This window comes from Coturnix japonica, chromosome 1 (assembly GCF_054131305.1).
Source record: "Coturnix japonica strain WE chromosome 1, WE-NBRP24, whole genome shotgun sequence".
NCBI classification, from domain to species: domain Eukaryota; kingdom Metazoa; phylum Chordata; class Aves; order Galliformes; family Phasianidae; genus Coturnix; species Coturnix japonica.
The window spans coordinates 56,258,124-56,400,319 of record NC_140663.1 but is presented as its reverse complement, the minus strand read 5'-3'; the positions used below and the strand labels follow the sequence as shown (position 1 = coordinate 56,400,319).

General features: G+C 38.8%; 3 protein-coding genes and 1 long non-coding RNA gene across 6 annotated transcripts; 2 read left to right on the top strand and 2 right to left on the bottom strand.

The window, feature by feature from the left end:
* The first annotated feature begins 28,510 nt into the window (after nt 1-28,510).
* Nucleotides 28,511-55,558, top strand: FAM180A (family with sequence similarity 180 member A). Its single transcript, XM_015866461.3, has 3 exons — nt 28,511-28,849; nt 52,379-52,479; nt 53,449-55,558. Exons 1-3 carry the CDS (start codon nt 28,774-28,776, stop codon nt 53,788-53,790), a joined length of 519 nt encoding a protein of 172 aa, XP_015721947.1. The 5' UTR covers nt 28,511-28,773; the 3' UTR covers nt 53,791-55,558.
* Nucleotides 55,559-57,988: 2,430 nt separating this feature from the next.
* Nucleotides 57,989-83,365, top strand: SLC13A4 (solute carrier family 13 member 4). 2 transcript variants are annotated; one of them, XM_015866446.3, is made up of 16 exons: nt 57,989-58,640; nt 63,809-63,937; nt 66,733-66,869; nt 67,413-67,594; nt 68,189-68,243; nt 69,727-69,766; nt 70,422-70,493; nt 71,992-72,182; nt 73,500-73,619; nt 76,009-76,110; nt 76,607-76,708; nt 77,828-77,925; nt 79,184-79,314; nt 80,137-80,298; nt 82,174-82,311; nt 83,086-83,365. In XM_015866446.3, exons 1-16 carry the CDS (start codon nt 58,542-58,544, stop codon nt 83,221-83,223), a joined length of 1,896 nt encoding a protein of 631 aa, XP_015721932.1. In that variant the 5' UTR covers nt 57,989-58,541; the 3' UTR covers nt 83,224-83,365. The 2 variants fall into 2 exon arrangements, with proteins under 2 accessions (XP_015721932.1, XP_085397255.1); XM_085541129.1 differs by lacking the exons at nt 57,989-58,640; nt 63,809-63,937; nt 66,733-66,869; nt 67,413-67,594 and having other exon boundaries at nt 68,194-68,287.
* LOC146762432 (uncharacterized) lies at nt 65,936-80,738 on the bottom strand. Of its 2 annotated transcripts, XR_014943823.1 has the most exons (4): nt 80,622-80,736; nt 67,334-67,567; nt 66,692-66,796; nt 65,936-66,305 (listed from the first exon to the last, which is right to left on the bottom strand). It is a non-coding gene; the product is annotated as an uncharacterized LOC146762432 (long non-coding RNA). The 2 variants fall into 2 exon arrangements; XR_014943825.1 differs by lacking the exon at nt 67,334-67,567 and having other exon boundaries at nt 80,622-80,738.
* A 12,284-nt stretch (nt 83,366-95,649) lies between the features above and the next one.
* STMP1 (short transmembrane mitochondrial protein 1) lies at nt 95,650-101,584 on the bottom strand. The gene is made up of 3 exons (XM_015866434.2): nt 101,498-101,584; nt 97,966-98,019; nt 95,650-96,119 (listed from the first exon to the last, which is right to left on the bottom strand). Exons 1-3 carry the CDS (start codon nt 101,510-101,512, stop codon nt 96,039-96,041), a joined length of 150 nt encoding a protein of 49 aa, XP_015721920.1. The 5' UTR covers nt 101,513-101,584; the 3' UTR covers nt 95,650-96,038.
* Nucleotides 101,585-142,196: the final 40,612 nt, after the last annotated feature.

Sequence of the window (142,196 nt, the reverse complement as noted above, 5' to 3'; positions counted from 1 at the left end):
CAGTGCAAGAAAAATTTTACCTACTCTGCCTGATGACAGCATCTGTTTTCTGAACCTGGATCTAGTTGGTGCTGGGCTGTGCTACAGATGAATTGCACAGGCAGTCTTATGTCTCTGTCCTTTTAACCACATTGTTTTTAAGAAGTAGTTCACAGTATTTTTCATTTTATTATTTTTTTTTTCACTGGTTTTGCAGTCTGTCTTGGGATTTCATTTTTGCCAGATATTGTAATCATTGGAAGTAAAATTTTCACTGCATTTACTTCCTTTTGTGAGGAAAGCAAGCTTAGGGCTCATTCATTTCTAAAGACTGAACATTATGTAGAATATGTGCTGCAAATCTCTGCTGTCTGTATATGTCTTACGGACACTTTTATGATGTCACATATTCACTCATAAATATTTGTGCTATTTAGTACTGTTCTCCAGATCTCCCCCGAGACCACAGCTATAGCACTTTCTTTATGCTCTTTGTTTAACCCCAGGAGGCAGCTAAGCCCCACACTGTTGCTCTCTCAGTCTCCTCAGATGTGACAGGGAAGAGAACTGGAAAGGTGGATAACTTATGGATTGAGGTAAATTCAGTTTATTAGGTAAAGCAAAAGCCACATATGCAAACACAGCCGAACAAGGAAATTCATTTGCTACTTCCCATCAGTAGGCAACCATTCATCCACCTCCAGGATGTGTTCCTCTATTCCTCCTTCTTGGATATCCTATGGTATGGGATATCTCTTTGACCAGTTTGAGTCATCTGTTCTGGCTCTATCCTCTCCCATCTCTTTGTACAAGCATCTCCTTGCTTCTAGGGCAGCACAGGAACAGAGAAATCCTTGACTCTATGCAAGTTCTGCTCAGCAATAACTAAATCTCTTGCACATTATCTACAATACCCTCATAAAAAAAATTATGAAGTATCATAAAAGTCTTTACTAAGAAAATTAACTATCCCAGACAAAAACATGACCTTTTCCTACCAAGAAATAGACTCCCTGTCAAATTTCTTACTTACTGGTTAGAATGTTTTCCTCTAGAAGCATATTTCTTCCATATTCTTCTGCTCTGAGCCTTATCTATCTATAAATGAGTTCAGGAGAGAAGAGATTGAACCGTAGTGCTATAACTGTTACCCTACAAGACCCCGAGAAAATAAAACTAATGGGAGACGACTGTTCCCCTTCATCTCGTCACCTCAGTGAATGGAGATGCTTTCAAGTTTCCCCTTTTCATTTCCAAAGGCTTTATATAAGGTTGAGGTTTGGTGAGGAATTGGCATTTTGGCTGGCAGCTTGTGTATGGTTGAACTTTGAGCCTGTTTGATAGAGTTAGCAAAAAGAGATTATGTAGGAGCAATACAAAAGAAGCTACTAGAAGCATTACTCTGAAGCACATGCAATAAAACACTAAGAAATATGGACACAAACAGGGATACTTGGTGAACAAACACTTCAGCATGGTCACTGATGGTCTTTTAAAGCTAGACCAGTCCCATTATAGCTCCTCCTTTGTTATTCAGCCCACATGTTCAAGCCAATCTATTTTATATGAATGAATACGCGCTGTCAGCTGCTCCTGTGACCCTACATACTCAGCAAGGAGAGAAGAGGTGTCATAAAAATCCTCTTGCTAACTAATGTCAAGAGTCACGACACTGGTACCCTAGCAGTCAATCTAGATCAGGAGCTAAAGTAAGGGTTTAATCTGATGAAAGTTGCAGATAAGCCTCAGTTTTAAACTGCAACTGACTTCACTGAGAGTCTGATCAGAGAAAGAGCTGCTGGATTTTGCTTGAGCAATTTAAATAACGTGAGAAAGCTTGGTTGGTTTCTTAACTAGACAGTCTCTTTAGATTTAACCCAACTTCATCAAAAAGCCTCTTTCTCTGTACTGAGAAGCCTGGTTCTGGGCAATGAGGCTGTGAAAATACATACTTTTGCTATGTCCTGTAGTTAAAATAATAAAATAAGTGATTGTGATTTTGATTTGTAAATCTCTTAACAGCCAGTTGAAGTAGCGTTCATCTTTTGATAAGCTTGTTTAGACGAGATCCAGAGCCACCTGCTCTTCATCAGGGTGTTGAACTAGGATCCTTCCAAATTTCATTTTTCTATCATTCTGTGAATCCAGTGTTACAGGTAAGCTCTAGTACAACATGCCTTACGTGCTATTTATGAGTTTTAAAAGTTTAAAAGTACATTATATATATATATATAATGTACCTGCTCAGATTTCACTGGATGAAAGAATTGGCCTAGTGTATAAGACAGTAAATATCAGTTTCAGATAAGCAGTTTTGAATTTAACTAATACATTTAAAGCATGTGGCTTAAAGAACATGTCAGATTTGAAGCCTGCTTGGCTTTAGTTGTTGTGTATACCATCTAGTTGCATGAAGATGATGAAAATAATGCATACCCTGTTGCTTAGCGACTTGATACACTGTTCCTTTCACCAAAAATGAGACAAGTTGTGATTAAGATTATTTCGTTCATGCAGAGATGACATTATATCTTCTCATCCTAATACGGCCCTAGTCAAGTGATCTTCAGTGTTTATGCATGTACATAAACAGATGTGCTAAGATAACTGCAGCTTGTAGCAACAGAACTGTAGAGCACAGACCTACTGAGAGCAAGAGAAAACTGTGCTGTCTCCCATCCATATGTGGCCATTTTCTGTTGCAGAGTCTATGTGGTGGCTGTTTAGTCAGCAGGATCAAAGACTTGGGACATTTGTTATGTGACAAATGAGAGTGTCACAACTGTTTATGTGACTTCAGGCTGAACTTACTAAGTTATTTGGACATCTAAACATGCAAAGGAACACCAAAAGGGGATTCTGAGAGTCCCTTTACTGATGTAAGCAAGCACTTACACTTTAAAGGTCCAAGTCTGCAGAAGGATTGACATCTAAGCTGAAATTTAGGTTCCTTTGTCCAAGATTTATGTTCTGATCATCTTCTATTTGTTTGGAGAAGCTCCTATACAGTTTCTGACAAAGACGTGTTAGGGTATTTACTGTCGAGTAGGTTCTGACAGACCTTTCTGTTGAAGGAGTAATTTTGTTTGGAAAAACTGAACTATCCCAGGCCTAGAGAGGGACATCAAACATGACACCCCCATAAATGAGTATTGAATCCTTTTGGTTATTTTACAAATAAATAACAGCTTAATTAAATTTACCTTATTACCAATGTGCAAGTACAAGCACCCAGCTAGAAGGTACAAGGCTCCATTTCCTAACCTCAAGATTACTTCCACTTCCTTTAAGGATTAAAATAATGACGTTAATTCCTTGATTTTTTGGGCTGGGCTAGCCAAGGTGAGGCCAGGCTTATGTGAGGAAAAGGCTGCAAGCTCTCATATTGGACTGTGGTTTTGCCTTGGGCACAATGGGGCTTTATATCCAGGCTCTGACTAGTTAGTCCACACATGCACCATGTCACAGAACTATAGAATCATAGAACACCCTGCACTGGAAGAAACTTAAAGCTCATCCATTTCCAACCCCCTGCCATGGGAAATGTTCACACCCACCAGCTCAGGCTGCCCGGGTCCCCATCCAACCTGGCCTTGAACACCTCCAGGGGTGGGACATCCGTATCTTCTTTGCACAGACTGTGCCAGTGCTTCACCACCCCCTGATTAAAGATTTTTTTTACTAACATGTAAGTCTTCCCTCTTTTAGTTTAAAGCCATCGGCCTTTGTCCAGTCCCTGTCAGACCATGAAAAAAGTTGATCCACCTCCTGCTTATAAGCTTTGTTAAAGTACTGAAAGGCCACAGTGAGGTCTCCCTGGAGCCTTCTCTTCTCCAGGCTGAATGAACCAAGCTCCCTCAGCTTATCTTTGCAAGGAAGGAACTCCAGCCCTCTGATCATCTTCAAGGCCCTTGTCTGAACCCACACCAACAGTTCCACATCCTTCCTGTGCTGGGGACCCAGGCCTGGATGCAGTACTTCAGATGAAGCCTTACAAGGACAGAGCAGAGGGAGACAATTACCTCCTTCGCCCTTCTGGCAAAACAGCTCTGTTGATGCAACTTGGGATACAGCTGGCCTTCTGGGCTGCAAACTTACACTGCTGGTTCATGTCAAGTAGTCAGTAGCCCTGACTCTTCCCAGAAATGTCTCTCTTTGACATGCATGCAATAAATCAGCAGTATCTCCTTGGGATTTTTTTTTAATGAGAATGTTACTAAGTATATTTGTACTGGTTTTATATTTAGCTATTTATTGGTATTCTATTTAGTTCCTGAGAGGATTAAAGTGTGTATTTTCTCATAGCTTAGTATCACTGAGAAAAGCACTATTGTTGAAAATCTTATTAAAGGTCATTTCATATCTTTCTGCCTCTGTTTATGACAATGTTAACTATAGCAGTTAATAAATAATTTTATGGGCTCCTTTTGCTGTTCCTTTTTTTCAATTGGAGTCAGGTTAGAAATCCACCTTTAACACCTAGTTGTTACAGTCCTGATCTCAGTTGGTACCAAGAGGGAAAAGCATCTGCCTCAGAGTTCTCTGTTCCTTTGCATTATTTACAGACTTACAGAGAGTTGATAAAGAGGAAAAACTGGATTTTGGTTGTTGTTGTACTCGCATTTTTTGTTATTCATTTTTAGTGAAGTTCTATAGAGAAAGGAATAAGGGCTTATGTTCAGTGAGCATGCGCAAGGAAGGCTGATGTGTGCTTTATCTTCGGTTTGTTTGTCTTTGTTTTTAAGAGGAAGCAGATGTAAAGTTCTGATGATAATTCCTAGACTAATCTGTGTCTGGAAGAGAGGTTGCAGTCTGCTAGCCTGCTTTATTGCTCTGCTAGTTGAAACCTCACTCTTGCCCTTTTCCTGAGAAAAGCAGGGAGAACTAATCTATGCATTCCCCTAGTAGGGTAGAGGTACAGAAGTAGTAACTGGTATACAGCTGATTAGTAACCCTACTTCTTGAGCAGAGTGAGCTGAATTCTTCTGTTCTGCTGCAGTTTCATCCAGTTTTCATAAGCTGCAGGTGGGAGGGATGCTTTTGTAATCATGTGAACATCTAAGAGTAAGAAGGGGAAAAGGAATAATCCTGTGCTAAGGAGCTTGCGATTTAAATACAAGCACATTGTTTCAGGATTTAAATGGATTACTGCAGCGTAACATGAACACTGGTCTAACTAACTCCGACCTTCCCAGCTCACTATTCTTAGCCATCACCTCAGTTAAATGGCCACATATGGATGGGAGATAGCACAGTTTTCCCTTGCTCTCAGTAGATCTGTGCTCTACAGTTCTGTTGCTACCAGCTGCAGTTATCTTAGCACATCCAACACAGGATGAAGCAATTAATTTCTCTTCCATTCAAGAGCACTAAGAGAGAATTTCTGTAAACAACGGACTTTGCCCCCAACAACAACAACAACAACAACAACAACAACAACAACAAAAGAATCCCTTAAAACTAGTAATTCTATAAGCTTAGCTGATATTTGAAAATGATCCTATGATGTGGGCATGCTGGTGATGGGAATATGGTTGGAAAAGGTGATCTTTGTAGTCTTTACCAACCTTAATGATGCTATGACTTGCTTTTTCCTGACTGACTGAAAATTCAACTCTATGAGGCTACCTCTGGGTCACAACAGACCACTGCAAATCTTTTGTCCTCCTCAGCTTGCTCTCAACAAGAATCCTCAGCAGCATAGCCTTTTCAGTAGCTTACTTCATTACTGGCAATGCAGCTAATTTGGTATCTGAAAAAAAAAAGAGCATTATCCTGCAATTATTTCCAGTCCCACTCCTTCCCCAGGTAACTTTTATCTAATAATGTTACATTTTCCAGGTTGTGTCTTTCTTATCATCCATTAAGGAAGAACAGCTTGTTCACACAATACTGTAACAGTTTTTTATGTATTCATCAACCAAAACTGATGCACAGTATTATAAATTACCACACTTGTATTATTCCATAGTGACTCCATGTCTATCATAGTAAAAATAGATCACATTAGTCCGTTGAAAGAAGCACTGTCCCATTCAGGAGGTGGCTCTGCCTAGGTAGGAGCTTCTGTTACTAATACTATTCAAGAAGATATTCTTACGGGAAGCATCAAATCCTGTTTATATGTAATGCATAGAAGCATTCTTTACAAGATGTGAAAATAAGATTATTTGTGCATTCAATTTCATTTAAAATCCTAAAAACAAAACTTGAAGATGTCTCAGTATACATGCACATGCTATTCTTTTGTATCTTTCTATATGAAGCAGCTATGGGTTATGTTTTCTGAATCAACTGGCTCAGCCAAATAAAGATAAGTTCATTAAGTTCTTGTTCAAGTGTCTTCTCAGCATTTTTTTTCTTCCTGATTGGAAAAATCCTGAGCTTTCAGTCTGCTTGCTAGGTTACAAGTGGAGACAGTACTCTGTAGTTAGATCCCTATGAACTCAATTAGTTTGAGTGACCACTCAGCAAGACACAGCAATTTTTTTTTAATAGGACTTTGATTAGAAGAGGGACTAAGTTCAGTATCTTATGAACATTTGTATCTTCAGCTTAATTGCAATCATTGTTTCAGATTTGTTTCAATGTTTCAGAATTGTTTCAGCACCAATTTAATGTCAACCACATCCTCAAGCAGGTGAGAAAGTCTGGGAAAAAACCTCTCTGAGCTCAGGTCTCCATCTGAAGTTTAATGCTGACACTGGAGCAAAAAACAAGCTCTCCAAGGTCCATCAGACATCAGTGCAATGAAGCTCATCCAGCCCACTAGTTTCAGTGAATTTTTCTGTCAGGCACCAGAGCAAATTCTGGGCAAACAAACAAATACTAGGCTATTAAGTAATTTCATATACAATAATATATGCATCTACAGCAGTGTAGCAATTTCCATAGCAATAAGTATAGTGCATTTCTTCTATATGCATAAAGTAAATCATAAAGTACTAGAAGGTAACAGCGGAGATTAGGTTTCAGTTCTTGCATACAAGGAATGAAAAAATAAAATCTAATTTCTTGTTAAAGGCTCATGTTGAATTTTCCAGCATAAAAGCTAAAAGGTTAGTACTGAAAATGAATGTGTGCGTGTATAATTATTAATACAAAGGCCCAGTAAAGAGCATTGTTATTATTTCAAACCTTTTACTTCCTTCATTTTCAGTGTTGCTTGAAGAGGGAAAAAAAAAACCAAAACAATATATGGATATTTTAATAGTCACTTCAAGCTCATGAGAAAAGGTGACCTGTATTACTTTTGCAACAAGGCTTACAGCTGGATAATACAGTAGAGCAGATATTGTACCTGCTTTCATTTCATTGTTTCATTTACTAAAACAAGATTTTATGAGATTTTGATATTGTCATTGACCTTTTCTTCTGAAAGCATATACTATGACTTCCACCACCACTATTCCTTTCACTGCCACATATGTATAAGCAAATGAAATCTTTTATGTTCTTTGTATATTGATTTTTTTCCCCCCTGTTATGCTTTGTCTTAAGAAAAATACTGTTTAAAATGATTAGTAAACCAAGCATGTGAAATATACCATCCACTCCCAGAAACAGCCCCGGAAAACAGATAAATCTGAAAAGGGGAAAAAAGAGGAAATATTTTACCAGAAACCCCCAAGGAACAAAATACAAAACAACAATTACAACAACAACAAAAAAAAAAAAAACCAATAAAAATAGATATTTTGTTTTGAATCACAGTTTTGAATCCTACTATATCCCCTGGGAAAGTTGTAGCTGCTTTCCATTAGATGACACAGAAGAGGAAGAACTGAAGACTATGCAATAAAAGTGAGACTGATGGCCATTTTCTTTATCAAAAGGAGACTATTTTCAGCTTATTTGTCGTAATGTGTATTTTACTAAATTTGTTGTGAAGTTTTTTGTCAGCAGAGATTTCCCTCTAAGATGCTTCTGTAAGACAGCATTGTCTAGGGACTTGAAACACTTGAAAAAGGAAGAGAGCAGTTTCCAACAAGCAGCTCACTGGTTAAATCAGCAGATGCTTTGAGAATAAAAGTGCACATAAGGCTTAAGATGGTCTAATGAGTTCTTACCACTGAAAGGGAAAGTCTCTCTTTGTTTCCCCGCCTCTTAAGATACCACTTCTGGGCTCAGATGCACACATTCAATACCATGCCATGTCTGCTGGTGACTCCAAGGACCAGAGATCTCATTATACTCAGCACATCACTCCATTCTGTTGATTTGGCAACAGAAGTGACAGAAGAAAGCAGGAAAGGTCACTCAGTCATTGCTTCCCTTCTGCCTGGAGTGAGATATTGGATTGACACAAGTATTCCTATAGTCTAACTTGAGCTCAGGGTTTTGATGAAGAAAATACACAACTCCTCTGTGATTCAGGTACAAACAAATATAAGCCCTCTGTTTTAAAAAGAACTAAATCACTTTAATCTCAGCTGTGGCGGCGACAGGAACATTCTCTTTTTTTATTTCTGCATTTATGATGCTGCTTTTACATCACTATAAAAGAAATATTAGACTATCAGCATGACAGTATGTGGCAAGCAGTAAAAATGATCTTGGAACACATAAGAATCACAAGGAAGAAATGTCCACACACAAAACTCTCATATCGTGGATTTCTGTCTAATCATGTGCTGAGAAACCCACCCTTAAGAGGGTGCATGTTTAATGCTTTATCATATTCAACTTCTATTACAATCTGAGAGCACTGAAAATTCAACTGCTGGAAACTTCTCAGTGGTATAATGTGAAGCATCAGCTATCCAAGGTGTATCTTGACTAAAAGGACATTTCCCACCCAAAAAATTTATGCCCAGGAAATGTAGTTATTTATTCTTCACTGTGCTCATGTGATTCCTCTGTAGTACAAATGTACAGACTAGCAAAAAACAGCTACATCAACTTGAAATTAGACCTTAAGTCAAACAAATAGAGGTAAGTTAGGAAGGATTTTTTTTACTTAGAGTGTGGTGAGAAGAAGACTGCAGAAATAGTCTGGACTGGCTCTGTTTATTTTCATACAAAGGAAATCTGTGTTCTCAGAAAGTATTAGGCTCTTGCAGCTCATGATCTAAGGGAGAACATCAAACATCTCAGCTATAACTATGGGAGCTCACACCAAGAAACAGCTGCTACTGCAGACCTTGTAAAAAACAAACAAATAAAGAAGCACCTTGGAAGGCAAGAGAAGCTGCATAAGTGGTTTGAAAGGCAGCATTTGGCCACTGGGGATGCCATTCATTCCAAAACAATAATCTCCCCTAGGATGTTGGCCAGTCAAGCAACTCCAAGCAGGCAGAAGTATGTCTCTGAATCCTTATATAACCCTCCTCTTGCAGAATATAAGTCCTTGATTGTTAAAAATCCTCTTCACCCATTCTTTGGCCCACAAGTGATGTTTCCTTTACCAGGAACTTCATCGCAATGCCAGTACTCACCAGGAAGAATTAACAAGCAAACAGAAAACATAACACAAATTCTGGTCTTCAGCCCAGCATGAAAAAAAGATCTCATCAATACAATGTCCCTTTTTCCTAGCTCAATATGGAATTGTCTCACTTTTTGCACTAGTACACTTACAGTTTCTCATAAAGTATTTCAGAGCTACTAGGGCAGTGATAATGTAGTTCTGCAATTACTCTTATGACATAGATCAATACTGAAGTGTCCGTTGAGCTAAGATATAAAAGGATTAATCTTTGTTCTCCTATTGCCTGCTAGTGTGTCACCTTTTCCATGCCCTAGCACGCCTGGAAATCTTCATTCTGATATAGTTTTCCATAGCAATCATAGAACAACAGTGATTCTGTGATCTACATTGTGCCTCATTCGTCCTGTCTTGCGGAGGAATTCTAAGATGACAGTACAATAAAGGCAGTGCAATTTATCATTTATTTAGTCCCAGTCTAGTGTCTTGATCACCACAAAACCACCTTCTTTACCTCAACTTGGTTTGTAACCACAGAGGAATTAATCTGTGCTAAACGTACATTTTGCATACTGAGGACTGGTTACTACAAAGTTTCCTTAGCATATGTTTTGGTTTTCAGTTAAACTTCTTACTTTTTTTTTTTTTCTATGGAAAACAAAAGCTAAATTACCACAGACATCCTAGAGCACCAGAAATGCATGGTAAATTATCTCTCTCCTCAGATGGGGTTAGTAATTACAGTGCAACAAATGAATAGCAAACACAGGCTTTTTTTGTGTGCATTCTATCCAATTATAAGTGAAGTTAATCAACGTGAAAGATGAAGCATAAGCCTTCAGAAGAGTGTATGTGGAAGGGAGAAGAATACAAAAGAAGTACCCATCCATGCACTCAGTTCTTGCTGTCATTTCTGTATTGAATCTTATCTACTTTTAACTTGCCTGTATTTAGTCAGTGATCAAAGGAAATATTAAAACACTCCACAAGCAAATTACCCGATAAATCAATATGAATTCAGCCTTGGCTCACCTACTGAGCTCATGAGAAAGATAAAATGCAGTAACAACAGCTTCCTGAAACTGCTCTGGGAGTGCTCACTTAGACTTCCATTTCCTGGGAAACCTTGGGAGTCTTGGGAATAGATGCCAGTGAGGATGTTTTCTCACGAAAAGTATGTGACTTTATAATTTTATTATTTGACTTGTGGCTTTAAATTCAAGCATTGCGGTGTTGATAATGAGACAAAGTTTGTATAAGGTGAATTAATCCCAGTTGCACTGCCTGAAAATACAGTTGTGGGTAAGACCTTGTTTGTTTAAATAGCCATAAAAACAGTGCAGAGAGGATGTAAGATAAATTTTAAAAAACAACAAAACAGTGGCATAACCAAATGCAGAATATGAATTCCTGTGAAGCCATCACCTTTTGTGCCACTGAGATTATCCATTTCCTGTACTGCCTGTTCACTCATGTGACTGTACTCTGTGTGCTTTGGTGTCTTCTGATTTCATATTAATTTCATCCCATGTAAATAGTGATAGGACAAGAGGGATTGGCCTCAAGTTGTGCCAAGAGAGATTCAGGTTGGATGTTAGGAAATACTGCTTCTCAGAGTGCTGTCCATGGAGGCGGTGGTGTCACCAACCCTGGAGGTGTTCAAGGAATGTTTAGATGTTGCACTGAGGGTCATGGTGTAGTAGGGAATATTGGTGATAGGTGGCTGGCTGGACTGGATGATCTCAGAGATCTTTTCCAACCTTGGTGATTCTTTGATTCTATGATCTGACTACAAAGCATACATCAGCTGGAAATGCCGTATTAGTCAATTGAAAACAGGAACGTTTGGGTATTATTTGAACTTCAATTTTCTGTGTAATTATGGTCTTTTTAGCTAGTTTTCAGACAGTATTTATTATTTCTTCAGAAAATGTGATAATTTTAGATGCTTTAAAAAAAAAATACCAAAAAACAACCTAGTCTATAGCCAAACCCAAAGTTGTTGTTTGCTTTTGTTCTTTGTTTTTCTTTCTTTTTTTGGTCTGTTTTGTTCTGTTTCCTCAGGAGTCAGGACATGTAGAGTATCTCTTTGTGTCTCTTAAGTGTCTATAAAAGAGACTATATGAAGTCTAGTGGAAGAGACTTTTTACAATCCAAAAGCTCAGAACACAGGTCATGTTTAATGACCAAGTGTTATGGTTTTGCAATTTGGTTGGTGTTGGTATTCCACATCAGAACACCATGCTAATAATGGGAGTAAAGGGGACAAGTTTTTTTTCTATGAACTGCCTTAATGAGCATGTGGGGTGGGGCACCGGAAGGGAAGTGAGGAAGGGGACGGGGTTGCTGGACCGGCTCCCTGCGAGGAGACAACGTGGTCAGACCTTCCTGCCTTCCACAGCTCCATCGGTGAGATTTGGGACTTGGTACTCTCTTTGTTGAAACTCTCTTGTTGTTGTTTAGTGTTATTAGGTTATTAAACTGCCATTCGTTCTCAGATCACCTTTTTCCTCCCTCATTTTTTGTTAGACCTAATCGCAATCTCCCTTCCCTTCCCCGTCTCCCTAAACGCACGTGGCCGGGCCGCGCCGCATTGCCGCTAGAGAAAAAAAAAGGGGGGGGGGGGAGCTTTTGTTCCTGCTGCCCCGGGTTTGTACCCACTGTCCCGGAGTGAGCTCTAGAGAGAACCCCGTGACACCAAGAAAGTATTTCAGAGTAGGTTATTTCATATTTGAATTATAGCATTTATTGAAAATACTTTTAAAAAAGTTTTTACATGCTTTTAATTTGTACTTATGATGGTGCCCAAAATGATAATTCTGATAACTTCTTTCTTTCATTTTTTTTTTCCATGGCTTCAAACAGATAACTCAAAGCTTACTTAAACTCTGAAACTGGAGGAACACATCTATTTCAAGAAAACAGAGAAAAATATTCTCATGAAAATAATTTTTAGTCCTTCAGTCTAGTACCAGCAGAAGGTAGGAAATGCAGCACATAAATACAATATAAAACTCAAATATCTCTGTACTTATAAAGGTTTAACCTCTTTCTTCAATTTCATCAGGTTTTGAAATTGTGGAAAACTTAAAAGTAGACAAAATGTTCATGATTGTATTTCTTCATTCTGGGGTAAGTGGAAAATGAATCTCTATCTGTCAGTGCAGAGACTTTATTGACCAGCCCTGTAGTGCCCTTTAGCCACCAGTTCTGGACTTTACTAGGGGGGAAGAAGCAGCCACAGCCACCTGGCAGCCCCTAGCCAAAGCTGGAGGTCCACTTGCCATTGGCAGAGCCCCATTCCATTCTTTGATAGAGACAGCCCTAGGATGCAGGGAAAGAGGCTGGAAAGGCTGTAGGCTCCTCTATGAGGTTTCCTCTTCCTCCAGTATCAGCAGAGCATCCAACTACAATATTGACCTTAGCTGAAAATACACCTATATATTAGTTTGTACTGTAGAGCTCTCTCTGCATCTAATCTGAATGGAAACAGATGGCTTTCTAGGTGATAAAATGGCTTTTTATTTCAGCTGAGGCCCTGTGTACAGGATGAGTGTGCCAGACTCAGGTCTTTACTGACCAAGCTCAGACCTGAAAGTTAAGAATACCAGATGGTAGTATTCAGCACACGAACACCAGCAGTTTGTGCTTTTTTCAGCAGCAGCTATCCATCCCAGTGAGATATTCAGGCAGTGTTTTCCCAGTGCAGTGCATGCTCATTTGAGTTACGCTGAAACATAATATTTTCTTTCTGACACACAATTTGAGATTTTGTTTTACAAATTCTTCAGTGTACATTTTTATTTCTTAACCTTTTCCAAAGCTTCTTCAAACATTGATTTGCAGTCAGCAAATATTTTCTTTCTTCTGATTTTATCTAGTTCTCACATATTTACAGATATTTTTAGAAGGGTGCTCACGTTGCAGGCAGAATTTTAGTCTTGCAATCAGTCATATGCTGAGATTTTCTTTCTGAAAACAGGAATTCTTTTCCTCCGGTTTTGGATTAATACATAATAAGTACAAAGAAATAAACATATGCATTTAAAAAATATCCACAGATGGCTTAAAAATAGGTCTTTTTAAAATATATTTCAGAGATATTTTCTCTTTGAAACATAATCATCTAAGCAGAAATATCTCTACACCCTGGGTAATGGTTATAAGGCTCTAATGAATATGACATTAATTTTCTCAATACAGTTTAAACCAAATGCAATTCATATCAAGAAACAACATGCCTTTCTAGCTGGCACATGCACCAAATGCCAATTATCTTATTTTCTTACCACAAACTGATATTGAATTAAGAAAAAAGCAGCTCTTTTGTTAAGAACAAACAGTTCGTTTAAATGGGATTCATAGCTTTCAAACTAAGTTTGGGATCTTGAAAACTTATTTTCTCTGTAGGAGAAAGAAGTGTTCTCCTTTCCATGCAAAAATACGACTTTCAGTTACACTAGCTGTGGTGGGCTTAGGACATGTGTCATTACACAGCAAATGATGATTGGTTTATTTTGACCCCTGGGTGAGCAATTCTGTACTCCGTGAGGACGGGAGAGGAAACTGAACTGTTGTGAAGAGGCTTGAAGGACTGTGGACGGCCATCCACACACGCAGGTTGGTCTGCCAGGTGAAGGGACAGCAGCCCCAGTCCAAGCAGATCTCAGCTTATGATTGCAGGTTTAGAAATCCTCTAATCCAGATCCATATAGTAGCATGCTTTAATTGTGCAGGGAAGACTCAGGCTAAGACACAGTCACAAGATAAATAAGAACATATTTTTCCCAAAACATGTTTTTTCCGTTCCCTGTCACAATGGTGAAAACTAATTTTGAAAGTATGTGCTTATTATAGGGCTGACCAAGGCTCATTGGGCGTCTTCCTAATTTATTCAGTTCTCTCGGGTGTGGTCTTGGACACTTTGGTCACCATTTTTTTGCCAGTGGGTTCAGCTGCTTCTTCTGCATTTATATGTGTGCAAGTGAGAGAGGGAGATGACAGCGGGAAGGTGCTGGCTCATATGGCTTCACTGCACATCTTGGAATTCAGCAATGCCTTAACAGACTATTCAGCAAGCCACAGGAACCACAGGGAGTAAGTGCTTGCATATATTCTAATTAGGAGTAAACTAATGAGACAGAAACCTCATCAGGGAAACCTTATTGTGGCCTTCCAGTAAATGAAGGGAGTTTACAAGCAAGAAGGGCACTGACTTTTTAGACAGGGGGAATTACTTTAAACTAAGAGAGAAAATTTAGGTTAGGTGCTAGGAAAAAAATTATTTTATTTTTTTACTCAAAGGGCAGTGAGGCACTGGCACAGGCCACCCAGAGAAGCTGTGGTGCCCCATCTCTGAAGTCCTTAAGGCCAAAGTTGAATGGGGCCCTGGGCAGCCTGATGTAGTGGGTGGCAGCCCTGCCCATGGCAGGGGGTTGGAGCTGGATAGGCTCTGAAGTCCCTTCCAACCTAAGCTATTCTGTGTTCCTGTGGTTTTATGGGAGCATTTGGACAAGGAGGGAGGCAGACTAAACAACTGCATTTAATGAATTCGAAGTTACCAACCTGACATACAGCCCTTGTTTCCAAGTCTGCTCTCCTCCTGCCATTCACCCTGTCCTGGGAACTGATATGGGAGGAAGCAGGACGCTGGGTCCCTAGAAAGGCAGACCAAAGCAAGTGGAGCAACTGTAACTGCTGGAGAGAATTTAAATCCTTCCCACTTTGTGGCTTCCTGAAAGTCAACAGCATCTAAATCTTTTCTGGCGGTCAAATACCAGGCATAGTTACCTTCCATTCAGCTCTCCATAAAGACCTATCTGGTCTGTTGTAAATATTCTGCAATCAAAATGGGACTCCTGTTTTGCCTAAGGGTCCCTTGCCTGAGAGTGTTTCAGGACCAAGCCCTAGTTTACTAGGAGAAAATTAGAATAACGTCAGAGCTATTATCTCCCTGGCACACATGCTTGAACCCATTTATCTGCTAAGTTTCTGCTTTCCAACTAGAGGCAGCAGGAGATGAACATCCCCAGAGGGAGGGGGTGGAGGGAATGAAAGAGGTTATTGTCACAGAGGCAGTAACCTGCAAAATCTGCAAAGCTGCCTTCATCTTTTCCCTTTGCTGTCCAATGTTTCATCAACTTAGCTCAGCTGTTGGTATTTTCCATTAGGCTTACTGTCAAAATAAAAATAAGAAGGGAAGATAGTGGCTGAAAGGAGAGGAGAAGAGACCAAACATCTTTAATTTATAATTTCAAAAAGGATTATGTTAAATTCCCTTTTTTATGCTTCCACAGTTTGCTAACGTTTACATTTAATCTCACTTTGATACTTACCAGTATCTGCTTTAGCATAATCTGTCTCCTACCCTCATTCTTCTATTTTGACTAAAATGTGACATAACCACAAGATTCAGCTCTTAAAGATACAGGATAATATTTTGCTTTTCCCTTAGTTATGCTAACAACCACCAGCATTATGGCAGCAAGATGGTGAGACCTTTCACAAGGGAAATGAATATCTTTGTGGGGTTCTCCACGCATCTGTTCTTGTTGTCGTACTTTAACGGTCAAGAGGTTATACAAGTCACAAAAGGTTATCAAGTGAAGAGCTTAATAGTGATACAGAACGTACATTCAGAGGCTACTTGGGCATAGTAATAGTCTCAGGAGGTACAGTATCTGGACATTTTCCCCAGCACAGAAAGATGTGGAGCTATTGGAACAGGTTCAGAGGAGAATAAAAAAGTTACTCAGAAGACTGGTGCAGCTCTTTTCTAAAGATGTGCTGAAGGAGCAAAGTTTGTTCATCCTGGAGAAGAGGGAGACCATATTGTGGTATCTCAGTACTTGAGGGGAGCTTATTAGCAGGAGGGAGGGGGTCTGACACTTAACATGATCTGACAGTAAAAGGATGAGGGAGAATGGCTTTAAACAAAAAGAGAGGATATTTAGGGAACTGGAGAGAGACTTAGGGAACTGGGTCTGTTTAGCCTTGAGAAAAGAAGGCTGAGAGGGGACTTGATCCAGGTTTATAAATACCTAAGGTGTGGAAGCCATAGTGGTGAGGCTGGTCTCTTTTCAGTAATGCGTGGGGACAGGACTAGGGGTAATGGGATGAAAGTACAGCATAGGAAGTTCCACACAAATGTGCAGAAGAACTTCTTTACAGTGAGGGTGACGGAGCACTGGAACAGGCTGCCCAGGGAGGTGGTGGAGTCTCCTTCTCTGGAGATATTCAAGTTCCGCCTGGACGCCTACCTGTGCGACCTGGTGTAGGGAGCCTGCTTTGGCAGGGGGGTTGGGCTCGATGATCTCTAGAGGTCCTTTCCAACCTCTACAATTCTGTGATTCTGGGATACTTAAGTTAGATGTTAGGAAGAATTGTTTCACTCGGAGGACATTGAGGCACTGGTGCAGACTGCCCAGAGAAGCTGTGGGTGCTACATCCACAGTGGCATTCTGGGCCAGGTTGGATAGAGCCCTGGGCAGCCTGATGTAGTGGGTGGCAGCCCTGCTTACAGCAGGGGCCTGGGGCTGGATAGGCTTTGATGTCCCTTCCAACCCAAGCCATTCTAAGATTCTGATTTTTTTTCTACTTCTTTTTGAAGTGTTATTTGCTTTCTAAATCACCTTCTAAAGCACAGTATGCACTACACTTATTACTACTATGGTGGTATACCATTGCTTAGAAAAAAAACTGCCCTATGTGCTCACAGCATCCAGCCATCTGCATGCCCTCATTAGCACAAGGTACAAGATGTTTCCTGGAAAAAGCCAGTTCTGGGCCAGCAAGGCCAAGGAAGTCCCAGCTGCACCAACCTGACCTTCTGGATTGCCAGGAAGAGAGACAAGTTCAGGGTTCAGAGTTGTAATGAGTCTACAGGAGGTAAGGAATCTGCACTGGCTGAGGAAGGGTAGCCTGTCCTCATCCCCTAAAATAGAACAGTGTCAAGTGAGGGTGGGAGTATTCACAGCCCAGTGAGCCCCTCGATAAATCAGCTTCTGTGGAAATGTCAGGTAGGGGCTTCCCAGTACCCTGAAGCTGTGTATCTTCTTAGTTAGGAGCAGATTTTTAATGCATGTTGCTGAACTTCTACTCTCAGTTTTGGCTCAACAAGTCCCAAGGACTGAGTTCAGAGACTTCTGGCTCTCACCTGAGAGCCAGAAAAGCACAAAGGTAGGGCTTGGGAATGTGAGTTTCATTTCCCCTAACTTTAGAAATTTCTGATGAGGAAATCTGTAGCTAAGCAAGCTGTCTGCATTCCCTGGGCAGTCAGTTAAGAATCACTTCAGACACCTGAGTTTGGGACCTGTAGAGCTGTACTGAGGCTACAGCAGAGATTGATTACTCCATGAGAGCAAGGGGCAGGCCCAGTCTGTTTAGTACTTTATACTAGCATAAAATGACTCCATTTATTTATTTATTTATTTATTTTCTCATTTCCAACCATTCTTTGCAGTTTGGCTCAAATTTCTGCTTCTAAATTACAGCTACACCTGCATTTTATAGGAGGTTCCCTCCTTTGTGTTTCACATTTCTTCTCCATGCACTATTCTCTTGTGGGAAGAAATAAAATGGCTGCATATTTTTCTCTTGTTCACAGGGCTATGCTTAGTCAATGTATCAAAATGCATACAGTAATTTAACACAACTTGAGTTAGCACTGTACCGCACCCTCCCACTGCTCTGGTCTCAGCTGAAACAGCACTGGCAGCACACTGATGTTTGGTTGTTGCTGGGTGTTGAGTGCATGCTTAGGGTTGGGATGGTGGGCAGAGCTGCCACCATAATGGTGCAGGGCAGGGGGCAGGCGACATTGCAGACTGTGCTGGGCCACATGCAGCCCATGGCCCATGGACTGGACAATCCCAAGTTAATCCCACCATGCCATTGTTGTTGTGCAGCTCTCCTGCTATGGGCCCTATGAACAGACGCCACTGCAAACACTGGAATGGGTCTGGTGTCTTGTCAGCTCCCTCTGAATTCTCCTCTGACTCTGTTGATGGTGTTCACTATCTGCAGCCTGTAGATCTAGAGCATCACTGAACCCTCTTAATGCTGAGCTCTTCCAGTTATACCCAAGTTATTAGAGATACAAATTCTGCTTACTGGAACCTAATATCTGAAGCCAGGCTTAAAGGCACAATGTTCAAATAATTGCGTGAACACAGACATATGAGACAAACAGATAAGCATCTTCCTTTACATTAGATATTTGCATGTTTCTTCAAAAAGAATATTCATAAAATCTGTATCTAGAGATTAAAACCTACCACTACTTTCAATGGAGCCTGATAAAATGATTTGGCTCCAGAGGAAGCCAAACTAGAAGCAACTCTACTACTGTTTGCAAAATCCTCCTGAGCTCTGTGAGGTCAACTAACAGAAGTACTAAACCCAGGCCATCCTTGGTCTGGACTTTAGTATCCACACCATACTTAAATAGGTTTCTTAAATTCTGTTCACCAGATACCTTGATACAGAAGCATAATTAATGCTGAGTGAAAACTAGGTTTTCTGACCTACAGCAGCTTTTATAACAGCATAAATATTTTATTTGTATTAAGACAAATCTAACATCTTTAAGAGGAAGAGAGAATGATCCTACTTCACTACTTTTGTGAAAGGGGTTTCACCTTTTGTAATTACTTATTAAGAAGGAAGAAGGCATTACTCAGGTATATAACATTCCCACAGGGTGTGGAGGAGCCCTGACACAGTTAATATTGGTTTACTTGGAAGAAATTTAGTGCTTTACAACAGAGGTACCAGAAGAGCTCTCTCTGATTCAGTCAACAGACAGATTAGGAAGGCTCTTGACTCAAATACGGGAGTTACAAGGGCTTGAATCCGTGTTTTCCATACCTTGTAGCAGTGCAATGAAAAACTGCATCCATCCTGTGGCCTGGTTGTTTGACTAGCAGTTCCTGCTGGGGCATAGAAGCATTTCCTTGCAGAATTAGTACATGTTTCCCTTACTTTGGAAAATTTCAGTTTTATTTAACTGATGTTTTCCATGAAGAAACATTCTTCTCATCCCATTCCCTACTGAGTCTAGACTACCTGAATCTCACTGATTTACCCATTTACAAAAGGGAGACAACAGTTTCTACCTCTCCTTTGCATTAACGCTGTCATCGTCTATAAGTACTTCGCTTTGTTTTAGCCACAGGTGATGCACAAAAGCTGAGTCAGTGTGACATCAACCACAAATACTGTGTAATACAGAAACAGATGGGAAACATGGTAGTGGTTCAACCTGCACTGAACTAAAGTAACTTAGCAACAGGAAACTGTCCATACAGACAGGAGCTAGATCGCTTACATGGTGGCCAGTAACACTAGTTCACTGGAGGTTTGCTGCAAGTATAGAACTAATAAGACTGTTCTCTTGATCTCTTGAAACCTGATAGTACACCCCAACAGGCAAGGAGCAGCTGATACAGATTTTCACAGATGACAAGCACGAATATCAGAGATAAGGTTGCTGCAATGTAAGTGATTCCATATTGCTTTGCTCTATAGGGATGAAAGACAGTTTTGTTTCTCACGGGGGGAGTTGCTCTAAGTAGTATGTTCACATTCTTCATACATATACTCACATATGCGTATACAATTATATGTGTAATTCTGGAAGGAATTTGCTGTTCTTTTTCCATTACATTTGCTTTTAAGCTTTTGTGCCAAGGAGAGGACAGAAGAAAATGACAGTGCTCCTAAAAGAAACCAGCCCACACCCTACTATGCAATGAGAAAGGTGATTTGTTTGTGCTGCCACTTGTCCACTGTGCCATACACAATCAAGAAACCTTGGCAGATAATGAGCACCATATGCTATTAATTTTGGCAGTTTGTGGGTGCGAGGCACAGGAGAGGAAACCAGTTCTTGAATAGGGCACAGAAATATAACAGGCTGCACTGCAAACTGGATTTTCCCCTGAGGCAATGTCTGACACAATTGGCAACTTGTTTCTCTTGCCTTTGGATATGAGCTACTGCTGAATGCCTCCCTTGTGCTAGGGCTGGTACTGAGCTCAGGGTGGGCCTCTTGCCAATGATCACAGTTCCCATTAACTGGAATATACATTAACTTGAGAGATTGTGGACCTCTCAAGTGAGGGAATGATCTGCTGTATGCATCCATTATTTCTCTGGAGAAGGAGCTCTGTTGTGTGCCTATTATTCACTCACAGAATCTGTTTGTTTAGTTTGCTGTTGTTGTTATTGTTTTCTTTTGGGAGGGGGGTCAGGGAGCGAGGAACTGACATTATTGCAAACAGTTCCATAAAGGCCCTAGGCCAGTTTCATCACTGTACTGCAGCAGTTCAGGCTGTGCCACGGCGCTGGGCAGCCTCAGGCTGTTGGGGATGGGGATGTACATCAGCAATAAGCAACTCCCTGAGCCCTGTAGAGCAGCTGGGAGCTGGTATCTGCCTCTGCCTCACCACATATGTATGCAAAAGGTGAGAAGGTGCCTTGGAAGCCTGATCAGAGAGAAAGATCAGAGCTGAGAAGAAAGTATCTTGGAAGCGTAATGGTTCAAAGCAGACATAAGAGCTCTTTTGAACCGAAGACTCTATCCATGATTTAAATTCACGTTTGTTGCTTTATCCTTGAATGAGTTTGCTATCCTGGGCAGTTTTTTAGCCACAAGCATGACTTGTTAAATCAATTAGCTGTCTATCCTGAAGCCTACAGTATAGTTTCTGGCTCTCAATGCTATTTACTTTATACACAAAGAAAAAAAACCAACAAACAAAACTGTTTGCATGTGAGAAAATATGTCCTGAATAGCCATCCAACTCTTCATGTGTTCAGGGCATTGATTTCTAGTTTGGTCTGTACAGTCTAGAAGATTTTAATTGGCCTTGACCTCCTTTCCATCTCCAGCCTGAGGATTATCTTCTTTGCTGTCAGTAAAGTTGTATGTCTCAGCTCTTCTCACTAGATCAAGCCATTAATTCACAAAAGAGAGATGAGGAAAGCCCTGGAGAAATAAGGAGTGAGTATCTGCTGCTGTTTTTCTTTCCCCACTCCCTTCCAGTATAAAAACATGTGTTGAGGTTTAACTTCGAGGAGTTGGTCATTTTTTACACCTCCTAAAGGCACTAAAACATCTGTGTGCTAAATATCCCACCTGATCAGGTTGACTGGCAATGAATTGGGATGTGGCCTGTTGGATAAAATAAAAGGAAAGTACCTCTCTCTCTTCATCTTGGTGGCTCAATACGGAATCATGGCATGGAGGACTGATTCAACACCGAAGTTCTCAGAAGAAATTAAGTCTCGCATGTTATTGGTATGACACAGTCTCTGTTCAAAGCATTTCACAGCCTAAAGAAGTGAAGAGATTAGGGAAAAAGGCAACATTAACTTTCTTATTTTTCACACATGGAGAAGTCAGTGATTTATTAAAATTTACCTTTTACCTGAAGCTTACACTACATATAAAAGGATGGATTTCTGAATACCTCTTGAAAACCTTTGACACAAAATTCTTCTCATATTTGAAAATCTTACTGCTTCGGAAAATAATTAATTCATTCTCTGAGGGTCTGACAGCCAAGCATGCTAATAGCATGGGAAAATAATTTCTTCATCTCTGAAGATCTGAATGTGCTCAGTTGATCTGATGTGTCACGCTTTCTCTCTTTTCAGGATGTTTTATCTCCCTGCATCTTCTCTACCTGCAAAGTAGACTGAAGAGCTGACTTAAGCATCTAGAAATGACTAGGATTTAATTTTTCAGAAAAAAAAAAAAAGAAAAAAAGAAAAAAGAAATGATTTATGATTTTTGAATGTACTACTAAGCTTTATGGAGTGGCACTGCTCACTTTGTGAATAGGAATACTTAGTCTACAAATTAAGGCATGTTAAATTCAGACACTGCTTTGCAGCTCAACTGTTGCATCTCTCTTTCTTTTGCCAAAGAGGCTGTTTGAGGAGAAAGGAAGAGCTAGAATGATCTACTTCTTCTATGAGGAAGGGTCTGATTTTTTCTCTCACCATACTCATGTTTGAAGTCACCAGAACTTTACTAAGGAGTTGCACCAGTGCTACACTGCAGTCAGCAGAAAAAGTTTTCAGAGCAGTCAGCAGAAGAAGTTTTCAGAGCAGGAACAAGTGAAATTTAACCTTTATTTTGCATTTCCCATTGATTTAAGCTTTATTGCAGACCTTCTGTGAAGAGCCCAGCTCTGTTCAGTCTCTCTGTCTGTATGTTAATTCCATAACCTTGTGTGCATCTGGCACTTATTCTTCACCCCTCTCCTCTTCTGTCATCCTTTTTTAATGATCCAGACCCATTTTACTCTTTATGTAACACATCTGCATTATTCCCTACCTCTAATGCTATCATGATCTAACTCGCCTTTACTGCATCTCTAATCTCATAATTCTTGCAATTATTAGCCAGTGACTTTGCCTCTTTCCTTACTTCAGAACAATTCCTTCCACAGTTTTAGAAAATTCAGAGTCATACTCCAACTAAAACAGAAAATCTGTGGAGCTCTGCTCTGGCTGTTCTTGCTAATGACTTGTGGTAATAAGCTTGTATTTATCATTTGGTGTTTCTTTCCACTCCAGAGATGGTATCAATTATTCTTGGTTTTGTATTGTCAAGTTCTGTTTTTTCTTTTGGTTTGGATTTAACATTTCAGGGCCATATTTACTGAAAAGCTTTTTTTCTGATGTTCTGAGGATTCAGTCATAAAACTCCACCTGTGAATGTTCACTGTGGTCATTATTGACTTTCTAGGCTGAAAAGCAGGAAATTCTCTGCATAGCTGATCTTCCTTTATGTTTTTAGCAGTGACTTGTGACACGAAATTCTAGTCTGCTTCATTTCAGACCTTGTCCTACAGTAAGTAGCACTGCTAACAGCATTTTCTGTTGCTTAACTGCAAGTCATGGACTTAATGTTTGCATTGGCTTTATGTCACTGAGGCTTACGTTCATGGCCAAAAGACTGCAAAAGAAGCAGAATAAATGGAATATTTTTAAAAGTTTAATTTTCCAAAAGGGTTATGCTGTGTTACCCAGCAAGGGCTACTTCCTTATATAAGCTGGTATAAATCAGCATAGATTCTTTAAGATAGGTGGAGCTCTGGTGAATGTACATCAACAAATTCCCTTGAAGCCACAATGAAAATTAATAGTCTGTGTTTTATAAGGTGCTGCCAGAGAAAGAAGTCAGACTTTCATCAGTGAGTTTCCATGATAAATTCTGTATTTCCATGCTGATTCCTGTAATGCCATGTTCCTTCCTTTGTGGGCTGGCTTGAGTACCATCATCTTGATTGATGCTTGAGGAAAAGAATAAAAAAATCTAAACCAACTAACCAACCAAAAAAGAATGAAACAACCACCTCCAACAACACCCTGCTTATTCTCCTAATAATTTGGGGCAAATATTTGAATTCATGTTTTCACATAGACCTACACTCATTTGATCAAAACAACCTTCCTAGCACATTAGTTTTGTGAAGACTTCAGTAGAAGCTCTGGCTCAGCACAGCAGTGCTTAACTGTGATCATGTTTTACTTTGCTCTGAACTGTATTCACAACCCCAGTTGCAGTATCTAGGATGTCTGTACACTGCCTAGGGAGAGTGTTTGATGTCTGAGGATGGTTCATGTAATCCAGGCTGAAAACCAGAAAGATCTAAGCTAGTCAAGAGGAAATACCAAGCTGAAAAAAGCATATTAAATTTTGTATCTCTTTGGAGCTTCAAACTGGTGGAAGTTATTTGACTCTGTGTTCATAAACATGAATCCTCCCGAATTTTTGTATTTAAAGTAGGAGAAGGATCCCTTCTCGCTTATTAGCTTGTGTGCATAACTAGGATTCAAGAAACTGTATTCAAAGACCTCTTCTTTCTAAATCAACTTGATCTTTCATCTTCTATATGCTTCTGGTGATTATAATGTTATTGTTAATGGAATTAATCCTGCTCCAAAATAAAAGGAAGAAAGAAGTGGATGTCTGAGTATCTAAGCAGATAATAGAGCCTGTATCTCATGTATGATTACTATCATCATGGCAGAAGTGTCATCCTTTCATTCCTTCTTTATGCCAGAGTGAATATTTAATTACATCTTGCACACAGCAATAGATTCAGGCCACATGAGATTCTATCACTCATCGAAACTGCTACTGTAGGAAGCTGCAAGCAGCAGCTGAAGGGGAATCTGAAGTCATCACCAATAATGAGATTCAGCTGCCAGTAGTCTGGTACTGAAAAAACTTTTCATCTCCTGTAAGTTCTTGTGTACAGCTATATCCGAATTATGAGGGTTCTACTTGGAGTCTTGTACAAGCTTCTTTCTCTTGGTAGACAGAACTTGGTGCTGTTTGAGCTGGTGCAGATTGGTACCTTATGTTTTGGGCAGAGAAATGAAAAGGCTGGCCTTCAGTCTCTAGACCCAGCTCTGCCATCACTCACTCACTCATTCCATGGGTGAGTCACTTCATGTGTATGTATAAGTTTATCCATCTCTATGGTGCAATGGAAACCAATGTCTGCGTCATGCGTTGACATTCCACTGTGCTGGCTTACCAGCAGGCAGATGCCTCATGGCTGATTGAGTAGAGCAGGAATCTGGCTGCAGAGCAGAGCTTCCAGTTCAGAAGTAGTTCCTCCCCACAGTTTTCAAACTGAACAAAGATGAATCTTATGTATGTGTATATACATATGTATGTGTGTGTATATAATAATATATAATATATAAATAAAATATATATAATTTACGTAATATAAACATATATATATAAGATTTTTGTGGGATTAGTGTAGTGACTGAAGTGTCAGGGCAGAGTGGAACTCCATAACTCCATCTTGGGTTTGGCAGAAGTTCATCAAAGCCAAAGCTGAAATGGCATCATGAACTGGTATACTCCTGTGAATCTTCTTGGAAGATCCAGTAGGATGCTAATCTTGGGTTATCCATTGTCTTATTTCCTCCTGTACTGTCTTTTTAAGTTAAAAATTATTCCACAAAATGAGCTACTGAAGGAACTTATTCCACAAAATGAGCTACATGGGGACACCTCACCTCAATTTTTGGTTACTACAGAGCATCTTCTAGGAAATACAAGTTTTCTATGCTCCCAACCTGCTGAAGTCCTTTCACCATGATAATATCTATGATGGGAAGGAAGGACAGCTTAGGGTTACCACTACCGGCTCTCTGCCCTCACTGTGAATGGGCCACAAAATGACAGCTGATCTCTTCCTTTCTCAGCCTTCCATTTGCACCTTTTCCCCCTTCTATATTTCCAAGTTTCTTTAGAAGATGGTGGTGGGGCAGCAGTGTATACTGACGTTCACTGATGGAAGAAATGAATCAAAAGCTGTTCCCTTGGAATCTAATTGTATTGCTGAGAGTTATATGAATGTTTATTCTCACCTTAAGCAACCTGCATTTTCAGTGCCTGAAAGCTCTCATGGGTGAGTTCTGGAGGACTTGCAGATCCAATGCTAGAATGTATGAGAACTGCCAAAACATAAAAATTTACCTTAATATGACTGTGACAGTGTCTGGCCCTATGCTGCTTTAAGATCTGAATATCAAGCAGCCTGCAGACTAGCTCTCTGCTTCCTGGTTTCATCAGCATAGTACATCTTCAGGATGAACTCTTCACCTTAAAGCTCCTTAGCTTCATACTTTCAAAGCAATTTAAGAGTGTTCAATATTTATAATTATTGAGGATTTCTGTACTCTTTTAGCAGTCATTATAGTTGCTGTAATTCAAACCTTCAGCAAAGCCAGAAACTACCTTGAGCCATAACTGGGAACTATCTAATAAAGCATAGTCATGAGATGAGTAGAAGAACCCTGGGCACATTTGAAAGATTTATCTCTTAATTTCATCTGGAGGGATTTTTAATAGAGAAGATATTGCTCTCTCTCTGTGTACATCCATACGGGAGTGAAAAACATCTATGGTTTTAAGTGGTGAGAACGGGCTGTTCACAGTTCTTGGGGAGATACCATAGGGAAAGCATTCTTTATTTTGCATAACTTAGACATACACATGGCCCTGTTATATCTGCAGCTGAATTCCCTTTAAGAAAGCCTACCTGAGTACATCACTCAGAGTCCTAATATCAAATTTGCCCTACAATTGTGGCACATGCATAGCTGAAGTCTAACACGGACTATCTGATGTTTCCAGTCCAAGGTGAGATCTTGAGCTACATGTAGAGAGAGTTTGTGTCTGAGACAAGAAAAGGCTACTAGAAAGGGTCCCATAGCCAGTCTCAGTTTAAGGAGAAATAAATAAATAAATAAATAGCTCACAAAATAATAATAAAAAACAATATCACAAAAAATATAGCTTCAGAGCAAAATCTCCAGCATCTGAAAATGAAGATTTCTGTTGCTTCTCTGTTCTCTTGCTCTGGAGGCTAGAAGTAGAGTGGAAGATTAGAGGATTAAACTGCTGTGATTCTTATCCTTTCCCTACGTAGGCCAAATATATTAAGCAGTGACAATGAATGAGTATAGGAAGTGTCCTGTTGCCAACAGCCTGGAGATAAAGACTCCAGCAGGTCTTTTCCAGCAAAATAGTATGAAATAGAGCCAATCTGAACAACTCCATCTTCTCTTTTCAACAGTCTTTTCCTTAGATAAGCAACGGAATGATACAGCATCACAAAGCACCTCTTTCATTCGCTACCCACTGTAGGAGCAGTCATTTTCTTGTGGTGCCTCTCTTTCCTTCTCCCTTTCTCTAGGACATCTAAAAATGAGTTTATCACTGCTTCATAACTACTGGATAGATATATTTTTGTGAGAGCGTGCTGCTAGCTATAACACTGCATTCAGTCCCCTTCCTTAATAAGTTAGGGAAACAGGATGAGTATACAGAAAGAGTTCGTCGTCTTCTGTTTTAATTATGTCTTTTGCCATCTCCTTGGCATGCAAAGTACTGTCTTACATTCATGTGCTCGTCATGTGGGAGTAACCTGAGGCAGCCTTAGCACAGGAAAATCTGTACGTGTAGGAAGACGAGGGGAGCCGCCTTAGGCAAGGCAACCTTATTTGACCCTCCTCCTTCCTTTACTGGTATTACTCCAGATGGTATTACTTGAAGCTAGTGCTGAGAAGAATGAGGGGACTGAGGCAAAGGCCAGGATTTGGCATGAGTGAGGTAGGAGCTGAGCAGGTTTTCTCCTGCCTTCTTGCCAGTACCCATTAATCCTGAGTCACATTGCTGTCTGTCATTCCAGCTCCTAATTCTTCCCCATAATTCTGCTATTTATACCTTCTAAGCTAGAGTCTCCTCTCTTATATGCCAATTTTATACCAGTATAAATAAAGCCAGTGTATTTTTTCTGGCTTACCCTTACCTATAAAAGACGTGAGTTAGGTTCATCACTTCGATACACCAAATGAGGTACAGCCTATACCTTGAATCTGTTAAGTACTCTTTGTGTCCTTTTTCACCAGTCTATTCCAACATGCAGCAACTTGCTCCCCAGCCCATCCTGAAGCTGTTGCTGGAGCTACACTAAAGACAGTATGTACCTGTACTCCATACTAGGTCTCTTTGCGATAACAATACCAGTCTTGTTTTCATCACGGCTAGTGTCAATGAGGAAACAAATGACAGCAACCTTTTTATTCAGCTTCACCTCTCCACATTCATCCTGGCTGTTGCAAATTGTCCCACAGTCCCAGTGAAGAGAGCCAGTTAAGGATTTGGACCATTCTGTGCTCTGCAGTGGCCAAACAGAGGAAAAGGCCAGCACTTGTCCCATAGAAGTCTAAGCACAAGCATTATATGTTCCTAATAAAGTGATTATATGAATCACAGTAGCAAAATGTTCTTGCAGAACATACGCTCCACTCCCTGACTTAAGCATTCAAGTGCAGCTGTACATCATTCCAGAGGAGCTTTTTGACTTAGATCCAGGTTAGCACATACTGCCCTATGTTACAGAAAAGTAGCAACATATCTAGCGCTCAAGTGCATCCTTTAATGAAGTTTCTTGTGGCTATTTTATTGGATGAAAATAAATTCCAACTGGCCCATATAACAAATGAAACTCAACTACAAAAATGTAATGATATTTATTCTCACAGCTGCCAGCAAACTCACATGCACCATGAGTCATTCCAGATGTGAATAAAAACAAAGTCTGTCTGTAAAAGTAAGTTTCCTGATCCCGAGGAGACTTGGGTTGGGAGAGAAGCTGCACACTGAATTCAGCTGCACTCAGAAGATCAGACAGGTTCTCCTCCAAGGGGAAGGGGGCAGGGGGGCGGGAGGAAAAGCCATTTATTTATTCCTGAAGAGAAGGGAGGTAGGAAAGAAAGAAACTAATATATAGCTATACATACATATTTCAAAGAAAAGGATGCTTTGGAAGACTTTGCTGCTGCTGCTGTTCTATTATAGTGCTCATGCCACTGTAAACTACAAATGGAGTAGAGGTAAGATTTAAGCATGAAAAATTATTTAAGAGAAAACTTGAAGTTATTTTGCATTATATATGAATGTATAATTCAACCCTCCCAGATCTGGATTTTTTTCTTCATCAAATGGGTCACTTAAATAGATGCACAGAGAAATAGAAAAATGCACCTGCATAAGTGCAGAAAGGTAAAATGATATATATATATATATATATATATATATATTCTGCTATAATACAAACATATACAGGAAGTATCTGTGAAAAAGAAAAGAACTGTGCTCTTTTCTCACTTTCTCCTTTCTCTTTCTCCTTCTTCTCTTGAATTAATGGGAATTATAGGTCATGAAGCCTCAAAGCAAAAGCCTCTGCAGCCACAGGTGGGATAGTTCTCTACCCCATCAAGCAGACACCTGCTAATAGGAAACACAACAAAGCATAGTTTGTGCAAGGTGCCTAGAAATGCCTATGACGTTACCTTGATAGATTAGCATGCACAACTCAGAGAAAGCTAGCTAGGGTGTTACCAGTTTTCAGTGGCCAATACTATAGTTAGTCATGATATGTTTGTATTCATGTGTGTGAATAGTGATTTATGAAACTGTTTGGGAATATCAGATTGCATAGCACTTCTTTGACAGCTAGTGATGATTGTGGGTTTGTTTTGGTTTTGGTTTGTTTTGGTTTGTTTGGTTTCCTTTTTGTTTTTAAAATTCTTTCCTCTGATATTTGTCATGAGTCCTGTAGCTACTTGGTAAAGCTGCTGGAAGTGGAGAAAGTAAACATCTCCCAAAAGACATATGTTAATCTGATATAGAAAGGTACAGACTCTTAAAGGAACTGGATTCTGTTAAAAACAAAAAAGCAAATAAATAAACCAACAAAAAACCATCCAGGTGCCTCTTTCACTCCATAGTTCTGATCTTCCATGCTTCCTCATTAATGCTAATTCCTTTTCAATCTGTTATTTGGATTTAGTTTGAATTTTGTACGAGAGGCAGATTCTGAGTGAGATAATGATGAGATACAATTCTGCTCACTCTGTATCAACATTTAATTCTTCCTTATAGCTAGTGGGGACCTTCTAATAGGCCACTGACTTTTGACTCAGTGACAGGCTCTTCCTGCAGTTTTTCCATTAGCCTGTTGGATGATGTGGGATGAGTAATTATATTTTTGTGCATTTCACCTCCTTGACTGTTTAATAGAAGTAACAGCACCGATTGCTTTCATGTAATACTTTGATTCTCATGTAATTCTTTGATTTGTATTTACCTTTCCACTGAGGACACATGAAAAAGTGAGGAATTTAGAACTAAATCTGAATATTTGAAACAAATCTATACATATATACTTATCCTACATTTTGGAAAAAATAGGACATCTTTTCTATGAAGGAATAAATACATGGGGAGGGGTCCACTGCCATGAAATAGTCAATATGCAACTTAAGGTTGTTCTTTGTGTTTGCTAACTCTCTTACTTTAATTAAAAAGCAAAAACATAGCCACACAACTACAAAAGTCTAATTATTATCACCAGAACATTTAAAGGAAAGTATCAGAACTCTATGCTTCCTTTTGTGAAAGCAGATTATTTTTAAGCTGGAGGCTCTACAGCTTGATTTTAGAGACTTTGGAGGGAAGAGGAAATCCAGTCCCCATTGCAACAGGGAGTTCCTTTCTAGCAAATATTAGTGATCTGCTGAGGAGGAAGCCAGACTAATTCTCCACAACTGCTGGGATTTTGCTTTAAACCTTTGTTTTAAACGTTTGATTCTTTCAATAATAGCCACTTCAGAGCACCCCCACTCAAAATATCTGTCAGCCCAATCAGTCCTATCCTATTCTGCAATATTTACAGGGTGAAAGAACCTTCCAAAGTTGTAAATTACTCATAAACGTCAGAGGAAATCTGACTGAGTACTGAGGAATGACACACCCTTCTGTGCATTTATTACTCTTCTTTCCTTCCACAAGTGCCTGGATTAATCCCAGTTACTTAAATCTTATCCAACTGCTAGTCTGTGTTCTGCAGTAGAAAAGCAGACAGATCAGAATCTGGTCTGATGGAAATGAAATACAAATCTGCATATTAGCTTCATCTTGACCAGTAGTCCAGGCTGTTTACCAACCAGTAGGACAATGGGCCCTGATTTAATTAGCTACAGTTGATAGGTTGTTTTGTTTTGTTTGTTTGTTTGCTTTTCCCCAAATAAATGAACACTGTAAACTGGATAAAACAAAATCTAGTTTATACCTTTTATTTTTGAGGTATCTTCAATGCCCAGCTCTGTAAAAAAGTATTTATTCTTTGCTGAAAAAAACCAGCAAACGTGAGGAAAGATAAATATGTTTCAATTGACCAGTGAGTGGAATCTACAGTCTGCCACCTTTCCTTGCTTTTATTAGCAGAAGTGAATGGCAAAAAATTAAAACAATATGACAGAAAAATAGGAAAATATTTTTATTGCTTTTCTCCTTTCTTTTTTTCCCCACTTCCTCATCCTTTTGTAAAAAAAAAAATAAATAATAATAATAATAAAAAAAAAAGTAATAATAAAAAATGACATACTCTACCCAGTCTGTTTTGACCCACCTGTGGACAGTATTCCAGAAGCTACAGGCAAATCTCACTCACAAGGACTGATGTGTTCAGAATCCTAAAGGTATCTTGCACTATAATGCATTAGTGCAACCTCACCTTGAGCACAGGGAGCAATTAATGCACCACAATATGGAAAGGTCATAAAACTGTCAGAGAACATCCAAAGGAGATCTAAAGGAGGTCTATGAAGATGAAGAAGGAGGGCAAGGTATGTAAGGAGCAGCTGAGTTTCCTGGTTTTGCTCAGCCCAGAGCAGGGGAGCTGAGGCTGATGGGGGCTGCAGCTCTTGACAGGGAGCAGAGTGGTGGCGCTGAGCTCTGCTCTGTGTGACAGTGACAGGGCCTGAGGGAACTGCATGGAGCTGTGCCAGGGGAGGGGCAGCTGGGGGTCAGGGACAGGGGCTGCACCAGAGGGTGGTGGGCATGGAATGGGATGCACAGGGTTGTGGGCACAGCCCTGAGTGCCAGAGGTCAATGGGCATTGGAATACCACTCTAAGACACAGGGTTTGGATTTTGGGTGGTGCTTTGCGTTGCCAGGAGTTGGACTCACTGATCCTTGTTGGGTCCCTTCCAACTCAGGCTATTCTGCGATTTTATGATTTGAAGTGGTGACAGAATGATTGGAATCATCAGCTCAGCTTTCCTCAAGTCTTCTGTAGCCTTTGCTGTATGGTATTAGCCTCTTGCATTTGTGAAGTACACGTCTAGGGACAAAACATAATGTTAGGCCTCTAGTAAAGTGAATTTCCTATAGGATGGTAGAGGTGACATGTTATTAATTTCAGAAAGAAAACTAATAAATGTATGAACTGTAGGTGGAAAAAAAGAAAAATAAAAATAGAGAAAAATAAAAATAGCATACATAACTATGGTAATCTGAGCCAATATCGCTTCTTGTCATCCAGTTGCTTTTCTTGCACTGCTCTGACAACTACTAGTACACTAATGAGCAGAAATGAGTTTCAAGGCTACATTACAAGAACTGCCTATTCCCTGAGGAGAAACCCTAAGGCAAGTCTTGTTAGTACATTTCATCTCAGCTGGCAATATTTTCTTTAAGGGCTTCCCAGTTTAAATGGCGCACAGACAATGGCACACCAGTTCTCTGGTTGCTTAGGGAGAGAAGATGTAATGCTATTCCTTGTGGTTGTGGCTTCTTGGACAGTGAGAAACAGCAGTAGTGGTAATTGCCTCTCACTGAGGATGAAGTAGGAAATACTGGACAACAAACAATTGGAAGACATGAAAATTGTCAATGACAAAAGGGTATACTAACTATAATGACATCGATGAGGCTTCATGCTTTTGGCAATGGTTGTGCTGTGCCTTTCAGGATATCAGCATTATTACAGCCATATCCAGATTTACCTGGTCCTCATGCATTATTAAAAAGGAAAAAAGTTTTTCCAGACCATGGGAGGAGTAAATTGATCTCCTGATAGGCTCTCAGCAGAAGCAATTACTTGGAAGAAGAGAAGGTCCATAGTCTGATTTCTGAACGATGGTGGTTTGCTTTATTTTTTTCTCTAGTGTGGTGGTAACTGAGTTTTTGAGTTTGATGAAGCAGCTGCTGCATGAGAAACTCTCGCAGACTGCTTCTGCTGATAGGCTTAGCTGCAACAGACTGGCAGCTGTCCAGTGCCTAGAGAAGGAGGACTATGTAGACGACTAACTAACTGCTTCCAGAGAACCATCCAGTCCTTTTATCAGGAAGTAGAATTTAAACTTTTCTATATTGTGTGATCATACATATCATACCAGGTAGGTTGATGACAATTTTGCCAAATATATAAAAGATGAGTACCTTGTATTTAGGGTATGCACAGCATCTGTGGAATAGGATCACCTGGAACATCTGGAACCGGTTGCCCAGAGTGTGGTGGATGTTCCATTCATGGAGACACTCAAAGTCAGGCTCTGAGCAACCTGATCTAGCTGTAGATGTCCCTGTATATTGAAGGGGAGTTGGATAATATGGCCATTACAGATCCTTCCAAATCAAATGATTCTTTGATCTGCACACATTTATCCATATTTGTCTCTCTTTCCTCCAACTCATATTGCACAGTTACAGCCAGGCACTCCCTTTTCAAACAATCTCTGGGATTCCACCATTGAAAGTAATACTAGTCCAACTGTGCTACCCTGGTTGGTGTGAGGAAAAGGAACATGACTTTAACACAGCATGTAATTATGACATAAATGGTCAAACACGTACTCACATACACACTCAGAAGTCCTCAAGTATGCCAGGTCATGGCTTTGGCTTATTTTAAAGTCTCCAAAGGTTTGGCTCAAGAAAAAAAGGCAAATTACACAATCTGGACTGCATACAAAATCTTTTAAAAATGCAACATTTAATCACTTTGATTTTCATAAAGTTATTTTTATCCAAATCGTAAAACATGCACTGTGCATAAAACTATGAAAGATATGAAATATTATGGAACAGAGCCAAATCTTTCCATGCCTGGCTGTGTAAAGTATGTTCCTTCTCATGGAGAAAAATATTTCCCTTATCTCTGGCTCCCACATGGTCACTTGAAGAATTGCCTCAGATGTCCCACCTTCCCTGCTCGTTGGATCTATTACACTGACATCAATTAGCCTGATCAATCTGCTATGGAGGTTATTCCCACCTACCCTGAGTCTGTTTCACAAGCCTGTAACAGTTCCTGAGAATGCATGTTTGTAGGCTGTAGTGTTCTGGTTTAGAGGTTCATCTGCCTGATGCAAATGCACTAAATATTGCCATTGTATCTGCAAAAAGATGATGACACTGCTTGAATGGCAGTCTGGGACTGAAATTCAGAGGAATTAGCATTACAAATGGGTGACTTGAAGAAGGGAGTTTTTGTATCTAATTTTATTTCCCCAATTCCCTTGCAAAGAGTTGTACAAGAGATGAGTATAAATCTACATATATCATAGATCCAAATAATAGATCTTTAAAAAACATTAGGAAGGAGGCATTAGAGGAATGTTTCTCGCCCTTTTAGATGTAAGCAGTACACAAACACAAAATCATGTTTTGAATCAGGGAAAAAAAAAAGTTGAACATTAATGAATAAAGAAGGACATCTGCTCTGCACAGAGTATTGGGGAGCAGAGATCATAGACCAGGAGCAATGCTTAGCTGGATTCCTGGCAAGGTGACAATCACAAGCATGGCATGTGCCCATGGGAATGAGCTCTGCCTCTCAACAGGGTTTCACCTGGTTGGACCTAGTGCCACACTGATAGGACCATACTGAGTCTGGTTCAGACATCTCTTCAGTGGGAAGACAATTGAGGAAGGTGCTGAAAAGGGATTAATTCCTCATATCTGTAAAAGTTGCTTGGTGTTGAAAATAGATCTAAACTATAATAGTCCCTGAATGAATTTCACCTGAATAGGAAAAATTTCCAACAGAGCAGGGCTATAACTGTAATCAAAATCCTTTTTAGCACATCCTGATTCCCCAGGTGCTTCTATAGAGTAGACTTAATTAATTTAACCTGTAAGAAGATGACCCATGAATCAGAATTCACAATGGATACCTGAAACTGAAAGACATAAAAAAAGATGCTTCGTAAATGACAATTGCCCTATTGTAGGGCAATTGTGCTAAACTGGGATGAGATCAGAGGGAGGACAGATTATAGAATTTTTCACATTTCAGTTTAGATCACAGATTTTGTACTCTATAAAGTAGTCATGCTGCTAAAAAGGAAGGATCTAAATGATTCTGTGGCTCCAGTTGCCACAGGAAGCAGTCAAAAGTTGGGTAAAACTTACAGGTTATAGTGTCATAAATAGCTTGACAGAATCAAAAGCTGAAAGACAATTTTAATGACATCTGCGTCACTTTAGAGCACAAGGATACATCTGGTACTTTAGAACACAAGGAAAACAGGTAAGGTACAACAGTTTCTTCTTCAGTATGTGCTAGACTAAGGGAGATGCACAAGCTGAAAGTGGACCAGTAGAATCTTCCCAACAATCTCATTTCCATCCCAGTACAAGGACTGATGAGCCAGGAAGGCACTTTGCTACTAATTTGGTGATTCTTTTTAGAATTCTGGCATGCCTACACAGACTTCCATGTGTTTGTCTCAGTCCCAGACGTAGAACTGCCATGGGATCTGGATCAGTTTGCACATGGGTCCTTATCTCCTAGCCAAACTCTAGCTCAGAAGCAGCTCCTGCCATCAAAATTCCTCCTTACATTTTCAGACTGTAGTAACTCTTCTTTACCAAGCTGTTCTGAATGCACTGTTCCCGTCCACAGGTGAAGATGTTATGTCATAAATGATATAACTCACGTACACTTCCAAAGACTGCAGAGCTCTCCGAGTCCCTTCCTGTTTATCTTTTACTCCAATTCGGTGGCCCAAGATCCCGCTTGTATCTGACACTGTGTGAACATGCATAGAAAAAAAGTCTTTCCTTCTCCAAAGAACTTTCAGTGTAGTTAAGGAGGGGAAATATTAACATTTCTTTTCTTTATGAGGTGAAAAGTAATTGAATAATTTGTCTCAGATCTCTTCAGGATGACTGTGTGCATGTAGTCTGGTATGCTGGCATCACCGGTGATTTTTTTTTCTCCCCTCTTTGTGAAGCACAAAGTGTTTTGCTTGTTTTCTTGGAGTAAATCATGCCAGATTTAGCAGGAGGGTAATGACTTCTCAAGCCAAATGAAATCTTGTCAGAAGCACTGAATAGTACAGTGTCATTGAAGGGAAAGTCAGCAGGTCTTAATGAACATCATCAGGCTGCAGAGGCTCTGATTACTCAGATTGTGCCTGGCAAGATGTAAATCACTGAGGTAAAATGCAGAACAGTGGAACAATTAACTCTGCATGCAATGCCAGTGCTCGGGTTCACGGCAGGGCAAGACTCAGATGCTGGGCTGAGATCCTGGAGACCAACACTGAGCTCTGCAAAACCATGTATTCTTCCTCTGCATCCCACTGAAGGGAGCCTTTGGGATGCAGAGAACCTAGTGGAATGCGTGGACCCCAGGTGCAGGGAGTTGTATGAATCTTGGTCTGCTGTGTGTAAACCTGTCTGTAACTTGCTTTAAAAGCACCAATGTGTGCGAATTATCAGCACTGATGTCAGTGGGAGTTTTGCCACTGTCTTGAAGAAGCCTATGATCTTGATTGTTCTCTACAACTTAATTTCCTGTAATTGCAGTGAGTATGAAAATATTCCAGCCCCCAAGCGTTATTTGTTGGTTACAGTGTTTTTCAACAGAGTGGCACTTGTGTAGGTGAAGTTCATGCTGGTCAGCTACATGGAAAGCTGATGGTACAAAGTAGATAAGGAGATGTGTCAAGGTATTAAAAATTGGGGGGGGGGGAAGGGGGAAGGCAAATAGGATGAACTACAGGTAAAAGTTGCAGGCAGATATAGAGACAAAATTTCACAAAGGGACAGTCATCTATGGGGTTTTTACTTCCACTGAAAAAAAAAAAAAAGTAGAAGGGATCCTACATGCCTCTGTTTTCCCTGTGTCCCTCATTAACCCCAAATTCTGTTTTACTTGGCTGTTGCTTTGGCAGCTTTATGGTACATCCCCCGCATTCTTGCTCCACAAGAAATACTAAACTAGCCTGAGTCTACAACCTAAGTCACAGGGCTTCTTTCCTACTCAGTGCCTTATCCTTTGGCAGCAGCTCTCCCTGTATCCCCAAGGTGCTGTGGGCTGCAGCCATAGCCTGTATCTCTCACCTTACTGCTGCTGTGCTTGTGTCATAGAGGATTTTGTGCTGGGCTCAAGGCTAAAAAATAAAAATAAAAAATCAAAGGAGGAAGAGAGCAAAGTTAAATAAGCTCCACTATTCCCAGTTTCCACAAACATTCCTTTCCTGGCTTAGCTTGCTGGTTTGGCTTGGCAGTTCCCCAGTTCCCCTGAGATCAGCACACATACCGCTCGTCCTCTGGAAATTCCTCCCTGGCCACAGGGAAACAGGTCACCAGCCAGGATCCGGGCTCCAAATTCATGAGGCTCTCTCTTCTCAGAAGGAGCCAGGTGGGCAGCTGAAAAAGAGTTGCTCAGAAAGGGATAAATAAGGTCTTCAAAGCTCAGAGGTTATCTGGGGAGGAAATGGTGTGGCTGATAGCAAAGGTGGCAAATGAAAGGTGTTAATATGAATGAGAAGAAAAAAGGAAGAGAGAGGGAATTTGGAGGGACAGAAAAAATGTGATGAATATGGATAGGAAAGACTGAAGCATACATATGCTTAAGATTAGGGTAACATTCACCCCCTTGTCAGAATGGTATGCATCCCCATTTGAACCTGCTCTTCAGAAGATATCCATCTGTCACAGCTGGTCTTCATCTTATCTGTGTGATGCTCAGGCTCATGGGATGGCTGCATTCTTCTGGGTCTGGCACTGCCAGCCTCAGCCTCTTCCTCAGGGACACATTTGTTTCTGGTCCCCACCAGCCTCCCAGTGCTCCAGGATGTTGAGATACAGCCATCTGGGCAATTCACCACTGGTCATGGTAAAGTAACTACTAAAGTAACTAAAAAGTTACTACTGCTGAATTAGAAAATTGCCAGGGTCCTAACACCTCTCTTTGAGCTTTTAAAATTCTATAGGTATGAAAGGAACTCTTTACGCTGTCCAAGAAACAGCCTGTTTTTCACATGGAAGTTGAAAAAAGCATGTTCTTTACTAGGTTATGGGACTGCAGCATTCCCCAGTATGACCAATTGTCTTCTGCTATTAACATCAGTCACAGCAGCAGTAACACAGTTGTCCCTGTTTTCCCTCTGTCAGTCCCTTGAGGAATGGATCAAGTTCTGCAAGCCCTCATTTTCCTCCCTGGTTTCCATAATGCTCACAGCCATGACTTTATGTTTTTGTTTGTGCCTCTCTCTTAAGAGGCATAAAGTTATCTTTTATTGAATTTGTTTATTAAATGCAGATTCTCTGTCTGGGAGAACTGTTTTGACTTAAAACATCTAAAATAAAAGATGTTTAATGCATGCTTCATTTTCATTTATTGCTATTGTTCATAGCTTGGCACCAAACAAACTCCTTTTCCAGTTAAACACTACTTGTAGACATCCAAATATAGTACAGCATGTTTTAAGTGAAAGCATTCATTTTTCAAAGTAACAGCAACTTCTGGTTTTCTGGATTGCCATGCCAATTTGGCAGATAATTCTAATGACAAAAACGTATATGCAGATTGTTTTGATGCTTTATTCAACCAGAGTTTTTGCTGGGACAGAATTAGCTTGTCTTGGAGTTAGTAAATCCAAAACTCAGATGGCTTCTCACAAATATATGGAGTTAGAAAAGCAACCATGAGTTTTTCATCATTTGTGTTCCCCATAATGGGAATCACATACAATCAATTCCATTTAAGCTCAAGTCATGACGGGCAGTGCCAGCCAACAAGCATAGACCCAAACCTGCCTTCTGCCTCAAGCATGAGGTTCTTACCTAAGTTGTCTAAATCTCCTTCTTTTCTTCATGAGGTCCTTGTCTCTTACTGTTCTCTGTAAAATCAAGCCCTGATGCACAAAAAGAAGATAGCAGCTGCTTGGCTGAGGTCTGCACAACACTACATGTGGTGGATGGAGGGAATCTTCCAGGAACACAGGAAGCTGAGAGGAAGATTCAGTTATTTATCAGTGCAACTGAGAAAAACAAGGCAGACGCAATCTGACTGTCACATGGACTTGAAGCTTGTCTTGTCATAGTGTTGTATTTCTCATATTCACAGTAAAGAAACTTTTTGGGCTCCAGGTTATGAAGAAGCCCTACCTATTTTGTAAATTGTTAACCTTTAAGGATACCCTAGATTTCCCTAGAAAGACACTCCTTTTCTAGATAGAAATAGTATTTATGGAGTGGGCTGCTTGATGTCTACTGAGAATTTCTGGATGCCCTTCAAACAGTGAATGACTAATGCAGAGAACCATTGGTCCTGTCATGTCAGCCCTAATCCCTGTGCACGCTGCTCATGTCCAGCATGGCCCAACAGAGGTGAAGTCCAATACAAATATGTGGGAGCATACAGGGACTCTCAATCAAAACATCACTATCAAAGCAGAGCTCAGTTTCTACTTGCACAAATTTGTCAGTGGGGTAAACATAAGCAATTCATCACGTGTGTTAAATGCTCCATACTCATCCCTCCTTTCTATTTTTTGATCCAAATTAAAGATCATCACATCCATCTGTCTCTTTACAACAGACATAATGTCCTGTGGTTTTCATTTCATTTCTGATTGCATTCCTGTTGACAAACAAGGCAATAAACATCAAAGGAACAAATGTGTCTCCCCCAGCACTTCTGTGTATGAATGCTGCTGAACCCAGGGCTGGACATCAGTACCCCCAAAATGCTTTCCCATTGAAGTGGAAGAGTACTGACCTTCTAGCTACAATTCAGCTGAGATCAGCTATTTAATTGCATTTCATTTCATTTATCTTTTTCCAAAATTTAATTCATTTATTTTTGTTTACCAAATAAAGCATGTATTATCTACATGAAGTTATAAATCACCTTCTGAATGCCCCTTTCACAACAAACAGGAGCATTATCTGAAGACCAATGCAATGGGTCATGGCTGCTTGATCAGACACAGTGTGTATGAGGTGCTTACCCCACTATTTGCACTCTTCTTCCTTAATATCTATGCAGTTCTCAGGGGTCAAAACAATTTAAAGAGTACAGGGGTTCCCATATAGAAAGAAACATATGGGCCCAGGCTATCCCTACCTCATTTGGCAGTCATGCTAAATGTCAACCTAACATATGATTAGTTTGCTTTATGTGTAATGTGTGTTCCAGTTCCTCAAACAATGGTTGCCTCTCACCTACAATCCAGATCAATAATAACACGGTCATTATGTTACGTTACGATAGAATAAAATGGATATCAATCACATACTCAGATCCTGATGATCTCTCTCAGCTTCCCTTCATTACCACTAAGCTGAGGAAGAAGTGTCATGCAGAATTATCACATGATGTTTGATTTTTGCAAAGAGTGTTTCTTTAGTCACAAGACAACAGGGTCAGAATCATCTAAAAATGCCAGTCCACTAAGTGTATACCTATTGGTAAAAGCTATTCTAAGCAAGCACAGTCCATTATGAAATCTTCAAAGATTTCAAATTAGTGAGAAGAAAGCCCAGATCTGGGTAAAAGCATGTTGATATTCACAATCTAAGTATCACAATAACTTCTCTGCATTGATTTTCTACAGTCCAGTCACATCTTCTTTTCCTGCCCCCCAGTCAAGCTGTTTTTCCTTAAAACTTACTTAGACTATTTTCCTGGAAGCAAAATTCCATTTTACAAGTTCAACTTAAAAGACTCTAGAACAGACTATATGGATAGGAAGAAAAGCTCTGAAACAAATATCTGAGACAAACTGGCAGGGTCTTCTTGCCTGGGCACCATTGAATGACGACCTCTGTAGCTGACAGGAAATGGAATAGCAAAAGCTGTAGAGTTTTGAATTTTCACCAGTTTCAGGAGATGCTCCCAGTGTTTGGTACCTTTTAGGTCTTTGGAAGAAACAACATCCTATCCATCAGGTCCATATATTTCAAATTTGGAGAGAAGAATGTCATGGGAGATCATGTAAAAGGTCTTACCAAAGTCTAGAGAGATTACATCAGTGGCTCTATTGGAGCAGTTATTCCATCCTAAAAACTTTCTCTTCACATTGATCCTAAACACACCTTTCACAGCACAGGGCTCTTTGTGACCTGGCTGTCTACAGCACAGCATCACAGGGCTAGTGGTTATAGCTCAGGTCATTTGAGGACCTAGTTCTCGGTGTACAGCTGCCTTAAGCAGATTGCTGTACTCGGGGTCCTGGCAGGGCTTTCTGAATTTAATGAGGAATCTAGTTGTATATCTGTCTTGGCTTTATATAGACAAATTATGAAACCTGAAAGATCTAGGAACATTCAAATTTTAGGAGAGTGTAATGACAGAGAAAGGTAGAAAAATGTCAACTTTGTAAGGTGGAAATTTCATGTGTGTGTGAAGTTAGGGAGGCAGCTATAAAATTAATTCATTTTGTAGTTATCCTTCAAATTTCTTTGATATGTTTCTGACAATACAGAGACTGATGAAATTCTGCTAGCCCACCATTTCTTCTGCACATTGAAATCTACCAATGTTTTGTTTTTTTGTTGTTTTTTTTTTTTGTTTTTTTTGGGGGGTTATTTTTTTGTGGATGATTATATTTGAGTTCCATTAATTTTTAGTATTATTTTTATGGAAATGCAGAAAACAGCACAATGGGGCCCAGACATTCAGAAACATAACGTGACTCCATCTTCAGCTCTCAACTACTTTCTCAGACTTCTTTATCTTCACTGCTAGAAAACACACAATGCTTTGAAAATACATTATCCTCAGAAATAATTAACTTCTTTATGAAAAGGACACGATATCCCTCTGTTTTTTGTTTATCTGGTAATGTTGATTTATACATTTTTACTATCCAGCTCATATTCTTGTTATTAAGAAAATCATCAGCAGGTGCACTGACATCTGGAGCTCAATGAACAGCTGGGAAGACAGCTGGGTTTTCACTGTTGTTGAGAAAAGGTGAAATCCTAAAGTAGAGGAAGCAGACAAATGAGTTTTATGCATTCTCCTCCTACTGAGGAGTTTGGATGGAGATGTGAAAGAAGGGGAAAGAAAATTTTGATTCAGTCTAATCTGAGGGAGAATAATTGATGAAAATTTTAATGTTTATTTGTCCTCAGTTCTGAGCTGTGATACTTATAGTCAGTGTGAGGAACAGCTTGTCATTTTGCATGTATGCAGCTATATATGGGTGAGAAGTTCATGCACAATTTGAATAATAAATATTTTGTTAACAGTTTAATAGCAGTTCCTAGTTTGACAGTTACACACTGGAATCTACTTGCTGGTTGAAGGCATTCACAAATAGCTTAAATGAATAATTTCAATGACCCCATCTTTTCTACTGTTTCTCTTCACCTCAGCTAAAAGCTCCACAATCTCAGTGGAGCAGTTCCCACAGTAAGATTCACTGCAGGATAACCGAATCAACAGCAGCAAGAATCTCATTATTTTCTTTATTCTGAAGATAAACATATGGCCATAGATTTAAAGGCAGAAAGCCTATCTATTTTTCAGTTTGGCCACATGCGTAGACTTTCATGCAGTGACCTTTACAATAGGTCCAGTGAATTGTGTTTTATTAGTGCAGAAAAGACTGGGACAACTGGAAGGCATCATGAGACAGAAATCTGTTAATTCTCTTATTAGCATGTAGTAGGGGACGGGCATTCTCCTGGTTGAAAAGGCAGGCAAATCTCAAAAAGAACTTCTAAATCTGTGTAATACTGGTTGTCTAACTGATAACCAAGCTATTATTTTACTTTCTGAATAGACATTTTATAAAATTAGTCCACAACAGCCTGAAGAAACTGAACTGCAGTTCATGATTGTGAAAAAACACATCCTGCTCCCTGCTTGATCTGTGGTTCAGACTTCACATTTGATTCCTTTCTCAGCATTTGGGCTTGGAATAAAATTTAGATATGTCCAATTTTCTCTCTTAAAAGATAAGGGGAGTATAAGCCTAGAAGAGAAGGAAATTGTCAACAGCCTGTTGTCCTGCAGCCTATCCTCATCTCTGGCAGAAGCAACTGCACTAAATGAGCTAGCCATTCTCTAAATGAGCCCATGAACTTGATGGCTAGATCAAGGATAGGTCCTCTGCTTTTCTTAACCAGGGCTCACACCCATCCTTACATCATTCAAGATCTGGAATCATCACCAAATGTCCTAACAGCTGTTGGACCACATTTCACTGGGAGTTGCTCACAAGGAGGAGCACTGCTGGCAGAGCAGCTGTGAAGGGGAATAAGGGAGCTAAAAGCTACCACAATTTTTTGGTCTTCTTTCATCATTCATTCACAACCTGCCAGATTCCTGGCTTGGCTCACTGTGCGGCTCCACAAAGCAGAGTTAGCCCAAAGGAAAGGAGGGAGAGCATGGCTGGAGGCAGACACACGGGACTGCTCCTTGCAGCTGGAGCTGGGCTGAGGTCAGCCTCAGCAAAAGCCTAGCCACACTGTCACCTTTTTCCTGCCTGGAAACCAAAGGAACCTGAATGAAAAAGAAAGTACAAAAAGATGCTACTCGACCCTGTAAAACTGGCGCCTAGCTGCACTTTTCCCTCCCTCCCACTCTTCATGGTAGAATTGGAAATAGATTCGTTCGTCATTATATCACCTCATTTGAAGGAAACAATTTTAAATGGTTTAAGATTGCTTTCTGTTTTCCCATTTCACAGGGGCACTTGTAGAGAAGTTTTGGAAAGCACTGTGATGCAAAAAGGAAAGGACAGGGGGACCCACAGTAAGAATGGAAATACAAAGCAATATTTTTTTTCCCACCTTTAACTGAGGTGGGAAAATATTGTCTCTTTGTTATGTCAGTGCAGCAGGGTTAGTATTGTCTTTACTGCTGCATTTCACTCATATATTATACTGTCCACTACAGCCTATCTCCAGTTCCTAACTATGTCAGTAAAATGAAGTACAAAACATTTCACTTCTCCAATTCAGTTTCTCTGTGTATATCTTTTTCTCTTCATCTCTGCTTTAGCAGCTTTGCTCCAATGTATTAAAAGCTTATTTGGGACATCTGCAAGATTTTGTAAGCATAAATAATTCCAGGCAGGGATCCCCTCTTTATGACCAAGGTAAAAATAAATAGCACAGCATACATTTCTCCAGGCTGGGAACAAATGAAAATGCTGCATAATGGAAATTCCATGTAAAGAAATAAATTTTGAGACCCTTTCAGCTGGTTGATGCTAGTCAAATATTCCAAACCATTCACATTAACTGTAAAAAATATACTGCTACTCTCAAAGTACAGGCTCAGATGGACTATTTCCTTCTCCAGTAGTATGCATTACTGTAAATAGATCTTTAAATTTGATCTTTTTAATACCCCTTTAAATTTCCTTCTTGTGCCAGGTGACTAGAAAGGCTACTGCCTTTGTTTAATGTAGGAACTTCACTATACACAAGCTAAAATAATATAATCTAATTTAGTCTGGTCTAGTCTGAGCCAGTCTCCTATGGTTTAAAGTAATATATCACGGGGTAGTTATGAAATTTAGAATTATAAGGTACGTTGGATCCTACTGTATAGAATTAAGACACCTATTTAGAAAAGGTATCCTTTTTTTTTTTAAAAAAAAAAAAAAAAAAAGATAAAATAATGAAGTGTAACTTTGCAAGAACTGATTAGGTCATTAACAATGAAATTATGTGCAACTTGTCATTAATTCTAAGATTTTTAAACTTTTTTCTTCCCTAAAAACTGTATTGGCTGTTGCTGTTTTTCATAGGGAGACCTCCTCTTCATATCTATACTGACAACAGTCAGACTTCCAGGATGGATCCTTTTTCTTTTTAACGTTCAATTTATAACTAAAGAGGAAATAAATGCCCATTCTCACTTCTTGCCAGAAGGCAGAAAGAAAAAAAGAAAAAAGGGGAAAAAAAAAAAAAAAAAAAAGGAAGAGATCATTTTCATTTTAAATTGCATTCTTAGGAGCTAATATACCAGCATTCTTAGGAGCTAATATACCAGCAATATGGAGCTAAAAGTACAAAGACAAAAATTCTCTTGGTAGTTGCTTTTAAAAATGTGCAAGTTCATCTTGCTTTGTAATTAAAATGTCTTCTCCATCTCACTGTTGTGCTCTCCTGAGGGGCAATGGGATTTCATGTCCCAGTAATAGAGATTTTAATGTATTAAAGCTGGAATGCACAAGCCTTTGCATAGAACTTATTGTCATGGGAGCTACTTGTGTGAGTAACTGCAATTCCACATACAGATTTCAGAAGCTGGCCTATAGCAATGCAGTGGTTTTCCTTGTCTTTATATTTTATCTTTATATATATATATTTTTTTTTAATTATTTTTTTACGTGCTTCCCTGCTTTCAGTTCTTCTTATTCTTTCTCCAGATTCCCATTCATTTTATTTCTCCTGAAAATTGTAAAATTGTTCAGTTGTTTCTAATACAGCAGTTTTGATGCAGAAAAGCAAAATGTCTGAAAGTGTAAAGAAACCATGCCTGAGCACCCATCACAATGCTGGCCAGCTAAAACTCATTTTCCCAGGAGAGACCGTAGGCATAGGACACCTTAAACATCTTGCATACATCCTTCTGGGGACAAGGCCAAACAAGAAATAAAGATGGTTGAAGTTACTACACATGGACCTGCTCATTTCTTAATAACACTCTACGTTCTGTGGACTACAACACAACTTTTGCTGCCTGCTGCACAGATCTCACAGGCTGCCACCACTCCACTATGAAGGAAGTAACCCTTCCAGAATCAAGATGTGCCCCACAGCCTGAGCAGGTAGTTTCTAGGGGCAACAAAATAATCAGTGACTTTGAATGACTGCAGGAAAGTGAAGGCACAGATTTCACAGTTTGAGGCAGTTAATTTGTGATATTCGGTTGTTACTCTACTGATGGAGAAACTCATCCCAAATTAAAACTGTTTGTGTATAAAACATACTCTGGTCTGATTGCAAACTCTCATAAACAAGGCTATCAAAGAGAAACATGAAACAAAAAGCTTTCCTAAAGGGCATGCAGACTTTGATACTCATTTGTTCTTTTCTGCAGTGTTATGTCAAGAAAAAATGCAGGGATGAATGTCAAAGCAGTACTTCCACCATCCATCTCCAACAGTTGTTACCAACAAATATCTTCTCTAGCAGGATCCTTGGGTGTGCTGAGATCCATTTAGTCCCATCCTACACAGATTAGACAAAAATATCATAACACCAAGAAAATTTCCATCTCCCTCATGGAATTAGAATATTTATTCATTCTTTTTTTTCCTAATCATGTGCTTTTTAGACTGTAAATGGAATATAATTCAAACACTGTGTGTTCTCCAAGCTTGTCATAAAACAGAACAAAAAATAATAGCCAATGAACTGATTTTTTTTTCTTAATGTTTTACATAATTTACTGTGCAATCATGAGCAATAATCTATAAAGTTTTACATTTTCATTTCATTTAATATAGGAAGCAGCATATTTATTTCCATGCATAACTACAGTCACAGTACTGGGAAGCTCTTGTAGTAATCACCTTTATTCTCTGCTTTTACCAAGAGAACACATCTAAATAAATATAAATTGTTGTCATTATGCTTTGGGTTGCATTAACTTCTTTTTATTGAGAACTGGAAGTCATGACTTCAAAAGCTTTAGGCAAAAAAGGGAAAATTGGGAAAATTTTGCTGTGAGGGGTCAAGCTGGATGTACTACCAAGCAATTTCTCACAACTAAGCAGTGGAACTAGGTGATTCTATCATTCTATGATGACAACAAATGTTTATCACAAGGCTAATGAGGTCCAGAAAATTCTGGCCCAGTTCTTAAGAAATGTGAAAGTATCATTAAAACAAATCATAGAATCATAGAATGGTTTGAGTTGGAAGGGACCTTCAAGATAATCTATTTCCAACCGCCCTCTAGACCAGGTTGCTCAAAGCCCCATCCAGCCTAGCCTTGAATGCCTCCAGGAAGGTGGCATTCACAACCTCTCTAGGCAACATGTTCCAGAGTCTTGCCACTCTCACAGTAAACAATTTTTTTCTAATATCTAGTCTAAATCTACCCTCTTCCAGTTTAAAGACATTTCCCCTTCTCCTGTCATTACCTGCCCTTATAAGAAGTCCCTCCCCACTCTCCCTCTCAAAGAAATCTCAAAGCTGTTGTGAGCTAAATAGTTAGAAACAGGCCAACTAGTTGGCAAACCCTACTGTAGCTGTTGTTTAGAAACCTGGTTAATGCTTAAGGAGAAGTGGAGTTGAGTTAGCAGTCATGCAAGAGTGGCTACACTCCTGCAGTGAACAGAATGGAAGAAGATGGGTAGTCTTTAACTATTTTTTGAGATCACTTTGAGTCACCTTCAAGACTAGACTTGTTGGCTGATCATCAGCTCTAAGCAGATCAGTAGCAAACTTCAGGGCACAGGATGAAGCCGCTCAAGCAGGTGGGTTGGAAGCAAGTGTGCATATTCAGCGTTCACATTCGCTGCTGAAAAGCACCGCCCATGACCTCACCATGCTCACATCCACTGTTTGGCTTCAGCAAGTGTTAATGAATGTTGTTGGATGCCATTTTTTCCACACAGAGGAATTCAGTTCCACACCTTTCAGTAATTCACACTTCCATGTCAGACACCATTTGTCAGACTGTCCTTCTGCCGCCATCTGTCACATGGCAAAAAAAATATAATGGAAAACCGGTGAAAGGATTCAACCTATGCTGCCATACCAACAACATCAGCATCTGACATCATGGGCCAGTATAATAAAATAAGAGGCACTACTTTGAAAGCAGCTCTCATATAACTGATTTCAACAATAATAATAATAATAGTAATAATAATAAAACAAAATAATAATAATAATAATAATAATATAATGATTTCAATAAGATTAATCAAAACCTTTTTGTTCCACCTCATCTTCATACATGATATGCTTTTTATTATGTGACCACACAGTGTTAGCACAGAAGTACCTGTAACTCAGTTGGAGATCATTCAGTACATTGTAATAAAACTAAAAAGAACCAGAAGTTTCTCCATTTCATTACAGCTCTGGGTTGTGCCTTCTCTGTCAGTACTGATCAGGGTTCTCTTCAGACATTCACAGTCACTGAAATGAATCATCTGTATCACCACAAAATGATGCACATTGGTCTGCATCTTTTTATGACAGGGAGAAGAAAATGGCTAAGAAACGGTAACTGTTTTGGTGAAGGAAAGAGGTGGTAGCTAATCTGCTATTCACTGATGTAACTCACCTAAATTATCTCAGGTATGGAAGTAGATGAGGGTGGAAGTAAGGTCAGCAGAAGAATTTAAAGTGGAACTTGCAATCAGCAAATGCAGAAACTTGCTGCAAATCATTCCCTGTCTCAGTTTTTGTGCTAAACTTATAAGTGTTTTATATCAGTGTGACAAAAGTCAGAGAGCACTGGCTCTAAATGCTCACTTGGTCTCTGAGGAATTTGTGAATTCATGGAGAGACAGTAGAAGGATTTAACTACTGTGTGGGAAGAGAGAGAAGGAGAAGGAATACAATAAAATGTGGAGCAGGAAAATCAGATCACCATGGCAAATACAAATGAGTTCAGAAAGAGTTTCTGAGTAGAGTTTGTAAGAGCAGTAACAAATTTTAATATGCTTTGGGAACAAGATAATGAGATCGGGGAGTCAGTGCTAATCTGACCACTATAGAGGAGTGGTTCTGATATGCATACAAAGCCCTTCCTCACAACACAGTAGCTCAGGCCTGTGTCTGTTTGAATCTCCTAACCTAATCCATGTTATCCTGGGAACAGTTGGTTAGGAAAACCCAGCTGCCTTCCGTGATGTTACTTATGATTCTGTAAGTAGGTCAGTGTTCAGTCAATAATACATTATTCAGTAGCCTGAAGATTTCTTAAGTTAAGCATTTCTGTTTGGGTGGTGATGGGCTGAATCGGAAGTCTTCCTGCCAAGGTCTCTGGTAGGAATCTGCACTTGGCCTGAAAGCCAAAAGTGATCAGTATGATGATAATAAGCATAACAGCACCAAAACAAGATTCCATAGACACATTTTCCATGGCTCATGGAATATCTGGGATGTAATCCATCTGCATATGTGTGGGTACTCTGCATTCTGGGGTTATTTCCATTGAAAGAGCATATAAAAGATACAAAAATGAATCGTCATCATTATGGCCTGGATTTCTGCCAGCTGCTTAGTAATTAGAAATTTAATTGCCCAGTGATAAAAGTTTTAATTACTTGGCAATTAGCACTTGAAGTTTCAAGTGCATCACAAACACTCGATTGCATTCCTCAACTGCCAATAATGAAGGATGAAATAGCTCTAGGATATCTTAGCAGAGCTTTCAGAAAGAGGGATGAACAGCGATGATAGAACACTAGCAAAAAATGTGGATAGTCCTTCTTGTCAGTAGCCCGTTTGTCTGGGTCAGGAGTGGTGAGGCACTGAAGCAGGTTGCTCAGAGAGACGGTGGGTGCCCCATCTCTGGGGACACTCAAGGTCAGGCTCTAAGCACCCTGATCTATATGTGTGTGTCCCTGTTCACTGCAGGAGAGTTGAACCGGATGGCCTCTAAGGGTCCCTTCCAACTCAAATGATTCTACGATTCTATGAAAGCCAAACTGTTGGATAGCTAAATTCTCTTCTCCAAGAGCAGGAAGGCTGTAGGGAGGATGCTAGAGAAGAGGTTGCTACCAATACAGGGCATATTCACTGCCAGGTTAAGAACAGCCCTAGGTGATGCCTGTCCTTTTGATCACTTTCTCCCACAGTCCTCCAAACACAGGGTCAAATGGACTAGATCTGAACTGTCTCACTACAGGAAGGCAAGCTCACTCCCAGAGCAGAACCTTCGGTCAAATTGTGACCTGTGCCATTACTTGATGCATTCGATCTTTCAGGCTTTTAGTCACATACAGTGCGAGCACCATTCAGTTTCTTAAGAAAGTTTTAATTTTAATTCTCATAGATTTAATATGAAGCCCCTAGCTCTGGAGGAATCAATAAATTGTCTGACTCCCATCATTGCAGGATTTGCAAGGGTTGCTCTGAAAGTAATGCCTTCTATTTTATTATGTTGGTGCATGACACCAGCGGCAGCTGTTGGTGGTATGGCAGTAGAGGCTGAACCTTCCACCAGTATTTCATCATATTTTATTGGAATGTGAAAAATGGCAGCAGAGGGACAGTCTGACAAAATGGTGTCTGACATGGAAGTGCAGATGAAGCAAACGTGTGGAACTGAATTCTTCCATGTAGAAAAAATGTTACTCACTGACATTCATTGATGCTTGCTAAATGTTTATGGAGACCAAACAGCGGATGAGCACAGTGAGGCAGTGGGTGGTGCAGATTTTTACAGGTGCAGCATGCAGGCTCTTGTTCATGGCTGGCAAAAATACATAGCTAATGGTAGTGACAATGTTGAAAAATAGTGTTTTGTACTTGAAAATTTGCCACATCAAACAGTGTTATTGTGCTCTTTCCATCTGTTGTAGTTTCCATGGAAATAAATAGGAGGCATTACTTTCAGAGCAACCTATGTATTTACAGTTTGTAGTATCCAGCTGAAGTTTTGTGTTTTTTTTTATTGCAATATCACAAACTATTTTGCCTATACTACATTCCCCAGCTAACTCAAGTCGCAAATACTCCCTCCTGGGTCAAGCATGAACTACTTTATACCTGGTATTATCCAATTAATTTCCCATATGCCAGATAGCAAAGGTCCTAATTAAGTAAATCTCTTAGGGCCTAGTTTCTTTCTCCTGGAATTACTAGAACTTAAATATCATTAACAAGTCAAACTTTAACAAAGTCAACAGATGGCATCAGTCCAGGAAGCAGGACTACATTTAGGCTACAGTGTTTAGGAAGAACTGCATATTTGTGATCTGCTTCGGTAATCAAAGAAGAAAATTATGTGAGGAATTGTGTGGTCAGGGAGAAGGGACAATTTTTCCACAAAATAATTACAGATACTGCAGAATTTTTTGCATGTCCAGCAAAGAGATCTTTAAATAATATTCATGTTTTCTACAGTGTGCAAAATCCATCATGAGGACTTTGGCAAAACAAGACAAAATTGATCTAGTAAAAATATTTCATGGAAAAAAATATGGTAGAATGAGGATGCAATTAAACTTCTCAAAAATTTAAAATAAGCTGAATGTTCTATTAAACGTTACTTGTAAATATATATATGTATACATTGAGATGGAGAAGAGAGGAGGGAGACAGTGAGGGAGATCATAGTGTCTTCCAATAACTTTTTCTCCTTTTTTAAACTGTTTTCCAAATTTAGCTACTGTTGAAAAACAGTGAAGGTTTAGAAGAGAAGCTTATGAGAAAATGAAGCAGTAGTCATGCAAGCACAGCTTTTAAAGAACACCCCTTCCTTTTCCTGGGTATTAGAACTAAATCCACCAAACCCTAAACATCAACATCCAAATCATATGCATATAACACCAAATGGAATATTTTTTCCCCTAAAGTCCAAAAGGAATTTATACCTTTAAATAGTACTTAGCCAGTAAATATAGTAACTCAAAGCCTTTAAGTGGCCTGTAATTCCACATCAGATATTTTCTATACTCCTGACTATCAAGGTCATTGATTCTACAAAGTCCTTTTCCCAGTGATGTGCTGGGTTCAGGGGATATATTTATTCTTGCTTTCTTATTTCAATAGTGTATTTTGAAGAAGTGAATAAATATCTGACTGTTGGCTGTGTCTAGCTTTAAGGCTGTGTAGTATTAAGGTCATAATAAATTGGGATTCACCTCACTGAATGTAGCTGTCTTGTGCAAGCTGGTACCAGGCTTAATGAAGAGATATAAACATCTCTGAAGGATGAGTCACTCCTTCCAGACATAAATACCGGGGACAAATGAGGTAATCTAGGAGCTATCAAGTACAGAAAGATCAGCTTCTAGACAGCAGAAACAAGGAGAAATGTAACATCTTAAGTGTGACAGCTGGAGTACGGCCTGAAGAACACAGGTTGTAAGTAGGGTCAGCATTGGTTTCCCCTTGCTGAACAAGGAGAGGAACACACATTTTAGGCTGTGGTTCAGTGTCCCAGGCCTGAATCATAAATGACTCTGCTGGATACTGGATGCAAGACAAAGAGCTGGCCTCTTCCTCCAGCATGTTACAATCAAAACAGTCTATGCAGCCCATTTATTTATAGTGAGAAATTACACTTTATAGTGTTTTTGTAGTGAGCAGTGATTTAGTTCAATCAACTACTGAAAAAGTCCTTCTTTCCCAAGTTTGGCACCCTATAGAATTTCTCTTTTCCCATTATTATTTTCCAGCCATGCTTTACCCAGCTGCTCAACGGTTGAAGAGGTCCTCAGCTGCCTTCCTTAATCCAGTGCTACAAAACTCCCTGGAAGATGTGGTTCTGCTTTATGAGGTTCAGTATATGAGAGCAAATGGTACCTCAAGTACTAACTAAATCTGAGCTTACTGTACATTATGGAATTATCTATTATCTGTCTTCATTCCACCTTTACTCATCCCAGCTATAAACCCACTGCTGACTATATACTACCTCATCAGAAGGGAGAGAACAGACATATATACACCGAACTCAGCTCTTTCAGTACTTAAGCAGACAGCAGCTGCCTGCAGTACTTGAAGTGTGGGTTCTAGCTCCCAGACAGGGACAGGGAAAACCAGAGCAAACAGCTTACCACTGAAAGTAGCTTTCTTCCAGAATAATCATATATTAACAACACAGTGTATTTTAATTCATTGGTCTGAGTCTCAGTCCCAAATTAATTGTTCAAACAATTAAAACAACCAGTATCGATCACTGCAAAGTAACTCCAAGAGCATGACTGTTTCTTTTCAGTTATTCATGTCCTCTTCTGCCCAGCAGTGGAGACTACAATTGTAACACACAGTCTGGAACAGCGTTGTATGATTAGCTAAGGGAAAGTAGCCTGACTGAAGAATGGGCATGGGACAAATCTAGCTATCCTACACCTTCAGAAACTGTCACTGGTTGTTCAAGCAAGGAAGATGGGCTGGGAAGACACTGCTGTATTTCCTGGTTGTGTTGCTGCCTTCGTGTCTCTAAACCCCATGTAATACCAGCAGCAGCATATGCCTGTTTTGTACAAAAGAAGGCTACCTGCTTTATGCTCTTCCTCTCTCCTTTCCCCAGAGCTGGTCTCTTGTTTCACTAGTGATGTAATAGAGAGGTCTGACATTCACATATAGATTTTCTGATCTGCTCCAGCTTCAGCCAGTGGCACGTGAGGTTTTTCTTCATCTTACCTATAACAAAACCCTAAGGACATGTTGTTAATTCATGTTAACTCTTCATAGAGTCTCTTGCAGAAGATAAACAGCTTTCTGTGTTCTGATTTTGTGACAGTTTCTTTTAGCTGAGCTTGACATTGACAAAGGTCAGAGGATCTCCATCAAAGATGAGGAGCTGGCTTCGCTGAGGAAGGCTGCTGAGTTTGACACCATCTGCAATGAGGTTATTCCCAAGAGCATCACAGAGATCCGCAGGCTGAGTAGCAGGCTGTCCTCTTATCCAAGAGTCCTCAAGAAAGAAGACTTTGAAAGGACAGTGCTGACCATGGTCTACACAGCCTACAGGGCTGCACAGTCCCAGGGACACCAGAAGGACACTTGGGCAGAATCCTTTGTCAATCTTTACAAAGCGCTGAAACACGACTTGATGTTTCCATACAACAAACAGTCATCATAGAAGTAGACTCACAACAGCAGCTACTCAGCCACTTCTGGTTGATAAGGGGCACACATAGCATGTCCACCGCTTCGTTTTATGAAAGGTTTAACAGCCTGCTTCATGAGAGATTATTTGTTTTCTAGCTCCCTCTTGTGGAATTCACTTTATAGATACATGTTAGACGGGGAAAAAACTTGTCTTCAAACTCTCTCCAGGTTTTTTTTTGTTCTGTTTTGTGATAGCTTTGAGTCATTTTCTGTAAAAGAAAAAATAAGAAAGTCTGATATATATCCCAGAAAGATATGCCCTAATTTCATCTGTGTGTTTCTTATAAACAATATGCACATGTGCTGGAAAATGCTGCTTTCTTCACGGAGGAAATAACTTCATATTTCAGCAGATCAGTAAAAGAATGCTAAAAAGAGATGCAAAGGCCCTCTGTAAAAGGAAGAGGTTTCATAACTGTCAGCCTCCAGAAATTATGGCAAACATATGCATTCCAAATATCCCTGTAAATAAGCACAGTCTGACTCACTTCATTTGGCTGAGCCAGTTTTTAATCACAATAACATTTGCAGAAGACAAAGGACATTGTGACTACCAGCAGCAAACGGTGCCTGTAAACATATTTCCTAGTCCCCAGAACCACCCTCTTCAGTGTCTTTCATTATTTGCACATGACTTTGCTTCTGCTCCTTTATTTCTGAGTTGAACATGGATTTATCCTCTGTGGAGTAAAAGGCAAAACAAAAGCTCTATTTAATTTAATGATAACAATTTATTTTCTGATTCTATCACTTGAACTTAGATCATCTAAACCAGTGCGTCAGAATCCCTCTGAGGCAGGGGAAGAAGGCGGATTAAAACATACATGGTGCTGAATTCATAAGTGTGGCTCATTTCTGATTGTAAATTATACTGTTCACCTGTGTATATGTGTGTGTGTTTGTGTGACTGTGTGTGTGTGTACATGGAAGAATACTATATTATTCACTCAGGAAATAATTATATCCAAGCATCTGGAAGGAAAGGTTGTTCTTCAGCTCAGTGGTGGGAATACTGAATGTGGAAGCAGAGGAAAAGCGGTACTCGTTTATTGCAAAGCCTGTTTGTAGAAGTAGTGCAACAGATTACTATAAACTGTTAAAGAAAAATTGTGGAGGATGTAGCTTTAATGGACAGAGAAAGGACATACTCTTCAAACTCTGTCCACAGGTTATTTAGATGCTGTTTCTTTATCTCACTCTTCCACAGTGTATGAAAGAGATGAGCATGTATCATCCTTTTATACCAGCACTCTCTCTTTCTCCATATACACAGTTTCTCAAGGAGATGAGTCCAAATCAAAAAAAGCTGAGACTGTAAAGGATGGTTGAGGATACCAAACCAATTTCTGAGGCATGATTAATTGTTTATATATCACAGATGTGATGTACTTCCACACATCGGCTGTGGGTGCCCCATCCCTGGAGGTTTTCAAGCCAGGCTAGATAGGGCCCTGGGCAGCCCAATGTAGTGGAAGGTGTCCCTGACCATAGCAGGGGTGTTGGAACTGGATGGGGTTATGGTTCCTTCTAATCCAAACTGTTCTGTGATTCTACGATTGTATAATGTTGGGCAAATGGAACAATAAAATCTGTGTCTCTTAACAGGAATACTCCAAGGGCTGGAGAAGAAAAAGCCCATCCAAAGCCATCTGGTTGCAGGAAAAAGAAATACTGTGATCAGTCAGAGCACACTGGGTTTGGCAGTCGCTTGTGGGAATATGGACTCACAGCAGCCTTAGGGAGCAGGTTGGAAATGGCAAGAACAGCTGAACAAAGGGCATACAAAAGTCAGAATCAATCCTTAGCAGTTTGATTATGAGCATGCATGAGTGTACACACTTGCAGGTATATACACGTGTATTTTCACTTTTGCACGTGAAGGCTTTTGTTGCTCAGTTTTGACATCTGATAGGCATACATCAAAGGAAGCTGAAAACCTTAGCTACAGAGCTATGTAGCTATAGAGCTACAGAGCTCTATGTACAAATACCTCCATTTTGGCACTCGCATACACGGATCAGTGCCCTCAAAGAAGCCTTGCACTACAGTTCACAAACCTTTCAAAGCCTCCAGCATAAATATACTTGATGTTGGTGCTTTCTTCCCTCTTCATGCTTTAGAAAGAGAGGGAGCACATTTCTGACTTCACAGCTTGGCTGCTTCTTGTCTCCCTAAAGCACCACTTGCTTGTAGAGCCAGGAACAGAGGCCATTCATAAATCCTTTACAGACAGTGACTCCAAATCTGCAAAGATAACAGGAAAGAGCACTCAGAAAATCTTAATTACTGGCAGTCATCCTCCAGAGAAATATTTCCCAGCCACCCCACAACAGAACTGTCTGGCAGACAGGCTTTAATCATCAGTAAGTATCACAGGTCCTTCAGAAAGGAATTGCATATAGTTTTGACTACACAGTCATTCCCGATAGCATACATACTTCACAGGTTGATAGATGAAACCTTTATCTCTGTAGCACAAAATAAAGTCTCTCTGAATTTGTTTCACCCCTTTCATTACTGCCGGAAAAGAAATTTATTTCTCAGGAATGTGCTTGGACTGCCTGATTTATTTAAGAGAAAACAATTACTGTAATAATAAAATATTCTACGTAAAACTAATTGTGTTTCCGTTGTATTGATTTCAGCAAAAGTTTTGCTATTAAGAGACTGGCAGCAAGAAAAACTGGTTATCTCAATCTGTAAAACTCAGTGGGATCAGTGGTACAGGAGAGAAGGGGGCATAAAACATTCCCTTTAATAGTTAATGATAATAAATTTAATGGTTTAATGGTAATAAATTGAGGCACATATAATATAATATAGTGCATCTATAGTTTATAGATGGCTCCTCTCCCATGGGGCAGAGTCATTTCATTGCCTCTAAAAGGAGTCTTTTGTTCACCCTTTGACCTTACAGATCATGAAGCAGTGAAATAAAACTTAGTTCTGTTCATCTTAAACAAAATATCTTTGTTTTCTGGAGTGTTTTTTACAGCCCTCAAGGGAGGGGGTGTTTTCTTTGTGGGTTTTTTTGTTTTTGTTTTTGTTTTTCTGTTTTTTGTTTGGTTTTTTTTGTTGGTTGGTTGGTTGGGATTTTGTTTGGTTTTGGTTGGTTTTTATGTTTGTTTGTTTGCTTGCTTGCTTGTTTGGAAGCAACTGCTGAAACAGACATAAATTCCCTGGCTGGATTGTTCTATTGGCAATTTTCATATTGATTAGATTTTTGCTTTCAGATTTAATTGCTAAACTTGCCTGAAGGCTCTCAAGGTGCTGATGCCTGATGGCAGTCTCAAGGCGTAAAAATACTACAGAGTCCTAGAAACACTTATGAATTTCAGCAAAAAATAGTGCTGCACATCAGACTCATCAGATGAGGCAAAGTCTTCTCTGGCAAAGATCTGCCTTTCGTAGCTCTCCAGGATCAGTGTCACAGAGACACACCAGCTCAGCCTGCGGAGCCCAGCTTCCACATGACTAGCAGGGTATGAGGAAATGTTCAGCAAGCTGGTTTGGAAGCATGGAAAACATTAGGTGTGTGGCATCCTGTGAGATATAGGGTAAATGGGTGACTACAGGTGGCACATGGGTCAACAGATTAACTCTCAATTTCTTTCTGTTCCACAAAGACTGTTAGTCACAGAAGAAATGCTCCTCCAATTAAAGATCACAGTAGACAGAATAATAGTTCTTAGTTTGAGCATGCATCTTACTGTCACTAATAGCACATTAATCAGTTCAGAGATTAGACCGTGCCTTATGAATAAACGGTGTTCATGGGTCAGAATAGAAGAAATATTTTCCCAAATGTTCTGACTGGGTTTTAGATAATAGGCCGAGCAAAAACAGCCTCCTGCAGTTCTTATTGGTGAATTAGAGTTGGGGAAAAAAAACCAACAAGGTTTTAAGTTTGTTGGGGTTGTGGCTTTTTTCTTTCTTTTCTTTTTTTTTTTTTCTTGAGACCAAGTATAATCTGTATTGGAATTGCTGCCCTGTGAATTCCAAGCTCAGGGCAAAAGTAGGCGAAAGGTAGATTCAGAGAGGAGGCTGAAACTACAAAAACCTGAACAGAATGGAGTATAAGGAACTGTAGTTGGTTTATTTTCTATTTTCTATTCTTTTTTTTTTTTTTTTTTTTTTTTTTTTTTTTGGATTCCTACTAGATTTTTTTTTCTGTGAAGCAAACAATAATTTTTTTAGTATTACGAATTTTCCAAAAGAAAGGAAACCTATATTTGAAAAATCCAGACTAGCTAACAGGGAAAAAAAAAAGCAGCACACCAGAAGATATCTCACCCAGCTTATGAAAACAAAAATTACTTTGCTGAAAATCAGGTGATGGAAGAAAAGAGTCTTTCAGACTATGGGGATAAGGATGGAGTGCGGTCATCACTGTGACTCCGAAAGAAAAAGAGAAAATGTTGAATGATCATTATGACCCAACTTGCAAACATCGTGTTATGGTGTGAATGTCATTTGGATGTACTGGTGAGCCCTACAAAAACTGAATGCCTTTTTAACAGAAAAATCATTAGTGTTTCTCTTCAAAACAACAGACTGAAGAATAAGCAAATTACAGAAGCTATCTGAGGTAGCTGTGTAAAAATTGGAAACGAGGCAGAGAGAGACCTTTCAGTGAAATACAGGCAAAGGTGAAGGAGTGGAAACTAGACAATCTAAAGAACCCAGGAAGAAATCCAAGGAAATCACCAGAAAGTAAAGGGCATGGCAGTAGTGAAGGAGATTCTTCGATCCAGAAACCTCTTGCTTGTTGTTCTCATTCCACTTCTGCTGCTTCCTCTGCCACTTCTGTACCCCTGCAGCGTAAGTACATTTTCATTTTCTTTTTTTACAAAACCTCTGAGTACTGTAGGCACTCTCGCTGGATAAGACAATGGTAGCCAAAAAGAGAGGCAAGAATCTAAAGAAAACCATTGCTCTTTGAAATATCAAGGACTCAGATTTGAAGGAGTGAAAGTTGTTGGACAGTCATCACAATAACAACCAGAGCTACTATGAGCAGTGTCACAAGCAGAGATGAAGTACTAGGTGAAGACTTATTTTAAGACAGATATATTGCATCTGTACTGTTTCTTCAGTGGTGTGTATGAGGGAGAGGTATTTAAAAAGAATACTTGGAGTGTCTTTAGTTTTTAATATCAAATATTAATGGAATAACTTTCTATTTGGTGCATGCAGTTCAGATGTTCAAGTGAACTGGGAGCTAGGACTCAGCAGGACAACACATGACATCTGCTACTAGAAAGCAAGCGTAGGTACCTCTACTGACATGTTGCAGTTCTGGCATTGGCTAATAAATGATAGCTCAGAAGTATCCACTACCACACAAAGGAGGGAGTATTTGCTTAACACATAAGCAAGGCAATGGGAATGAATAACCCTGCTTAACTTTTCTTCATGTATATCTCTGCCATGGTCAAGCACAAAATAGTAGTGCACTCCTACCATATAGAAATGGTGATGTTCAACTTGCCAGCATTTGCAGTGTTTTAAAAATTCTGCAGCTGTGGCTTTCACAGTGCTAGACATAAATCTGGCTGAACGGTGCAGCAATTTCCATCCTTTCTTTTACCCTGTTTAAGATTAATTCTTCTTTATAGCACTACAGGATTTATGAATACTACTACTGTTATCAAATAACAATTCAAAGGATTAGAAAGCTGAAGGTTTTTGTTTGGAAAGAAAAAACAGGATTCACAGAAAAGATAATGCTTCTACACCGGTGAACTGTATTTTACAGTTTGAAGGAGTTCTCCTGCTTTGAAAACAGCTGCTCTCTTATAGTTGTTCTCCATCTTTTGTGACTTGAGTGTGAATGAATGACAAGAAATTGAGCTTTCTTCAGAGAACAGTAAGGCCCACCTTTTTACAAAGTCCTTTTTTTCAGAGGGTTTCATCTCTCTTAGTACCACTGAAAGGGCAACATAAAGAACAGATTTTCTGTGACATGCTTGTATGGCACTGAAACAGCAGCATGTTCCATATCCCCGGAGACCTTCTCTTAGGCAACACGAGATTCACTGCACTGAGATTTGTTACCTGTGCTTGCTCACTACCAGACTCAGAGGAAGTAAATTCTCTAATAACCAAGGAATTTGTAGTGGTATGGTATGGTTTTGAAACAAAAACTGCTCTTATACTGCATGTGTTCCACTGCAGTATTATTCTACACCTCATAGTGTTTCTTTACTGCAAAGTGACATGAAAAGTCATCAGATGATATTTTGCATTCATTTTGCATATGAGGGAATGACTGCAGATGGGAAAGCATAGCTGTAAATCTGGCCCAGAGCTGGACAAATATTTATAACGCCATTAAGAAAACATCTATATTTAATAAATTTAATTGACAGGATACTATTCAAGTGCTTTCAGCTAGTATTTACTTTGTTACAACAGTGGCTAAGATTACTTCTTAAATCTGAAGATTAAATTTGCCTCCTGATGATTTTCTTATATTTTCACTTATCAGACAATTACAGTAGCTTTCAGTCTCATAGAGAGCAGAATTACTAGGTGAATTATGTTTGTGTTTCTGCAAGGAATCAGTTTACAGCCTCTTTGGTCATAGTACAACTCTGGAAATGGGGTAGTGTTATACATGTTGTGTCAAGGGACATCAAAAGGAGCATGAGGACTCAGAACTCTTTGTAGATAAGGTTTACAATAATAAAATAATGTCCACAGGTGTTTTTTGTTGTTGTTGTTTAATTATTTTTATCATTTTCTGATAATTAATAATTGGGCAGAAAGTGTGGAAATTTGTTTGAATTCTTCCCAAAGTTGATACCTGAAGACACTCACAGATACTTTCCAGACCATGAAAAATACAGAAAAAAACAGCCTGTTTTCCAGGCAGTGATATTTTTTCACTGTCTTAATCTCCTTTGCTGTTAATGGTAACTATTTCTACCATATTTTTTCATCCTTATCCATACGTTTTTTCATCAAGCCACTGGTAATACCATTAAGCGTGCTACATAAACAGAGTCAGTACTAGATATTGTCTCCTGAGGCCTTGGGTACTATGGTTGCAGTAAGCCCAACTAAAGACCACTGATGGTTCCTCAAAATACTGTAAGCTGTGAAACACGAAGCATCAGGTGATGCTGACACCTTGACTCTCTACATCAGTGGGATAAACCCTGATGCACAGAACATTCTCTGAACAGCTACGGATGGCATATTGTCATTTACCTTTATTTTTTCTGTACAACCTCTGAAGGGAGGTAATTACACTGTGACCCTGTCAGCAAAAAGATAGCAGACCAGAGACTGAACTGTCACTACTTTGCATAGCTTAACCACATACCAAAGTGCAAAATACGCATTGCAAATTCTTATATGGGCAAATCTTGAATCCGGAGTTTATTGTTAATAAATATTCTGAGATCCTCAGATTGTTTAGCCACAAAAGTTGTGTGTGTTATCCATATTATGGAAGTTTCAGCCAAGTCATTCTTTTTGGTCTTCTTTGCCTGTAAGATGCAGACTGAATGGAGGTGGTAGCCCCCCAGCCATCACATAAAAGCTCACAGCATTGTATTTTCCTATTTCCTGTTTAATTCCTTTCTCAGGTATATATAACATTTATTTTCACCAGTACAAAAGAAGTAAAAAGAGTGAAAAAAAATTAAATTACATAGACATTATTTCAATACATTGTTTATTAGCTGTGGTAACCTTTAAAAAAAATACATAAGTTGAATTCAATTCAATAGAAGATAATAATTTAGTTATTTTTTCAAAAGAGCTGGTTTAGAGCACTGAGAGAATAAATAACAATAGCAGGAAATAAGTACCACAAAGATTCAGCACCTGTCCCAGTTAATTTTTGATAGAGATGTGTCTTCCCTATGTCCTATCTCATTTCCACTATTATTACTCTATTGCTACACACATACAGACAATATAAAATAACTCCCTGTGCTCAAAGAAATTCCAGAGAAAGATATTTTTGGAAGCAGAAAAAAGTTTGGGGTCAGGTTAGTATGAAAGGATTATTAAGAATTTTGTCAAAATATATCTCTAAATTTTTTTATATCTGCTCCACTTTAGAATAAAAATTAGCGCTGTTTCATTCACAAGAGTTTTGTCTTTAATACTGCTGGACATCATGAAGCCCATATAAAGAAAGAAGCTTGTTAGCAGAAATTAATTATTAAAAGAAAATATATATATATATTTTTTATATATATATATATATATATAAATAATACATATTTTATACATATATATATATATATATATATATATATATATATATATATATATATAAAATAGTCACTTGGTCAGTAAAAGAACCCTATCCTTTGCTCTCTGTGGAATATCAACCATGGGCTGAATGCGGTTAAAAATGACCAAGCACAAGTTGGCTAATGTTTATGAGCCCGTCAATCAGTACTGTGATTCACACCTAAAACTGTTCTGTCTTTAGAATAGAGATTACTAAAATCTCTAATCCCCTTCACTTCACTTCCATATTAATTCAAAAACTTTGGCTTGTTGTTTTTTTAATGAGGGGTCACTTCAAACTGCTACAGCCTAAAAAGCAGTCTTTCAGTATACCAACTCTATTTTAAAAAATGCGTTCATCATAATCCATAAATATTTTACTAAAACAAAATCTCCCTTATCCATTATAACCCAGTACTTTCTAGCCTACCTTACAGTGTTTGATCTTGCTAACAATGAAGCTACATTTGCAGCAAAATCCTTTAATGTGATATGTGATCAGAGAGGACTAGTGGAACCTGTTTTGTCTATCTTAAAACATAAAACACTCTCCTATAATGAGTAAAGGAGAGGAATATGCATGTTTTTGTGTGCTGCAGAATTTCAAACATACTTTTCTACCCAAAAAGAAACACTTCAGAGCAAATTTGTTAACTTGTCCAGCAGCATTTCAGATACTCTCAACAGTCTCAAAAATCATTGGCTTCATCTGATTCAAGAAAATTATATTTCTTGATATCTCATTTTCTTTTTCTTTTTTTTTTTTTCTTTTCTTTCTCTTGTTATTTTTCAGGCTCTAGTTGCTTGAATTAGAACTATTAAATGTTATACTTTTCTGAAATAGGAGTGAGAACAAGCTCTGATAGATAACTTGAATCCATGTTTCTGAGTAAGCTTGGCTGCAGTTTTTAAGCAAGTAAAAGAAATGATACGTGGTAATACATCTTGAGCTTTTCTCTGGGTCGTGTTCTGCTTGTTATTACCATATGTTGTATTAAATTTAAAAACAAAAAATAGAAGAAATGGAACAGCTGAATGGGATTCTTCATACATCAGGGACAATTATCTGATTACCTGAGAAAATACCATTAACTGAGTATTTTCCAAAAGAACCACTGTGTAGCTTTCCCTATTTTACAGCAAATGTGAATGCTCTTGCATCACTCTGAAAACTCCTTGTTCCCACGCTTGCCCAGTGTTGGGAGAAAAGCCAGGTAGACATACCAGCTCCATCAGCCCAACCTGAGAAGTCATGGAGAAATTTTTGGTACATTTTGGGTTATTTAAATCAAAGAAATTCATCAGTGAACTTGGAACCATGATTTTGCTGATAAATAAGATTACCCAAAGATTTTGCCCTAGCTTATGTGCCAAGATTTTTGTTGGCAACATCATCAGTTTGTATCTCAGATTTCACACCCAATCAGCTTTGCTTTAGGAGATTCTTAGGAGCCTTGTTGAGTTCTGAGGTGCTGACACAGGCTGCCCAGAGATGTGGATGGCTCATCCATGGAGACATTCAAGGTCAGTTTGGATGTGTCCTAGGTAATTTGATCTTGGAGATGGTAGCCCTGCCCATGGAACTACATGGGCTTTATGGTCCAGCCATTCTATGATTCTATGATCCTTGTAGTTCAGGCACCCTCAGCCTGGTGAGTCCTGTGAAAATATTCACAGAGGCTTTTACAGAAGGTGGTATGACAGCAACATTTAACAATGGTGTTTTCTCCATACAGGAAGCCTCATGTGCTTACGTGTTGATTGTGACAGCTGTATACTGGGTATCTGAAGCAGTACCGCTTGGTGCAGCAGCCTTAATTCCTGCTTTCCTATACCCACTTTTTGGAGTCATGAAGTCCAGTGAGGTAAGACCACTGTGAACATTTTTGTCATCTCATCTTTTGAATCTCAGTTAAATATTCAAATAAAACAAATTTTAGTGGACTAGCAACAATGAGTCTGGGAGGAGAAAACATGCATCTTACATTGTGTAACTTGGGCCAACGAGCCCCTTCTTGTACTGAAAGCTAAACATAGGAAAGGACATGGTAGCCAAAGAAGTGTCCATTCTATCAGCTACTGCATCATCAGCACTTCCTAACACATACTGCACCATGATTCAACCTTTCACTTCCTCCAAACAGCACTTATGGGACCAACTGGAAGGTTTACTTCTAATGATGGATGGAAAATCAATAAGCCTTACAGAATCAGAGAATCAAAACATGGCTTGTGTTGGAAGGGACCTCAAAGATCATCTCGTTCCAACTCCCCAGCGCGGGCAGAGTTCTCAATCACTAAGTTGGGTATTAGTTCTGGTTACCCAGGATCCCTTCCGACATGGTCTTGAACATTTTCAGGAATGGGGCATTGACACAGCTTCTCTGGGAAATCCATTACAGTGCCTATAGATGATGTACAAGGTATGAGGCTGCATATATTAAAAAGTATTACCATACTAGAACTTTTTCCAACCAATAATTCTAATACTGCCTTGAAGCCATCAGTTCTAAGGAAAAGGAGTAGAGGTACAAAAAGTCTCTTTGATGCATTCTTAACTTGCTTAACTGAGTTTCTCTTGAATGTCATTCTCTTTCATGATATGCCAAGAATTCCTTCAATTTCATCTGCAGCTTTTATTCCTTACATTTTTCCATCTCCCTTCTTTTTTTTTTTTTTTTTTTTTTTTTTTTGGAGTGAAGCATCATCAATCACACTTAGTTTATAAGAATAAGAAATACAGAAATACAGGTAGCACAGAAGAATATACATCAACCATAAGGTTGGTTGAACTTCTATCACAGTCTGGCAATGTGCATACTCATAAACGTCTGGAACCAAACTTAAAACAAGAGCTTTATGACCTCTTTTATTCCTTCCAGTGTTGCAACAACTGTATAATATAAACAGGTACATTTCCCCATTTGCATGTTTCAATATTTTCATGATCATCTTAATGTAAAGGTAAAGTAGTTATGCTTTTTCATCACAAAACACTGCAGCATATCAGAGAAAGAAAAGGTAGGGGCAGCCTCACAAATTCAATGTAATATCAAATTAAATGACATTGGGATTACTGCAGAGAATGTATTATTTACTTTAGGAACAGAAGTGAAATCCTATTTATTAAAATAAGCAAAGCTGATGGTGCTGCAGTATTTCCAGTCTGCTGCTCTGAAGTGCCATAGAAACTGGGGCTTATACCTTGCAGTTTAAACCACACTTCACTCACAGGGTCTTGGGAGCATGAGTCTGGATGTGTGTATGTATTTATTAATAAGAACCTTAATATTCACTTGTTTCTCAAAATTGGCTGTGAAAGGGGTAAAGCAAAACAACAGATTCTTTGTGCTGCTGGTTTGGTAGATTCCTTTCATTCAGTTCAACATTTTTTGAACAAAGTATTAGGAAAATAAAGTTAATGAGAAAGAAACCAGTAGAAGAAAGAAAAAAAAAAAAAAAAGTGATATTTAAAAGCTTTGGCACACAATCATGATGGCCAAGTCTATTAAGGGCACTGTGGGTATTCATTAAATAAATGTAACTATATCCTTAACACTTACTGCAGCATGCACAAAATAACATTAGTGTCAGTTGTATATTTTTATCGAAAAGTGTAAGAATAATGGAGGAAGATGGAAGAAATACTGTTTTAATTGTTTTAAAATGGTAGAGACTACATTTGTTTACAGCAAGTTTTAAACCGAAGAGTCCGTGTTTAAGAAAAAAATTGCAGACATAACTCATGAAGAATTTTGTTTAAATAAAATGAAATATTCAGATATATTCCAAACACTCATTTATAAATTTTATTTTCTCCTGTTTTGTTTGTTTTCACAAAAAAGTGCTTTTTTTAAAAAAAATTTTTATTTTTGTTATTTTTGCAGTCACTTCACAGAGTATCTTCTCGTGATATAACAATTCCCACATTCAAGAACTTTGCTTTGGAGTTTTTCCTGCATTGTTTCTGAATATTTTCTTAAACCAGCTGTTGTTTTTTGCTCATCCCTTCCAGATTGAAGTTCTCTTTATTTGAAATTTTGCCTTCTTTCTCTAACACAATGCAGGCGGATTTCCACTCTGGAAAGTTCTGGCGCAGTATCTGCAGACCATCATCACAGCAATATCACAACCTTTCTTCTTTGTATCCACAGAGCATGTCCCTAAATAGCTTTTCTTCTTCTTTTTTTTTTTTTTTTCTGAAGCCACAGGTTCCAGAGATGCATGATATGCCTAACAGTTGAACATGACATAAGAAATGTAAACAAGGCAGACAATGATACTTCCATACCAAAAAGCAAATGAAGCACATAAATAAGGAGCTGTCAGAGCAGAATTTTGTGGCTGTTTCAATTTGTGCCTCGTGGAGTATAGTTAACTCCAGGCAGTAAACATCCTGTGTAAAGAAGTAAGATTTCACTCAATCTCTTCAAAGCTGAGAAATCTACAAACAAGTGAATATGGAACTCTATTATTTATAAGTAGCAAATGAAAGAGATTACAGAAAGCATTATGACTTCTGAATTCTTCAGTTTTCCTGGCTGTGATTCTCCATGTGGGGGTGTGGAAACTCACAATATTTCTTACTCTTCAGCATGATCTCTAAGTAGGCTACTTACCGTGTTTTTTAACTGGTTCTTTCCCCATGTTCTTAATGCAGGTGGCTGCTGAATATTTCAAGAACACAACTTTGCTACTCATGGGTGTCATTTGTGTGGCAGCTTCTGTAGAAAAATGGAATCTCCATAAACGTATTGCTCTGCGAATGGTCATGATGGCTGGAGCAAAGCCAGGCATGTGAGTGCATCTTCAGACTTCAGGGTAGTCTGAAGTCAATAGAGACAGCTTGTAAAAGCAAATAACTCAGGCTTCCCTATCCACAGGCAAAACTTAGCTGGGTTTGGGGCAACTGTTCCTACCCACTATCCCTGTTAGAATTTGAAAGCTTTCAAACATTCTCAGCAATCTTTCTGCCACCTCCTCCTCTTCGACTGATTACTTTCTATTTTCTGTTGATTCTTTGTTCCTGATCTCTCTGTTCCCTCTTTGTCTATTTAGCAGTCATAAAGTAATTTTTAAGGTATCCCTGAATGCACTGGAAATCACTGTTTTTCATGTCACATGCTGGTTTCCAAGGGGAGAAGCAAAGGGTTTTCAGTGATATATGATCTTATGACAATTCTTAACACAAGGCAGCATTTAATCTATGCACACAGTAGTATTTTGGCACCAAGAAAAAAGAAAAGATCCTATATGCTTACCATTTGACTAATAATGTTAGATAAGAAAGCCTTTAGTATTTGTGAAGGTGCCTCAAAGTCTCACTGTGTTACACTCCAGGTTGCTTCTTTGCTTTATGTGTTGCACCACGGTGCTTTCCATGTGGCTTTCCAACACATCCACCACAGCCATGGTGATGCCAATTGTGGAGGCAGTGCTCCAGGAACTTGTGAATGCTGAGGAGGAGTGCGATGTCATCAGTACCGCAGGCAGCACTATTATTGAAGAAAACAAGCCAAAAGGTATTTACCAATATGGGCCACTTCTTTTTCTTATTTATCAGTGACCAGAATCATTGATATATATTATTTAAATGCTACCCAGGTCAGAGCTGTTTGATTTGTACTGCCAAAGATATCAGTCCATTCTTTTTCTTTTTGCATGGTGATATTTCTTTCAAAAATGAAAGACAATTTTGCCTTGAAATGTAGCAAAGGCCCAAACACATGCTCTTTGACTATCCCTTTCTACTCCTGCACTTCCAAGCTGCCCAGTTCAGAGATCTTCTGAAAAGATCCCAGAAAGAAAGAATTTGGGAAGGAAAAAATCACCAGTTTCTTTCAATTCACATATTCCAGGCTGAACAATGACGTCATCTAACCTTACTTAAATTCCTGCATCGAGGCCTTACGTCACATAGACATGATAATAATATCTTAATTGTAAGAGGCATGCTCTGGGGACAATACAACGCAACAAAATGCTGTGTAAGTGTCACAGAGTAACTAAGAAGGCTCAGACCAGCTTTTTGTTTGCAATAGCTCCTCCAAGTTCAGTCACCCAGACACTCAGATCAGTTCTTACCAAAAGAACTGCTTCCTGTTCCTTCTTTACAGGTCTCAACGAAAAGCATGAGCAACCTTCACTGGAGCTTATCTTCATCAATGAGGAGTAAGAATGAACCCTGTACGACTGGAGATTTGAGCCCTACACAGGTTGCAATGAAATGAACTGAGGAATAGAGCAGGAAGGGCATGCAAAAGCTTATAATTTGATTGCTTTAGATGTAACTGACAAAGAAGGCTGATATGAGAGATGGGATTGATGTAATTGTCTGGATCTCATTAAAGTTTGCTGGGATTCTTTTTTTTTTTTTTTCTTTTTACTTTCTTTTTTTTTAATTATATTTTTATTTTTTATTACCATTATAAAGTGAAGAAAATGACCACTTACAGAAGATACTTGAGGGAAGCTTTAACTGCCACAAGTATTCAAGAAACAGATGATGGCAGAGGGAAAAAAAAATGTGTAAGACTTATTTGAATACAGCCAAACTTCTTCAGAAGTTTGAAATAGTTTCAACCAGGCCTCTACTTTCAGTAAAATAATAACAGATAAAGGAAAGGACTAATTTTCAACTTTGAGTTATCAGATAAACCAGTCAGATACACAGGAGTCTATACAAAGTTCTTGTCCTCCAACTACAATACAGGCTAAATTCTGAGAAGTGTCTTCTTAAAAGGTATGGTGTTAAAATATGCAGTTTCTCCATGAGCAGCTTCTATTTTATTCACAAGAGTACAAAATGAAAGAGAAATAAGCTCTGGTTACACCATTTAAGATTTTCTTTAAAACATTATCATTCAAATAGCTCATGTTGACAACTTTAAGTTAGCCTGCAAGTTCTAAATAGCTTTCTTATTATCCTGAAAACTAATGAGTTTTCTAATATTCTGTCTTTACATTCACTCTTTTTATCCCAGACATATTTTCTTCAGTATAAAAGAAACCTTTCAGTTTGGTATTATGCCATTAATTTCTTTAAGACTTACTGAAAAATATGTGAGAAATATTTCATAGCAGAACTATTATTAAAACAGTATTAGTTGAAAAAAAAAAATAATCCTGAAATTTACTGGGGAGAGAGAAGTAGCCCATGTTCTGAAATTAAATCTGATTTCAATGGCAAAGTTAAAGCTTGCTGTTTTGTTTGCATGGATCACATGCTACCCATGACAGATCTTAGTGAAAGCTTTAGTGTGGCACAGGACAGTGCTCATAAAAAGCATTCAAGAGGCTGATGGAGGAAGAATTTGACTAGAACAAGATAGAGGTAGCGTTGGCTTAACTGGTAATTCACTTCCTGGAGAATGGAGTCCATTCCTAGAATAGAGTATATGCTACTGTGAATACATACAACTCTCCTGGATTGAAGTGGAACTGTCTTTCTACTAGGCTAGAGTCCTATGGAACATAATAATTGTTCCCATGTATCTACCCAAGATACCACAAAAGAGATACTAATAATTGGTATTCTTTACCATTTTAATAGGCATTAAATCTCTTGTAGCTGTTGCTTCTCAGGATTCGTGCCTTTTGAGGGAGCTGGGTGAACAGAACTTTTTAAAGTACATTTTCCTTTCTTTCTTTTTAGTGCTACTACTACTGACTTCAGCTCCTTGATGCATTCAAAGGTATTGTCATAGGTAGTACCTGTATCTTCTGAGCTACACTATTTGCTAATACCATCAGAACACAGCCCACACAGCACTACAACAACTCCTTACTTTATTTCAAACAAGAAGCGATTGCTGTTAGAGAATGCGTAGCACAGAATGTCCTGCTTTGCATTTAACCTACCAGCCGCCTTGCACAAATCACAATGGGAAGCATTAATGCCATAGGGTTTGTTTCAAGTACTGCCAAGGATCCAGTCAGTAAACTAATAATTCCATCCAGAGTCTCAGTTTTTAGCAAGTTCAGGTAAGGACTTTTTTTGCCCAGTTACCATCAAGTCCTGCAGTTGAGATGCCTTGGTTTATTTGAACTACACATCTTACAAAGGCAGAGTCTTTAGCAAGGGCACTGTTAGATTCTGCTACATGGCAGAGGGAAAAACTGATATATATTCTGAATATTAACATCACTTGAAAATAAAAACAGTATTAACAAATAATAATTTCATGTTTTTTCCAGTATAGTTTATAGCTAAAGATTTGGTGGTTTTGCTTTGTTTTGTTTTCATTTGTTTGTTTGTTTTGAAAGCCCACAGGCCATGAGTTTTATAAAGCAATATCAGTCCTAACCTAAGTGCCCCTAGCTAATCTAAAGGTATTTGCCTCTTTACAGACTATGAATAGTGTGCATATGATAGCCAACCCAATTGGAACGATGAAATCCAATGGGCAGCACCTACCTCAGGTAAGGAGATGCTAGAAATGGAGGGTGAAGAAAGGGACAGAAGAGTATCTCCTGTTTATCACTACTACATTTTTACTCCTTTTAAGCTGCTTTTAATGAAATAATTCTCCATCATCTTAACAGTGGTTACTTTTTAACTCTATGCTAATTCTTGCTCCCATTTAGAATCCCACCATCACAGATATATTAGTACAGTCATCTTCCAATAAGACATTTCTGAATGGCTTGTAAAATTCATGTAGCTTTATACTCAGTAACATGACCACAAGTTTCACTTCTTATTTCACTCTTCTACCCACTTGACTTCAGCAAAGCCTTCCTGGAAAATAGTGCAGCAAAAAGAAAATAATCAATCCTTGACTCACAATGTTCTACTCAGAACTAAACTAACAGCAGACATGGATCATTTCATTGTTCAGTCAGTAGGTTTGGCAGTCTTAGTATCCATCTCCTTTTTATACTGCCAAATATTCTCCATCAAAATCCTCTACTACGTTAGACAACTGCAGTATTTCTACTTTTCCTCAGTGTGTCCAAGGAGTAACTGTTTTTTCTTCTACCATAGTTATGTAATTCCTAAATTGCGTAAGTTAATGTTTAGGAAAGATTAGACTAAAATCAACACATGCATCTGCATTAGCAGTTCTAATGAATCTAAGTGCATGTTTCTAAACTGAAGTCTAATGCACTACTCCTCGTATTTAATTTCCTCTTGCACCCATTTCCCATTTGCATTCACTGATTATTTTATGGGTAGCACACTCTCCTCACTTTTAACCTACAGTGATGTGAACCAGAGAACTCTGACAAGGATGACAAGCATGATTTACAGCACAACTGATTTTATGACATAAACTTAAATCCAAATTAATGATTTAACAGATCTATTTGACTCTCTTAATACATTTTACCTGACTGTAAATTAAACCCTCAGTTGCATGTAAAGTGCTCTGATTTTCTCTACCTTTACAACATAACTGCTTGATTTAGTAGCAAGGAGCCTTTTCTGTCACTGTTAAGAAAACTTCCTTTGGAACAATATTTTTTTGTGGCTTTTTCTTTCATGGCCAAGCCTGTTTCACGCATTTTCTGAGAATCATTCTTTATGAGAGGCCCTGAGCCAGTCTGAGTGCCAAAAGTCCACCAAGCATTTGTCTGGTCGCTGCTCATAAGCCTTAAGGATTACAGATTCCTTCTGCTGCAGTGCTGGCATCCTGCCTCTGCAGGCCACAAAGGTCTTTTGGTATCCAGCTGAGATTCCAGTCAGAACTGGAGCTGACCCAAACTGTGGCCAGAAGTCCGATTACTGTCTATTCTATATTTCTGCCATGGACCAGGCATTTTCAGGCTGCTAGACAGGTTTCAAGTTCTGATCCCAGCTAATACCAATGAAGAAAAAAAATCTGTTCCCTCTTATTAGTACATGGCATTAGAGAAAGTAGGGAGTGGGCTGCTGTTCTAATCTCTTGCTCCCCTTGATCAATGCATCCCCTCACAGGCTCAGATACTAGTCCTGCCTCCTAAGCCCTCTGAACAGGACCTGAGCTCTAAGTACCGGTATCAGTCCAGACATGACCACATGATCTGCAAATGCCTCTCACTGAGTATCTCCTATGCAGCAACTATTGGAGGACTGACAACCATCATAGGGACTTCAACTAGCCTCATATTCTTAGAGCACTTCAACAAGTAAGTGACGTGGGTGAAAATGTGATTGGTCAATATCATCTCTATGGCTTTCCCTGTGGGTTATCTCAGGGAACTATTCTATGATATTTCTAAAGACAATTTTATTTCCTTCTCTACTCTAACATTTTTTGTTTGGTTTTTTTTGCCAATGATTAAAGATTGTAACAGGGAGCTTAAGTTAATACTTCCTCCCATGCAAAATAAAAATTTCTCAACATTTTTCTTGTGCAACTTCTTCTGATATTAAAAACTGATTATCAAGAAGGCAGCATGCACCTTCAGAAATTAAACACTTACTAAAAGTCACAGAATCACAGAATCACAGAATCACAGAATTACCCGGGTTGGAAGGGACCTCAAGGATCATGTAGTTCCAAAGAGAAAATTGTGCAAAAGATGAAGTCATAAAACTTGCTTCAAGTTATTTTTTGGCTTCGTAGAAAGCTGGTTCTCATGGTGAGCCTAGAGGCATCAGTGATAATACTTGTGCTGTTCAATGTGCAGTGCAGAAATATGTACATTTAGAAATGTAGCCTTACACCTTTGCTTCATGGAAGATGGGAAGCAACTCTGAGCTAAGTATTTCCTGTGTCACATATGCCCAGAGCTCTTGAAGGCATGAATGTTATCTCTGCCAGAAAGCCAATGGAATTTCTCCTCATACACTGATATGTAACCAGGCTCAGACCTTATTCTGATCAAGAGCTGCTGCCATGGCTGTAAAATTATCCTGCATTTGACTTTTTGAAATGGCAGCAGCAATGATAACTATATTAGGAATCCATCTTTAGCCCACAAATTTGGATTTCACAACACTCCCAAAGACCATGCTTTTTTGACACTTCCACCAAATGCATATATTAGATATGTTTGTCAGAACCTATCAGACTGCAGTGATTATTTTTGTGGTCCGGAATAAGACAGACATAGAGATTCTGAGTGAAATCATTCTCAGTTCTATTGATACTAGAAAGACTTTGAACAATAAACTCAGATAGAGACAGGATTTCATTCCTGATAATTGCAGTGATTGTTGAAATTGGATAGAGACTCCAGACCATCTGGACTTGAAGGTGTGAAGTTCTGTCTGGTTCATCTCAGGCATGGTCTATGACTGTCATTTTTTGACAATGGCTTTACTATGAAGAAGTATTATATTTGTCACATTTATACAATGATAACATTTTTCTTTCATGCTATGACATATATGAACATAAATATATGTTTATGCATCTGTACATATTGGAGGTGTCATTTTACCATTCTAAACTCTCACATACCGTGTTTTTTTTTTTGTTTTTTTTTTCCTCTTTACAGCCAATACCCAAATGCTGAAGTGGTGAATTTTGGAACCTGGTTTTTGTTCAGTTTCCCCATTTCCCTCATCATGTTGGTCCTTACTTGGTTATGGATGCATTGGTTGTTCTTGGGCTGCAAGTGAGTGCAAGACATTCAAGATGTATTGATTAAAAAAACAGGGCATCACTGACCTCATTAGAGTGGTTCTCATAAGAGCTTTTCTAGTTCAAATGATTCAAGCTAAGGTACAACTTCCTTCTTGGTGGAAAAAATTACAAGAGGAAATAATATTTTTTAGTTGTGACAGATAGGCAGCAGTGCACACTATTGTTGCTTAAGAGTAAAGTGCTTAGGTATTGCTGATGGAAATCTTTTCTATGCATTCAACTGATTTTTTATTTAAACTCTTATAACTGGGTCTCATCATTAGCCAAAAATCTTGATAAAAGTCCTTGTGAAAAGGTACAACTGAAAAGATGAATAGAAAAAAATAATGGCAATTGAACAATTTACTTTTCAGATCTGCCTCCAGATAGATGAAGTTAATATAAGATCAGTTAATAGTAAACAAACTCCATTCATATATTTGATTTTAAGGGAAAAAGAACTCTCAAGCTAAGAGGTAAATACCCCTTTATACCAGCAGGCTCCTGAGTTTCAAAAGAAGAACAATTTTTTGACTTCTAGATCATTTGTATCATGTATTCTCTTTGCAGAGGCACTCAGCAAAGTTAATGAAAACTGACAAAGTATATGCATTTAGAGTGGATTAGTTAATCTGCATTAAAATGTATTGCATACATATTTATTCAGAATTAAAGTGGCCTTAATTTAATTTAGTTTACTCTTAAGAGTAAGATTAACTGACATCACTAATTTATTTCACCTATGACAATGTATAAAATGATAATCGATTCTGCTTGCAGCTGACCTTGGGTAGATTTGAGAAGGTAATTTAGAGGTGAATAACTTCCATGTCCTTCAGACAGTCCCCTGAGCCATTTAGTTCCAAATTAAAAGGCTAAAATAAATCTTTTTTTCTTTCTATTTTGTTTAAATCTTATTTATTTATTTAATCTTGAGAGGAAACAAGCCCTAACACTTCCCTCAATTACTTTCTACTTTTTAAAATAAAAATCACTGAAATTCCACATCCAAGACCTCATGCTGATTAATGTTTTTGTAGATAATACCACAGACCGAACCATTATTGACTTCTTGAGAAGTGCTAGTTGGTTCCAAACCTCTTAAATCTTTGTTCATTTAAAGTCATTAAAGATTGTGTTATGTTAAGCGTGTGGATACAATGCTAGAACTTCACATTCTCCTAAGCCTAGCAACACTCAGAACATGTTGAAACAGATGTTAATGCTTATATATAAATGTTTATTGAATTCCCGTAAGGTTCATGTTGCATGTTCTTCTTCCTAGGAAGCCTCATGTTGTTAATCTAACTTGGACTAGACTAACTCAAAGGGGGTGGAGAATAGACTCACCAAGCAATTATTACCAAAAAGGTAGAGCTAGGATTAGAACTGTCATTATGAAAGTGGCCATTAAAAAACATATTCCTTTTCTCTTCCATGATCTACATTACTGATGGTGAATTTTACTGGAGTCTAAGGGAGAATTTGGCAAGGAAATTTAAACATGAACAAGAGGGCTAAGTGTGTTTAAAACAAGAGACACATATGTACTCATTTGCAATGAAAACAAAATGAACATGAAAACTGTGACATTTTTGTTAATCAGAGATGGTCAACCTGCATCTTTTGGTACATAAACTATGCAGATAATTTCACCTTTGTCAAACACCATTTGGCTAATGTGGTAGCATAGGTCTCTCTCTTGTGGGGCAATGAAGGAGACATTAAAATAGCAGGAACTTAAAAAACAGACCATTTCACTCTCAACATACTTTATTTTACAGCTGCTGCAAGCTATTTTAGGCTGGCTTAGCTGCAGAAGTTTCTCAACCCACCCCCTACACCTCTGTCTAATAGATGCTACAGCTGGAGCAGAAAAACAGAGCTGTGGCCCAAAGCATAGCAAAGGGACATAATGGGAAAGAATAAGAAGAAAATGTTAAAGTGAACTAAAGAAGTTCTTTCAATTAGGAATTCCTAGGCTTTGCTATGGCATGAAAGCTAGCTACATAAACTAGGTCCTTTGCCTAATTTGCATATAAATATATAGCAAGATTAAATGTTCAAATATTAAATGCACTTGTGCTTGTATTTCCTGGCAGTTATACAGGCATTTTTCACCAAGAGAAAACATGCTGACTGTCTTGGTTTCTGTGGCAGAGGCAATGTGTTCTTGCTCTTGGTTTGGAAACTTCTAGGAACAGTAAAAGGTCACAAACAACAGTTCCCCTTCCCACTGCCATCAGGCCTTGCCCTGATCACACCTTTACCCAAGAAGAATAGCAACTGGAGTTTTCTGTTTTCTTCTTTATTATTATTTCATTACAGCCTTTCCTTTCACTTGATGCCTTTGTCTAGTTTTACTGTGCTATTTACTTTAGCTTTAAGGAAACCTGTTCTGTCAGCAAGAAGAAGAAAACTAAACGGGAAGAAATGTCAGAGAGAAGAATTCATGAAGAATATAAGAAACTAGGAAATGTCAGGTAAAACAGAACTCAGGAATTTGCCTGTCTAGGCGAGACTACATGCAGAAATATTTCTTTGAATTTACATTTTGATTTGAAAATATTGTTATATCTCATTATAAGCATAATTATGCTTATTGTACCTTTTAAAAGATTTAATATGGAGTGCTTAGAGCGGAATAGAAACATGAGCATTACCTTGTTACCACATTACAACAGATAATGACGCAAATACATAACAAGCATTTATAAATATTTTCCTTTAGCACCTACCCATTGACCAATTGAGTTGAAAATAATGATGTTTTTAATTCATTTTTACTGAGTTTAGTCGGTTTACAGTTGAGAGCCAAATGCAGAATTCCTTAATTCAAATTATTATTATTTTTCTAATTTCTTTATATTTTTTACTTCTTCTGTTATAAACTTTTCTGATTCCTTATTTCTTCTCAAATCTGCTCTCAGGTTTTCAGACTGACACCTGTATAGTTAGTTTGGTTGATTTTGTTTCTAGCTATCCTGAGATGGTGACTGGATTTTTCTTCATCCTGATGACCTTGCTTTGGTTTACTCGTGAGCCCGGCTTTGTACCAGGCTGGTCATCATTTTTTGAAAAGTAAGTGTTGTTCCTTATGCAACTACATCTTCTGACTTTATGCCGTAAGTTTTGTCTACAAAATGTTATTATCCACTTTTAACAAGGTAGTGAAAACTGAAGATGTTTTCTAAATTTTAGAATTCCTGCTTTCTAAACTACAGCTGTTCACACAGTAGCAAATTGTGTTCTTGCTTATGAGTTAGGCAGAGAGAACTACGCAGACAGATCAAAACATATTTCTAATGTAATAAGTAGGAAGTACAGAAGCTGAAGTTTAATGCATTCATAGAGATGGTATCACTGGAATATATTGATTGTATAATTAAAATTAAAATCTGTTCATTTTTGACAAAACAGCATATGTTTGAGAAAATGAAGTTTATCAAGAAAATATCTATTCTGGTTGAATATTAGACAGAAAAGTGAAACAAGTAATGTTATTGTTTTGATTATAAATAATATAGGAAAAACAATATATTTAAGTAATGTAAATGAACAATACATACCAAAGACTATATAAATTAATTTACATTTTCTTTGGATTTCTTTTGCATAAGATCATTTTGATACGTTATCCTAATTTTAACTGAAAAATGGTCTTTACTTTTGGGATTTCCTGGGGGTATTTGTAGTTTGACACATCTCAAAGTATTTTATCAAACTGAGTTTTAGAAGTTTAATTTAAAAACAGTCCTGCTCATTTCTAAGGATCATTTAAGCTTGGCTTTTACTAAGAACATGTTTACTGTTTACTGTTTTTAGCAAGCATATTGTTTTTCTGTACATCAAAGTTAATAAATTTTTAAACAGAAAGGAATTTCTTTTTTCACAAGAATGTTAAAAAATATTGACCCTGATTGCAGTTAGCTAAATACATATTGCTATATTGAATAAAAATCTTATTTGTATCCTTGATGTGAGGATATATTTTTCTAGAAGGCTGTTGCTAAGACTTCAGATGTGGAAATACAAATTCAGCTCTAACTGCTTGAGCACAGGGTTGGACCTGGTGATCTTCAGACTCCCTTCCAACCCCAGCTGAGTTGCAATTCTGGGACTCTGTAACTGCTAGGACACGATAGTTTACAAAGGCTTTGTAAGTGTGTTTTTATGATAACCCCACTGCTTCTTTCTCAGGAAAGGTTACCGGACTGATGCCACTGTTTCTGTTTTTCTTGGTTTCCTCCTTTTCCTCATTCCAGCAAAAAAGCCATGCTTTGGAAAAAAAGAAAAAGGTAAAGTACAAGTAGCAAGAAAGAAATCTGACATATTTTTCTTAAATTATGTTTTTATTTAATTATGTTTTTCTTTAATTATGTTTTTTTCTGGTCTCTGCAAAACAAAATACAAATACATTTTAATTGTGGAATGGTAGAGATATTTCCTCTGATACCACCCCTTACATCAGTCTCCTTTTGTTTTCTTTTACTTTAATTCATGTGGTCTTATCCAGCAGATTACCAACTGGTTTATAGAGTTTTCAAAATTTAAGAAGGAGTTTGAGGAAAGATTGAGATGTAGTTCCATATTGAGAATGCAGAGATCTGCAAAATTGGCTGAAGATAAATTCTAGTAAATAATTTAGTCTTTATTTGCATGGAAGAAGTAAATGATAATCTCATTAAGAAGATGTAAAAAAGGTTGTTGTAACAGTTGTTACTGTCTGGCAGTTGTAATTTTTGGCAGTGCTCCTCTTGCAGTCATCCCAACAATAATAAAGATTAATTATTAATGTTCATTTTTGATGGTATTCAGAAGTGCTGATCTGCTGTGCCAGACTTTCAGCAATCATTTGTGAAAATATAATTACCTGCATAGTTTTATGTAAAAATTACAAATGTGTATAGATACGTTTGGTGTTTGTTTGTTTGTTTTTTACTGAAATACATGCAAAATACTGGAAAACTAACACCCTTTATATTTTACTTCCATAATATACTCAAGCATCTAAGCAAACTGTGTCATCAGCTAAAGCCTAGGAGCATAAATGCACTTTATTAAACTTCTTGACACAGTAGAGAGAGCGAATGCCTTCCTTTGTGAAAATAATCCAATTGTATCTCCATCCTGTAATCTACAGATTATTTGCACATGCACATTCACAACAGAGAAGATTGTGTCTTGAAAAGCTGTAGCATAAAGCAGAAGGGTTTATAACTATTCACATCAACACAGCAGACAAGGAGAGGTCAGGATATTTGGAATCAGTATGATGCAATTTCTGAAACTGAGATAACCAGAGAAATAAACTGAGCTCTTTTTCACTTCTCATAGACAGTACTCAAGCTTACTCCCATGAATATTGCATTACTACCAAGTAGTGTGAAATATGGAAAGATCTTTACATAAGTGCCAGTTCACAGAATGAATCACAGAATCACACAGAATGACCCGGGTTGGAAGGGACCTCAAGGATCATGTAGTTCCAACCCCCGTGCCTAGCAGTATTGATCAGTTCAGTGTTGATCATGCATGTAACTTATTTTGATGTAGGAGATAATGAAAGGTCAACAGACACCAACACACTGGACCCCATCATCACTTGGAAGGACTTTCAGAAGACCATGCCCTGGGAAATTGTAGTGTTGGTTGGAGGTGGCTATGCTTTAGCAGCTGGATGCAAGGTACTGATTTAGATTATATTCCCTTTCTTCAAAATTAATAATAATAATAATAAACCAGAATCTCTATCCTTATGTATGCACTCCAGATTGAGATTACAATGCAGAAACTTACAAGTTTGTACACCAGCTCCCTCAACGGAAAGATACCTAACTAACAAAGATGGTCAGGACTCAAATCAGTTCTGTAAGCATAGCCATCTACTTCCATTTCAGATGCTCTAGAAGAACTAGATATTCCTACATGGCTGGCAGAAATGAAAGGATCTGAGGGACACATCTGAGGGACCCTTTCTCAATGAACAGCTAAACAGCTTGTGGGAAACATCTCAGCTGCCACAGGATGCTTATATTTAAAAAACAGTCATGCTCTTCATGCTGATAAGACAAATCACACTCTGGGCTGTACCGAATATATTTCCTCACAGTACAATCTATGAATACATTCCTAGCTCTCCTGCAGAAACCTATCTGCAGACAACTTAATCTGCATAACTTCATCTCAGCATTTTACCAGCATTATGCAGTCCTTCATTACCAATTTATAATACTTCAGTTCATATACTGAAGAGAGGAGAAAAATCAGCCTTAGTGCAGATTCAAGTTATTAACTGTCAAATGTATCTCTGTGGTACTATGGACAACTCTTTATTAGACATTACATGGAAATCCAGTTTACTGAACAAAAGGTAATGGAGAAAAGATTTATCTTACTTTTGTTTACTTGCTGGTGACATTCTCTGATGCAAACTATCCTGAAGAAAACAATCACCTGGTTGACAAACATCTTACTTAGTTATTGCTGTGCTTATATCTTTTCCTTAGACCTCTGGCCTCTCTACATGGATTGGACGCCAAATGCTGTCCCTGAGCAGCCTTCCCTACTGGGCTGTAACTCTACTGGCCTGCATTTTAGTGTCCCTGGTAACAGAGTTTGTTAGCAATCCAGCAACTATAACCATATTTCTACCTATTTTATGCAGCATGGTGAGTACAAAAAACAGCAGTGTTGTTTCCTGTTAGATCTGTGGCACTCAATTCACATGAAATTTATCTTTCATTCTCCAGCTCCACACCCCCAAAAAAACAACCTAACAAAAAATAACCTCACAACAGCAGCTTGAAAGGCAGCTTTAGTCCTGATAAATTTATTCAAGACCTCTAGGACAATATAAAACCATAGCTTCTGCCATGAGGGATAGATAGGCTAAATACAAGGTGACCATGCAATTGAAGCCTATGAAGTGAAGTCTAAATAAATCTTGAAATATCAATGTTATTTTAAATGTTATTCATTAGTTAGTACTCACCCACTCACCACATGTAAGGAAAGACAAGTTAAGAATTTCATATCATCAGTTGAAAATGGGTTCAAGGGGGTGATCTGGCAAGCATGCTATCATATAACATCAAAAGCAGAGATTACTGTAAGGAAGAGAGAAAAAGTCAGTATATTGATGTCAAAGGCAGAGAAAAGAGATGCAGATTTCGTTCTATATTGGAATAGCACCTCCAGAAAACTGTCTCATTTCTCTTCTTTTATGTGATGTGAAACTTTTCTTACTAAGAATGTAGAACATGAATTGTGGTTACCTGCTACAACAATTTTATGAGATTGTCCCTAAGTACATCATGTGAACAACTCTGAAATAATATGAATATAGGGTCAGATGAAAAACAAATAATTGTGTTAGTATGGCTTATGAATACAAATTTACCTCTGTGCTCCACAGAGACTCTTCTAAAGAGAAATTTAGAGTGGTAATCTACTTCCACTAGTCTGAACTGACACCTTAATTCAGGCTTTCTTTTTTGACTCTGAAAATAACCTGGAGATGCTTCCTTCTCCAGTTAGCCTTAAGAATACTATTCTCCTTAGAAGGAGAACAAGGCTGCAACAACACAGACTAAAATGCAAAGTTTCACCACCAGTGAAGGCTGTAATGCAAGAACACTTCTTTAGACGACTCTAAAAGTATGCTCTGATGGTATTGCCTCCTCACAGTGCAAATATGGACCACAGACAGCTAGGTCCCAGATGAATAGAGACTTGTCATTTATGAACTGAGGGAACTGGGATTGTTCAGTCTGGAGCAGAGGGGGCTCAAGAGAGACATTATAGCTCCCCATGACTCCCTGAAAGGAGGTTGTAGTGAGGTGGGAGTTGACTTCTCCCAGATAATGATAGGATGAGAGGAAATGGCCTCAAGCTGTGCCACAGGAAGTTTAGGTTGGATATTAGGGAACATTTATTCTCCAAAACAATACTTGGGCACTGGTACATGCTTCCCAGAGAGGTAGTTGAGTATTTGGGGAATGTGAATTTGGTACTTCAAAACATGGTTTAAGTAAGCAAAATTAGTGGTAGGTAGAAGGTTGAGCTAAAAGATAATAGAGATCTTTTCCAACACTAATGGTTCTATGATTCTACAGTTCTTTCTTAACCACGGCTAGGAAGACTTTACAGATTGGTTTCAGTATCTTCAGCAGCTGAAATAAAAAAATTAATATAAAAATTCATAATGTCAACCTCATATATATATGTCAACAGCATAGAATGACATGGGGAACAAATAGGGAAAATGACAAAGGATGACCTAACAGTAGCAGTCTGCAACCACTGTGGAGTTATTTCAGTGTTAAATATCTCAACAGAAATCCTCTGAGGGTCACCAGCTCCGAATTACACCATAATCCCAACAAGCAAACAGAAATACTTTCATGCTTATGTGTAGAAAATGGGGGAACTGAGATTCATGGCTTTATTATCTTTATGTGAAGCGGAGTAGTTTTTTCCACCTTATTTATGAGGACTGGCTTTTAAGTTAAGTAAAACTTCTCACCCTTCTCTTCTCCTTCCAGTCAGAAACCCTGCTTATCAACCCTTTATACACCCTGATTCCTGTCACCATGTGTATCTCATTTGCGGTGATGCTGCCCGTGGGTAATCCTCCAAATGCCATTGTCTTCAGTTATGGGCATTGCCAGATTAAGGATATGGTGAGTCCTGGGATTGGTTATATCCTCCCATACTTCATGCAATCCCTATGCCTTGTACCCACACACAGCAGTCTACAATAGTGATGATTCCTGGTACTGGTGTTAATATTGTCATATTGTCTACTCTCCTGCTATGCCACAGAGGTGACAGATTAAGGACAGTTAGATATCTGCTGTAGGATATACATATTTCTCATCTTTGCCTTTTTGAACATAATGGTCAAAGAGGTATCAAACAACAGGAGTACACAAGACTTTGTGCTGACCTGTTATGACAAGCACAGTGGCAGTGGCAGAAGCAGCAGACTGAACAGTAGAGTGCTTGGGGAAGTCAGGAGAGTAAAAGAAATCAGCTTTATCATGTTGTTCCACACTAAATCACACAATTATCACCAATCATGCAGTTATCACTCTTCTATGTGTGGTTTAAAATCCCATTCTGATTATGTGATTGAAAAGTTCAAGCAATAAACTAAGCAATTTTCTGATGAGCTGCATCAGCCTCTGACTATCACTCCTGAATATTATTACAACTTTCACTCTGATGCATAACACTCAGGTCTTTTTTGTTTGTTCTAGAAATTAGTATGCATTATTACTATACATATAAATACATAGAAATATATTCAATATATATATACAAATATATATATACAAATATATATCAGGGTTCTTCACCTTGCCCACTGTTACCTTTTTTGCCTTCTCAGTTTCTGTTTTAACTAATTTTGATCAAGCATCACTGATGTGTTCTAATACATTTTGTTTTTGCAGGTGAAAGCTGGTCTGGGAGTAAATCTGATTGGTCTGGCTGTTGTCATGGTGGCAATCAACACATGGGGAATCAGACTCTTCCAGCTGAATACTTTTCCAGAATGGGCAGCAGTAAGCAATGTCACTAGCCAGACATAATATCCAATAAAAAAGAAAAAAAGTAGTGCAAGACCAAAGTGAGTTCAAAATACTAAATGTAAATTGCATATATGAAAGAAAGGAGAAAAGCTGTGCATATGTAGAACCAAGATCCAGAGTAAAACCACAAAGAAAACCCACAGGGAGATTTTCTGCATAACTCTTTCAGTTCTGAAAGTCTATGTGACTTACATGAAGAGATTAGTTTTCCCCTATTGTTGCTTTCCTATAAGACTGGTGATACTGGACTCCAGTACAGAATGCAAGTATACATACACTAGTGTATTCAAGAGTTGACTTCAGTTTTACTGTTGACACCTACAGAGAATGAAAAGCAACTCTTCTTTCTAAACTCAGAGTTATCTAAGCTTGCTTCTTTTGAAGGCAAATCCTTCTTCTTCTTTTGAACTTAAATCATCAGTGTGTTGGAAAAAAAACAAAAAAAAAAACATTCTGCCAGTTAATCAATACGGCCTGGAAAGAAATACAGCTACCAATCTTCAGGTACAACATTTCAAAGGGATATCAGAAACCACAAAACAGACAGGAAAGAGAAGTCTCCTGATCAGGAGAATTGCTTTTTTGTTTCGTTTTGTTTTCAACAGCACTAGTATAAAGTTTCCAGTATTGCAGTACTTACAATCCCCAATATAAAGTTTTGATCAATATCTTCTCTCCTTATTACTGCAGTGAGAGCTTTTTCAGCAAAGAAAACTGTGACCAGAAAAACATTACCTGGCCAACAGACCTATTACTCTCCTCATTTTCCTTTCTTTTCTTTTCTTTTCTTTTCTTTTCTTTTCTTTTCTTTTCTTTTCTTTTCTTTTCTTTTCTTTTCTTTTCTTTTCTTTTCTTTTCTTTTCTTTTTTTCTCTCTTCTCTTCTCTTCTCTTCTCTTCTCTTCTCTTCTCTTCTCTTCTCTTCTCTTCTCTTCTCTTCTCTTCTCTTCTCTTCTCTTCTCTCCTCTCCTCTCCTCTCCTCTCCTCTCCTCTCCTCTCCTCTCCTCTCCTCTCCTCTCCTCTCCTCTCCTCTCCTCTCCTCTCCTCTCCTCTCCTCTCCTCTCCTCTCCTCTCCTCTCCTCTCCTCTCCTCTCCTCTCCTCTCCTCTCCTCTCCTCTCCTCTCCTTTCTTTCATCTTCTCAGGTTTTTTTTGTTTTGCTTTTTTCTTTTTTTTTACTCAGATTAGATAGTTATGCACTTAAAAATTCCCTGACAGAGAGAGTAACATCTCTTCCAAGATAGTGCTGCTCCATGAGTAAGAAGGGAGTGTGCTGAAGTGAGTCACACTGGCATAGCTCCTCGTCATGTGTATTCACTTGAACATCACACCGCCCTGCTCTCTAGCAGGCCAGAGAACAGGAACTTCAGTTGTGGGAAACTGTCAGATAAAGCAGATAATTAGCAGACCAAAAGGTCAATCTCTTTATCATACGCAAAGTGAATGTCCTGCTTTTCTGAGTGGATCCCTGTGATACCTAGTACCCTCTCTTGCATTATGTACTGTTTTAAATCATATATATATATATATATATATATATTTAATGACAGTGACTCTAAGCTGTATATTAAGGTGATTGGCTCTAATGTAACCACACTCTTCATATATATACTCCAATAAATTTGTATGCTTTCCACATATAACCTAGGCTCTCTAGATGTTAGTGTGAATGCCTGTGCCGCATAAATAAGATGTCAATAAAATAAATTATTCACTACTGCATATTTTTGTGCTCCATGAGAATATAAATATGACGCATTTCTTCTCATAGCCCACCAAGCCCTTATGGAAGCAGTGCGGAGACAGCAGGAGCTGTTGGTTTATGGCTTCTATCAAAACAGAGCAATTCCACAGTTTTGTCTTGTAAGTAAACACATGCAATAAGAGGTCATAGGTCAGCAGAGGAGGAGCAAAATTGGAAGATCACAGAAGCACTTACAAAAAGCAGAAGGCAACTTAGCAGAGCAATTTCTATTCATAGCACTTCCTGTAAACTTGTTTTGGAAAAAGAGAGTTGCTGTAAAACCATGGCTCCATGCACCCCTGCAGCCTCATAAACCATGGAAGTTGGCCTCTGTCTTACTTTTCACCTCCTTCATTCCTTTATTCCACTTCCCTGAGTCTGCCACTGCCACACTGCAGCACACAAAACCCATGGGGTCCCTCTGGGACTCGGTCCCGCACTCCTTGCTTGCTCCCCTCTCTGGGCAGCCTTCTGCTTCCCAATTAGAAGTTGCCTCCAGGCACAGACTGCAATGCCTGTCCACCAACACGGACAACACTTTCCAGGAGCAAGTACTCTTGAGAGCTGGGTGGCTGCAGTACCAAGGGTAATCACATACACAACATGCAGGACTTCTCCTTGTTCATGGTCCCCAAAGTTACTTTCCATAATTCTCCCCCCAAAAAGTCTTTCTGGCTTGCTTCCTTTTCAAGGCTTTAGTTACTCTGCACTCCTATTTTAGTCCTTTTTCACTTCACTCTCCATCCACCATCACCACCCTCAAATTGCCCAGCTGCTTAGCCGAAAATCACTCCCCATTGCTTAATACCTGTTTTCTTGGCTCAGCTCCACTCCCATCAGGCCTTGCTATCCCACGCAGCTTCCAGGGGATAAGAACACAGGATATTCTTATTTTGAAAGAAAGACAAGCAGCTGGAATTCCAATCAGCTTTAGGGAGATCTAGGCTTAGTCAAAAATCAGCAGAGCACCCACCAACACTCTCCAGTAATAACATCAATAACACTAGGTTAAAGGAAATTATTTGATGTTGTGCTGCTCACCTAAAGCAATACTTCATTCCTTCAGATACATTTCCATGAGCCTCAGGCATAGTTTCGAGGCTCACAGAATTGACCTCAAGGCTTTTGGAGGTAACTCTAAAAAAGGGATTTCCCCAAGAGCCTTCCCTCTTGTGTCAATGCTCTCAGCACATTTTGATGTCCTCAGCTGCTGGCACTTGTCACAGTCACGCCCCATTGTGAAGGCAAGGTGCCACCCTGGCACTTTCTCCATATCAGATATGTCAGTGCATGCAGCACAGCCAGATTCTCCCCTTAGATGTACATATACAATTCCCTTAATCTCACTGAGAATGAGAACATGGGAATGTTTTTAGCTGAAGAATCTGGATTTCAAAGGGAGTATCAGTTTGCTTTTTTACTTTTTACTTTTTTTTTTTTTTTTCTTAATAAGAATAAATGGCAAGTGGACAAAAAAGTGGGAAACTTTGGTTGATAATATACGATGTCACCAAACTTCTGATTTGTCTCTAGCAGTAACCTAAAGTGAAGTCTTCTCTTCCAAGGAGAAATAAGGCTGATTTCAAATTAAGTGATTTCCATAAGCTTTGAACATTCAACAGGATGTAGAAACAGAAGCTCTTTCTTATGCAAAGAGTATGATCACCTTAACTAGTAACTGTATAGTGTTTTATCTGTCAGTTTTATGTTACCTCTTACTATAATTCTAAAGAGGATACATGTCTATTTCTTTTTCTGGAAATATAAAACTCAAGCAATTTCATAAAACTAAACAGATTTATACTGAACAAATCTTTATGCTGTAGCTGATAGGATAATGTTTTACTTCTCAAGCAAAAAAGCAAAGCATGATAGCTGTACAGCCACAGGGGTTGTTCAATTCCTTCTTGCTTGCAGAAAGTCTGAATAATAGTATCATTTTTTGCAGTTATCATTATCTTGCTACTTGGCTTTTACCTTTGACCCCAAAAGTGCAGTTCATAGGAAAAGGTGAGGAAATCAGTGTGAAGAAAGATTGCAAAATCCCTTTTTTTTTACATGGAAAACCAACTATATGTTCCACTCCAGCCTTCAGTCTTGCAAAGATTGCTATCAGGGAAGCTGGGGAAAGGGTAAGCTAGAAGAATTAAACTCCCTCTGCTCTTGAGGCAATCTACATAGATGAGATGTAAATCTGTGCAGTATCTTTATCTTAGTACTTCAGCCTGAATTATCATTTTTTATTATTATTACTTTTGACAAGAATCAGCTCCACATCAGAAGAACATCAAAGTTCTGTGAACACAGTGAGAGAAAATAACATAAAGAAAATACGTAATCTAAGTCAGAGAAAAGTTACTGAAGTTACAAATATAGTTTTGGCTCGAGTCAGTGATTTGCGGGGCTGCTGTATGTAGGCATTTTCCAGATATAGTAAATACTAAAGTTGGAACTGAGTGTGGTGGGAGAGTCTATTCTAAAGGCAATTCATGAAATTTGTTTTATTTTTCAAGAAAGTAAAACTGGTTGTCTGTGATTAATGTACTTTTTGGGTGAAAAAGCAAACAACATCCACAACTATTTCATCTCAGTACAGATTCAATAAAAAGTGACCTTGGCTTGGGATTTGTAAAGTAAAGGTTAGCATATACCACTGTGAAGCATAATAAGTAGAATTTGCTGTCCATCTGAAGCAAAAGTAGAAAGAGCACTTAGGGAAGCGTCTTTATGTAGTTTACCAGTACTATCTACATTACAATATATACTGTAACTTTCTAATATCCAAAGTAATTCTACCACACAAAGAGCAGCTATTAATTTTTACATAGAAATACCCAATCACAGTCATGTTTCTACAAATACAGGTAAGATTTAGGCTTATAAAATCAACTCCTTGTTAATTTGGAAAACTCTGATTTCTTCCTTTACAACTTTTGAGTCTCAAAGGTAATCTAAGGGCCACCTGTATTTTGGTCCAACAGTAGTCTGGGCCATTCAAAGCCCATTTCCAGATGCTTGACGTGTATAACATTACTCAAGAGAGCATACACTGAGAAGTCTTAACAGCTGTTACTGCATACAACTGCCAGCATCACATGACAAAAGAGAACCACAAAGAACCACAGTGGAAAAATCCTTCCTTCACAAAGGCAATAAAATTTGTGAGTGTCACTGTTATTCCCTGCAGAACTGATGCTGTGCTGTTAAATCAGTTCTATGTTCCTTTACTCATCAGACATCAAAATAGTTAACTTTATTAAGATGGTTCATGAACTACATATTTACCCTTTCACCAGAAAGGAGACCTCTCTTATAGAAAATATTATCAATTATATGCTAAAGTAACAGGAGTCATATATTTTCACAATAAAATCTTCTGATTTAGATAATGCTACCTAATGTAAAATCATAAACTGGTGGCTTCATTAATTCTTTTCCTATCCTTGAATAACTCCTCTTCAGCACAACCCATCTTTTACACAAGTAGGCTGGAGATATTCGAGCTTTAAGCAACTCACATGGTGTTCAGAAAGCCAGTGCCAGTGCCCTGAGTATAATAACCTCAGGTTGAATAAATAATGTAAAACGTGCGTAAGTCACTCTGAAAATAACGTCTCATGTATTTACATGGAAACTGCAACAGATACAAAGAGCACAATAACACTATTTGACAGAGCAAATTCCCAGCTACAAAACACAGTTTTTCAACTCAGTTTTCAACTTAGCACCATGAGCTAAGTGATGAACAAGAGCCAAAATGATGCATTCATAAAATCTGTATGACAACGTGGCTTGTCTTCCACATCACTGTTGTCATAGTTGAAGTGCACCATTCACCACCTCACTGTGCTCACATCCACTTTTGGTTGGGTTCCCATAAACATTCAGCAAGTGTCACTGAATGTTAATGGGTGCCATTTTTTTTCTGCGTGGTAGAATTCTAGGACACACCTCTATTCCATAAGCACTTCCATATCAGGTGTCATTTTATCAGATCGCCCTTCTGCTGTTCACCTGTTTCATGACAATAAAATGTAATGGGATATTGGTGGGAAGGTTCATCCTCTACTGCTATACTACCGACATCTGCTTCTGACATCATGGGCCAACATAATAAAATATTACTTTTGGAGTAGGCCTCATATTAGACAGTAGTTGTGAAGTTGACAAGAACTGTATTGCAGTATGTTATCCAACTCTTCAGCTTTTTATAAAGGGGAATAAGAAAACACAGCTTGAGCTAAAATTGAAAGTATTGCAAGCCTTGCGAAATGCTTAAGTCCTGTCTCTAATACTGACAAACAAATATTGTTTCTACAGCACTGTAGCTGTAACTGTTTCACTTCATAATCTGATAGGAAAAAAAAAAAGTGCTGACATGCTTGGAATGCTCAGCTGAAAGTTTCAGCTCCAAAACTGTTCTTCTAGAATAACATAGTCCTGTCTGGCACCAAATACAGAGATTATTTCTCTTCTCATCACTGTGTAAAGAACCAGAAGGACATAAAGAATGTTCATTGAAAGAACTAGTTCAATATTTCACATTACTATAATTTTATGTGACAGTCAAAGAAGTGTGAGTAGGTTAGAGCCAGTATTTTTCAACATTCTCTTTGAAACCACAAAGTAGAAGACATTTATATATATATATATAATATATACATAATTTTATATATATATATATAATATGCATAATTATATATATATATATATACACACAAATATTAAACAAAAAAAAACCACAAAAACAGAAGCTGTGGGAAATTCAGTTCATTATGTTCATGAAGGCTGTAAAACAGCCCTACAGTGCTGTCTCACTCTATGGAAAAGCTTATGTGCATGGAAGACAAGTCTTTCAGTCTGCTCTGAAGTCTGTGAAAGCTAATTAAAACTCTTTTCAAAGACCAGAGTACACTTGACTAGTTCAGTAATAGGTAAAAATGGCTGCACTTGATTTCTGAACTCGCTTCACAAATTACCTCCTTACAGTCTTCCACATGTACTGCTACCATGAATTTTCTACTAACTCATATTAGGTGTCCAAAAATACTTACCTTTCTTTTGAGTTTGTTATTGTTTACCATAGGAAGAGTCAGTGGCATAGCTAAGATTGTCTAACTTGAGATGGCTTGAAATTTGTCAAATATTTACAGGGCAGATGGAAAAAAGAAGGATGGGATATCATGGGCAATATATTTCTTGACTATTTATATTCTCTAAGGAGAACCTTAAGATGACAAATCCCTTCTCAGGACTGCATTGCTGAAGAGCGTTTGTCTCGCTCCAATTTACAGGAGGGAGGCAAGCTTCTTTTGTGTATATACCCGGCGTGAGATTAAGAAGCAACGGTTCAAATGTTGGTCCAACCAGTTTATTAGAGTCCTAGCTATTTTTAGGGAGATGGGGAAGGGAAGGTAGGCGATAGAAAAAGTAGGAAATGTAAGCAAGGAGTCTTTGCAGAGAGCGAAAGAGATAGTCACCACCGTGGGTCCAGCGAGGTACACAGTAGGTCCGACGATCTCAGGAACTCGTCTGATCGCCGCAGGGGATGGGAGACAGCCAGGGAGCTCCGCAGCAAGCCGGTCCCGGGGGTTCTTCCGACAAAGTTTTCCCCTCAGGGAATTCTCCGTCAAAGGTGTCTTTGGGAGTTTGTCTCCAAAGTCCCCAGTTTAGCGAGGGCCTTTTATCCCCCATTTCGGTGGGGGTTTTTCTTCTTCTTAACAAACACTTCTTTGTAAAATGATTTAAAACTAACTTCTCTGACATTCCCGTCCCACAGATAAGCCAGCAAGGGTTGGAGGTCTCTGTTGCCAGACACAAGATTTACCACCTTCTGCAGTGGTCTGCTCCTCCCAGCAGCACCTCTGAAAAAGACTGCTTGTCTTGTTCCTGCTTATCTTTGCAGTCCTAAGCAGGGATGGCACGATAACACCCACCATTCACCCTCCTGGATAGTTAGCAGTTGCCTGTCAGAGTCTTATCATCAGAAAGGCCTCACGAAAGCAAACTTTGAGACAATAAAAGAAAAACAGTTCTGTCTTTCACACCACCCCGTGGCTCAAAGGTTGCTTGAAATTGATGCGCAAATGACCATTCACAGTGGTGAGGAAAGAAAAAAAAAAAAAAAAGTAAGCATAAGGGAAAAGAGGGATAGGTGATATGGGGGAATTAAATGTTAACAATCATCATCATTCAATCAAAACCTTCACTGATAATACACTAAACAGAAGATTACATGTAACGTCATAATTTTTGAGTTGACATATACACACTCATTCCAGCATTCATTTTAGACAATTCTATAAATGAAAATTTCTAAGCTAATGTATTATTACTTATCGATAACTATGAGGTGGGAAACCACCAAAAGAAGACAGAAGGAACACAATAGTGGTGAATGTGATAGGCAGTGCCTGCAGGGCGTCCCCTGCTTCAAAGTACACTTTGCCTTTCTCACCCATCACAGACTCTCTCCTGTGCATGGTTTTTTTTTTCACATGTACTCCATATATGCATGGCCAGTGCATGATACAGAGCCCAGGTGAAACACCTGCTCATAAAACATAACAAACCACTATATTAGATCTCTCTACAATACAAACTACTCAGAAAAGTTATTAACAGCTATAGTCACTAATTTCTATTGTTACTTGCTTCACCCTTAGCTTTCTTCTTTTTTCTTTTAATTGGTAAGCTTTTTCTTGTTGACCTACTCCTACTATAGTTACAAAAATCATCTATGGGTAGTATAGTAATTCTTGATGCAGTACAGAGTGAGATGCACTTGTAACTGTCAGAAAACAAATATCTTTGCACTGCTGTGTGCACGTTGCATTCAGCCCACTACGGGCAAAACTCATCCTGGGATCTTCAGGACCTGCTCTAGTACAGCTGCCACCGTTCCATCCAACTCCACCACCACAATTCCCCCTCCATACAATTTCAAGCTCCATCAACAAATTTGTCCAAGTCCCTACCCTAGTTCCCTCAATATGTATATTATTGGGAGAAAATGAAGGCATTCTTGCTCCGACTAGCAAGAGATACTTCTAATGTCTTGCTTTTGTCCCCATTCAGAAGTAACGATTTGTTTACTTTCACAAGCGGAGGAGCCGAGGGGCGGGATGGGGGGCGGGGGGGGTAGGCAGTGAGGAGGGGCAGCGCGGGGGTTTGCGTTCTCTTGCTGGCACTTAAACTTCTCTGGCTAGAGCAGATCACATTCAATATTTTAACTCACTGTTATCAAACATATATTCGGTTTTTTTCAAAGGACGCAATTGGGTTGGTGAGTCCTCTAATTTGCCAAGCCCTTCCTTTATTCCCTGTAGTTCCTTCTGAGGAAAAGTTTTTTCTTGAGGCAAATTATGGACAGCAGTATTGCTAGTATTCTGATATGTTAATAGTTCCTTAAAAGCCATTTGCAACAAAACTGTATTATGTTGCTCTCTTTGTAATTGTTCTTCAAGGTTCACTATTTGATTCTGCAGAGTTTTTACAAATTCTTGCATTACTTTAACTGATTCCTGTAATGCTTGTATGGTTTGGGTTTCTGCCGAATGCTTTTCATTTCGGAACTCCACGGCAGCTTTTAAAGCAGCACCGAGTACCGCACAAATAAACGATTTTCCTTTCCCGGCTCGAGTATGAGCCTCATATTGTAAAACACGAATGCGGTCGGAAACACTCTGCAAGTTGTGCCAGTTTTGTCGTGCCCAATCCACCCCTGATAAAGAGGGCCGAGCACCATGCTTTTCTAAAAGGTCAAATAGCACATTTTCACTTTTCATAGCGGCAATACTTTCACTCATTTCTCAGTATCCTAAAAGATACACACTAAGGGAAGAGAAGACACACTTAACTCCTTACCCCTCCCCAGGGAAGCACACACCTATCAAACAAATGCAAATGCTACAATCATTCCTCCTTTTCACAACAGACCAAGAAGTCCAATCAACACTTACAAAGAAAGTGTAAACACCGAAATCGCTCCTGGCTACCCTGTCAGGCCAGAAAAACTTCAAGCTTAAAGCCACACAAGTTACAAAACACTTCTAGGTTTCTCAGAAAGGAATAAACTTCTTGGAGAAGCACAAACGTCAAAAAATTACTTCCTCACTTCCCCAAGAGGTGCACACACAAAACTTTCAAATTCCAAAATACGTTACAAGTTACTTAAACCACAAAAATGCGAAATAGTCTTCCCGAGGAGGCACACACGTATAAAACAAGAGCAAATAGTCAAAATTAATTCATACGTCCCCGAGAGGTAAACACATAAGCAGTAAAGTTTCAGAATATGGAGCGGTCTTCCTGGAGAGGTGCTCACATCTAAGTTACCAAAATTATCGGTTCTTGCAACTCCAGGAGGTACATACAGAAAAATTTTGGAGTTTTTGGAAGGACAACACTCTCACGGCGGGCATCCTGCCGACTACGCCAATAAAAATGTCTCGCTCCAATTTACAGGAGGGAGGCAAGGTTCTTTTGTGTATATACCCGGCGTGAGATTAAGAAGCAACGGTTCAAATGTTGGTCCAACCAGTTTATTAGAGTCCTAGCTATTTTCAGGGAGATGGGGAAGGGAAGGTAGGCGATAGAAAAAGTAGGAAATGTAAGCAAGGAGTCTTTGCAGAGAGCGAAAGAGATAGTCACCACCGTGGGTCCAGCGAGGTACACAGTAGGTCCGACGATCTCAGGAACTCGTCTGATCGCCGCAGGGGATGGGAGACAGCCAGGGAGCTCCGCAGCAAGCCGGTCCCGGGGGTTCTTCCGACAAAGTTTTCCCCTCAGGGAATTCTCCGTCAAAGGTGTCTTTGGGAGTTTGTCTCCAAAGTCCCCAGTTTAGCGAGGGCCTTTTATCCCCCATTTCGGTGGGGGTTTTTCTTCTTCTTAACAAACACTTCTTTGTAAAATGATTTAAAACTAACTTCTCTGACATTCCCGTCCCACAGATAAGCCAGCAAGGGTTGGAGGTCTCTGTTGCCAGACACAAGATTTACCACCTTCTGCAGGGGTCTGCTCCTCCCAGCAGCACCTCTGAAAAAGACTGCTTGTCTTGTTCCTGCTTATCTTTGCAGTCCTAAGCAGGGATGGCACGATAACACCCACCATTCACCCTCCTGGATAGTTAGCAGTTGCCTGTCAGAGTCTTATCATCAGAAAGGCCTCACGAAAGCAAACTTTGAGACAATAAAAGAAAAACAGTTCTGTCTTTCACAGCGTTATCATTACGAAACTTTGGAAAATGAAGTGAATTTTGGTGTAAGATTTTTGTTAAAATCTTTGATGATCCTGTGAAAATTCCTGAGCTTGGAATCCATTCAGATGTATTCAAGTTAATGGCTTTGGAGTAGGGGGGAGGGGATAAAAATCATAATGAATTCATGGGGACTCCTGTACTTCATAGTTTAAAGGGTATGTCAACCTCAAGCAGCACAATCCACCATGTCTATGGAACAAAATAGTGTATTTCATAGTGAAGACAAAAGTGTGAAATGCTATTAAATTTCTGCAATACTTTCTTGGGAATTTAAAATAAATTTGGGGTGAAACCGTGCTCTCTAAATGCAGGCTTTGCTTCCTATTCAAACAGAAGAGGACAGTGGTAATGTAATGTGTATTTTCAAAGATCTTAGTGGCAAGCAAAAAGTGATGAGGAACAGCAGAGAAGTGGTTCTAATCAAACAAAAAGCCAATGGGCTGAAGACCATGCAGAACACTGAGGAAGTGATGGACAATATATTTGACAAAAGCGGAATCACAGAATATTCTGAGTTGGAAGGGACCCACAAGGATCACTGAAATTAACTCTGGGCTCCATGAAAGAACAATGGTGTAAACTGTGCCATTAAATTCACTGAGTCTATGGTTTGTAGGTGCCTAGTGTAACTACATGCCTTGGCTCCCATGATTCCCTTTCCCATCCTACCTATCATTCCAAAGACATCACATTCTCAGGTTTAAAATATATATATATATGTAAGAAGAACAGAAAATAGAGACAGGCAATAGAAGAATAAACAGTGAAATTCGGCTTAAAGTCAGCAACCTTTTATCACTTCTGGAATCACAGAATGGCTTGGGTTGAAAAGGATCTCAAAGATCATCTAATTTCAGCCCTCCTGCTGTGGGTAGAGTTGTCAGCCACTAGACCAGGCTGCCCAGAGCCACGTCCAGCCTGGCCTTGAATGCCTCCAGGGATGGGGCAACCACAACCTCCTTGGGCAACCTGTTCCAGTGCATCACCACCCTCTGAGTGAAAAAGTTCCTCCTAACATCTAACCTAAATCTCCTTTGTCTCAGTTTAAAACCATTCCCCCCTTGTCCTATCACTATCAACCCACATAAACAGCCATTCCCCCTCCTGTTTATACACTCCCTTCAAATACTGGAAGGCCACAGTGAGGTCTCCCCAGAGCCTTCTCCACATTTATACAAATTTTACACTGGCGGAAACGATCATTTATCATAATAGAAAAAGTGGGATCTCCTCCCTCCCTCCCTCCCTCCCTCCCTCCCTCCCTCCCTCCCTCCCTCCCTCCCTCCCTCCCTCCCTCCCTCCAGGTTCATAGTTTGACAAATGAACTTCACTGTCATGTCTCCCATTTGAGAATCCCAGGAAGTTCCCTCTCCAATAAGGGAACGCAGACCTTAAGAAATACAACAAATTACAAGAAACTCTGAAAGTTACTTCTTGATGCATTTAATTTCTTCTGCGATGTTCTAGGACTTAGAGTATTACAAAGTGTGAGGTATACATAACAACAGGGCTAACACTATTTTCCAGTTGGATCAGGTAAAAATGGGTTTCAAAATACTAGGAAAAGCAATAACAAGAAATACAAATGATCTAATCCAGTCACATTAACAGCTGCAAATCCAAAATTCTGAAACCCTTGAAAAATCAGTCCCAGGAAAAGTTCACGGTTGCTTTTTCAAAACAAGGACAATCTGGCTCTAGGAGACTAAAAGTGGAGGAACCTCCCATGCCAAACCTCTACTTAAACTTTGTCAATAGAAAGGTAAATTGCATCCTTGATGGACGCACAGAAGCGACCTGGGTAACACTGCTCCCTTTAGGACTTGCCACTGGGAGGTTTCTTCTTAGCTTCCACATCTTTCTTAAAATCTTCAAGTTTCTTTGCAATGTTGGGAATCTTTAAAGACAAAAACAAGAAAGAAACAAAAGTAAACAACAACAAAATGATTTATGTGATCTCAAGAGTAGGTATAATCATACCATAAACACTGTTCATTTTCACAGAGGTTAAGAGCATTAAGCAAATGACAGAGAAAAGAACCTCACCCAGACTTCGGGAAATTTTTTTTACTAGGCAGTATTGGGGGAAAAAGGAGAGAGGAAAAGAAGTTACTTCAGAGGAAATTCCTTAAGATCAGCCTGGATTTCTCACTGACAGAGGACGAGCTGCCAAATAATAAATTATTCCAACACTGATGCATAGGCATCATAATGAATTTGGAAGGAAAGGTAGATTGTGCTACGCTAGTCAGAAAAACCTGGCTCATAACACAAAACAACCTCCCCCAGAAACAAAAAAGAAAGAGAGAAAAGATGTTTAAGAACAGCTAATATCTTCTAAAGATATTTGTGAAGCAATACATCTCTCGATCCATTTTGTGATCACCAAAATTCCCCACTGGGGAAGTTTACTGCATTGAAAATTGGCAGCCTCATGCAGTTTCACACTTGAATGAAAATTCAATTTATCACTTGCTAACTTCAAATTTTCAGCTTTCTTTTACAAATAAAAGCATTTTGACAAAGCAATCAGTCAGTATTGACCACTTGGGGGGAAAATAGAAACAAACAAGTTTTTAATGTGAGAAGAGACTGACAACTGACACTAAAATTGAGAAGCAACACCACAGGATTTTGGACTCAGTGATCCTCATGGGTTCCTTCCAACTCAGGATATAATTTTCTTTAAAATCAATCATGAATATTTACTTCACTCATGTCCTGATCATATAGCAGGATATTCAACTCTGACTGTCATCCTTCGCTTGGATAGTTTGAGAGTGATAGTATAGAAGATGTCAGAAATTTCTCTCTTCCCTTTTAAGAAAGCAAAATTAAAAGCCTAAACCCATAACATGCCCCAAGAAAAGTCCTCTGCTATCAGCAGAATTATCCGTGCACTTACAACTAAGCACAGTTGTATGCGGTTGCCAAATTAAGACCTCATTAAGACAAGTTCACATTATATGCAATCTAATAAAAATATTTTTGATACCAACAATAAAATCACCATTTTAATACTTGAAGTATTAAATATTGCCAGTAAATAATTTCCTCCGAATCAAAAGCAGAACTCGCCCTCTTGTGGCAACACGTTATTAGTGCTTCCTGAAAAACACTGCATTATGTTTACAGCACATATTGGCACACAATATTTTCTTTTGACCACATATCCATAACTTTTAAAAAACACACATTGTAAAGAAACAACAGAATATTGTTACTGTTATTGGATTGACTGGGCAGGAAGCATCACAGAATTTTGTCTCTGACTAGTGGACGAAAAATAAGAATTCTACTAGTAAGATAGTAAGACAGTAAGAGTGCGGATGAGAGACATAAATGTCATCACAGACTTAAAAAATCTGGTGAGGCTACAGTTTGGTATAGGCTGCAAAATAAAGGAACCAACTTTATGTTACATTTTACTCCTTTAGCCTTAAAGAAGCCAAGTATAAGTGATCTAACAAAGAATTCTGTCTATATATGCCCAGCTACAGTAACTGCTCTAGAATTATTTGAGGGTCTAATCACTACTTTTACATAGATGAGAAAGCAATGAGATAGATGTTTTGGTTCCATTTAGATTTGTGATAATCTGTAACTAAAGTTGGTACAATTTGTATTCCATTCAAACCCAGTACAAACATCTAAATAAAGACTGATTCAATTCTGATTGAGGAAAAACATTCTACATTTTCAATTCAAATTAAGTTCAACTCTGAGAATACAAAGATACATACATCGTAGTTCTGAGCCAGACATATCCCAACCACATTGCCAAGGGTAAAGCCAAGCTAAAAGGGAAAGAGAAGAATAGTTAATGCCCTCCTGTCAGAAGCCTTCTGCTTAACACAAAAATTTAAAAACATTGAAAATGGAAGGAATTTCAATTCCAGACACACTTTTGCATCATTCCTCTAAAGAGAGACACAATTTGACTCAGCTGCCTCACCAGGAAAACCTTATAATAATTTCCAAAATACGACATAAATGTGTTTTAAATATATGTCTCCAAGACTGTATGGATAAGCCTATGATCATCTCTGTCTGCAGAATTCTTTGCAAACCTATAAAGGCAGTAAATCCCATCACAGTGGGAAAGTACAATAACACAACAGCAGGGGCCCTCGTATCTCAATGATTGTGGTCCAGAGCTAAAAATCCAAGAGCAATACTTCAGTAAAATAACATTCTGTGCTAGAGAGGGAAAGACAGGCCACAGAATGACTCAACACATTAATAATACACAGTAATAGAGCTGAAATTTTAGAACAGAACGGTATTTTAATGCCACTGAGGGGAGGTTCTTCACCCTTCTCCAATTTGCTCCAGTGCTTTACTGCACTATTCTCTTTTGTAACACCAGCAACTGTACACCTCCTAGATAAATTTTCATCCAAATCTACTCCAGTCTAAGGCAGGAAAACACAGTTGGTTGAAAGCAAGTACAACTACTTTTGACAGCAAACTAGGAGTTGCTTAAAGTTTGGCTGTGAAACTTCAGTCTGGAAGGAGAGCAAGAGCAAAATGGAAGCACAGTTCCTGTTCCATCCCCCTCCTTAACAGCTGAAGAAAATCCTCAAGTGTAACATCACCCTGGGATGAAAATAAATTCCTGTCTTCACAGACAGACAACATGATTTTCACTCAGGAGCTCTAAAAGGTTCTGGATAATTAGTTGTTACATTCCTCAATAAGTACATAGTATCCTATGAAAGCTCTTTTGATACTTTTGGGAGACTACCAAAGCTGTGCCTCCATTCCAGTTCTATTTAAGAAAATTCTTATTGCTTATGGTCACTGCTGCCAAAATAAGAATATTTTAAGAAAACTAAAACTACTGTTCACAGCAACTTTACCATCACATCTGAGTAGACATCTTTTCCATACCCAAAAGAGGATACAGAACATTTCATTTTTACAGTGACTCAGACTCCACAAATATCAGAGCTGAAACCTAGCTACAGAAAACAAAACTTTGTTGAAAGCTGCCCCATGAGCCACAACTGCAATAACTTCAGTATTTTCTTGAACAGATTTTTGATATTATTATTTATAATTACTTCTCAAGGACCTAAGTGTTTACAATTTAAGAAGAATCACTGTTCTTTTTGTGTATACTGCAATGGATGTAACTTGCAGTTGCAGCTATCGTGATCAGTTAAGTAAGTACTTTGGAAGACACTAATAAATGTTGCACCAAATGTACCAGACTTACGACTCCTCTTGATGTAGTGTATCACTCTAACAAGTTCCCCCAACCTCTAGCATATGTATCTTTGGAAATTTACTTCAAAACACAAACCAAGCCCTTGCTTATAAGCAGATTTTGGGGCTTTTGCTTTAGAATATTTCCAAGGATGGATCAACAATCGCATATTCTGCCAGATGATAGGCCTTACTCAGTACAGATGATGCTGACATTGGTAATCCACATAAGGATATGCCTTTATTGAAAAATCCAGCATTGCATTCATAAGCAAGCTACCCAGTTATGTTTATGTTAATAATTAACAATTCCAGCAGTGGGAAAAGTCCCACTATTCAGACTTCTATAGTTTGGATTGCATAAAAATACAGCCAATTAAAACGTGCATGTTAATTAGCAACTATAAGGATTATGAAAGTTCAGAGTCTTCCAATACACGGAATTTCAAGTTGCATTTTAAGCAAGCATCTATTTTATGCTTAACTCTGGGTAACAAAAATGTAAGGTTGTTGAGATTATCCTTTTATCTCCCTGCAACAGCCCTAACAAGGGACAGCAAAAGTCAAACACCCAATCTACGCCCAAAGAGGAAGAAAATTCAGAACTAATATATCACTTGTCAAACTTTCAAGCGCTTATTGAGAAGCCATAATAAGTGGCTTTCATCTAACAACTGGTGAAAAAAAAAAATAAAAAGAATAAACATTAGCAACAAGCAGTAGAGTTGATAAACAGAAAGTTTGAGGGTGGTTCTGCATATTTATCATTACTTAGTGTTTTCAATGGAGTGGAGGCAGACAATTAAAGACAGCTACAGAAATGACAGGCTTTCCTAACTGCTTGTTGTTCCATTTTGGTTTGAAGTCGAGATACAAAATAACACTTATTTCTTCAATTCATAAAATCATGCAAGACTCAGAACTTAGAAAGGGCCATCTCTTCTATCAACAGTGAGTATGGGACTTATTAAACCAGCTGACTCACTCTTCCCCTATTTAAAGATTAAAGGATGTCATTAAGTGTTTGAATATAATGAAAATCTAGAGTAGACCTTCCTGTGACTTGCAGATCACTAGAATGAAAAATGAACGACTGTTTCTGTGCTCTGCTACAGCAGAAAGCAGCATCTTTTATTATTATTTTGGTCTGCTAATGTCACATTTGTCAGTGAAAATGCCAGCATTAAATAATGAATTAAGAGCAGGCATCAAACCTCAGACATCCAGAAGAATTACCGAGTCATTAAGGTTGGAAAAGACCGCTAAGATCATCTTGTCCTACAACAGCTCAGCCCAACCATATCCCTCAGTGCCACATCCATGTTGTTCTTGAATGCCTCCCAATACAGTGACTCCACTACCTCCCTGGGCAGCCTGTGCCAGTGCAGCACCGTTCTTTCTGAGATGAAATTGTTGCTAATATCCAACGTGAACCTCCTCTGGTGTAACTTAAAGCAATTACCTCCTGTCGTATCGCCATTCCCTGGGCTAAGGGGCCAACCCTCACCCCAAATGAAGCAGAAAAGAAAATTAAAATGAAAAAATAAAATTAAAAATGCAAAAACATTTATTAATTGGTCTGTTGGAGGGGTTTAATGCAGGGCAGTAATGATGCAATACCACCTGCCTTAACGTATACGTTAAAAAAAACTGCATCTTCCTGATGCTGAAAATCATCGTTCTTGTAAGAGAAGCCAGGCACACATACAGTGCAAAGAAATTAAAGCAAAAAGAGGATACGACAGCGAGCAAGGGAAACCTGCTGGACCTTAACGACCAACTAAATGGCATGACTTGGAAATAAATAAGGCGTAAACGTTTTCCTAACGGCTGAGAAGAACCTCCCTGCAGGGCGATGAACCATAGCCAAGCACCCACCACAACAGGGGCAGGGCACGGCCCAGCTCCGCACTTTCCCCAAGCGAGGCCCATCTGGAGCGGCCCCCAACGCCGTCGCCGCCGCCGCCGCCCGCCCCGCGTCGCAGCCCTCACCCCGCCGCCCCCTCGGCTCCGCTCCGCCCCGCCGCGAAATGGCGGCGCCGCCACCGCCTCACGGAGCCTCACCAAAAACTGCAGCATGGCGTCCACCTGACTGCTTGCTTTCCAACCGGGGAAATCAGGCGGGTGGCGGTTGCTCCTCTTCCGGGTCCCGGCCCGCCCTCGCCGCCCTGACGGTGGGGCACGCCGAGCTCGGGAGGAGCCACCGTTGGAAGGTTGCGCCCACCGCCGCCCCGGGCTTCGGCCCTGCCTTGATTCTAGACTTGTGGAGGTCCCGCATCTCCTTAGCGCTTTTTGAGATAAAAAATGGAGCAAAGAGGGCTGCTGGACACCTCCTTGCATCCAGGGAGGGGTCTGGTGGCAGTCACAGGCCATTCACAGCTGGGTGGATGAGAGAGCAGGGACAAGTTGAAACATGAGATCTGAATGGGATTTAAGGATAGACTGTTGCCTCATGAGGGCAAGGAGTGGTAGAGATTGTGCCATCTACATTCTTGGAGGTTTTCATATAGTGGATGGCAACACTGTTCATGGCAGGAGTCTTGGAACTGGATGATATTTAAGGTTCTGTCAAACCCAAACCATTCTATGTTACAAGACTTGGCTGGGTAAAACCCTGAGCAACCCAGTCAGAGCTCAGAACAAACCCTGCCTTGAGCAGGAGATGAGGCTGAGGCCTTTCTAAGGCCTCCTCCTGTGTGAATCATCCAGTCACCTACGATCTTAGAAGAGCTTTAAAAAAGTCATTGTTCCTCTTTCATTCTTTTCTTTTTTCTTTTTTTCCCTGCTCACAAAATTAAAAAAAAAAAAAAAAAAAAAAAAAAAAAAAGAAGAATAGTCGTCCTTTGTAAAACAAGCTAAATTTAATGTCTTTTAAAGGCTACACTAAAGTAGTTGAGAGTTGGGCAACAAATGTCAGACAGTTCCGTCCTGCTGAAAGTCAGTGAGAATTTGGAGATGATAGCAATGTACCAGAAATCTGTATTTTGACATAAGGTTTCAGGTGAAGGAAAGGAATGGAAAAACAAAAACAAAAAAAGCCAACAACATCTACAACAAAAACTGTGTAGCTATTGTGAAACCATTATTCACCTGTACTCTGAAATAAAGTTAATTCCTCAGTTCTGTCTCCACCCTAGTTTCAGGAAAGATCAATGTTCTCACTGAATAAGAAACTGAGTAGAAAGCTTTCTTTACAGAGCAGGAACCTGGGTGCGGTAAAAAACTGTCTTTCAACCAGTTTAGAAAAGGAAACATGGAAAGATACTAAGTGGCATCTTTGTTGGGGCTGATAGCACTAAGGAGGAGCTGGGCAAAGGGCAAATTTCAGGCTGTTATTGAACTGCATTTCCCTCCTTGGGTCAGAACTGGTGCCAGGCAATAGCATGCTGTGGTTCATGTCAGTGTAGCACAACAGCCAGGACTGGATTCCTTCCTCAAAACTTTCTTTATCTAGATTAAATCTACCCACTTCCAGTTTAAAACCATTTCCTCTTGTCCTCATGTTACTTGCCCTTATAAAAAGTCCCTCCCCAGCTTTCCTGTAGGCTCCCTTTGTATACTGGAAGGCCACTGTAAGATCTCCTTGGAGCCTTCTCTACTCTAGGCTGAAAGGCCCTGCCCCAGCTCTCTCAGTCTGTCTTTGTAAGTGAGATGCTTCAGCCCTCTGATCATCTTCATGGCCTTCTGGACCTGCTCAAACGACTCAATTTCCTTCTTGTGCTGGGGACTCCAGAACTGGATGCAGTACTCCAGGCTGGGTCTCACGATGGCGGAGCAGAGGCACTTAGCATATAGCACTAAGGAAATATTACAAATTCTAGTCTTTGCATGTGGCAGGTCCGAAGAAGAAAAACAGGGCTTCTAATAACAGTAATGCCTCCACAGTATCACCACAGGGACACAGGCTTTTCCTGTTTTTTTTTGCTCATTAGTAGTGATGTTATTATGCTTAGACTATAATGAGTACAACATCTGCTGAATAGTCTTCAACCAACAGTACTGTACACAGCTGCTTTCCTACATGACATGAATTCCTTCTGTGACATTTAATGTGTGGCCAAAGAACTTTTTTTGTTCCTTTAAAATAAGTCAATTCCATTTATACTAGCCAACACTGAATCGTTTTTAGTCAGAGACTGTAGAGGGTGGGTATGCTGGGTGGCATATTTTATTGGAAGGAAGAACTCAGTCCATTTCTGATGTATGAATGTAACTATCCCAATTTAATAAAAAAGAAAAAGAACAATCAACAGCCCTTAATTTGTTGAGCTCCTTCAAAATTGGTCTTAAATTCAGAGACTTACAGGCCGGCAGCACTCACTCCAAATTGCACTTATTGAGTCTTGGAGAGGAGAAGCCATTAGGAAGATGCACACAAAACTCCCTGTCTCCAGCTCTGATGATGCTATTCTGGGCAATGTTCAGGGCGTGGAAGGAGTCTGTTGTGTTTTGTGGCAACTGTTTTGTTTTGCCTGCTTGGAGCTTGATCAGTAACATGGCCTGCTCTTAATTTGTTTTGTTTCATTATTGCCTGCTTGTCCTGTCAGGGACAATGTGAAAGACAGAACTGGTTTTCTTTTATTGTCTCAAAGTTTGCTTTCATGAGGCCTTTCTGATGCTAAGACTCTGACTGGCGACTACTATCTAGGAGGGTGAATGGTGGGTGTTGTTGTGCCACAGTACCTCTGCTTATGATTGCAAAGATAAGCAGAAGCAGAATGAGCAGTCTTTTTCAGGGGTGCTGCTCGAAGGAGCTGACCACTGCAGAAGGCGATAATGCTTGTGTCTGGCAACAGAGCCCCCCCCCCTCCTTGCTGGCTTATCTGTGGGCCAGGAATGTCACAAAAGCTGGTTTTAAACCCTATTACAAAGTGTGTTTACCTGCTTGTTTGGAAGTTCAGTGTTTGCTCGAGATACGTTCCTGAAAATGCTGAGTCAAACTTCAAGGAAGAAGAAGAACCCCCACCGAAATGGGGGATAAAAGGCCCTCGCTAAACTGGGGACTTTGGAGACAAACTCCCAAAGACACCTTTGACGGAGAATTCCCCGAGGGGAAAACTTTGTCGGAAGAACCCCCGGGACCGGCTTGCTGCGGAGCTCCCTGGCTGTCTCCCATCCCCCGCGGTGATCAGACGAGTTCCTGAGATCAACGGACCTATTGTGTACCTCGCTGGACCCACGGTGGTGACTATATCTCTTTTGCTATCTGCAAAGACTCCTTGCTTATATTTCCTACTTTCCCTATCGCCTACCTTCCCTTCCCCATCTCCCTAAAAAAACACCTAGGTCTTTAATAAACTGGTTGGACCAACATTTGAACCGTTGCTTCTTAATCTCACGCCGGGTATATACACAAAAGAACCTTGCCTCCCTCCTGTAAATTGGAGCGAGACATTTTTTATTGGCGTAGTCGGCAGGATGCCCGCCGTGAGAGTGTTGTCCTTCCAGACATAGTCTAAAACTTTTCTATGTGCACCTCCTGGAGTTGCAAGGAGCGATAATTTTGGTAACTTAGATGTGAGCACCTCTCCAGGAAAACCGCTCCATATTCTGAAATTTTACTGCTTATGTGTTTACCTCTCGGGGACGTATGAATTAATTTTGACTATTTGCTCTTGTTTTATGCGTGTGTGCCTCCTCGGGAAGACTATTTCGCATTTTGTGGTTTAAGTAACTTGTAACGTATTTTGGAATTTGAAAGTTTTGTGTGTGCACCTCTTGGGGAAGTGAGGAAGTAATTTTTTGACGTTTGTGCCTCTCCAAGAAGTTTATTCCTCTTTGAGAAACCTAGAAGTGTTCTGAAACTTGTGTGGCTTTAAGCTTGAAGTTTTTCTGGCCTGACAGGGTAGCCAGGAGCGATTTAGGTGTTTACACTTTCTTTGTAAGTGTTGATTGGACTTCTTGGTCTTTTGTGAAAGGGAGGAATGATTGTAGCATTTGCATTTGTTTGATAGGTGCGTGTCTCCCTTGGGAGGGGTAAGGAGTTAAGTGTACCTTCTCTTCCCTTAGTGTGTATCTTTTAGGGTATTGAGAGATGTGTGAAATTGTTGCCACTATGAAAAGTGAAAATGTGCTATTTGACCTTTTAGAAAAGCATGGTGCTCGGCCCTCTTTATCAGGGGTGGATTGGGCACGACAAAACTGGCATAACTTGCAGAGTGTTTCCGACCGCATTCGCGTTTTACAATATGAGGCTCATACTCGAGCCGGGAAAGGGAAATCGTTTATTTGTGCGGTACTCGGTGCTGCTTTAAAAGCTGCCGTGGAGTTCCGAGATGAAAAGCATTCGGCAGAAACCCAAACCATACAAGCATTACAGGAATCAGTTAAAGTAATGCAAGAATTGGTAAAAACTCTGCAGAATCAAATAGTGAACCTTGAAGAACAATTACAAAGAGAGCAACATAATACAGTTTTGTTGCAAATGGCTTTTAAGGAACTATTAACATATAAGAATACTAGCAATACTGCTGTCCATAATTTGCCTCAAGAAAAAACTTTTCCTCAGAAGGAACTACAAGGAATAAAGGAAGGGCTTGGCAAATTAGAGGACTCGCCAGCCCAATTGCGTCCTTTGATAAAAACTGAATATACGTTTGATAACAGTGAGGATCTGGACCCTCAAATGAATGTTAAAGAAATTCCCTTTTCTGCCACTGAATTAGCAAAACTGAAAAAGGATTTTAGCCGCTCTCCAAAGGAATCGGAAACAGAATATGTATGGAGAGTCAGCTTAACTGGTGGAGACCAAATACTGTTAACTGAAAAGGAAGCTGAAGGTTATTGGGGGCCTGGAGTATTTTTAACTACTGGTAACAACCGTGCTTCCTGGTCCCTAACACAGAGGGCTGCCTATTGGGCAGGTGGTCTTAACCCTTTAGAAAGGGGAGACCCTCTTGCCATTAATGGGACAGCTGATCAATTGGTTGAAAGTGTTCAAAAAGCTGCTTGTCTGCAAATGATGTATGATAGAAAGCTGCAACCACATCATGAATCACCTATGATGATGCCTGTTGATCCTGAACGGATGACTCCTTTAATCAGGGGGCTTCCAGAATCACTGAAACCTATAGGCATACAACTGCAAGGAAAGGTACAGGCTGTGCCTCAGGGAGAAAGAACCCGGGCAGCATTAGGAGTTGTAACCTCTAACCATCTGCAGTCGGGATATAAAGTATGGACATGGGGGGAGGTTGCCCAAGAGTTGATTAATTATGAAAGGAAATATGGGCCTGTGGCTTCTTCCAGTATATCTGAGCCAGAGGAAGTAAGGCTTGCAGCAACCATCCTTGCTCCTAGGCCACCTAGTCCAAAGCTCAGTGGAACTGGAAGGGTCTCATTGCCAGTAAGAACAGGTAGGCGAAATATTGATCATAAACGGAATTGTCTCTGGACACTGGGCTGGCAAAAGGGTGTTCCACGAGACTTGATGAATGGATTACCCACAGTCAGGTTAGAGAAATTAGTTAACTTGTGGCCAGAACAAAAGCTCAAGGAAAGCTGATGCTTTCGCCCCCTCCCCCAGATGAGTGGGAGGTGGGGGGGGGAAGGCAGTGAAGGGTGGATGTTTATTAGAAAGCTCACAACAAAAGGAGATCCTCGATTTAACACCTTCTGTCCCAAGGCCTCCCCACTCCTGCCAATTGCCCCTGTGAGTCACGATCCAGTTGCTGATAAGCTAGGGAAACACTTATCTCTCTGGCCAGCTTGTGTGGACTGACTCAGCTAACATGAGGCGTTTCCCTAACCTTAATGAAATCCCTTAACAAATATCCTTAGAAGGCTAAGGACACCCCGAAAAAGGAATGTAAAATATACTCCTCGATGGATTGTTCTCTCATTTTTAATTGTATTAACAAAGCCCCAAAAGGGCAAGTTGTTGTCTTGTTTTATTTTTCAGAAGATCCCCGTGGGACCTTTACTGAACACAGAATGACTGATAGCTGACTTTAACCATTTGTGCTTTGTGACAGAAAAATTGAAGATGTGATCGTGCTAGAATTCTGAATATAACTCGTTGTTACATATTTTGGTTGCAATAGTATTATGTTTTTGTTTGTTGTTGTGGATTGTGATTGATATCAGTCCTTGGATCTGTTAAAACTTCACAATTTGGTTCAGAGTTTTTTCAGGTTATCCTGGCTTTCTGGTACTTTCTGCACAGTGATAACCATTCCTTCTGATCCCTTCTTTTACCCCTTTTTGTCAAACTGATTGTGGTTTGCATGTAACTCCTCCATAGTGTTTCCAAATTCCTAACAAATTGGGAAATGAGCCAAGGAACCCATCTAATATCTGTTAGATGTGGTCACAAATGAAATCTAACATAAAACCTTTGCACTGATATTTTGCAGTGTCACATAAGTTCAGGAGTTCCATACAAAACATAGTTGTTGAAAAATGTCTAAGTTTTGATAAGAGATGTGTATGTTTCTGGGATTATCCCTCTTATGGTTTATACTGTGGGGTATCCCACACACTGTCCTGTGAAAAGTTCAGTAGACTATAACAGTACTTTAACTTCCCAAACTAGCATTTATATCTCTCAGCAATTGAACTGCTTTGGAAATGCTCAAGTGGAAAGCAGCTGACACAAATACCCCTATTTATTTGTTTTACTTGTTTATTTGATACTATTAGTTATTGTCACTGTCACTGTCTTTGTGATTGTTAAATGTTTATGGTATATATAAGCATGGATTGCTAAAGGAAAGTTATATGGTATTAAGGGTGTTAATTTCTATTTTAAAAAGATCTGATATAGTGGTTTCTTTGGTGGTTTGCTAAAATACATGCCTGTATACTGAAAGTAATTATGACCTTACGAGTAACCTTATGTTTAATGTGTTATCAATCAAGGTTTTGATTGAATGGTGATGATTGTTAACATTTAATTCCCCCATATCACCCATCCCTCTTTTCCCTTGTGCTTACTTTTTTTTTCCCCCTTTCCTCACCACCGTGAATGGTCATTTGTGCATCAATTTCAAGCAACCTTTGAGCCACGGGGTGGTGTGAAAGACAGAACTGGTTTTCTTTTATTGTCTCAAAGTTTGCTTTCATGAGGCCTTTCTGATGCTAAGACTCTGACTGGCGACTACTATCTAGGAGGGTGAATGGTGGGTGTTGTTGTGCCACAGTACCTCTGCTTATGATTGCAAAGATAAGCAGAAGCAGAATGAGCAGTCTTTTTCAGGGGTGCTGCTCGAAGGAGCTGACCACTGCAGAAGGCGATAATGCTTGTGTCTGGCAACAGAGCCCCCCCCCCTCCTTGCTGGCTTATCTGTGGGCCAGGAATGTCACAAAAGCTGGTTTTAAACCCTATTACAAAGTGTGTTTACCTGCTTGTTTGGAAGTTCAGTGTTTGCTCGAGATACGTTCCTGAAAATGCTGAGTCAAACTTCAAGGAAGAAGAAGAACCCCCACCGAAATGGGGGATAAAAGGCCCTCGCTAAACTGGGGACTTTGGAGACAAACTCCCAAAGACACCTTTGACGGAGAATTCCCCGAGGGGAAAACTTTGTCGGAAGAACCCCCGGGACCGGCTTGCTGCGGAGCTCCCTGGCTGTCTCCCATCCCCCGCGGTGATCAGACGAGTTCCTGAGATCAACGGACCTATTGTGTACCTCGCTGGACCCACGGTGGTGACTATATCTCTTTTGCTATCTGCAAAGACTCCTTGCTTATATTTCCTACTTTCCCTATCGCCTACCTTCCCTTCCCCATCTCCCTAAAAAAACACCTAGGTCTTTAATAAACTGGTTGGACCAACATTTGAACCGTTGCTTCTTAATCTCACGCCGGGTATATACACAAAAGAACCTTGCCTCCCTCCTGTAAATTGGAGCGAGACAGACAATACAAGTCATAATCCTTTTCAGACCAGGGGCTCAAGGCTGCTTGGCTCTTTCGAAGCAGCTGTTGCAGCACTTTTTCTCTTGTAGCTTCCAGCTGTTGCCATAGAGACTGGAAGCAGGGATGTACTGAATAAGGAGCAGTGACTCAAACAGAAATGTATTGAGCTTGTGGTGCCAAGCTAGCTACCATCAGCTGACTGCCCTGGGGAAACCTGGTATGAGTCAGACTGACAGCTGTTTTACAGCATCCTTGCTTTACCTCCTTCCTCCTTGCTGTCATAACACATGTATTTTAGGAAATGAAATTATTTAGGTGGTAGAGGAAGAAGTCCATACCCAGAAATGTAACTGGCAAGACAAGCATGTACAAGTCAAGGAGCAACAATGAAATCCTGGGAGCTATTGTATATATTCAATCAAAACCAAATCTGAAATGCTAAATAACAAGAACAGTGAGTTCTTCAGTCACCTACAGACAAGTCATACATATAGCTTGATAATTTTGAGCAGTATGTATGTGCAGGGAAGCTTTAATGACCACAGTAATAATCTTGCTTTTTCTCTGTAGTCAGTCAATATGATGTTATCTGACTCAAAAGCAGCAACAGTAAAAAATTTGATGGGAAGACTCATGATAATTTTAAATGTTGCAAGTGTTTGGAAAATAATCTGGGTAAAGAAGTAGCACTGATGTTTTAACCACAGTGAGGATGTAATTGAGTCAAGGTTGGAAGAGAGGGATGTAGTATTTTAGTAGTCTGACTGAAATCAGAGAAGTGGTAAGTCGTGAGCTATAGAAGCTCTTTATCAAATCTGAATATTCACAGTGAACAACAGTATACTTGATGTACCTTCACTGAAGCAATAAGCCCCCCAGAGCACATAAATCTTTTAATGTTTCAACGTTTTAAAGTCAATGGAGTCCTTTTAATATCCTTTAAACCTCTCATTTCTGCTAGAGAGCTGAAAAGGGGAGTAAGGAGAAAGTTTTCTTGAACTAGAAATTCTGTGAAATGAGCACCAGATGGAGCCAGAAAACCACATATTAAAACTTTTGTTTATTATATACTTTGTTCAAGCCCCAGATTTTTATTTTCTTTCTGAAAATTTTCTCCTTTTTGCCTTAGTCAAATGTCAATTATATCAACCTATGATGTGGTTATAAAGTTTCTGAGGAGCTCTGCTTTTACAGGTTTCTTTTTTGGCTTGCCATGGGAACTTGTACCATCTTAGCACACAGTGGACACAGAATGTATGAGACATACAGTTAGTATAGAACAATATGAAATAAGATATCAGAATTGCAAGGCAATCAGCTTATCAAAAGCTGTACAGGACTTACCACTTTTAAATACATCAAGTATAACTACATGCCTGAAAAAAAAAATTGAAAAAGCTTTTCAGTTTGTAATTCCTCAAACATTTTCACTCGTAGCATAGTATGCTGTTAAAAAAAAATTAAAAAAAGAGAGAATTACTTTTCCTCAGAATGCATATGAAAATACTGAACTATTCTTTATGTTGACTATGTAACTGCGTTTGTCAAACACTGTGTGGGCAAATTTTCAGGGGCCAAGAGCACAACTTAGCTCTTCCTATCTGTCCTGAGACACTCTGCAATGTTTGCTCCCCTCTGCTGCCCCAGAAACAGTGGGCTGTCACCAGAGCCACAACTGGGACAGAAAGAACCTGTCAGACATCATCTGACCCAGGGAACTCTAGAGTGAGCTCCAGAGCTTTCCCTTGTCTTAAAAGCTCTCTTCCAGAAACAACAACGCTTTAGAGCATGAGGACAATGGTCTGTAGGATTGCTGAGAGGCATAATCGCATGAGAAGATAATTAACATGTCATGAATTCCATTCTGTGCCAGACCTACAGAGGTCATGAGTGCTGACTGCAGAGATTCAGCTCACAATTCTAAGCTATAACTGCTCATGCAGCTGTGGGAGCTCATGGTTCAGCTTCCCAAGTTTGCTTTGGAGACTGTTGTTACAATCGGATCAGGTATGAGACAGTGGGAAAATAGCCTTATCAATCATAGGATGACAGCAATACAAGCATGCTAATTTTCTGGAATAACATTACATCTATTTAAGAATTCAAGTCCTACCAAATGTGCATGAAGATGAGCAAAGAAAGCTTATTTATAGCCAAGCTTACTTGCTACTGTTGGGTAGCACTTGTCTGAGTGCATCAGGCTCTGCCAGACTAGAATCTGGGGACAGAGCTAGGAGAAATGTTCTGGGGTCCTCCAAGTTTGGGTCTTCTCCAATGCTTGGTCCTGTCCAGATCAAGACTACAGCTGTCCTGATTGAAGTCACAGCTCAGCTACCTGCTCAACCAGGTCTCTGCCTCATTAGGACATACCGGACCACCAACCTCACTGCCCAGCATCTTCCATACACCCACCTGGCAGCCCACTGTATTGCCCCTGGGCAGCTACTTTGCTCTCATGAGCCAGAGGGCAATTGCTTAGCTATAAGAGAAAAAGAAAATAACAAATCCAAGCAAACTTTGTGGAAGAAAAATCACAGCATTCTGAGAAACTATAAAAAGAAGCATGTGATATAATTAAAAGCACATGATTAGAACATGTCTGGTAGAACACCTGAATAGCAACCTGAGATTTACATACGACTACATCTTCAGGGTATGAGTGGGGAGAATATTTATTGCATGAGACGAGTATGGCTCTCACCAGTGCTTTCTTCTTCATTAGCTTTTCTTTGTCACAGCTGGTCCTCTGGCAGAAAACCAAGCTCAAAAAAGCTTTGGAGGTGAACTCAAGAGCTCACTCATTTTCTCAAGTGCAGAAGAAGTACATGCTTTTAAGGCAATGTTAAATGTAATTTGGCATAAATCTGTGCTGGGGCTGGAAAGAGAAGTACTTGTCTTCTCTTACTTGGGGCATCTGAAAAATATGTTCTACTTAAAGAAACATCTTTTACCCTTAGTGGAGCTCTTCAGGTGACTAAATATCCAAGTTCAAGACCTTGAACCTAGGTAGGAGCAACTCCTGTTATTGGTACAAGATGGGTGATGTAAGGATGGAGCACACCCCTGCAAAAGATGGACTTGAAGGTGGTGTTGGATGGCAAGCTGGGCATGAGCCAGCAACATGCCCTCACAGCTCAGAAAGCCAATTGTATCCTGGACTGCATTAAAAGAATCATGGCCAGCAGGGCAAGGAATGTGGTCCTGTCCCTCTGCTCTGTGCTGGTGAGAGCCCACCCAGAGTACTACATCCAGATGTGGAGTCCTCGGTACAGGTGGGATATGGGCCTGCTGGAGTGCTTCTAGAGGAGGACCACAAAAATGATCCAATGTAACGTCTTCCTTATAAGGACAGACAGAGAGCTGGGGCTGTTCACCCTAGAGAATAGGAGGCTCCAGGGAAACCTGAAGCCATTTTTATCTAAAGAAAGCTATCGAAAAGCAGAGGACAGATTCTTTAGCAGGGTCTATTATGACAGGATGACAGAAAATGGTGTAAAACTAAAGGAGAGAAGACTTAGATTGGATGTAAGGAAGAAATTTTTACAGTCATTTGTGAAGTTCTTAGACGTAATATCTGCTGCTACTAATAACAATAAAATACCACATTGAGCTGGTAGCTAAAAATATATGTAACTCTTACAAACATATTCAATAACCTCCCAGAGGTTCTGGCAAGGGGGATATGATGTTCTATATGTGTAAAATTCATGTAAATAAGACACCATATGGAATTTCAGATTGATGATCAATAGATGGTGCTCTTTTCCCAAGTTAAATCTTAGGAAATGTTTTCAAAGTATCAAAAATTTTATCAGCCTTTTGCAATCTTTTTATCCTACAGTTAGATAATATTTATTCAAAACAAAATTTTAAGCACTCTTCTTTCCAAAAGTCCACTGTACTTCAGAACAGGTAGAGAGACACTGACTTAACTGACCCACTTTATCACACTTGCTGGAACAATCTAATTACAACGCTGAGCTTTACCAACTGCTCTTCAAAAAGAATGAGATTATCTGTCCAGACTTCACTATGCTTTCTCCTTTCTAACATATGTTTGTTCTGCTTTTCATGAAAGAAAAACAAAACAAAGTAATTGTTTGGTCTGGTGGTTTTTTGTGTTTTTCTTTTGTTAGATTTCATTTCTTTAATTTATTAGAATAATCTGAATAAGATTGATTGTGGAGTCAGAATATTTTACCAACTGTTCTCCTTACAGTAGCAATATCAGAAAAAGGAGTCTTTTAAAAAGATCCCAAAGTCAGTAAAAAAATTCTGTCTTGGACAGACTTCCACATTTACAACCAGTAGTTCAGGTGAGTTCATGGCAAGAATCACAGCATTCAGACCTTTGTCACTGTGACTCTAAATATTTGATTCTGACTCTGATGTAAGCAAATCAAATGTGATGCTCTCCTTTGATCCTTGTTTGTTTCTTTATAGGCTTCTGTGAAAATGAAAAACCTGCACACATCATACACAAAATTGAGAAACCTGACTTACTTGATTCAAATTATTTGATATTCACTTTATTTCAGTTTTATGACTGTCATCACAGTCATGCAAGTGATCAGAGCTTGAATGATTTACTAAATTTAAAAGAAATATTGTGTTGAAGCTTCCTAAGTGTCCTTCACTGAACAAAAGGACCCAAATGGCCAAATCTGCAAGGCACAACAGCTGTGAATTCTCTTTTTCTGCCCCAACCATGCCACTGTCTGCTATACCTGAAAGCCTCCATTTAGAGACATCTGTAGCCCCACAATATCTCAAGACTTCTTCTGGATTTGAGGTTTGAGCTAAATATTTAAAGGGAGCCCAATGAGCATTTAGAATTTCAACTGCTAGTAAAATCTAAAATACTTCATATGCCTTTCTGAGATGCTGCTTTTAATTGTATTATGAGTTTTTAGTATAATAGCTAATCTTACTCTCATTAATATGAGATAGTCAGCATCTGGGGCTAACAAAAAGAAAAAAAATTAAGAAACACTGTAAGTGGAAAACTCAAGTACTTCCTAAATCCCTATAAGAAATCTACAGATATTAATGTTCTTTTGATAATTATTTTTATTCTATCAGACCTTCTAAAGCATCCTAACTATGAGGTTGTCTTGACCACTCTTCAACAGCACTCCAGTGTATGCCAGGTCTCATCTAACAGCTACCCATACAGAATGGAAAGTTTACAATAATTTAGTAACCTACAAGCCAAAACAAAAAGTCTGGAATTTCTCCTTGTATACTGACTTTTTAAAAACCATTTAAACGGTTTACCTGTTTTGGCCAATGTGACATTAAAAAAGTACACAAATCACTGTGCTTTTAAACAGTTAAAATCAAGGATTTTGCCGTATCTGAGATTCTAGATTAAGCAAAGATTTTTTTTCTTTTTTTCCCCCAGATTAATCAATACATGATAAGCACTATTCTCTATACTTGTCTGCAATATGTCACTCAGAACAGGTATTTTAGTCCTGTTTCAGTAACTAAGTGCTCCCATTTTCATAGGTCTGTTTAAGTGTGAAGAATGACATCCCTTGTTTAAACAACGTAATTTTTTAAGATGGACAGATAGGTAAGTCCCTGTTGTGCTTGGGGACATTCCAGTTTCATAGACATTAAACTCTGCAGGTGATGAAATGCAACAGAATTAAAGGCCTAACTCCAAATTATGAGTAGCATTGGATGTTTGAGACCAAATTTAGAAAGGCACTAGTGCTATGCCTTGTCTTTTGAAAGGTTACTGAAATAACACACTGAGAAAATGCAGCCAACCCTAACTTCTCTCTGGTAAAGTTTGAAGAAACAGAAAGGCAAGCTCCTGCTTGCTGTGAACAGACATTAGTATTCACACTACTGTATACATACACTGTTCAGAAACTAAACCATATTCATGTATGTCATTATTTAGCATTGTTTAAATTTTAACATGGTGTGAAATTCTAAATGTAATTAAATAATTTATGTTCTGATGATCACTCCTAAGGAAACATTTAAATTTTATTTGTTCGTTTCATTTTGCTGCATCTGCTGCTGTTTAATTTCTGAATGGGAGAGGAATGAATAAGCTCAGTGATGAATTGCTGTGTGTATTTGATTCTGTGTGCTTGTGGGAGGCTAGACAAAGGTGTCTTAAGAGCTTTGTGAAGTGCCATTATATTGTACAATGTGTTCGAGTTCTTCCAAGTCACAGTCCTTATCATAATGTTCCTTACCTCTGCAAACAATCACAGGCCGGTATTGTAGCACATATTTTCTGAACATATTATTCCCATTTATCACAGCAGAAAAAAACAGGAAGACATAAGTGTTCCAGTCTCATCTAAAATGCTTTGTCTTGGCCATACGAGATACTCTTATTGTGATCCTATGTGACAATACATACATATTGGTGCTAGGTATCTAACCAAGTGTTTTAGCCGTTGTTGTTGTTGTTATTGTTGTGGCTGTTGTTGTTTTACTAATTTCATCATATTAGTTGTTTCAGGAAATGTGACCCCTGCCACTATAGGTCCCTCTGTTTTCCAGGCAGCTCTCTTCAGAACCCTATTTAGAGATTCTTTTTTTTGATGCTTTATTACATGGAAGCAGAAGTTATTCTTCAAATACTAAGACCTGTGCTTCTCAAGAGGCATCATAACATGTCACTACCAGTCTTGAGATCTGTTCATGTTAATTCATGTCCTGCCACTTAGGTCAAAGCATAGAGGTTCTGGCAACATCCATTTTAGAGTGAATATTAATAAACAATGTGATAGTTAATGAAGATGAGGATACAGACTTGAATAACAGGTATTGAATGCATGATCCTGTTGCCTTAGTTACCATTTGTTCCTCACTGAGGATTTAACCCAATAGTTAATGCAGACTTAACTCTCAAGTATTCAGCTACTTTCCCATTATAGTGAATTTAAATATTTCTTAGAGCCTGAATAAAACTGCAGGAACAAATGTTAGCTAATTTGTAATATTGCAGCAGATCTTTGGCTCAGTTCACTGTTCACCTGTTAAATATCCACATTTTCCCCTACCCTTTTTGTTTAAGATCCCTGAGCATGATAGTCAAAAGCCTCATTAAAAATCACCTTTTATCAGAGGCTGTTTCTGTGGAAACACTCAGGTAAACAAACATCTTTCTTAGGTTTCTGTAAAACAAAGAAACAAATGAAAAACAAAGCTAAGATGTTTTTCCCTTCCTGTTCCTTATCTACATCAGATATCTATTTGCACATACAATTTTCTTATCCATAATGAAGAAGGATGTCTAGATTTAGCTTCCACTTTCTAACATCTTACTTTAGTGTAACCTGTAGCAAATACTAGCTATCCATATAACGGGAAACTGTGGATAACAACTAGCAAAAGTAAAGAGAATCTTAGTGTCAGACTGAAAAATATCTTAAGGACCTCTTTTTCAACATTTATACAAGGTAAATGAGGGACCAGGATCACTGTTCAGTTCATGCAGTAGCCTCTCCTATCATTCTTTTCTCAACTAGATTTCCAAGGAATGAAAATCACAACAGAAGTTTTAAAAGCAATGATGCCATATCTGGGAGGCTGGGAGCCCAAGGCTGCATCACACATCATGAGGAACACCAGCATCTTAGTGCAAGCAAAGCCTCAGAGTGCTTAACTATTCCTCTGTCTTCACTCCATACCCAGTGTGTCCAGGTGGTTATCCTGGATACAACCAAACATCCCAAACAGGAGACGTTTCTGTAATTATGTAGCTTTTTTACAGTGCAATGTAATTAATATCTTAGTGATAAAAAGGGAGAGAAGGAATTAAACTGCTCTCCCTTTCTTTCTCCTTGAACTAACACATTAAATACTTGGTATCAGGCCAGATAAATACCAAGCTCCACAGAGGTTAAATTCACGACACAAATATATGCTTGCATTGCTCTGGTGTATGAAGAAGTGTGAATTCTGAGTAGCAGAGTGGTGTTACAGCTTGCAATGTATGAAGTGCATCTGGTGGAGTCAGAGGAATTTGTGTCAATACAACCCAGAATCAGTGAAGCCTCCCTAGATACTGTCCTGTCATTTAAATGTTACTAGATCTGTATCTGTTTTTTCCCTTCAAAATCTTGTATTTGTATTGCAGAAGTTTCATTTTCCTTCCCAGTAAAACTCACAGAAGGGCACAGCTGTGCTGTGCCACATGGTCCTGTTAAATCTGTTGATGTGCAGCAACACGGGAAACAAGTTCATTTTGAATGGTCTGTTGAGTTAATAGCCTGGACCCCAGGAAGGAGTGCTTAAACACAGTCTTCAGAGAGCCTCAAGACTTCTTCATAGGAGGAGAAGTGCCTTTGAGAAGAATAATATATTAACAAAAAAGGGAAACTTAGTTGACTATACAGAAACAGCATTTTGCAAAGGGGAAGAAGTACAGCTGAAAAGTCTTCTTAATCCTTCCTATTTTTTAAGAGTAAGATACAGTTTTCTTGCCTGTAGTATGTAGGTCACTCTGAAAGTAATGCCACCTATTTACTTCAGTGGAAACTACAATAGATAAAAAGATCACAGTGACGCTATTTGGTAGAGACAATTCTCAGCTACAAAACACTATTTTGGAACACAGTCACAACCATTAGCTACACATTTTTGTCAGCAATGAACAAGAGCCTGTGTGCTGCAGTCATAACAGTCTGTACTAGTGAAGGTGGTACACTGTCACCATTGCTGAAAAGCACAACCCACCTCCTCACTGTGCTCACATCTACTGTTTGATCTCCATAAACAATGCGGGAGCATTCATGAATGTCAGTAGGTGCTTTTTCTTTTTTTTCTACATGGAGGAATTCAATTCCCCAACTTCGCTTCATAAGCAAGTCCGTATCAGATGCCATTTTGTCAGACTGCCTCTCTGCTGCCATCTGTCACATGCCATCAAAATGTGGTGGGATACTGATGGGAAAGTTCAACCTCTACAGCCAAATCACCAACATCTGCTTCTAACATTATGGGCCAACATAATAAAATAGAAGGCCTTACTTTCAGGGCTGCCCTCATATATTATTAATTATTTGAATGCTTCAAGACAACCTGAATAATTTCAGACAAGACTTATTCTACCTCAAATGAAAAGGCCTGTGGAAACCTCCAAAAGAAGATGTTTTACAGAAATATATCTCATTAGAAGAAGCAATTCTGTGACTGTCATTCATAAATTACCTTTTTATTCCATTCTCTCTGTCTGAGGAATTCTGATAGTTTTCTCTGATTTTCTGCTTCACTGTTTCCACTGCTTTTACTCCTTGGCATTCATTAAAGACTAAAAGCTTAGAAACATTGAGAAAAACATTTGTTGCAGATTCTTCCCTCATATTTGCACATTTTTTGCATAGGAATATGGTGAACTAGACACAGGCAAAGTGTATTTGCAATGTTTTCTTCATAGAGATGGCAGCAATGACTATGAAGCTTTTTTGCTTTACGAAGCACTTACATTCTTTTTTCAAGCAGGATGATGAATCATGACTTAAAATGGAAGTGGAAAAAAACATGCAGAGGATCCCACGTGGTTGCAATCTAATCCTGCAGTCTAACAAAGCTCTTCAGCACATATTGAACTCAAGATGTAAGCTCAAGAGCTTGTTGTAGTCAGGGGTCACTTTCTACTATCCAACAAATTTACAGGGGAAAAAGGGAAAAGGAGCAGCAGGATTTTAATATTTTGCTTTAAAAGTAGGGCCTTCATATCGCAGAAGAATTCTGGGGCATGGTGCTGAAGAACATTCAAATCTATGTATAATTATGAATAGCGGAGGTGGCAAAGGGTGCTGAAGTGGTTCTGCCACACAAATCAACCTCTGGGCAAATCGAGTTTAGCAGAATCATAGAATCACAGAACCACAAGGTTGGAAAGGACCTACAAGATCATTTAGTCCAACTATCCTTCCATTACTATAGCTACAGCAAACCACTAAGCCATATCTCATAGCTCCTCATCCAGATGCCTCTTGAACACTGACAGGGACAGCAACTCCACCACCTCCCTGAGTAGGCCATTTCAGAGCCTGACCACTCTTTGAGAGTAGACTAGACTCTTTATTTGATAAAATGAAAATAAAGGGTTTTGAGAATGGGAAATCTACTGAAACAGCACGCTGAGCTCCTGTTTTTCTCAGTCCCCCAATTACAAAATATAACTGATTGCTGAATACAAATGGCTCTTCTTTTCTTGGAAAATGTGAGTCCATTTCATGCACATGTTCTCCCTCTGTTCTCTTTTCATATCTTGCAACAAAGAGAAGCGATGTTGTTAGCAGAATTTCAAAATGGTTTTGTGTCTACAGATTGTACATCTGTTGGCTGTCAGGTATTATTCATATTCATTTTTGCTTTGAGAGAGATGTACGGCAACATTTTAGAAGATACTGAATAGCCATCCTTCAGTAAAGCTCTCAATGTATGTGAAAATCATTGGGGCAGGCAGGCAAGCAGGGAGCTGTTCAGAGCCTGCTAGAATGGGATTGTGCAAAGGAGTCAGTGAATAAGCCCTTAGTACAGAGGGAGACTTTCTTTTTTATTCTTTCCCATTGTATTTCTAAGCCTCAGAGGGGGGGGGGGGAAGGAAAAAAAAACCACAGAAAAACCACAACAGTAACAGCATGAAGGTTAGCAATATTGGAAATGCTGTAGAGAAGGCAATGCTGAGGGGTATGAGTGTAGTTGATACAAATGCATTGAAAACTCCCATTAAAGATTCCTGAGCTCCTTTGGGCAAGGAAACCTTCCTGTGCTCTGTGATCTGATAAGACTTCTAAATTGTAACACAGTGTCAATGGAAAGTACAGCAGAAAGTTGGCACAGGTTTTTCTTTTGAAGTCAAGCCCCTAACTGTAATTTTAACTAACTCATTCTAATGAGAAAGAGCTGTAAATGATTTCAAGTCCATTAACATGAAATAACTTTTGTCAGCAGATGTCAATACTCTGCCTGACATAATCAGTATAATTAACATCATTTTGCAAATAGAGAAACCCAGGCATAGAGAAGTAACATAGCTATGTTCAGGACCACTCATTTATCTGACAGTTCCACAATGCACATAGATCAGGAATCTAGAGACTGAAGTCAACATTTTCTGCAAAAATAATTATTACAAGGTGCATGTGCATATCTATACATATAGAGGAACACATGTTAGCCAGTATTCACCCAGTTCAACTAATCATCCTCTTTGGAAGGCATCGGGTAGCACAACTAATCAAAAAGGGTTTAAAATAATCTTGTCTCTAATCACTTTCACCATTGTAATCCATCTGAAAACATATCTCACTTCTTCCTTTCACCTATTTTTATTCAAGAGACCCTACAGATCTGACATATATTGATCTGAGTCTGTCTTCAAAATTGCTAATTTGTTTATGTACTCCTAAATGGCTCTAAGTTTCTGCCAGGACTCTTGCAGAATCTCAATTCTTGATAAAGGAAAGTGCAACTTGTATGGTTCCTATGATAATTTTTGATTATTGCTCATCATGTTGGAATAATCAAAGGATCAGGCCCAGGCAGCGTGGGTTCATGAAAGGCGATTCCTGCTCAACCAACCTGATCTCTTTCTATGAGTGATCCACCTAGTGGACGAGGGAAATAATGTTGAAGTAGTCTACAATTCTTTTATATTTAATTTGTCATGATGATGATCTAATTCTCTGTTACTTCAAGATGAAGAACTGGTTAGAATGTGGGTTCTTCTTGAAGTCATTTTTTAATCTACATTCTTTGGATGGTTGTTTATGATTTCTTTGGAAATTGCAACTTAATAGTTCCATGCTGATGTGGAAGTGAGTCACAGCGTAACTTCTCAGGTCCTCCTTTCTTCCTGGGGAGATCACTGTTAATCTTCAAGGAAGCATTACAAAAAGATGTAATGAAATTAAATGCTCACAGAGTAAATTTGATCTCATAATCTTTGGAGGAATATCTCAAAAGTTAAATCATCACAGATTCTCATTTCTAATGCCATTATTGGACAGATGGAGGAAGTCCATTGTCTGCTGGCAGTGGAGGTATAGGAGTTGGCACCCTCTCTTTTGCAGGAGATAACAGAGTCTGTTTGAGATAGGAGATGAGTATTATGCTGGCAGTAAGAGACTGAGCTCAATTGAAGCCACTCAGTTTGCCCTGCTTGGCAGGCTGTTGTCCTTAGGGATCTGTTAAATACATATTCAGATCACTGAAGTTTACCTGACTGTACTCTCCAGACAAAAACAATGTCTTCATTTCCATTCTGAAGCAGCAGCTTTTGTTTTGTGTCAATTTCAGTGGCCTTATTACCATCTAATGGCCAACATGAAAGGTTTTGCCATGTTTTTAACTCAGAAAACTCAGGAAATTTGGTTTTAAAGAGATACAGAGAGATGGGTATGTTACCTGCAACCTAAATGGACTGGAATTTTAGCTCTCTTCAGATCTGATTGATCATCTGTCTATTTTATCTCTTTCAAATGCACTGTAGTGTTACTCCCTGGCATATGTTTTAGATGCTTCAAAGGTGGAGGAGAGGCAGCAAACTTGTTAGCCATATAAGCAAAATTCTTCTCTTCCTGGAAGACCACAAAGCTGGTTAAGAAAGCACTTGAATAGAGTGCTTTCTCTCTGAGAGATGCCGTGGTACAGAAGTGTTCTTCTCTTTCATGCATAGAGTTAGAGATGCATTTCCAAGAGATGGAGAAAAACAAAGTCTCCGTGCAGAACCTGAATGCAGTCGAAACAGCTCAGATGTACCTATATCCCACAGCACTGGCTTTTGTGAAGTGAAATCAGTGTAAGATGACATATAGGGCTATTAATGGCATTTGATGAAACTGTATTTACAAAATTATTTAAAGACTTTCTCTATGACATTAGTGTTAAAGTTACTGATTATATGCTAGAAAATGCATCCTCCTTGTTTCTCATCATAGAGAGAAATATAACAATGAGGATGCATTCATGACATCTTCTCACTTGCCAGGAACTCAGAATGACTCCTGGAATTATGAGATAAGGGACATAACTCAGGCTCAAGAACACAAAGCATAAATGTATCACTTCATATGTACATGGTAATGTATGTATATCCAGTATTTGAATGTGAATGTTTTTTCAGATTTTAATATGGCCAAAATTTACCTTGACAAATCTTCTTTTGTGTTTATGGATAATCTCAGTATTTACTGAGGCTCCAAGTATATAAAGTAGTGCAGTGCTTTCACCCTGTCAATAATGATTCGTCTATAAATCATGCACTGACAGCAAGCGAATAAACACAACCAGAGCCAAGAACCTTGACCACAGAAGTCTTTTCTTCATTACTGCTAAACTGGCCTAAGTCCCCAACAATTTCTTTCATTACAAGTCTCTGTGGTACAGGCAGTCCCTAGTTTTATTCTATCATCCTTTGTTGATCCACTCAGCACAGAAGCTGGAAAGAGTAGAGGAGTAGTAGCTATTCTGCACTTTTCATTTAGAGTGTTATTTTTCTTTCATGTTTTTCCTTTAGGTTTTCTCTTAAGAAAGTTAAAAGGCACATTTCAATCAAGCATGCTGATGTTGTCAAGCTTACACTAAATTCCTGGGGGGTGGAAAAAAACAACAAAACTTTCTGCTGAAAAGTCAAAACCAGAACTCTCCGCTCCAATTATGTTAATCAGGAATCTATCTGGAGGATGGTAATAAAGGGCTAAGCAGAAATAATGGAGTGGGGGAAAAAAAAAATAAATTATTTATATTTGAGTCAATACATCTTGAGCTCCGGGGACCCAGCTGTCAATAAAATTATATATCAGCAAATACTACTAAAGTAATCAGACAGAAACATTTCCTCTTTCACAAAAGGCAGAAAACACATTAAAATATATAGCAGAATTATGCAGACATAGAAAACAGATCAGAAAGGGATTCAGATAGTCATCAGTATTGTATCGTCACCTAAAATACTCCTGGCAGATGTCTGGAAAACCTTGAGCAATGGACATCCCAGTGTTTCTTTGAACAATCTATTCATGGTTTCTGGTATCATTTGATCTCTGATGTGAAAGCACATGCTTTTACCAGAAGCCCTTCTCTGGTCTATGAAAAAAAGGGGCTTAACCTTCATCTGGAGGCTTCTGTAAACTGTTGCAGCTAGTCTTGTTAATCTCCCTCTTTCTTTTATATGTAATATTAGCTCAGACATATGCAGCTGTTGATAGCTATCACAAAGCGGGGCCAAAAGAGAAAAGCAGTTAACCAGATTTTTGTATTATCTAGATCTAGATGCTGTCTGTTCACAAGTGCAGTGCAAAACTGAGGAACAGAAAATGAAGCTGAATGAGGAGAAAACACAGCACTTACATGATACTGACCCAGCCTTGTATTTGCTGTAGAAGTTCTATCAGCTTTCATGTGAGATATATGGGCTGCAGGAAAGTGCTTTGAAGTAGCATGAGGATAAATACAGTAGGTCAAGTTAGACAGACCAAGAAGCTTTTATGCACTTTTACACAGAAAGCTGGTTAAATGGCTGATCACCCCTATTTCTCAACAGAAATGCAGTTACCATCACAAGCACTTATCACTGAAAGGACAGGGAAAGGAGTAGGATTCTTTTAGCAGTACAGGGCTCTGTTTTCTCTCTGATCAACTTGTTATTATATGCACTAATAATTAAAAGGATTTTTATTTTTGATTTTATAAATTCTAATTTCCATTACCTACAGATTACCCTGGCAAACAGCCATTCATACTTCATACCATGATGGTTCCTACATTTCATTAGTAACTGGAACATCATAGCTATGCTCTCCTGTGATTCTCAGCTTCACATCACCTTCAAAAAAACCTTTACTGAAACTGAATATCAAGCAGCCTTTGTATTTGACTGTGATATTTTCACAAACAATGAAATTACTTCATGACTGTGTTCTAGGCTGTTGAAAATGTACCTGCTCTGTATTTTTAGCACAAATTTAGTTTCAGCTAAAACCAGTTTAAAATATTTAACTACTGAGTTTGGGTAATAATATGGTAGATTTTCACCCATTTCTACTTAAAATGTTGTAGGCTCTCCAAAGAACTGGTTTAGTTTCATAGTGTTGAGAAAACCTAACATTTTATGTAAGCAAAAATTCAGACACAACCAGTAAAATAATTAAGAATTCTATTTCAGCATAGTGTTCAGCAGGAAATAACTGACTCCAACCAGTTTGTTTGCTTGACTGAGTAGACAGAGCGTTTTGAAAATGACATTGGCTTTTCTGAGCAGAGAATCACATCCAGATCCAGTGCCTTTCCAAACACAATCTCTTCTCAACAAACATATCCTGTGATGAAGGTCCATCTCATATCAAAATCACCAGGCAAGTCAAAGCACATCCCTAGCACTGTGATAAGGACTCTGTTTTGTTCTCTTTGTTTAAAAAATAAAAAAATAAAAAATAAAAATAAAAATAAAATTCCATGAGAGCAGAAATGGTTTGATGAGAGCTCTCTGCCTTGAACAGTGGTAGATTTGCTAAGGGAGGAGAAGGGATTAAGCCTGCTGTGAGCACTTCTCTTTGCAGGATGAAAGCAATGTTTTGGCTGTGCCCTTGTGTAGCGGCTCCTCATATCTGCCCCTACCTTTGGGGGGGCAGCATTATTATCCAGCAAGGCTCGTTGCCCAAGTCTGTGAGTCTAATGTGGTATAAATAAGATAGTAATAGGTAGAATCAGTAGGCTGAGGGATGGAAAATGCCCCTCCCCTCCCCTTAAAGAGCATTCACAGTTCTCACCTCATCCTCTGCCAGCAGGAACAACTCTCTCCTCCTGTTTCAATCTACTTTTAAACACTCTGCAGCAATCAGGGGGAGTTTGGCCTCTTTAAGGGAAAGAGAATGGGCAGAGAAATGCCCATTCCTAAATCAATCTCTCTCTGTTGGAGGGTGCAGAATGCAGTCTGAGGCTGACTGGAGAGGCAAAAGGATGATTTTAGACAGCAGGCTCACTGGGGTAATATATTTATCTATTTATCATTTTAGCTTTTGTTTATAAAGAAACATGCTGGCTGTATCTGTAAATATTTTAAATACTTCAGTCAGCAGTAGGCATGGGAAGAGTTTCCAAACAGGGATTCTGGGCATTTTCCTTGCTATTCCTTCTGACATGTCAGTTTGGAACAGCTGGTAACATAGCGACAGGCTGCAGCACTTCATTATCATCACAATCTGCTACCTTTTTAATATAGTATCTGACATTTCAGTCAGACAGAGCTTTGTCCTTAAGCTGGCAGGAGCTTTATGCCTTGCACTTGAAAACATCACCATGCTGGGTGTATGGACCAGGCAGAACATGTTTTCCTTGTTTATGTAGACATCTCAAAGTGTGGCATTCAAACAAAAGGCACAGATATATAAATACAAATTTAGAACTGCATACAAGCATGATCCATCCCTTGCAATCTGCAAAATTCCTTCCTTATTGTGCAATTTACAGTCAGAGATCATGCAAATATCTTTTAGCAGTGTCATCTGAAATAAGGGAAGAAAACTCTTTAACTCCAGTGTGGAGTTAGAAAGCAGCGTTCCATTATTCTTAATGATATATACTGGGTGCCTTGACAAATCAAGCGCACTCTCTGAGAGTTCGGGTTCTACATTTAAACAGCGAAGATATGCAAAAGCAGTACATTGGCATACATATTCATTCTTTTCCAAGAACTCATTAATATATGCAAACATTCCTCTGGGCACTCATGGTAGCTGCCTCCAGTGGTCTTCAACCACTTACTTTCTTCCCATTCTTAAATCATCAGCTTCATCATAGAGACTTCTGTCTGACCTTTACCTGTTTTTTCCCCAATCTGGCAAATTTCCATTGCTTGTTAGGACATAATGAGCTATTTCCAAAACAAAACACGTGAAAATCTGAGCAAAGCATCCTTGCACCTGGTGAAATGCAAAGATAAGTAGTCTATTGTGACTCCAGTGCTTCTTGTGAAGTAGAAAGGCTGAGGAAAACAAAGCTGTTCACACAGCTGACAGGGAAAGTTTAAGAACTAGCTCTCACTGATTCCTTTTCCTAAGCTAATATATTGATCCTTAAACAAAGACACTGATCCCTCTGGGTCCTGCCTGTGGCAAGGGGTTTGGAACTTGATGATCCCTGGGCTTCCTTCCAACCCAAGCCATCTATGACTCTAGGATTCTAGGTTTCTATTGCTAAACAAACCAGACTATGTCAGCAGGAGAAAGTCCAGTCTATCTGAACTTTTGTAGCAGAACTAAGGCCTCCAGGTGGGCAGATGCATTGCTTATACTGTGAGATGCAGGTTAGGTGATGACACTAAAAGCTGTACATTCCAGTGCAGCTACAGATATTAGTGGTCTTGCAATCATGCTAATGAGACTTAGAGTGCAACTTTGGGACTGTGGTGTACAGAAAAATCATTGGGGAAATTCTGTCATAAAAGAAATATCTTCATACCTATGACTTTTTATTAGATAGCTTAGAGTTGAATGGTTTCATGATTTTGGACCTGTCTTCTTTGCAAGGCTTGAAGAAGATGAGCTAGTTCATCTCTTATGTTTTGTGTTGCTATGCCTACTTACTCTTAATGGGCAGAAATCAGATCACCTAACTAAATATTGGAAGTAAGAGGGTAAAAATATATCTATTGTGAATTGGAATCTGCATCTCATGACCTCTAAGAATTATCAAAACTTTAATAAAATCAGACCTGGACTGTAGATGGGTAAACTAAGGTCCAAAATGTCCATGCGGCCTTTACTGGATAGCAGTGTGTTTTCCAAGTCCATGACATATGTGTACTGTGTGCACAAGATGCTGGTTCATGTGAACAAGACACTGTTTTGCATTCACAAAAGTGATTTAGTTCCAAAGATATAACTTGCTTTTTAGATCAAAAAAGCCTGATTATGTTGAATTGACTTTTCCATTTTAACTCCACCAACAACCCTGATGTTTCCTGTTACAGTCAGCTGAGATTTTAGCCTGGATTACCAGCATGACTGAGAAAGCTAGCTTTTCCTGTGATAGATGTTCATAAAGCAGGAGGAATGCTATATTTACCCCTGACACCACCACACAACAATTATGTGTGAAACCCTCATTGTTTCTGATGCCTCCTGAGCTATCTAGCTTGAAGCACTAGGGTACGTTTTTCTTAATATTTCAACAAATCTAATATCTTAACAGAAACAAATCTTTGATCAAAGCATAAAATCACCTTATTTAATCTAAGCTGATTTAACAGATAGAAGTGCAATAAGGGGATTCAGTACTCTCTGATTTATCTTGGCTGGAATATTTTCCCTTAATAATTTAGGTACTATAGCATCCGTAATCTTTTTCTTATTAAGGTTAGAATATGTGCTTTAATGCTAGGCTTAAAACACCACATAGGGTAACCATAGGGAATCTGTGAACTGAATTGTTGGCAAGATTTTTCTTCTTTATAATTCATTCTGTGAGAATAAAAAAAAAAGCCTGTATTCTTTAAGTTTTACTGATACATGGTGTTCATGGCAATAAAAAGAGAAAGGTGAACTCGTTTTCTTATCTAGATGAAAGGCCACTGAAGCATGATCCTGACCTGATATGTATGTGGTATTCCACAACTGAAGTGAAACTGTAAACTGCTCAGTAATTTTTGAACATTTGTCTTTATTTTAAGACAAGACAGAGCAAATTTTTCATCTCAAGTCAGTGTGACTTTGACTCCTAAGATATTAAGAACTATTGAAAAGCAATAATTAAATACCAGGAGTTGTTTTTCTCTCTGAAACTCTCATTTGAACATCAGGGATTTTAAAATATATTAAAGTTCCTTAATACCAATGCAAATTTCTTCCAATCAGTCTTTTGAACTACTGAGTGGATACATGAGGGAAATATGTAGGGTTCTATGAGACATGGAAGTACTTTGAATTTATTGGAACTTCAATTACCTGAAAAACAAAACAAAACAAAACAAAATAGTAGGATTGATATATTCTGACAGTAAGTTCCGTCAAATGCAGCAAAGATGTCTGCCCTATATATCATGCACATATCCCTATATATCATGAACATATACCTCCACAATTGTGCATGATTACGTTTATCTTCAAACAAGCCAATACACAAGACAGCTTGTGCTCTGTTTTGTAGCCGTTCATTTTGCAGGCATTCTGATCATTCAGATACCTTAAGCTCATGTGATATAGCTCGGGAACAACTAGTACTGTGAAGGCTAAGTCTTGTTCCAACATGGCATGATTGTTTTCTACTGGCTTGGGAAACGGTAAGCTTATTGCATCTGTGACCTTGTGCTGCTCTAATAGCTAAACAGTGTCATTGTGACTCATGCAACAGGGGAAAGACCCTACTTGTTCACAAGTTTTCAGTATTTGACAGTGATGGCTGGAGTAATGCGATACTCAGAGTGGCAGCTGACCCTGTGTTAATCAAACCCAGCATGCCTTGTGGAGGACTAGCAAGTACCTGTAGCCCTTGAGCTGCAGGAAGGCAATCAAGCAGTGAGAATATGTCTACAAATCACTATAATATTGTTTATAGGTGTGTTAAGTGTGCTTTTCATAGTGGCTGGAAGTCACCAACATGCTGTTGACTAGCATATGAAAGCTAACAATCACTTAGGAAGTATGTAGGAGCTATGAAATGGAAGGCAAGTGAAGAGCCGTTGATTTCTTGCAGTCACTGGACCTTCAAGACAGCTTAAGTAAAGCTCAAGTGCATGTTCTTAGCATTTGTTACATATCACAACAGAAGATGGTTGAAAATATCATCAAAAGATACAAAACAAACACTCAGAGGTTAAGAAGCAGATTAACTTCAGTATTAGCATTTTTTCCACAATTTTGCCTGTTCAGTATGAGGTTTAAGAGACTCTTCCCCATAATTGTACCAGATTATGATGCTTTGTTGAGACTATGGTAGGCTTCTCATTTCATAACAGCTATTTCCCTAACAATAAGAGATTGCTATGGCAGTCTGGACCTAAAAAATGTGATGATCCTAATGGAGGAGGATATAAATGAAAAACTTGTTTTAATTCATTATATAGCATTCTATTTTCATCATCCCAACCAGGTCTTGAAAGTAAGGAAGAAAAACAAATTAGCAAAATCTACGACGTTTTGCTGGTTTCTTTGTTTGTTTTATAAAAATAGTATCTAAAATAACAAAACAGAATCTGTGGGGCTCTGAAACTTTGCAAAAAGATCCATTAGTTTCCCACTAGGAAACTGCCCAACTGCGAAGCATTCTGCTGCCTCATTAAAAAAACAACAACAACAACAACAAAAAAAACCCAAAACCAACCAAACAAAAAAGTCTATCTAATTCCATCTACTGATAATTTGTGCTCTGTAGGGGAAAAGGAAAGGCCTGTGCATGTAATAATTTGTTTTCTAAGTAAATAAAGCCTGTCTGATAAAGGAAGCAAAACTGCTGTAGGTCATTCCAGGTCTATTGTGGAGCCTATCATTGATTCACAGCATGCCACTGTGCAAAGAACCTGATCTCTTTGCAGTGCATTTTATATAACTATTTAAAAGGCATCATGAAATCTACCTCACAAGGGTTTTTTAAGCCTTGTTGTTCTTAAGATATCAGGACAGAACCAGTCACTGGGGAGATTACAAATTATAATTAGTACCCTAGGAGTACTAGAAAATTTAATGCTTAGGTGATACTGAAACAATTAACTCTGTAGGCTATTTCAGAGCACCTAAATCCCAAAATTTCAGTCTATCGAACACTACTGAGCACTCAAAGACCATGGTATAAAAGAGATGAAGATAAGATATAAATAAAGATGATAAATATGAAATGGACTAAGATAAGAGAGAGAAGATTAAGATTAAAATGAAAGTAGAGATGGTAAAAATAGATAAAGAAAATTTATTTGTTTGGTTCTTTCAGCTACATAGTGAGCAGCAAACAGAAAACATATCCAAGTTAGAAGGGATTAATCTTATTTTTCCTCTTGGCTGTATTGGTGAGATGTCCATCAACTAGTTACAGGATGTAGAGACTAAGAGTCCTGGATGTAAAGCACACAGTTTGGTGGTGTATGTGAATTAATTTGCTTGTAATAAGAGGCTAAATTTGATTTTGTTTCCTACAAAATTTTGTATAATATTGGAATATAGTTATAACCATGGTTGATTACTGATGTAAATAAAGACAATGGGTAAACAAAATACTTTCAGCATCAATGGAAGAAGCAATTAAATACTTGGGAAGTCAAAGATAGGTACATCCTCACTCTAGAAGGAGACACAGAGAAGTGCTGCCATATAACTCCTGTGAGCATGTGCCAGAGCAGCTGTCTGTAATAGGTCCAGGGAGCCCAGACACATCCAGACCCATCTAAATTTGCATTTGGTAGTTCAGCTGGTGTGGTGAAGTCTTCCCAGAAGTGCTGGGAAGCATAAGGCTCAGCAGAAGGCAAATGGTATAGATGAGTGGGTTCTTTGGGGTTTGGCTGCCAGGATCAGCACCGGGGTACAAATGGATTATGGAAGGTTGTGTGCACATTTGTGCATGGCAAAAAAATGAGAGCAGCAAGAGTTGGCAACACTTTGAGAAAAAGCCAAGAGCTCTTTCAATTTTATTTATTTATTTATTTATTATGACCTGCAAATGTAGAGTTTTTTTAGTAAACAAGGACATACTTTCCCACTTGTTTTCTTAAAAATTGGAGTTAAAATGCTGTCTGTACTTTTATTGCAAAGCTTAAAAACTGTATATTGATACAAGAGTTTCTTGCTCTTCCTGGGAAGATTTCTTTTTAAGAATTAGTAAGCCAGTGTTTGCAGTATAGTGAAGAAACTGAGCATTTAAACTTGCTTTTTCTTTTCTCTGGTTATTTTTTCAGTCAGTTCAGGAATTTAGCCATGATGTCTCTTCTGGATTTAATGAAGCATGTAACAAGACATTCACAGCACTCTGAAGAATAATTGCTGGATTGTCACTAAATTCTATTGCATTCAAAGGCGTAAAACTTCAAAGCCAGACTGTCTATAAAATTCAGCCCACCTCTTAAAAGATTCCCTCGACAAAGCTTCTGGTTTTCAGATTGTATTAATTTGTAGCGTTAGTACAATAATTGAATCCTAATTTAGATACTTTGTTCTTACAGCTCTCACTAAAAGGGCATAGGGCAGAGGAGTTGGGCAGGTCTTCAGTGGCAGAAAAAGTCATATTTGAATGCTAAAATCTTGTAATAAAACAATATTAATTACAATAAAAAGATGCTTTCACTCCTTCAGAGAAGTTACGTCATGCATGAGTTCTTCTGTAGTGCTCTAGAATACTGGAAGATAAACTAACCCAAGGTGCCAGTCCACATCCCTATTGCACATCTTAGGTATTCTTTAGGCCCTTTACTCCATGATAATAAATATATTTAGTTTTGTAGTAGTTGTTATTGTTGGTTTGGTTTGGTTTTCCTGTGATGTCAGCACCTCTCCTGCATAGACTATTTTCATGAGGATGTTCTCAGTGCTCAAGAATTTGGAAGTAGGCACAGTTGGGACAACTGACTCCAATCATCCAAAGGAATATTCCAAGCCTTATGATGCCACCCTCAGTGATAAAATCTTGGGAAAAGAAGAATAGCATATTCAGGGTGATTATTTTTGTCTTCCCAAGTAACTGTTATTTCTCATGAAGACCTGTTTTCCCTTCTGATGATGGGAAATAATAAATGAATACTTTGTTTTGCTTTGCTTACAAGCACCACTTTGCTTCACATATTGAAGTGTCTTTCTCTTGACCCACACATTTTCTCACTTTTGCTTTCCATATTCTCTCTTTCATCCTGCTGGGGAGAGTGAGCAAGCTGTTTTTCAGTGCTTAGCATCCTGCCAGAGTTAACCACAACAGGCTTCCTTGACCATTGTGATTGTTTTCTCTGCCAAACAAGTACTTTCATAAATGACACACTTCCTTAGCCATTTCCCACAATGCATGCCAGATAAGAGGTTGTTCATCATCTAGAAGAATATGTGGCCAAGTTAACAGTGTGACCTATGTTTTGCAGTGATTACAATTTGTGCAGGTGGCATTTCCATGCTTCATCTTAGATGACCTATGTCATCTAAATAGGCAACTTTTTATTAAGTATGAGTCTCACAAGGTGATCCATCAGCCTCAAAAACATGATCATGGCCTCATTCACTGTGATGTGCATTAACCTGAGGAAATGACTATATAGGGAGGGTATGGTCTTTGCTGTACAGGTTGTTTGTATGCATCTGCTCTGCAAATCCTATTTAAAAAAAAAAACAAAAAAAACTGTATGACCTGACATCTTCTCAGAGTAGATATTTGAAAAGTTTTGTTTAATTTACTTTTTTTATTATTATTACTTTGAAATGGGGAGACAAAACAGTATAATAAAATAATTGTCACCAAGTAAACTAATATCCAAAGTGCCTAGATTTCTATCTAGTTTATGCTGCTTCCAAATGAGATGTGAATTGACTCCAAAAATGCTTCTCTGAAACATGGTAAGCACAGAAAATTCAGGAGACTTACAGTGATGCCTTAGTTCCATCAATTGCATAGCTGTGGTAGCAGAAGACAAAGCAGAAATAGCATTATGCATAACTGTACAGTCTCAGATCCTGTTATTTACAATGAACTTGCAGTCTCTGGAACTATCACTAAGAATGCAGTATTGGCATTGGGTATAAAGAACAAAAATCCATTTTGCTGAAGTAAGGAGCAGTGTCAAGATACTACATAACTTTGTAAGATTAACATATAGTCCATACTCCCAAGCAGTGGCCTTCTGTTCTCTTGTTGGGGACATCTACCATCTGTTGCCAGGAATGATGCAGAGTTGTCAGCAAAGCTTTAAAAAAAATTCCAGGAAAATAAAAATAAAATGAGTTATGGAAATGAAAATAAGATATCTACAGTAGGACAGGATTCCTATAATGCCAGACGACAATGAGAAGCTGGCAGATCTAGTTTCATTTTCCACATTCAAATATAAATATGTATTTTATAAATTCAGTGAATTGCTTGTAAATTTTTAGGAAAATGAAATGGTAGTCTGGCATTGAAAGCTGAGAAAAGATGTGGAAGATATAATTTGTTCCTTACTTGACTTTAGAATCTGACCTTGGTATTTGTGGATGAGCATAAATAAGAAAGATAAGAGAAAAGAAACCGAAAAGGGGAAGAAAATGGGAAGTAAATGGAGAAGACTGTGTTCTCCATGGACAGAAGCTATGTGGTGTCTAGTTTGTTTTGCCACAGGTATGAGTAAATTCCTTCTCCTCCATAATCTAAGCATGTTCTTTCTGATGCTGCTGTGCATTTCTGAAGTAGTTCTTCCAGTGATTCCCACCACTTGACAAATTCATTTTTTTTTAATCAAAGATATAATCCACAAAAAACACCTTTTCATGAAAGAACTGGGAAAATGGCTGAGAAATGTGACTGTCAGTTTAACAGAGTTTTCTATACTATCTTTAATCATTCTGTTCTAATCCAGGAGTTTTAGAAGGTGACATTTTGGGAAAATGTCATTCAGCAGTTCATATTTCATGCAGTATGTAACATCTCTATCAAAAGGTTAAACCTACTGCTTAAAGGAAGCTGTATTCCCAAAATGTTCCAGTGCTGGGAATGATGTGGAAATGCACTATAACAAGGTGACAATTGTCCTCAACCAAGCTACTTTGGCTTTGAAGAAATTCTGTCTCCTAAACCTCCTTTATTTTTCTGTGAAAACATTTCGTCCAAGAGAGCGTAGTATTCCATTCACTGTACTGTCAGGCAATGGTTGACAGTTTGAAGGAAAAACAATTGTGTTTCCTTATTGTAATAGAATCACAGAATGGCTTGCTTTGTAGAGAACCTTAAAGGTCACCTAGTTCCACCCATCTGCCATGGGCAAGGTTGCCACCCACTAGATCAAGCTACATAGCATCCCATTCAGTCTGACCTTGAATGTCTCTAGAAATGGAGCACTGACAGGTTCTCTGAGCAGCCTGTGCCAGAGCCTCACCACCCCCTGAGTAAAAAATTTCTTCCTAACATCTAACCTAAATGCCCCTCTTTTGGTTTAAAGACATTTTGCCTTGTCATCTCACTATCAGACCATGTCAGTCCCACTGTTAGTCCTGGTAGTAAGACCAGTATGATTACTGGAAGGCCACAAGGAGATCTCCCCAGAGCCTTCTCTTCTCCAAGCTAAACAAGCAGGGCACTCTCAACCTGTCTTCATTGAAGATGTGCTCCAGCCCTTGATCTTTTTCATGGCCCTCCTCTGGACCCACTGCAACCACTTCCTGTACTGGAGCATACAGGCTTGGCAACAAAACTCCAGATGACATCAGAGTAGAGGGAGACAATAATCTTCCTCTCCCTGCTCACCACTCCTCTTTTGATACAGCCCAGGATGCAGTCAGCCTTTTTGGGCTGCAAATGCACACTGCTGGCTCATGTCCAGCTTCTTGTTAACCGGGAACTCCAAGTCCTTCTCCACAGGGCTGGTTTCAATAAGTTCTCCCAGTCTGTATTCATATCTGGGATTGCCTTGGATCAAGTGCAACACCTTGCAATTGGCCCTGTTAAGCCTTGTTATATTCTCATGTGCCCAGTTTTAGAATCCGAATAGGTCTGTTTGGATGACATCCCTCCCTGCTCATGTGTCAACTGTACCACTCATCTTGGTGTCATCTGCAAAGCTGCTGAGGGTACAAGTACATCCAAATGAGGAAAACAAGAAAAGAAGAGAAATTGACATGTGACACAGAGAATAACAATGAGACACATCAGTGAAGTGTTGGAGAAGAAAATTTACAAGGGCAGAAAAAGCTGATAAAAGGAACTTTTTAAAATGTATCAAAGCAAGGAGCCTCCCAGAAAGTTGATTGAGATGGAAAATTATCTGGGTATAGAAGGAAAAGTTATAAACAGTGAGTTAGTTTTTATATGAAGAGTTTTATAAAAGTTTTTGGAATCAAGAGACAAGTCTGGAAACTTTACAAAATGAGAGATTGGCAAAAGAGATGTAAAGTTGTACAACTAATAACCACTAACATGTTTTACTAAAGCAAATATCTAATTTCTAAAGTTAAGTTTTTTATCAGAAAACAGGGAGCTTGAAGCCAATTTTTAAGAGACATTTAAGAAAAATGTAACTCTACAAATCTGATTTATGCAGTAGGAAAACTGGTACACGTTAGGATAGAACAGGAATAGTTTATTATGTATAAATACAAAATATGACAGAGAGATCAGGATGTTTGTAATGCTTCACTTTTGATCCTTTAGAACAGTTAGGGGAAAAAAAGCCCTGACAAATACAGCATTATTGAATTACAGTTCAAGTACTGAATTTCCGGAAAGTTACTGCAATGGTGAATAAATGATTTATCATTGATATTTTCACCTACAAATATTTCCTGGAGCTTTTTCTATTCCATGCATCACAAATAAAACTGAAAGGAGAAATTAATGAGGTGATTAAAATTTCTGCTGAAAAAAAAAATAAAATAATCATAGTAAAAATTAAATTTGCCTGATTTTTTCTGGACAGTCCATGACAGTAAGTTACAGAGATTTAAAATGATAAATGGAATTCAGTGTTAAGAAATTCAAGATGATATACACGGACAAAGAAAAACAAAGTTATGAATACCCATGTAAATTTAAGCTTGGTAAAAAAAATAATTATGAGATCAAAGAGAATACTTAGAAAAAAGTCACTATTCCACAATATAAAATGTAAGCATTTCATACATTGAATACTTATGTAGTCTTCAAGAAGGATCCAGGAGCATTAGTTAGGTGAGAAAAAGAAAAACAAATATGACCAGACATGAAGAAATGCTAAGCAGACTTCTCAGCTTGGAAAGAAACATCCAAAAGGAGGCAAGCTGGGGATGCTTTGGTCATTTTCCAAACTCAAACACAAGAAAGCTACTTTTGAAATGGTGCCTCAGTAATTTTGGAGAGCTTATGCCTATAGAACATCATGGTTAACAAAAGCATTAGCATGATCAAAAATTTGATGTATTCATCTAATTACTGTAACTACTCATTTATGTACATATAAATCTTTACCACTTTTAACATTTTTAAGTTTTATTTTTAGTGTTACACTGGAGACAAAGTGATAATTGCTACTGGTGAGAAATTGGTCCAAGTCAATGCAGGAACTGCACAGGAATGAAAGTTCATTTATCTGTTCAAATACTATTTATGGTTTATGAAAACAATGTATTTGTTAAGAAACTGGAACAACTCTCACAAAATGTTTTCAACAATAAAACCTTTGTTTCACAAGTTCACACCTTTGGAAACCTTTAGTGATACTTAAGGTCTCTGGTGATCTACCCCAAATCTCATCTCTGTTTGTCACCTTCATGCCCTTGATCCTATCATTCTCCAACTACTCATAATTAAACCAGTCAATCAGACAAGTATCCTAACATGTTCTGAGTGGTAGCACACATCATGCTGAGGTGTTGGTAGTATGGAACTGTGGGCAACAACTTCAAGCAGTGAAACTGTGACATGAAGAGGGAAAAAGATTCTGAAATGTAAAGGTTAGCTGTCAGGAGCTACAAAAGCCTTTTACATTACAAGTTTTGAATTGGTGTCAATAATAGCCTTAGCAATGTTGATGCCACATAAACTTATTGCTGAACATCTCAAGGACTGTAGTGGGAAAAATTTAAGAAGCTCAAATATAGAGTCAGGTTTGATGAGGATAGGGTGGAGGGGGAAATGTCTTAAAAAAGCTTGTCTTGCTATTCCTAACGTCATTTTGTTCTGTGCAGGAAAAGATGACAGCCTCCACTTCATTCATTCTGGCATCATTTTATTCCTGCTAAATTTGCATTCTAAAATCAGGCAGTAGCCTGTTGTCTTTGATTAGAGCAATTTTAAGTCTGAGCTCATTTTTAAGTACATTTCTGAATCAGTGCCCAAGTTTTCAACTCCTATTCTTGGTCTTCAAATGTATGTAGAAATGTGCTGCTAGTTTGATAATGCAAGCAGAGCTCCCAAGGAAGCAGCTAGAGTGGAGCTTTATCTATTTCTCTTATTAAAAAAAAAAAAAAAAGAGAGAGAGAGAGAGCGAGAGAGAGAAAAAAGAAAAAGAAAAAAGAAAAAGTGCATGTTACAAATTTATCAGTCTGAATTATTTTTTTCTTTCTTTCTTCTCAATGGTTGAATAGATTTTGAACCATAAACATTATCTATTCTGACTTACCACTTCATCTGATTCACTGAATTTCATCCAGTCATTTCTGCTTTGAACCTAATAGCCTGTAAACGAACTAGAACATTTCTCCCGGGTAGACATGCAATCAAGGAAAACATTGATTTTAAATTTATTGTGTATTGTTTTCAAAATGTGTTTTCTCTGTACATCTCTATTTAAAAATCTGACAGCCATGCAACTTAACGTAGTCACAGGGTATCACACTGTCTGGAGAAAGAAACTTCTATGATGCGGAATATTGCACTGGTGAAAAAGCTTTATAAAAAATCTCATAACTATAGAATTGTATCTCCTTTGTAAATGATGTAAGAATGCTGTTTTGTTGATGAAATAAAAGCTGTATTTCCTGACGTACAAGGTAAAGCTTTCTCATGTAATTCAGAAGAGTTGTTTTCATGCAGGAAAGGGAAGATCTAAACCCAGAAATGGAGCTAAAATGAAGATCCCCATCAATTTCTAAGAAGAAATGGTTCTGTCCAGTTTTGTTAGATATGATTATGACTACAGTGCTAGGGTCATATAAAAACTGATGGTCTCTGTAGGACACAATTTTTCTTTATCATTACAAAGCACACTGCACTCATCAGGAGGTCTTCACAAAGACAAGCTCTGTTACTGGGTTGCTGTTTGGTAGGCTAGGAAGCTTTACACTACTAACAAACCTAGCACACTGAAAATATACCTGGGTTTCTGAGTATGAGGTCCTCTCAACTCTCAGCATACTTGACACACAGACAAAAGAGATTAGTTAGAAACTGGGCTACTAAGATCACTTTATAGTGATATGGATATCTTATTTACCAGATGACATATTGATGTGATCTGTATATATTTCTGCCCCACACATCCATCCTAAAGATTTTTGCTGTGAATTAAATACAGTGAAAGTAGAGTTAAGCTGCTCAGTACTTTTTTATCAGAAAGTTTACATAGATGTATTTGGTGTTCTGGCCAGCTCAGAAACTTACAGAGGTTTCATAAGAGCTTGAAAACATAATTTGAAAGGCTTCTGAGCATTTCAGGGACAGGAAAGAGGAAACACGAGACACTGAGGTGAGGTGTGAGACCCATTAACAGAGGTGAGGATGTTAGAAACAGGTCTGGAGTATGGAGATGTGTTAAAAACAAATACGTAAGTGTATTCTTTACAGTGTGAGAGCCGAAAGGCAGGAGAACACTGTATTTCAAAACTGTTTAAAGGAAGCCTGCAGAGTATCAACTGCTACTGTGCCCAGGCTCTAAAGGAATCATAGGAAAGGTCTCTGTTTCATGCCAGAAATATTAAGAAGCTTGTCTTGATGGCTGAGCTCTACAGGAAAGCAATCTTTGTCAGTGTGTCTCCCAGTACTGTACTGCTGCTTCCTGCTAGTCTGGATAGAAATGTCAGATCACATAAACACCCAAAGAGAAAATAGAAGCAGACAGGTTTTCTCTCATCTGACTCTTCAATAAAGGTGTTATTACATTTTAATGCTTCCATTTGCATTGCCTCCACTCAAAGCTGATAGTATGCAATTTTACCCCAAAGCACATCCTCTCCATCATACTCTCTATTACTATAAAGGGAAGGACACACAATATGCTTTACAACATATACCTGAAGCATCATTTTTTATTTTCTTCCACAACTTGTCTTAATATTTTTTTAAAATTCACTCTTTTTTTTTTTAATTTCCCACCTCCACCTCTCTCTGCCTTTTTTCTCCTTTCTTATCAAGAGAATAAATAAAATAAATGATGCTAGAGTGAAAAAAACCAACTCACTGTTAAGCTAGTTCCTGTCAGTTTAGCTACCACCTTTCTGTAGGGCAGCTGCTAGTTGAATACAATTGGATTTTATTTCTTCCACAAATCTTTTAAGGATATGAAAGCAGAAAATATGCTCCAAATCATTTTCTTTTGAACTTCTTAGATTTGCAAAAATAATCAGAATGACAGCAATTTCCATATTCTCCCCACTGCTTGGCAAGACCGTCTTTGTGGATAACATTTCATTTCTGTTTTCCTTCTTTTCCTATTGAGTATACACTTCCATATTAGACATATTTCCCATCAGTGAACTGTGAACAAACAAATCACAGAGCTTCAGATACTGTTAAGGAAAATGAAAAAATAAAGAAATACAGACAGTTGCAAAAAAAATAAAAATAAATAAAAAATGGTGGAGGAAGAGTGGGAAGAGTGGTCAAATTTCTTTTTTGTACTGTAAGAAAAACAGCAAATAAAAGAGCAGAGAACACTTTCAATTGATGGGGTTGATTTTTTCTTCTCTATTGGTTTCTTTTCCAATCTAAGCTGCAAGGGGTGAGTATAGAAAATAAAAGCCAATAGTAAGTTTCTGAATTGTGTTTACATGAATGATCAAGCCCCGCTTCCTGGAGATGGAGTAAACAGGTTTTTTGCAAAACTTCTTGGGTCATTTTTTTTACAGGCAGCTTTTGCCCTGTGTTCAGGGCCTTCACATACAGCTTGAAAGACCAAAGATATTACACATAATAAATAACTAAACTTACCAAGAAATTAGGCTAAGCCTTAGTATATTCTCATCCCCCAGCAAGAAGCCTGATGAGACTGTGCTAACGAAGCAGTGGTCAGTGAGGGGGCGAAGGAGCCTTTATTGCTTTGTGGAAGAGGGTGACTTTTGTCACCTTATTGACCACAGGAGGGCTAAAGATCCTCATTTTTGCTATTTTGCTGTCTTCTGGTTCTATTTTCAGATCTTTTAGAATTGTATGTATTAACTTTTTGTATTGGTGTTATACCTCTGAAATTCTCAAGCTTCTAAATATCATAGAATCATAGAATCACAAGGTTGGAAAGGGCCTACAAGGTCATCTGTTCCAACTGTCCTCCTGTCACCAATACTACCCACTAAGCTACTAAGCTGTATCTCATAGCAATATACACATTTCCTCAAAACCTTTTCTCACAGTAAAACAGTTTGTTCTGACATTTAGCTCTGGTTGTGTAGCCACTGCATTGGGGCTAAGCCTTGAGCTGCAGAAAGAAGAATCCCATTGAAAAAAAAAAATAGGAAGAGGGAAAACAGATAATAGTGTCTTTGTACTGTCTGTGTCTGTGTAGTTTTTAACAGAGATGATCATGGTGGTTCATCCCACTGAGCTGTTGTTTCAAGGCACCTACAGACACAATAAGATATTATGTCACTGTATACATGGTTCAGATTACCGAACAACTTGAGCCCCACTTCCCCATCAAACTCAGTTTTGTCTCTACCTTTGGAGTATGTTTCAGTTGAAACAGTATTGATACAAGTGATGGCTGTGTAAACATCCTTATTTTCCTTTTTTTGGCTCAAAAGTTCATCTTCCTGTCCTAGAAGGAATTTGGGGTAGGTCATTGTCACCTTGCCTCTCAATAAGATCAAGGCCTTGATTGAGAAACTATGTTTGCCACAATGAGTGCCTTAAACAGAGCACAAACTCACAAAGCAGTAGGTGGTTGTGCAGTATGGCATCTGATGACAGAACATTTGAGCAGAAAAAGAAGCTGAACCACAATTACTCTTTTGTGGAAATCATTTGACTTTTTCTCCACAGAAATAGTTGCGTTTTGTTTTGTTTTGTTTTGTTTTCCCAACTCTTTTTAATTATACTGAAATTACTGATAAGAATTAAAATGCAAGCAAAATTAGAAAAGCTAGGAAGGAGGCACATTGTTTGAAAGAAAATATGTTGGGGCCTTCTGAACAATTAAATGCATTTGAAGATACTGAACATAATAAAAAGAAGCAGTGTGTTATAAATCACATTGGACAGTGAGTTGGAATGGAAAGTGTGCTTAATCCTTGCATGATACAGAAGTACCTCACAGATAAAAATTGTCACCATTCACAATGAAAATGACTGTCTTTGTAATAGGGTTCCTTGCTACATAATACCTCATTTAGACTGTAAAATTAAATTTTTTAACAACTGTAAAACAATAGTTCTCTTGGCAATGCAACTGTACAGCTATTAAATTAAAACTAGTCTCTACAATGAATTTTTGAGTCCTTCAAAGTGCCGTGTATACTGTGCTCACAAAACCACTGATCTGTAGAATTCATTGTCTATTATTTGTGTGTGAAAGAAAATCATTTTTCTCTCTCAAATTTGTTTCCACTCGAAATCCACTTTGTTGCAAAATTCCTAGGCTTTTTGAGCCATTCAGCTGCCAGAGAATTAAAAAAGATTCTTAGAGGGATGATGAACTAATATTGGATTTAGTTTTCAAAGACAGGAATGTATGAGAAGACATTGCCTTTGGTCACTTCATACTCTCCTGAAGGAGCCTTGAGGGAGTTCTGTGAAGCTGTGCCAATTCTTTCTTGTGCTAAATCCATAAGCTTTATTCTATTGGCTGAAGCTTTCACAATTTGTGAATGTCTTTGAATGTATTAAGAGGAATTTGAGGAGAGCTTTTGGAGAATTAGAAACCCTTACTCAGAAACCAGTAGCTGAGCTGTTGGTTGTTTTCCTGTGCTGCTGGTTCTTTTAATGTCAATTTCAATGATTTTAATTTTTTGAAAAATCATCTTAATAACACACTGAGAGCAGGAATACCATATGGAGCTGTTTGGAGGCTTACTACATATAATTTCTGTTCAGCTTATCTATTCAGATAGATCTTTTTTGATAACTACTAATCCACTTTCTTTCCTTACCT

Excerpts from the sequence above, each read along its gene's own strand:
- STMP1 (XM_015866434.2), bottom strand. Across the intron at positions 96,120-97,965 it reads GTCTGGCTCAGAACTACGAT|ATTCCCAACATTGCAAAGAA; the intron begins GTATGTATCTTT and ends TTGTCTTTAAAG.
- FAM180A (XM_015866461.3), top strand. The coding sequence starts at position 28,774 with ATGCTTTGGAAGACTTTGCTGCTGCTGCTGTTCTATTATAGTGCTCAT. Across the intron at positions 28,850-52,378 it reads AAACTACAAATGGAGTAGAG|CCATGCTTTACCCAGCTGCT; the intron begins GTAAGATTTAAG and ends ATTATTTTCCAG. Across the intron at positions 52,480-53,448 it reads ATGTGGTTCTGCTTTATGAG|TTTCTTTTAGCTGAGCTTGA; the intron begins GTTCAGTATATG and ends ATTTTGTGACAG.
- SLC13A4 (XM_015866446.3), top strand. The coding sequence starts at position 58,542 with ATGGCAGTAGTGAAGGAGATTCTTCGATCCAGAAACCTCTTGCTTGTT. Across the intron at positions 73,620-76,008 it reads TGGTTGTTCTTGGGCTGCAA|CTTTAAGGAAACCTGTTCTG; the intron begins GTGAGTGCAAGA and ends TATTTACTTTAG. Across the intron at positions 79,315-80,136 it reads CTTTAGCAGCTGGATGCAAG|ACCTCTGGCCTCTCTACATG; the intron begins GTACTGATTTAG and ends TCTTTTCCTTAG.